Here is a 144,179-nt window from a genome sequence, read left to right on the forward strand (position 1 = left end):
TCCCTCCATACAGCACTCCTGTTAGGATGGGAGGCACCGGATGCTGGAGTGAGCTCAAGCCCTTGGCATTATTGGTTGAAACAAGAAAGATTCTGAGGATGGCCTGGGCCTACTGCTAGTGTTCATTTCCTTCCAATCCCGTTGGTTGGGTGACTTGTGGTCCAAAGATTGTTGTGTAAAAGTAGTAATTGCTTTTTCTCTCCTAGGAAATTGGTTCACTATATAAGAAAAAATAGGTTGGATCCTGGCTGTGTTAGACACTGTTAGTTTCTTAGCCAATATCCGTCTACTTCTTCTTCTTTGCAGATTGAACTTTGATTTTATTCCGAGTGTCACTCTGTCAGGTTAAATGCTGGCTTCTGTATCCTCCCTGAAAGCGCACAGTGTCCTGTGACAGGGATGATCACAGCTAATGACAGAGAATATGAGATGCTCCCACAAAACATTGTTTTCTAGGGGGAAAAGAGTGGCTGTAGTTGCTGAGGTCTTTCCCCCTTTCTTCTACCTTCTGCTGAAGGTAGATGTGATGGGTCTCAGCAGCCCTCTGCTAACCAGGAAACAGCAAACAGGAAGCTGGATCAAGAGAGTCACAGAGGGGCTTGCCTGACACCAGCTAGCCACTCATCCCACTACTCAAACAGCAACTCACTTCTATAGGACATGTCCCTCCCCCATATACTAGGAGGCAACCAAAGTCAAGGTAATTACTGTGTTTTTGTGTTTAGAAACTTCAATGCCAGGATTCAAACTTGGGTCCCCAAGCATATAAGGCATGTGCCTCTGACCACTGAGATATCTCCTAGGTGCTTATCTACTGCTATGTGGGCTATCATCTCACACCAGTGAGACTGGCACATGTCCAAAAAATGTGGGCACAATCGCTGCTGGTGGGGATGTGGTGAAAGGGATCTCTCATCCACTACTTGTGGGAATGTAGTCCAGTTCAACTCCTCTGGAAAATAGCACAGAGTGAATTTAGAATGAGCCAGCAATCCACTGTTAGGCATCTTCTCCCGAGGCAGAAAAACATTCATTCAAAAGGACATATGTACACCATTATTCATTGCAGCTCCTAGTATAATAGATAAGATATGGACTCAACCTAGGTGTCCAATGACAGGTGAATGGATTATGAAGATGTTGTATGTAGGTATGATGGAATACTATGCAGCTGAAAGGAAAGGTGAAATCATGCAATTTGCTGCAACCTAGTTGGAACTGAAAGGTATTTTGTTGTGTGAAATAAGCCAGAAGAAGAAAGACAAACACAAGATGACGATAAGTGGTATATAAAATAACTGGACGAGGAAATACAGGTAAATGAGTGATGATGTTCCTATCAGTCTTGACCCCGGAGCATAGCAAGAAGGTCATAGAAGGAAAGAAATCAAGACTAGGAAAGGAAGAAGGAGAAAAAGGGAAGTGATGGGGGAATGGGTCATGGGTCTCAGCTCTCCTGGTGGTGTGGGAGAGTGGCATAGCCATACATCCAAAGCACACACTCAACACCACCGAAATCTAAACTACAAGCACAGAACTTTGAAATGTGCCTTTCAAGGTGGTAGAGAAGGGGGCCATTGGGGAGAGAGCACGGGAGCACTTGGTGGAGGGGAGTTAACACTGATGGAGGGATCGGTATGAAAATATCGTATGTCTAAAACTCAATAGTTTTTAACAGCCGAGAATGGCCGAGATTAGTACCAGGAATTTTACTCCATGACTTAGAGGCCAACCACACATACTAGGGGGAAAGGGAGCTCAGATAAAGAGGGGAACACCAAATAAAGGTGTTGGGAGGATCCTCCCAGGATGGGAGAAGCATGCTGAAAGTAGACTATAGACCAAACATGATTGCCACTCAATGTTTCTTTTGCAAACCACAACACCCAAAAGGAGAGAGAGAACAGAGGGGAATGCCCTGCCACAGAGACAGGGAGGGATGGGGGGATGGGGGGTAGGAGGGATACTGCGATCCGTGGTGGTGGGAAATGGGCACTGGTGGAGGGATGGGTATTTGATCATTGTATAATTAAAACACAAGCACAAAAATGTGTAAGTCTGCAACTGTACCTCATGATGTCTCACTATTAAAAAAATTTTTTGATAAAAAAAATTCAATAGTTTTGTAAATCACAGTGCTTTTCTGGAGCAGGCAATGGGCACAGGAGCAGGAAAAAAAATCTAACCTTGCAAAGCAGCCCTGAAGTGAAACCTCACAAGAGAGAGTAGCTGGGCAAAGTTGGCAAAACAGTGTGCCTATATCATGTGTCCAGCCTTGAGCCTCACTCGACCCCCTAGTCATGTACGCCTAAAATGCAGAAACCATCACGTATGCCTTTAGCAAGTCATCCTAACCACAACATATAGCTATGAAAGGGATTGGACTGGGGACAAAGCAGAAAAGAAAAGTGATAGACAACGGTGTTAAGCTCGATGTGATTGGTCCTCTTATAAGACAAGACCCACTATAAAAATGTGTATTTGGCAATAAGGCAAGCTATGATCAACTTCTTCCAGAGGGTTTCTCCAAGTGTTTGTCCTCCTTCACCCCATAACCAGGCTCCTGTCCGGACCTCGTGTGCAACATGTTTCAGGCATGTTGGGAGTAACTGTACCCCAACGCTATAATCAAATATTTTTTTCCACTGTGAGTCACCTAGGCATGGTTACTCACCAGGTACGATTGCTGCAGGCTGAGATATAGACCATTGTCACCACTGCAGTCACAAAGAAAGTTCTCCTGAGTAAGTTTGCTGTAGACAGTGAGACACAGCTGCCTGGCTTCTGCACTTGGGATGGAGCACAAAGACGAGGCTAGATTGCTTCTAGAAAAAAGATCCATGAGAGAAGAGACCTTTCCCCAAATTACACACTGCTCTCTCTCTCTTTCTCTCTTTCTAATGCCTGGTCCATGGTGTATCTATACCAGGTAGTTAATAAATAATTGCCTGGTGAATTCCAAGTTCTCAGTTACTAAGAAGATGAAATGGTTTTGCTCACAAAATTGCTTGTACTTTTCTTGGCCTTGACAATTTGCCGAGAGCCCATCTTTCCTCCATTCTATTCCAATTTCAATTTGAGTCCAGTCTAATGGTTTCTTACAATCTCAGGCACTTATTAAAACCTCGAGCACATTCCCGGAAAATATTCTGTCCAACTTAACACTCCATTCCACAGTCCTCAGGCATTGTGGCGAACATGCCTGAAGGTAGGACATGGGGGCCCCTGCTCACTCGTTTTCCTTCCTCCACTCTCACATGGGTTCTCTGTTCTTCCCCTCCCAGCAGACTGCAAACCTCAGGCAGTCTTGTTCTCCCCTGTTTTGTGCAGGAGGGGAGGTGGTAGCAGGAGAAAAACAGGTCTGATTGCATAGCTGTTGTTCACTCAAAGTAGGCAGGCTTTTCTGCTGTGTTGGTCTGATTCTGACCCTCCGTGGCCTTTCTTGCCATCTGGTCTTACTTCGCACACTGATGTTGACCTCCTGGGTCCTTACCTAGATGCCTCCGTCTTGGGGGAGATTTTTCTGCCTTCTCCTCAGCTGTACCAGAGAGACAATCATCGATGTCACCCCCCGTCCCCAGCTTCTCACAACAGCTGTTTATTTCTGGATCATCTTTCCAATATCTTCTTTCCTTCAGAAATATACTTATTTGAAGTTCTTGTTTGCATGACTCTATTAATTATTCTTCTAGAATGAGTCATGTACCATTCAGCTGTCTGTTTAATCCTGGGTAAGTCAGACATCAGCTTATTTTTTGAGCTCATATTCCTTTGATAGTGTCAGAGTCCTTGGGTGCTCAGAGCAAGAGCGCAGACTTGGTTGTATAATTTGACATCCTTGAAATAGATGTGATGTTTAAAACCAGAGACATGGAGAGAGGAGTTAGAGTGAGACAAGAAGATGATTATGAGAGAGCTTAAAGGAATTCTAACATTTCAAGGGCAGGAAAAAGCAGAGGAATCAGCCAGGAATAGTGACAGCCTCAGGCTGCCGCATTAGAGCAGTTGGGGACATCCCAGTAAGAAAGGCATGGCCATTTGTGTCCAATTTTTGCCAGATCAGACTCAAGTCACATACGTGGAAAACCTGACTTTGCATACGGAAAGCAACCATTTTATTCTATCCTGGGAATCTCCTGAAGCCTGTGGCTATATTCATGTTACTGTTTCCTGCAGAGCAAGTACCTAGTTGGGCGTGAACCAGAAATGCTTGGCAATGCTTTCCAATTTCTACCACAACTAAAATCAATTTTTCCCCGAACGTCTCTATCAGCACTCTCCTCAGGAGGGACCACAAGGTAGTTTCCAAAAAAAGCAAACATCTGTCCTGGCCTTCTACCCATGAGAGCTAACAGAAAATTTTGCTCAGAGGCTGCAAAAGATTGGCTTGCCTTCATCCCAGGTTGTCCCCGCCCAAAACAGAGAGAGAGAGAGAGAGAGAGAGAGAGAGAGAGAGATTGCCTGATTTCAGGGGACAAATGGCAAGCCCAGGCAGATAGTGAGAACTTAAAGCAACAAATGAACTAGAGGGTTTCAAACTAGAGTATAACCCTCCAAGTTTGGGAGGTAGGGTACATATTTGGTTCAAATTATGTATGCTATATATAATGCATTTATGTAGAAAATAGCTAATAAAATAAAAATAATAACATGGATATGTGAATTTATTTGATATATGTTTCTAATACAGAGGAACCAAGCAAAAGCATTAATCTGTGGACTGGTGCTAGCTAGATTTTGTGCAGCTCTCAGTTGAAACCACTGCCATTGTCTCGATGCTGCAGAGTAAACTGTTTAAAATATACATATAGGGGCTAGGGAAATAGTGGATGGACCAGGGTAGGTGCCTTGCATGCACTTGACCTGGACTGATTTCCCAATTCCACATGGCCTCCCAAGCATCACTGGGGTAGCTCTAGTGGTCCCCAGCACTGAAGGATCCAAAAAGCACTGCATCTTCTATCTTGAGCCCTGAACTGCTGGTCCAATTGGCTGAACATCACTTGAGAAGCACCCCATATATAAATGGTTCTATATACATATAATATACACACATATACATGTCATTTTAAATACTTTATAATTCAGAGATTTATTAACAGAGAAGCAAATAAGTCATGGGGGCCACAAGTGGAAACGCCCTGTGTAGATTTGGGGTAATAAAAAGAGTCTTATTGTCCTCACTAAAGTCATGTATCTTGCTATATTTTAACATAGAAAATTATTTCCGACACGTTTGCTTTTCTTTTAAATCCCATTGGTATCTTCTCCATTGAGAAGATAGTATTTATAATTTGTTTTGTTATATTGTTCATATTTTTATTTATATGGAACCAACACAGAACATTCTGAAAATCTTAAGCTGAATGATGAAATGTCATAATGAAGATAGTCAGGTAAGTCTCCCAAGATCATTAGCAGCACCCCAGAAAGCACATCCTGTCCATCCCTAATCACTACCCCTTCTAACTTGCCAAAGATAAATAGTGATTCAGTCACTCACTGTTCTGACACCATAAATTTATATCACCTAGTTTTTATTTCTATAAATGCAATAATATAAAATGGATTCTTTGGGACTGAATTCTTTTGGTCAACATTTACAAGATTCATATACTTTATTATATAGAATAGTAGCACATTTATTTTCATAGCAATATAGAATTTTATCATATGAATGCACCATAATTTACTCTCAATGAACAGATTGGTTGTTCTGCTTTTTCAATAACGCAAGGACAATGACTATATATAATATGCATATGACACAGAACTTAGTGGTTTGTATACATAAATTTTACTTGAGGAGATAGCAACAAACACTTTTTAAATGTGGGTCAGTGATCATTGCACGTTGAATGCAATGACTATCAAAATCCCAGCATCTTGCTGCACAGAAATAGAAAAATCAATAGTAAATTCAGAAGGCCCTGAATAGACAGAGTAATCCTGAACATGAAGAACAAAGAAAGTGTCACCCTTCCTGATTTCAAACTTTATTACAAAGCTGTAATAAAATGCATGGTATAAAAACAGAGACATGGTACAGGGCTGGAGCGATAGCACAGCGGGTAGGGCGTTTGCCTTGCACGCGGCCGACCTGGGTTCGACTCCCAGCATCCCATATGGTCTCCTGAGCACCGCCAGGAGTAATTTCTGAGTTCAGAGCCAGGAGTAACCCCTGTGCATTGCTGGGTGTGACCCAAAGAGAAAAAAAACATAGACATGGTATAAAACACACAGAGAGATAGCACAGTGCGTAAGGCGATTGTGTTGGACACAGTCAATCCCAGATTGATTCTTAGAACTGCACATAGTTCCGGAGCCTCATCAGGAGTGATCCCTGAGCACAGAGCCAGGAATAAGTTCTGAGCACTGCCAGGTGTGGCCTCAAAACTAAAACCCAAACCACAGAGACCAATGGAACAAAATCAAGTTTATTTCCAGGTTTCAAGAACTTGAAAACAAACCCATAGATACGCAGGTGTTTACTTTGATTGTGATAATCATTTCACAATATATATGTGACAAAATCATTATGTGGTACACCTTAACATTACACAATGTTTCATGAGAATGATATCTCAATAACGTGAAAAATAAAAAATAAAATAAAATGGTTTCCAGGGGAAATTACAAAGTGGTTGTACAAATTAATTTGCATACCTTTCAGCTGTGTCTAAGCATTCCCATTGGCCCAACTACAACCCATATTATCAGTCTTTTTAATTTTAGCAAATCTGGTAGTTATATACCGGTATTTCATTATGATTTTAATTTGCATTTCTCTGATGACTGATGAGGTGGAAGCTTTCTTTCCTGTGTTTATCGGTCCTTAAAAATACCATCTTTCTTTAAGCTTCTAATTTTTGTTTTGTTTTTAGTTTTTGAGCCCCGTCCATTGGTGCTCAGGCTCAGGGTCTACTCCTCGCTCTAAACTCAGGTTTAACTCCTGGCAGGCTCAGGGGACCATCTGGGGTGCTAGGATCAAACCCAGGTCAGCTGCATGCAAGGCAAAGACCTCCCTGCTGTACTAACATCACTCTGGCCCGTTTTCTTTAAACTTCTAGCCTGGACGATTACCCATGTGTCTGTTAATCATCTCACTCTAATAAATTTGTAAGTATACATTCAGATTCCAGATTCTAGTTGTTTTCATCTATTTTGTGTATCTTCTACTCTGCAACTTTTGTTTTCACTCTTTCCATAGTGTTTCTCGGTGTCCAGAAGTTCTTTCTTTACTATAGTCCAAGTTACCAAAAAAAAAAAAAAACCTTTTATTTTTTAAAATTTTATTTTGGGCCACACCAGGTGGTGCTCAGGGCTTTCTCTCTGGACTCAGGTATCACTCCTGGCAGGCTTAGGTGGCCATAGGATGCTGGGTTGGCTGAACTCTGGCAAGTACCCTACGTGCTAAGCTATCTTTTCATCACCAAATTTTTTTTAAAATTAAATAAAATTTTAAAAAATTAACAAAAGTTTGTTTTTGGTGCTTGAAGAGTTAAAAGTTTTCAACTGTAATGAGAGTTTGAAAACCTCATAGTTCCTCTGTGTTATCATTTATTGGGTAGAGAAATGAAATCCAAAGAGAAGTTTCCTAGAGGCAAATAGCTATGATTAGGCCCCAGCAATCATTTAGTCATCTACCCAACTTCTCCTTAATCACAACTTTCTCTCCCTCCCTCCCTCCCTCCCTCCCCTCTCACCATCCTTCCTTCCCTCCCTCTCCTCAAGTATCAGTATCTTTATGCTCTTTCTACTACTTCTCCATTAAAATTCTTTCCATGTCTTTCCACATTAATACCAGTAGGTAGTGGCCAGAACCTAGTATCCTCATGACCACGGGTGGCTCTATTTCAAACATTCATTAGGTAAAGGTAAAGGCCCTCCCGTTGATCGTCGATTTGCTCGAGCGGGCCCAGTAACGTCTCCATTGGAGACTTTGTTGTTACTGTGTTTGGCATATTGAATACTCTCGGTAGCTTGCCGGGCTCTCCGAGAGGGGCGGAGGAATCGAACTCGGGTCGGCCATGTTGGCCGCTTGTAAGGCGAACGCCCTACCCGCTGTGCTATCGCTCCAGCCAACATTCATTAAATTAAAAAAAAATGCGAAGAATTTTAAGTGCTGCCATTATATGTAGAAAAGTTAGGCAGGGAGGATAAAACACTGTAAGTTCTTTAATTTTTGTTCCACGTTCAAAGCTTAAAGGTTATGAAGACCCATCCATAGGGTGGGGGTGGGGTGCTATACACAGCAGGTAAATGGAGACAAGTGATCTGCATCACAATGCACTGAAGGAGTGGGTTCTCAGAAACACTTCATAGGAGTCAAGAAAGGCATCGCTTTACCGAGCACTCAGAACGAATTAAAAACTACGCTCAGAGTGCCCAAGAACAGATGACTGGTTAAAGAAACTTTGGTACATCTACACAATGGAGTACTATGTAGCTGTTAGAAAAGATGAAGTCATGAAATTTACATACAAGTGGTACTACATGGAAAGTATCATGCTAAGCGAAATGAGTCGGAAAAAGAGGGATAGACATAAAAAGATTGCATTCATCTGGGGGACATAAAGTAACAAAATAGGAGATTAATACCCAAGAATAGCCGAGATCAGTACCAGGAGGATTACTCCATGGCTTAGAGGCCAGCCGGGCATTCTAAGGGAAAAGGCAGATCAGACAGAGAAGGGAGCACCAAACAAAGGGTGTTTGGAGGATCCTCCCAGGATGGGAGATGCATATTGAAAGTAGACTATGGACCGAACATGACTGCCACTCAATGCCTCTTTTGCAGATCACAACACCCAAAAGGAGAGAGAGAACAAAAGGGAATGCCCTGCCACAGAGGCAGGGTGGGACGGGGCGGGGGGGGGGGGGAGGGATGGGGGTGGGAGGGATACTGGGATCCATGGTGGTGGAAAATGGGCACTGGTGGAGGGGTGGGTATTTGATCAATGTATAATCGAAACCCAAGCACAAAAATTTGTAAGTCTACAACTGTACCTCATGGTGTTTCACTAATAAAAATTAATTTAAAAATAAATAAATAAAATAAAATAACTACGCTCAGCTCAGCAGCAGATTTACTTCATTGGATTATCACAGTATTCCTAAGGAATGACTGCCTATACCTGCCGACCCACCACGTAAGTCCCCCTGTAAACCTTATGTTTACAGACCCTGATGCCTCTTCCTGCACCTTGACTAGCCTTGTTGAGTTGAATGAATACTGAAACTAAAAATACTTTCTGCTTTTCAATTCTGCATCCATTATAGGTTCCGCCAATGAGACCCACTGATAAAATAGTCGGAAGATGGAAGAGGACAAGTGTCATCTATCTGCTAGCAGGTAACGTCCCATGCGTGGCAAAGTCCAGAAGCAACAGAGGTGACCAGAGATGGCATCTCCTGTCCATTCTCCTACCTGGTGGCTGTCAAGAGGCATTTATGGCAATGATGTTGGTTCTTTTCTGATCCTGGCATTGCAACTCTATGGTTGTATCCTTGAACTCAATGACATCAATTTTTGACTCCATTCCTGCAACAACTCCAATTATTTTGAAGCACCTAAATTTTTTATATCAAATCCCAGAGACATTTAAGATCTGTGTGCATGTGTGTTTGGGGGTGGGTGGAGGTGGGTGAGGCAGTGGTTTCTGTTTGATGCACCAACTCCATCAACAACAATGGATAAAGAGTGACAGTGGTATCTGACTTTCTGATCTCCAGTAGACACATCAAACTGAGCACTTAGATCGAGTCATGCCTTCCCCACCTGGAACTCCCTTTGTCATCATGAGCCAAGAGAGCCGAGAAGTTAGGGGACAGGCAATACCCACATCCAGGTAGCAAGAGCTGGCATGGGCCTAGCTTTGAAAGTGTCCCTGGGAAAAAAGTCATCCTGGTGATCTAAATCAGATCACCTCAGAAATGAAACCACTGATCTTTCAGCTTCCTTCATGGTCATATCTCAGGCCCTTCCAGGGTCAGCTCTCAAGTGCCCATGTTGAGCACATTGTCTTGTATTTGACCCTGATTGTTCCCTGTAACTCAGCCACTTGAACATGTACATCCTTATTCACTCATTGCATCTTTTGTTTGTTTTGGGACGACACCTGGCATTGCTCAGGAGTTACTACTCCTGGGTCTGCAGCCAGGAACTACTCCTGGCACTGCTTGGGGGACCATATGGGATGCTGGGGATTGAACCTTGGTAGGCAGTGAACAAGGCAAGCACTTCATCCACAGTACTATATCTCTGGCCCCAACACTCACTGAGTCTTGATACCCAGGCTTAGACATCCAAGTCTATTCTGCCAATCTTCACATTGAGCAACTGACACTTCCTATTGTTACTCTTCATTTGGGAAGGAAAATCATCAGAAATGAGTAACAGGTAGCAAAGCAGTAATGTTTCCAGGGGGACTTTGGTGTTGTCTTGACAGGATACTTTTTTGCCTTACAAGAGTAGCTCGATCTTCATCTTAAGTAGATCTCCACCCCCACCCTCATCCCTCACCACCCCCCCCCAACCCTCAGTTTTGTGTGGTGCCGCTCTTGTTTGAAGAGCCCAGGTCAAAGAAGTCACAAGGGCTCCCCAGAGCTTCTGTATATTGGTGGTCTCAAGTTCAGGGAAACTTGATTTCCCCTGAGGTTACTGTAATTAACTTAAGAAGCCACAAAGTGGACAGTGAATGGGGGACATTAGTGAAGCCATTTGCATCTCAGTGCAAAAAAGAAAAGAACTAAACTTAGAAGTATTCGAAACAATGGTCTTGAAGATATTAGGCCTCCTTGTGCAGTGATTGCAGAGGAAAGAGAAATAAACAAATTTGGCCTTGTTATTACCCCAGTCAACTTCTTGGGGGCGTTTTAGGAAATGGAACCCTGGCAGAGTCCAGCAACTTGTAAAATAGGAGATGGAGTTAGGAGTCCAGAGAGGCCAAGGCAGTAAGAATTAAATTTATGGGAGCACCAGTGAGGAAAAAGAACTGCAGACATAAGCAAATAATTTACCTAAAGTATTCAGCTTAGTTAATATATGCTTGTGAGGGAGATGTATAAGATCAGAAAGGAAGAAACCAACGGAATAACAAAGAAAAGAACATGCTATAAATATTAGACACATGACTTTTCTCATCAGTGATAAGGGAAAGCTTCATAACTAGTGGTGCATTGGTAGAGTACCCCTAAGGGTTTTTCCTAAATGGTAGTGAATAAAAATCAACCTTATACTAATGTTTTATTGCTCCATTTAACAGGAACTAAAAGTGAGATCTGGGGAGATTACATTATTGCCTAGTAACTTAAACACATCCCAGAAGAAAACTCAAGAATAATGATGAAAGTGCAAAAATATCAAGCACCCAACAAGGTAAAATTTGCAATGTCTGGCATCTAGTGAAAAATTACTAGATATGCGAAGAAGCATAGCACATAAAGTAAAAACTCATAATAAGGATAAAACTATTTAATCAAAGTAGACCCAGAAATTTAGAAATGATTGGGTTAGTAGACATGAACAGCAAAACAGTTGATTTAACTCTGCTCTATATGATTAAGAAACTATATTTAAAAAATTTAGCATGTCAAGTAGAGATTTGGAATATATTTTTGAAGACTCAAGATGAACATCTAGAGACCAAAAATATAATATTTGAAATGAAAAGTCACAGATGGAATTGATGGCAAATTAGATACTCCATAAAATATTAGTATGCTTATATTTACTTAAATATATTGCAATAACTATCATCCAAATGAAAACTGAGATAAAAGGCAAGCCTGGAGAAAATGAACCTTAATAGGCTACAAGAAATTTTCAAGTTTCTAATATACATATTTAGAGTTATTAAGGAGAATAGAGATATGTGGGATGAAAAAAGTGTTCAAAATTTATGACTAAACATTTTCTAAATTTTATTAAAACTGTAATCCCATTGATCCGAGATTCTCATCAATTTTAAGCACAAGAAAACTGACGAAAACTATGCTATGAAAAATTACCTCGGGGGTGCAGTGCCGCCACCAGATCAACCTGTACCGGCTAGTGCATCAGCAGCCTGATGGTACCTTCAGGCTTCCTGATACCCCCAAATTGCCACTGTGCCTCTGGTCAGACCCCAACAACTCGAGATCAAGTTTCCCAGGAAATTAAACAGCCAAAATTTAAGTATGTGGGAGCCATACCCACCAACCACCTCCAGTTCAGCTATAGAAGCTCATTTATCAGCCATGTCTCATAGACCCACAAATAAATCTCAAAAGAGATCAAAAACTGCAGTTAATCTCAAACTTGTACAAGGCTGAACTGACCAGGGTAAATCAGAGGAGGCCAGGTCAGCCTGGTGCCTGTTCCAGCAGAGCCCCCAACAGCCGCTTGCTTCCACAATTCAAAAGCACTGCCATGCCGCCAGCTGAACTTCACCATCTCGGGATGAACCTCTGTAGCACTGTCCTCCTACTGTTCATCGATTTGCTCAAGCGGGCACCAGTAACGTCTCACAACAAATTGTGAGGCTTGTTGTTACTGTTTTTGGCATATCGAATACTTCACGGTTAGCTTGCCAGACTTTTCCGTGCAGGCGAGATACTCTCAGTAGCTTGCCGGGCTCTCCGAGGGGGGAGGAGGAATCGAACCTGGGTAGGCCATGTGCAAAGCAAACACCCTACCCACTGTGCTACCGCTCCAGCCCATCAAACTATAATCTGCTGAAAATTCTGGTATGCAGATTTTGTGACTGAAATCTCTAGGCTTTCTTGGGGTTGGAATGGGCCATCTCCCTCCACCTTCCTGTACTTCCGGAAACCTTGGCAGTCATATCCACACCCCAAAGCTGCCACTCAGTTAAAAAAATAGCCTTCTCCAGCCTTACCTTTCTGATGAAAATACTGAACCCCCTGAACAAACATCATGATCTCTTAGTGCCCGTATTACAAACCATAAACAAAAGGACAGAGAGAGAAAGAAGAAAAGTGCCTGCCATAGAGGCAGGCTGGGCATGGGGGCGAGGAGGTACCAGAGGGAGCGGGTGTTATGGATGGTGGGAAGGAAACAGGGGACATTGGTGGTGGGAAATGTATACTGGTGGAGGAATGGGTGTTGGATCAATGTATGACTGAAACCCAATCATGAACACTTTCGTAATGGATATTCAATAAAAAGATTTTAAAAAATGAAAAATTACCTCAAAATAAGGATATGTAGAAAATCCAGCAGTCCTAAACACACACACACACACACACACACACACACACACACACACACAGAGGTTACACCCTGAACAGCATTTGTCATAAGGATAAAAGACTATTCATTTAAAACAGAGCAACTCATCAGTACTTTGAAGTTCCAAAAGAGAAAAATTTTGATCCTACTTGTCTTCACTCAGTAAAAAATCTTTCCAAAAGTGAATGTGAAATAATAACTATTTTAAACATGAAACAGCTAAAGGAATTAATTACCAGAAGAACTGATTTATAAGAAAAGTTTTAAAAATCACTTCAATATTAAGAAAAGTAGGAGTGAATTCCAGGTGCTAATCAATTTATATAGAGAGGACTAGAAATGGAAAATTACAGAGGTAGATGTTAAGACAATTTTCCTATTATTTAAATAGCTTTAAGGAACACAAAAATAATTACAATATATTGTCAGTTTCACTAGATATATAAGTTGAAAGTTTGTCAAAATAGTATAGAGGAAATGGAGAGAAATAAAATTAAATTGTTAGGCGACTCTTAAAAATGTGCATAATCACTGTAGGCTGTGAGAAGGTAAAAGTTTGCATTATAGTGCAAATAAAATAACAACAAATCTATACAGCCAGTCAGAAACAAATAAAATGGAACTACGAAACAATAACTCCATTCAAAGGAAGCCAAAAATAAAAATAGAAAGAATTACATAAGAATACTTTAGTTCAAAGGAAGCAGGAAAAAGCATGAAAGAAGGACGTTGGAAAGATAGTTCAAGGGTTCGGTTGTTCGCCTTGCTTGCGGCTGACTGCGGTTCCATCTCTGGGATAGCGTATGATTCCCCTAGTGTTGTCATGAGTGATATCTGAGCTCAGATCCAAAGGTTGAGCACTGCTGGGTGTGGCCCCCAGCCCCCTCCTTAAAATAAAAAAAGTCATGACAGATAGTAAGATTTAAGTTTCATTGTGTTAATAATTACATTAAATACAAATGGTTCAAACACCTGAATATAGTTTTATAAATAGAAACAATATTACACATTTGTGAGAATCTCTATTAAATATGAAAACAAAAATAAATGACAATTACACAGATATAAGAATCAAAACACTTTTACAGAACATTGGAGACATGGCATTAACAGAAGGCAAAATTGATTTCTGAGGCACAAATATTACCAGATATAAAGAGTTATATCATCATAATAAAATGAACTATTTTATTGAGGACATAAAAATTCTGAATACTTATGCACCTAAAAGAGTTTCAAAAGGATAAACAGAGGGCTGGAGCGATAGTACAGCGGGTAGGGCATTTGCCTTGCATGTGGCTGACTGGGATTTGATCCCCAGCATCCCACATGGTCCTCCGAGCATCACCAGGAGTAATTCCTGCGTGAAAAGCCAGGAGTAACCCCTGTGCATCGCTGAGTGTAACCCAAAAAGCAAACAAACAAACAAACAAACAAAAACAAAGTATAAAGAGAACTAAAGGAGAAATAGATAAATCTACACTACACTTAAAATTTGAACTATCAACGCGACTTACAATAACTGATAGAACAAAACCAGGCCAAAATTGTTAAGAGAGCTGGGAAAATAGTACAGTGGGTAAGGTACTTGCCTTGCAGTAGTTGACTGGGTTTCCAACCCCAGCATCCCATGTGGTTCTCCCAGACCCACCAGGAGTGACCCCTGAGTGCAAAGCCAGGAGTAAGCACTGCTGAGTGTGGCCCCAAAACAATCAAACAAAAGTAGATAAGAAGCAAAAGACATAAGCAACACTATCAACCAGTTTGATTTATCCTGACATGTATAGGTCTCAGCACCAACAGTAGTATACACATTCTCTTCAAGTACAAGCAAAACCCATGTCAAGAATTATGATCTGGTCAGTACCAGGAGGATTACTCCATGGCTTAGAGGCCAGCCAGGCATTCTAGGAGAAAGGGCAGCTCAGATAGAGAAGGGAGCACCAAATAAAGGGTTTTGGGAGGATCCTCCCAGGATGGGAGAAGCATGCTGAAAGTAGGACCGAACATGACTGCCACTCAATGCCTCTTTTGCAGATCACAACACCCAAAAGGAGAGAGAGAACAAAAGGGAATGCCCTGCCACAGAGGCAGGGTGGAATGGGGGGTTGGGGGTGGGAGGGCTACTGGGATCCGTGGTGGTGGAAAATGGGCACTGGTGGAGGGATGGGTATCTGATCATTGTATAATCAAAACCCAAGCACAAAAATTTGTAAGTCTACAACTGTACCTCATGGTATTTCACTAATAAAAATATAATAAATAAATAAAATTAGAAAAAAGAATTATGATCTGGGCCATAATAAATTTCTGAAGTATTTAAAAGCAGTTATGACACAGGGCCAGGGCCAGAGGTCAAAGAAAAGAAGCACATGCTTTGCTTACACAGGGTCCTGCATACAATCCCTGATATTACATGGCCCCTGGAGCATCAGTGGTTGTAACCTCAATGGAGAACTATGCCCAAATTTGTAAGTTGCAGCTAAGAGAGAAGTAAGAGAGAAATCTTCTTGAGGGAAATATTAAAAGGAATAACCACTTTAGAGAACAATTGGAAAATTTCTATATTTAATAAGCATATCCCTATTGTACAACCCTGACATTTTACTCCTAGTTATAGATCTAGAAGCTATAAAAGGATGTATTCCTATAAAGACTTGTATGTGTGTACCAGCTTTGCTTGCAATAACAAAATCAACAAACAACCCATAGGTATGACAGGTAAGTGGATCAATGAACTGTGGTATATCCATAGAGTGGAAGGTTACAATAAAGAGGTTACTCTGGTTACCTACCACCATGGATGAATCTGAGAACTGTGCTGAGTGCAGACAACCAGGGAGAGAGATTACAAATATGGGTGTCATTCTATTCCTAAGAATTTCTGGGAAATAGGTGTCTACTCATCTATGATCACATGAAATATATCAGAGAAGCTGCTTAAGGATAGAGAAGTCTCTGGAAGATTCATGAAGGAACATTAAAACGGGGCCTTGGGAAACTTTTGGGGTGAGGGTTATTTTTATTATTATTATTATTATTTGCTTTTTGGGTCATACCTGGCTATGCACAGGGGTTACTCCTGGCTCTGCACTCAGGAGTTACTCCTGGCGGTGCTCAGGGGACCATATGGGATGCTGGGAATCGAACCCGGGTCGGCCGTGTGCAAGGCAAACGCCCTACCCGCTGTGCTATCTCTCCAACCCGTAAGGGTTATTTTTAGAGATATAGTCAGATTTAGTCGTAGGTAGACACACTCCCATGATATATGGTGTAGACATACATGGAATCTGCTCAAATGAAACACATAGCTTATTGCTCTTCTTTTTATCTCAATGAGACTAACACCGAAATGAATCTTGTGAAATGGACGGAGGCGGTAAGGCACAAGACCCTCGACTCTTTCTGTTCTTATTCTGCACATGCTCATTCTTTCAAACACCCAGAGAAGACAAAACAGAAAGTGTCAGGCACTCAGCCTTTCTCTCCGTCCTGACTCCAGTCCCTTTACCCAGCTCTAGCTTGGGTTGGGGGTGGGGGTGGGGGCTTCCTTTCCTGAAGGATTCCTTTGGCATTCTCCAGAGTTGTTCAACTCCGGTTATACTTGAGAGACTCTTTGTTAGTTTGCCAAAGTAGACAGACGAGTTTGTCTAACTCAGCATAAGACCTCTCTCTGCCTTCCTTAGTTAAAAGGAAAGGAAATGCAATTAAAGCAAAAAAATTTTTTTCTTAAGAAATAATTACCCACTTAATTTATCAATCATTGCTTGATCTACCCCCTCCCCCCAACTTCCCCCATGGACCAGAGCTGAATGATTTCTTCGGTTGAGCTGACGCTGTGTCCTTCAGTTAAAAGCCCCTCTGTGAGCAAATGCTCAAATCTGAATTTTCTCTATTTGCATCTCTCACTGTGGTCTTTCTTCTATGGAGCCTTTCATTCTCCCAAAGAGAGGGTGTCGTTTTATTATTTATTTTTTTAATTTCCTTGTTTTGGGGGCCACAGCTGGTGGTGCTCAGGGCTCATGGTGCCGGGGGTCAAACGGGGTCAGCCCTGTGCAAGCCAAGCACTTTAATCCCTGTACACTCTCTCTCTGGCCCTAGGTGGCAGAGAGAGTATTTCTGTGTTGGTGGTTCGGTTCATTTTCTGTTTTGTTTTGTTTTGCTTTTGCTTTTTTTGGCCACACCTGATCAGGAATTAATCCTGGCTCTACACTCAGGAATTATTCCTGATGGGCTCAAAAAAGACCACATGAATACTGGGGATTGACCCAGGTCGGTTGCATGCAAAGCAAGTGCCTTACCTGCTGTACTCTCATTCTAGACTCAAAGCATTTTTTTTTTTGCTTTTTGGGTCACACCCTGTGATGCTCAGGGGTTACTCCTGGCTCATGCACTCAGGAATTGCTCCTGGCGGTGCTTGGGGGACCATATGGGATGCTGGGAATCGAACCTGTGTTGGCCATGTTGGCTGCATGCAAGGCAAACACCCTACCCGCTGTGCTATTGCTCCAGCCCTGACTCAAAGCATTTTAAAGGCATTTATTTGTTTAGGGCCTTTCCAAATCTCTCTGAGAGTCCAGTGGAAAAGTCTGAAGAAGTCCTACACTGAGGATGACCCCAGAGTGTAAGGGGGGAGGGCCACAGAACAGGCCCCAATAAAACATCACCTTTCTTTTTCTCCTCATGCCACTCCCAGAGGAAGCCCCACCCCACCTCAAGAACTTCCAAGTGTGAGTCTTAAGTAGACTGCAGGAGTTTGTGGTACTTAGCCACTGCTAAATCTCCATTTCTTCAGCCAGGAAGGAAACAATAGACTCTTAACTCTGGGCTATAATTCTTCATTATAATTGGAAAGTCTGCTATTAGTCTATTATAAAATTATTATTCGTTTTCAGCTATTAATAGTGGCAATTACATGCTAACAAAGAACCTTCATCCTTCACAGATTTAAATATGCTATTCAAAACATTGTGGGGCCTTCTCTTAATCTTTCATTCTAGTCCATAATTTCCTTATCCAGAGAGTCCGCAGACACTAATCTCTAAATCAACCTGCTGTGCTTTAGAATGGTGTAAAGGATATACGTAGTCTCTTTTTGTTCATCCCATCTCCCACAACAACCCCGTTTCTCTGCTTTCCAAAGCTGTTTCCATCTCGACTGAACAAACCACAAAGTACAGTTCTTTTTCTTTTCTTCTTTTCTTTCCCCCTCATAACACTTCCAAATGCCAACCTACTGAAAGGGAATCATCCTTGAGTCCACCAGCTCAGTCAAACCTTTACATGGATAAAAGATAAATTATTAACACCCAACTGCAGTGATCCCTTCTGACCTATGCTCCTCTGGACAGAGAGCCTGCCAGCATCTCCTGCCCAGTAAACTAGACCCACAATTCCTGTTTCTTATGAGGAATTTCAATGTGGAGCAAGTTCTGCCTTTAAACCCTAAGATTATCACTTCCTGCCGTGATTGTGGTTTGGCTTCTTTTGAAAAGTTATGTCCCATATAATTATAAACACACGTTTATATATATGGCTTTTAAAAACAGATTTTAAACGGAACATGAATATATTATTTTTAAAAAGGATTTAAAAAGGGATGAAAAACATCAGTCTTTATTTGTGAAACTGCAAAACTAACCCACTAAAAATAGAAAGGCAAAACATAAAATTGTGAAGTCAGCTGGCCTTAGATGTCCTGGGCCAAGTAAAATCAGTAATCTACACTTGCAGGTGTTATATTCTGGCCTTTGAATCTTACCATTTGAGAAATCTTTCCCAATATATGTTTCAATAATCAAGTCAACTATTCCTGTCAGAATCTTAGAGCCACATTCAGATAATTTATCATTATCAAATATTCGGATCTCAGTGAGACCTTCTGCATCCAGACATAAAATTCATATTTAGACCCACAGGAAACATTCCCTCTTGTTGCCTTATTTGACATCTTGATTTTTAAGCAAATGAAAGAAACACACACACATTTTACTATTTTTTAAGTATGTCAAGTGAAGTACCTTCTAGGATGTTTAAAAAGCAGCTCCAGGGGGTATGGTGCCGCCAACAGGTCAATCTGTATCTGTGAGGCGAGTGCATCAGCAGCCTGATGCCACCGTCAGACTTTCAGATACCCCAAAATTGCTGCTGTGCCTTTGGCCAGACCCCAAATACTTGAGGCAAAGTTTACCAAGATAATAAACGGCCAAAAGTTAGGTATGTGGGAGACACACCCACAAACCACCTCCGGCTCAGCTATATAATTGGAGGCAAGGCCTCTCTGGTTCCTGATCAAACTGCTTAACGGCCATGATCCCAGACACTCAGAAACGAATTCGGAACCCAAAGGCTTTCGGCAGAAATGCATCCTGTTCCTGCAGTAGGTTACTGGCGCTGGGCCACTCCAGGTGGGAATAGATTTCGTGCCTTGGCCTGTTCCCCCTGGCGGCCTGGTGACCACCATCCTCCAGAGGCCACTGGACAGTCAGGTTTGGGCCTGCAGTGATGAGACACGCGGGGCCTCACCAGATGGGGGTGGAACTGGCCTTTCCTCCCCATCCCAACGAGACCCCAAGTCGCCACCTACAAACGGCCTCTCTGGCTCCTGATCAAGCAGATTAATGGCCATGATTTCAGAGACTCAGAAACAAATCTCAAAACCCAGGGGCTTTTGGCAGAAATGCATCTGGACCACATACAAGGTGGCCGCCGACTCAGAGCTTATTGGAAAGCCAGGTATGAGCTGGCAGTGATGGGGCAACTGCAGTCTCATGGGAAGGGTGGCAGTACTGGCTTGTCCTTCACGCCCCACTGAGGTCACGAGTTACTCCCCACGAGTGGCTCTCCAGCACAGCCATAACACCAGATGGACAGAAACCAATCTCGTAATTATCTGGCTCGTTGCAAAAATCCAAAATCATATGACATTATATGATTCTCATACCAGCTATAGAAAACAAAGTATTTCACAATGCCTTTTCAGCAATTCTGATTGTTGGGGAGGAAATTCTAAACAATAAGGGTGCATCTTTTGTTGAAATAATGAATGTAATTAACATAGAGAAGAGTTAAGTAGAAATCATCTGCCTCATAGGCATTGGGAGGGGTGGGAGGGGGTATATTGGGGTTCTTGGTGGTGAAAAATGAGTACTGGTGAAGGGAAAGGTGTTAGATCATTGAATTACTGAGATTTATACCTGAAAGCTTTGTAACTTTTCCCATAGTGATTCAATAAATAAATATAAGAAGGAAAATAAATAAATAAAATTATGAAAAAAAAGTAAGGTGGACTTCATGCCCAATTCAATCAGCTAATCAGTGGCTGAATAAATAGCAGTACTCCTACATAAAAAATAAAATAAAAAGCAGATCCAGAGTTGGGTGACTGCCTTTAGCTAGTTCATAGAAAGTTGAGAGCCAGTTCCACTGAAAACTGGAAACATTTTAACGGAATTTTCCAAAGACACTAACTTCAATGAGTGCCTTGGAACTTGAGAGAACACTCATGAGGGCAGTTCAACCAGCTCCTCGAGCTCTCTGAGACATGAGTCCTCATTACTCGTCACCTGATCTCAGGTGATTGTGGGGCACAAAAGAGCTCTACTCAGAAGCAGAGAGATTTCAGAAATGTGGATTGGACCATCTTAATCTGCAGTGGGTACTGGACAGATGGAGTGCTTTCATGAGTTACTATGTAAGAGCAAATGCTTTAACAAAGAGCTGATTGAGTCTTTGAGAGCAAGATGGATCCCGGAGCCAGATCCTGAACCTGCCTTCCATCCAAATGTGTCCTGGCTTTGTGTTCAGGGAGCACTCCTGGTGGGGTTTGGAGGACCATATGTAATGGCAGGAATTGGCAAGTGCCCTTAACCCTTCTTTTCTCTCTGATCCTCCAATAAATCTTCCTAATCACAGTCTAAATATAAGGCATTGGCAAAATACTGGATTATATTGTTTGAGTTTGCTCTATTTGTAATAATCAGTGACAATGTTATCCCTGAAAAAGACCTATGTTTTTGTTTTGGGGCCATACCTGACAGTGCCCAGAAATTGCTGCTAGCAGTGCTCAGGGTTCCATATGTCCCTAGGAATCTAACCAGGGTCAGCTGTGTGCAAGGCAAGCACCTTAACCCCTGTCCTCTCTCACTAGCTTTGAGACTTATTTTTAAGGTGTTATTTACAAAGTTATAAATTGAGGCACAGAGACATGGAGTATTTCCATAGTCTTAGAGCTGGGAAATAAAAGATCTTACATTAATGCCCCCCCCCACACATTACATTCTCAGATTTGACTTCTCAACTAAAAAGCATGACAATCCAATTAGAGGTATAAACAAGCATCAAAGAGATGGGAGGAAAGATAGTGGGAAGGAGACAGGATTGAAGGCTTCCCAGATTAGGTAGGTTTGTCAGATGAGGAGCAGAAATCAGAAATGAAATGCAAGGGACCATGGCGCAGCATTCAAAGACAAAAGAGTGGCCACAGTCATATTCTGGGACCCAATATAGCCTCCAGACCAGAGCGGAGCCCTCCTTCGGGGTGACCTTGCAGATCAGCAGAAGAATTCACACTTCATCTGATCTTGCTCCCCTAATCCCCCGAAATGCACATACCTCATTTTCCATGGGAGACCACCCCTCTAGGTTCATAGTTCAGTGGTAATGTGGGAAATGCAAATAACCCCTAAAGATGGTTGTGTCCATCCACGTCACCTGAGTCCAACAGAGGAGGTGCCTCCATCTGTGAACGGAAGACCTGCATTGTTCCCCCTTCTTGCAACCACACCGAGTTTTCATCTCTTTTCGTCAGGCCTCAATCTTTATTGACTTTTAGCCTAAAGATGAAGGCCAACATCTCTGATGATCACTGGGCCTAGAGGAAGCATAACTTCTCTGCAAGAGAGAGAGATGAATCTGGTCTGTTCACTGAATATATGAGGGCCCAGAAAACTCTAACCAGAGAAAGACTGGGGAAAGGGAAATAGGAAGGCACTTGGCATAATGACCAGCACCTGGACTGCACTGGTGTGGTGCGCGCGCGCGCGCACACGCACACACACACACACACACACACACACACACACACAGAGAGAGAGAGAGAGAGAGGTAATGTAACTGTTACCATTGGCAAAAAAAAAGCAAGAACACAGAAATTCAGTTCATGAACTCATCACCAAACTCTCAACTTGTTAACATCTAGACCCTAAACTGGTGAAATTCTTTAAAAAAATATCCTTCTGGCCCTTGTTCAGAAGAAACACAAATAGTTCTACCTGGACATGCACTTCCAGTTCTTCTGGATCCTTCCTGATGGACACACTTAGGAGGGAGCACCTAGGAGCAGCTTTTGCAGCCCAGAATGCTATACAGCAAATATCAAATAATGTCATTCTACTTCAAATCATTTCATTCCAACACCAACATGTAACACCAACATGAAAAAAGAAAAAAAAAAACAGCTTTCAGCCAGAATCACCACTGCCTTTGAGGTGTGTGTACTTAAGTACTTACTCCCCAGGTTGTCGTGGGTTTCTGCATCTACTGAAGTCGCATTTCACAGTCCTGAGATGAGCATTTTAGTGTCACTGGCATGTGTCAATCGTCCCAGTACATGTGAGTGTGTGCTGTGACCTTAGACAGAAGGACATCCTGAGGAAGGAAGGAAGGAAGGAAGGAAGGAAGGAAGGAAGGAAGGAAGGAAGGAAGGGGAGGGGAGGGGAGGGGAGGGGAGGGGAGGGGAGGGGAGGGGAGGGGAGATGACTGTTGAATATTGCAAGTGTTTGTGATCTATATTTAGAAACTTGGTGATATGTTTGTGCCATAAGAGCTTAGATCTTGTTTATATCAATTAGTCCAGGATAAATGGCCTTGCTATGCTCTTTTCCCTTAGAGTTTCAGTTTCCAAGGACTACACTGGACACTTACCACAATGAGATGCCTAGGACAATGTCTCAAGACCACCTAACAAAGATGAAAAGAAGCTGAACATCTCTTGGTCCCAGGCTGAGATGGTTCTGTCATTCCTATTTGTTCTTTTTTCAAACCATCAGATTCAATTCCTGATCCTCTTCTCAGAAGACATAGGGAGGGAAGAGCGGAACTTTCCAATCTGACAGACTGAGGTAAGGGAATGACACAGATGTACCAGGCTGAGTGTGGCAAGAGAGGCTCCAGAAGTTACATTTCAGAGCTCCCACTGGAAAGCAGCACTTCTACTGGGGCACTAATGCTTACTCTCTTAAGAATCAGCTTTCCTTAAACCTTCTGAGTGGACACTTGGGGGCCCTAAGTCTGCGGAAGGCTGCTCACAAGCCTAGTTGGAAGAGTGAAGAAGCCCCATGTCACATCAATGACAGCATAGATTTTGGTTCCCAGGCTATCCCCAGCACTCAGAGCTCAAATTTTTGAGTGGCCAGAGTGCCCACAGGCATCCACTACCCTTATTGACCACATTCCACCCTGGGTGTTCCTGCCAGGAGGAGAAGCAAGGATATAAGATGCTGATGAGCAATGAAGAACAACTCAGAGATTTCCACACGGACCAGGCCCTGCTTTTATCAGTTAATCATGAGTGTTGAGTCAACCAATTGTTGGGAAGGCACAGTCCAGGGTAGAATGGAGTAAGTCATAATTCATGATTACTTTTTATATCCAGCTCTGACAAGTTTGAGGAGCAGAGGTTAGTAACTGTGAGAATCAAGGAGCTGCAGACCAGAGTGGGGGTGTAAGAGGATGAACAGGGGCATCCCCTTTCCTTTGATGAAGAATTCCCAAGCCTGTAGCTCCCATAGGTCTCGCGGCACTTAGGGCTTGTGAACTGCCCCAGTTTTTGCCTCTCTTCTGCCATAGACTCCGGTGGGCAGTCAGAGCTGAGGGATTGGCAAGGAAAAAGTCATCCATTTTAAGTAAGCAGTTCCCATAGCTCTTGTGAAACTATGTCCCAGCCCCCAGGAGCAGATCTTCAGCCTCGGGTATTTTTCTCTGGAGATGTTCAGCATCCACCGGGCAAGGTCAGGTTGGTCAGGTCTCCAGCTCAGTCCATCGAGATGCAGAGTCCTCTCTTGCTGCCTCCACCACCTACTGCTCCATTTCACCAGCTCTCCAAGATCACGAGGCAATAACCAGCTGTCAGAGTGGGTTTCTGCTGGTTATAAATTAATCTATTTTAATTGGTTTTATTTCCAATCAAATGTGGAGAATGGAAGGAAGGATGGATCCCTCTAGGATTTCAGGAAAGCATTTTATTGGACTCCATCACGCATCTTCGAAGAGTTACAGTAAAATAAAATGTGGATGCCCCTTCTCCCCAGAACCTGCCTGTGTCTCTGAGTAATAAACTTTCCATTTCAGCCGGGGAATGAAGCGATTTGTCAGTTCCAATGTCAAGAATGAATGCAATTCGAATTCTCCAGCCATGTATTTCAACAATTCTCTATTCTACAGCTGAAATAACTTAACATAAGAAATAGCTGTTCACTCAATGTAAAACTTGCAAACCTGGTTCCACAAGGCATATTTCTAAAAAAAAAAATAATGAGCCTGGAAGGGCTGTTGGGAACAAGGCTCCATCCATCTTGGTACAATTGTAATGCCCAAGTCCGCCCAGGCACCGTCCTCAGTCACCCAGGCACCACAGAACCCTCCCGGCGGACCACCCTCACTTCCCTCTTCATTACCATCGTGATAATTACTGCCCGCTGCCTCATAAACACGCACAAGCCCTCATCTTTCCTCTTTCAATCTGATGCTTTGATGACACCCGAGTGGCTCTGGACGTGGAACCGTCAATGACTGAGGCCGTGAGAAAAATTAGGAGTAATGAGACAATTTGTCATTGCGCCCCTAACAAGTCCCACAGGCAGACAGCTGCAGAAGATACACCTGAGCTGCGGGTTGCAGCGTGAGATGGTTCTATGTGGATGACAGAGCAGGGAGGACACTCCCAGGAAAGCTGTGGATTGCCCTCAGTGGCCTTCTTCCTGCAGGATCTGCCTGGGTGGAGCTCTGGAGCACCTCGTCCTGCTAGAGTTTTATTTCTTGTTTGCTGAGGGTCCCTCCTGCATCTTCCCCCACTCCTTCTCCCCTTAACAAGGGAAGATATGAACAGGTAGGGTAACAAGAGCCTAAGCACTTCATTAACAAGACGAGCAGAGGTGTCTATGTTATACTGTTTATTCTGTACCAGATTCTAAAGCTTCTTACATAAATCCACTTGCATAGCCCTTGTTACACTCCTCGGAAATCAACACGATCAGGATCGCCTTAGAAGAGAGCTAGGATGGAGGGGCCATGGTTGACAAATCATGCCCCTGAATTTGGCTCTTGGGGACCTTCCCAGAGTCTGGGATTGTAACCAGAACACTAAATGACCTTTCTCCAAATGGTATGTGACGGAGAGGCCCAGAGGACGTGTTCAGAGAACCAGTCTCATCTCTGTCCCATCGGCCACTCATTGTAGTTCCTGCCAATAGCTGATGTGAGTGTGTCTGTCCTGAGGAATAAGACCAAAACTCATAATTCTACTTCTAGCTTGAGGATGTTTGAAGTGGTTTTGTGGAAAGTTCAAATAACAAACAACTGCCCTCCTCTACCTAGTCATTTCTTTTTCTTTTAGGCTATACCTGGTGATCCTCAGGAGTTACTCCTGGCTGTACACTCAGGGAACACACCTGGCAGTGTTCAGGGGACCATATGAATGCCAGGGATCAAACCCATGTCAACAGTGTGCAAGGCAAGTGTCTTACCCAAGTGTACTATCACTCAGGCCCCAAGTCTGCTTACATTCTTCCTTCCCTTTGAGTAAAGGAGAGGACGGACAGGGATCCAGTGAGGAGATGGTGAAAAGGAGAAGTAGGAGGAAGAAGCCAGTCCAAGTGGCTGCAGGGTAGAGCCCCATGGGGATATGGAAGGAGAAGTTGGGCAGAAGGTGGGCTGAAACCAGCTGCAGAGACTTCAGGAGAGTGTTAGGTAAGGTTTATTCCTGGGACCATGAGTGCAGGCTAGAGACTTGGGCAAGGGAACCATTCAGCTCCTACCAATACTCTTCCCCTCACACCCCCGCACTTGAAAACTTTCCTCCTAATACCCTCTCATGTTGGTTTTTGGGGAGGAAGATTCCTGAGATCAAACACTGGAGGTCAAACACTCTGCATGATATAAGGACCAGCCTTGGGCAGCTTACAGGTGTTTGGACATGTATACCGGGGACAATCAGGGTCACACCTGCCAGCCATGCTTGGGGGTCATGCAGTGCCAGGGAGCAAACCCAGAACTCTGTATGCCTTGCATGAGCTCTACCCCTTAGAACTACCCCCCGCCCAGCTCTAAGAGTCCCTCACCTGCCTTACAGAGACCTAGCTTTGCCTTCTGCCAACCAGAGGAACCCAGAAGGTGGGCTTAGTCTCACGGCCCTCTGACAAGTCCAGACTGCTCATGGCAGAATTTTCTAGGGCTTTTTGCATGGGTTCAGCCAGGGCACAGGCCTGCAAACAAAGCTGAGGTCTCTTTTCTGTCGTGTCTATTGTCCAAGACTTCTGTCCTTTAGCAAAAATTGACTTCTCCATAGAGAATGGGTAAAATTTTTTGTCACATTCACTATGTTCACTGTTCTCTCTCTCTTCCCCTCTCTCTCTCTCTACTTCTCTCTCTCTCTCCTACCTCTATCCTCTCCTCCAGTTAGGACACAAATATTTCTTCTTTGATTAATTCACAAGAACTGTGAAGAAAAACATAGCTAGGGCAGTCACCTCTGCTAAGTTCTCTGTTTCTATATATTTCACCCCTTTGCAGTGGGTATCTATTGCCACGAGAGTAGTGACCACCATGGGAGGGGGAAGGAAGGGTCCACAGGCCATTGACAGGTCAAGAAAGGGGGAGAGATCAGATACAGTAATGGAGTAAGTGTGAGATCTTGTACCTTACCCAAATTTAAGGGATGAAAGGATGATAGGCACCTCATTGCCCTCCACAGTCCAAGATAATAAGATCTGAGTCAACCAGGACAATTGTAAACTCAGTCCTTAATTAGCTCCTCTTTTTCCTTTTCTCTACTTTTGGCATAAAAATGTCAATGATTTCTGATTACTATCAGGTTCTTTAAATAAAATATGTCATAAGATTGAAAAGACAAATCACGGACTGTGAACAAAATACTTCAGAAGATTTATGTGATAAAAGATTGTTATTCAACCTAGGAAAAGAAACCCTTGAAACTCAACAATAAGAAAATGAACAACCCAATTGAAAAAAAATAAGCAGAAGACCTGAAGAGACCCCTTACCCAAAATGATACAAAATAAAGTACAAGCAAATGTGTCATGTTGTGTCATCACTGGGGAAATGCAAATTCAAACCACAATAGGGTAACTCTACCTGCCTATCAGGATGACTAAAGAGCTCTCAAGGCATCAAATGCTGTTGAGGAGACAGGGAAAAAGGAACTCTGGGCCATTGCTGGTGTGAGTGTAAAATGGTACCACCCCTTTGGAAGACAGGCAATTTCTTACAAAAATTAACATAACCTTACCATAAGATCCAGAAACTTCACTCCTAGGAATTTACCCAAAGAATTTGGAAATGTGTTTACAAAATAAACGCTCTCAGAAAGTTAGAGCAGATTTATTCTGAATTATCAGAATTTGGAAACAACCAGAATGTCCTTCAGTGGGTGAATAGGTCAACTGTGGTCCATCCAGACAACAGGAATACTATTCAGTATTAAAGGAAATGGACTATCAAACCATGAAAAGACATAGAAGAAATTTAATTACATATTAATAAAGAAGCCAATGTGAAAGGTCTATATTGTGTCATTACAAAGGTATTGCATTCTGGGAAAGGCAATACAGACAGTAAAAGGATCAGAGACTGCCGGGGTTGGAAAAGATAAGAGGAATGAATGGAGACAGCACAGAGAATTTTCAGGGTAATTAGACTATTCAACCTGGTTCTATTGCATCTCATCTTAAGTTTATCAAACCCCATAGACACAACACCAAGAATGAACTGTAATTAATTTCTACATAGTATTCCTTAGCTATCACTGTGGCAAGTCCTTTTGTTATTTCTATTAATTTGCCAATAAATTATATTTATTATAGTTATCTATAAATAACTGTACCTAAAAAGCAATTTTGTTTCTTTTTTAAATTGACATATATAATTATATATATATATGTTCACACAATATATAAATATATATGTGTGCTTGTGTGTGTGTGTGTGTGTGTGTGTTCACCTTTTTCTTTTTGGGAATTGCACACTGAAATTTGTCTGGGATTATTGCCATCCTGTGATTTGGTATGACCAAACAACTAAGTTCAGGGCAGTAAATTGTGAATTGAAATGATGTGGAAATGCACATTGTAACCTTTCAGACTGGGCGCAATCTAATTGGCTGAGACTGGAATGTAGTGTTCGGCTGTCTTGGAAAGGTCAACTAACTCTGCAGCCCCAGACAACTGGCAGGGAGAAATCTAGAGGCCATTCCTCTTCCATAAAGTCTTCCATAAACTGGACCATGGTAGAGAATCCATGGATAAAGATGAGATTGAATGTGGTTTCTTCCCAGTCCAAATGATCTTTGCAAGTGGTCTCAAAATCACTACCATTAAATTGACTGAGAGCGTTCATCAGCTGAACACCAAAAACTTGAGTTAAAAGCATTTTGACAGATACGAAAAGTCCAGACTGAAGAGTTCATTGTATGTGTTTGCTCAGACATGGAACCCATGAGAAACTCTTGAAGACTTAAAGATTTGGAGTCATACAAAACACAGTACACTTGCTTCTAGAAGTGTGAGTCTATTCAATACTTAAAGTTACTATTGCTCCTCAACTCTCAAGGCAAGAATTGGACTAGGGTTGGGAATGTATGGTTCCCCCACAAAAAGGCACATTCTCTGACACTCTAGGCATAACTAAAGAGGAGAGTAGGAAAGGGAAGAAAATCCAGAAGGGATGAAGGGGCAGTGGATTTACTTGCCAAGAGCAGAGTAACTGTGACTGGCTATACCAAGCAAGAACCTTGCTCCAAGTCAAGGGATGTATCTACACAGTTCATTCTTGGTCAGATTTGGCAACGTTGTTGTTTTTCATCCTTAGTTTTCTAAATGGAAATTTTTACTTTCATTCTCTCATTTGAATTAGCAAATCTGTAGGATAAGCTGATGTGGGAAAAACAAGTTAATTTGGTTCTCAGCTGATTTTCTGAATAGATTCTAAGAGGCAGTTTTATCTGCTGGTTTTAATATACGACTGTGAACTCTTCATCTGGTGTGAATTGTTACCAATATCTTGCTTGTTTGTCCATAGTGAATGCAGGACTTTTAAGGTATTAATTTGGAAAGCACCTATTTTCTATATGCATTCCTTTGCCATGTGTCCAAACCCAGCTGCAAGGGAATTTCAAAAATAGCCTCTAGATTTCTCCCAGCTGTCATCAAATTGTGGATGCCAAGACAGGTTCATTCAAGAATCAGTTCAACCCATAAATCACCTCCAGGGTCAGGAAGGCATTACTGCTGGAGGTGTAATGAACAAACACTAATACTGCTTTACAAGAAGTGCTGAAGACAGCTCTCATTCACCATGCATGGCCTTGCACATTGGATTCTTGAAGCTGTCGACCGTTTAGATGGGCACCAAGCCTATCTTCAATAGCTTACATCCAACAGTGAGGAGCCTATGGATGTTAAGTTGGTGGGGACCCTCTGTGAAGAGCACCAACTCAATCAAATTAAAGGTTAATGGCCAAAACAAACAAACAAACAAACAAACAAAAAACCCAAAACCACAGAGAAATATGCTGTCCTCTGTAAAGCCAATACAAGAGCAGCCTTGTAAAAGTAGTCGGGCTGCAGTTGTGTGGTGCTTGAGGACTAAGGCAAAGAATTTCAGGACAAGAACGAATGTCATTGCACAATATTTCAAATACAAGATAAGAGCAAATAAAATTTTTGTCCTTGGTTCTTAAAATGAAAGTGTGTCCCAAGGGTGTGTGTTCAGTGCTAGAGAATGCGCCTTCCATGTGTAAGACCCTGGTTCCATCTCAGGAGCCACCCAGATCCTCTGCACAACAGCGCGTGGCCCCAGCAACAAAAATAACAGCAGAAAACAAGTGAGCTCTGTAGCTTACCCACAAAATACTCTTCTAAAGCTCCACGACTAGAAATGGCAATGAATTTCTGGAGACACATCAGTGTCTTTTAAGCCACGATTCTATACGGAACATGAGGTATTGAGATGAAGGTACTTTGCCTTTCATGTTTTCATCAGTAAGCTTCGAGAAGCTACAACGAAGATCAAGAAGCATCACCCAAATGACCTGGATTTTGATGCGTGTGTTGAAAGGGTGATCAGCAAAGAATTTTTCTCTGTGTGGGAAGATATCACAACACAGATACCTACATGCCATAAAGGGGGAGCTAGCGCAGCTTTTATTTTGGTCTGTAAGGGGAAGTGTACCAGGAGATTCATCACAGCATTATTTGGTGCTGAAAGGTTCAAAGAAATCTAAGTGTTTCTCTCTGGGAGAATAAGTGTATAAACGGGTAAATGCAGTGACGGTTACTATATAGCAGAGAGCAGTGGAAGATAAGCTTGATATGGTGGATATGGTTAGTTCTTAAACACTGTACTAATGAAAAACAAGTCACTTACGCCACTTATATAAAGGTCAAATATGTTTTAAAAAGAGCGATACATATTTCAAAAATGATACAGTCTAAATCATTAGAACTATTACCAATGGCAGGGCAAAGAAAGGAGAGCAGAAGGTCAAAAGGATGAAAAAGTGGAAATTAAACTCAGAGAAGATCTGTAATACACACCCATACTACCTTCCACAAATAGGAAATGATAAACTCAACCTGTGCAGTAGAGATGTGAAAAGAAAAGAAGGAATTTGCAGAGAAAAAAGGAAGCAAACAGGACCTCCACTGTGGAAATGATGGAATAAGAGGCATAATACCCTCTTGAAACAATAAAAAGTAGAAAAGACATGAAACAAGCACAAACAAGGTAAATGCTACAGTAGGTCTTTCTTTCTTTTCTTTATTTTTTCTTTTGAGAGTGAGGGGTTGAAACCATGCCCACCTAAGCTCAGGCCTTATTCCTGGATCTGTGCTCAGGGATCACTATTGGGGTGCTCAAGATATCATATGCAATGCCAGGGATTGAACTGAGATCGACTGGATGCAAGGCAAGCATCATAATCCCTGTACTATTTCTCTGTCCCAAACGTCAACTTTTTCCCCCTATTTTGGGGACTCACCCAGCTGTAGTCAGGGCTTACTCCTGACTCTACACTCAGGAATGACTCCTGGTGGGGCTAGGGGGACCAAATGAAATGCCAAAAGTGGAACCTTGGTCACTCATGCGTAAGGTGGTTGCCCTACTTGCTGTACTAACACCCAAGTCTCTAAGACAGCATTTAATGGCCTCTTTCAGAGTCTCCAGACCAAACTGTAAGCAAAGACAGGTGGGCTCCCTGAGCTGAGAAGATGGCAGATGTCAGGAGGTAGCTAGAGCTCACAGCACAGACTGCTATGCCAGAAAGGTGAAAATCTGAGCATACTGAGAAGTAGCCAAAGAAAGGGCGATGTGAATGTGTTAGTAGATTTGTTCAGAAATTTGCTCTATCCTTGAGAGATGCAAATGACATGCCTTTCAAGAACAGCTTTGGGAAATGAAACATGAGGGGAGCCCTACCCTACTTGTCTGTGTCACAATTAACAGTGGGTGAGAAATGACAGTGGGGCCCCCTGGCTAGGATCTAGGACATAAAAGGCAGAGGAGAGAATTGAATCCGGAAGTCTCTAGAGCTCAGAGGTGGCATTTTATTATCAAAGACAAGCTGGGTGTGGTAACTCAGAGGGTAACAGAGTCGAGGCAGTCATCAGCCTGGTCTGACTCACAGAGACCTATGGAACTGATGGGTTGATCATCAGCCCTGGAATATAAATAGATGGGCAATTACTGAGCTAAATGGAGGAGTCCTCGACCAAACAGACAGGAAATCACCAAAACAAATTCAGATTTGAGCAAGTTTTACCAGGGTGACTATATAATTGACTTTGAGTGTGGGGTGTAATTGATTAGTGAACACTGACTTAAAGCTCTCACTAGGGTTCCTAATGTGAACCTGTAGCCCACCGGTCATAGTAGGAACTCATGGGGGTAGGCGGCTGATTGGGTTTTAGCTCTCAGTATGCACAATGGAATACCAAACCACAGTGCTTTGGTGGAATAGATATACTTCACAATTGGCAGGACCTGGCATAAAAATGGGCTGGCATTTATACCTCCAAGTTTCCTGGTTCTCAGTCCTTCAGACTCCAAGTGAATTATACCCCTGGCTTTCCTGGGTACCCAGCTTGGTAAATGCAGATTCTGACTTCTCAGTTTCAGAATCATGAGCCTGATTCCTCAGACCAAATCTCGAAGGACGTAAGTATATGTGTGGTTGTGTATATACGTATATACATTCTACTAGTTCTGTTCTGCAGAATTCAGCTTGATAAGGGCCTTCAAATAGGTGACTGAATGTAAGTGAGATTCTCTGGGAGGCCCGATTTTCGTATAACTATGACTTACAGGAAGAGCAAGAGACCCCAGTGAAGTGTCCCCTAAAGGCCAGTTGAAGACACTGCAAGAAGGTTCCATCTTTGCAGAAACTCTGCAAGACATGAGACTTGCTGAGTACCCTAATAACAGACTTCTAGCCCAGAACTGAGAAATTAAGTTTTGTTGTTTAAGCCCACCCAGTCGGTGGCATTTTGTTTTAACAGTCCTGGTGAATTCATGCAGGTGTTTACTTGTATTTACTTGGAATGAACCGTTCCTCTTATTTTCATGGGAGATTTAATCCATCCCTCAAGGCCAACTCAAATGTCACCTTTTCTGTAAAATGTTTCCCGATTCTGTGCGTGCCCACGTTTTGACATGCTTCTTTTTGAGGACTTTCACTTCCTGTCAGAGCCCATCTTCTAAAATCTCTGAGTACAGCCATATGAAATCCATCTTCGAGCTCCCAATGCCAAGTTTAGTGCCTGAGGTTTAGTAGATGGATGAATTATAAATGGAAGACAGAATGAATAAATTAAATGTGATTTCTCCCTGCTTCCCTCTGGTGGATATATATTCCCCAACACTGCATCTAAGACCAGATGTAGCAGTGTCCCGACTTCCTCCCTCCTCAGGCATTCTTTTCAGATGGTTCGTTTTCCAATTAATGCAAAAATTTCCTCCCCCTGTTTTGGTATTACTATCATTTATTTTGCCCTCTACATCACATATCAACATCTTGCTCATCCTTCTTACTCACTGAGAACTTTTATGCTAAGACCGGGGTCCTCTCTACTCCTATATGTGGCTATCCACCCCAACCTTTTCAAAAATAGATTTGAAAGTTTTCCCTTACCCCCAACATAGTATCTGTATTCTACTTCCATAACTCACTACTGAGCCTCACCTAGGCTTTAGCAGAAGCATCACAATGACACGATTTTATCTCTACATACTTAGGCTCATAGCAAGTCAAATGATGGTACCCCAAAGTTGGCCACATCCAATTCCACAAACACTGTGATATGTTAGCAATAATGCTACCTCACATGCAAAAGAGATGGTGCAGAGAGAAAGAAGTAGAAAACCCAGAGGAATATTCTCCCAGATCATCCTCTGAGATGGCCTGATATAAGTACAAGGAAGCAGCAGGGTCAGAGTGGGGAAGATTAGAGGAGCAGAGGTCCTTGGAATATGGGGTCAGGTGCCAGGGCAGGTAGACACCATCCAGCTGCTGAAGACAGGAAGAAGCAGCATTCTCCTGGACAGCCTGCAGAAGAAAACAACTCTGGCAACCCACTTCATCTCCTATTTCGGGAACAAATGGAAAGTGAGTAAGTTCATGAGTAAGCTATATAGACCACCAAGTTCACAGTGATTTGATATAAGTGTGAGGAAACAGGCCCTATCTGATTCATTTGTAGCCACAAGCATAGGTCTTGGTCCCTCACTCTCTCCAAGAATACCTGATCTGCTTTCACCACCTTACCATGTTCATATCTCCACCTCTCCTCTCCTCTCCTCTCCTCTCCTCTCCTCTCCTCTCCTCTCCTCTCCTCTCTCTCTCTCTCTCTCTCTCTCTCTCTCTCTCTCTCTCTCTCTCTCTCTCTCTCTCTCTCCTAGACATGCTGTTTAAATGTTTAACGCCTCTCTTCTCCAGATGCGAACCTCCTGTTGACCTCCTACTCCATCTACTGTGCCACCTGCTATGCTGAGCAGACCAGTTGCCTACTGTGTTCACTCATACAGAGTGCACTGAACACCCCAGAGAAAATGACCCAAAGACGTGTCTTGGTGCCACTCGAACTCATGCTCTTTAACCTCACTGGGTCCCACTTCTTGACTCTGTCATGTCATCTTTATCCTCAGCTTCTTCGACTTCTCCTGACAATGATGTCAAAGAACCCACTCTTCGGGGCTGGAGAGATAGCACAACGGGTAGGGCGTTTGCCTTGCATGTGGCTGACCCGGGTTCGATTCCAGCATCCCATATGGTCCCCTGAGCATCACCAGGAGTAACTCCTGAGTGCAGAGTCAGGAGTAGCCCCTGTGCATCGCCAGGTGTGACCCAAAAAGAAAAAAAAAAGAACCCACTCTTCTCAAATCACCTTCCCCCTCACTTCAGTGAGTTCCCAGACTTGTGGTTTTTAGTCTGTATGTTTGTTCACTGGGGATTCCATACCCAGCAGTTCTCAGAGTTTACTCCTGGTCTTGTGCTCAGGGATGGCTCATGGGACTATATAAAATGCCAGGGATGAAATTTGGGTCTGGTGAATGCAAGGCAAGCACCCTACCTGCTGTGCTATTTCTGTCTGCCTGGACTTCTGTTTTTGAGAAAAATCATGGTGTGGCACCGGTGCCCCCAGCATGTGTCACACACACACACACACACACACACACACACACCTGCAACTGTTCCTACCTTTTTTTTTTCATGGCAAAACCTCCTATTCCCCTCTTTGTTTTGGTTCTTCCCAGCATACACCTGTTAGTTTCTTTTTCTCTTCTGACTTCACATCATACTTGCATTGATGGTTTTAATGTCACTCCCAGGCCCCCAGTTGACCAAGTCTCTTTTGTTTCCCAACTTATTATCATTTGTTCTTGCTTTCATTGCAACTAGCACAGCACTGGTGATGTTTGATGACATTTGTAATTGAGTGGTGCTCTTCTGTAAGGAAACAGCGGGGGTGAGGGAGGGAAGCCAACCACGGTGCCTTTGTCTCTTCACCCCACACTCCACCCTTTCTTGTCTTCCGTGTTTCGAGAACCAGCAGGAAGGGAAGGAGGAGCTGTCGCATGGCACAGACACACAGTTGTCCCCCAGACCCCAGTCCAGACACTCACTATCACCAGCAGCTACAGCTCTGGCCCCACCTCCTTCGGGTGATTAATCTGCTCGGAGACCAAGGCGGCCCCAAACCCCCGCTCACACCAGTCAAAATGACAAGTGTGCTGGCATGTGGGTCTGAGAGTCCTGCTTCATCAAACCCACTGCAGAATCAGGAAGACAGTCCCGGCTACCGTGGGGCTCCGGACCATCTGGGCGGGTGGCAGCGTGCCCGCCAACAAGGTCAGGTTCTTACTGCCCCAGTCTTCATGGGCCACAGGAAACTAACTTTCCGCAGGGTCCTGGGATGTCTTTCTATCAGGCTGTTTCCGGCCACCTTCTCATTTTTATTGGTGGGGGGTGCTCAGAGCTTGCTCCTGTATCTGTGCTCAGGAATCACTCTTGGCTTTGTGCTCAGGGGTCACTCCTGGCAGTGCTCAGGGACCACCCCTGGCTCTGAACTCAGGGGTCACTCCTGGCAGTGCTCAGGGATCACTCCTGGCTCTGAACTCAGGGGTCACTCCTGGCAGTGCTCAGGGATCACTCCTGGCTCTGAACTCAGGGGTCACTCCTGGCAGTGCTCAGGGATCACTCCTGGCTCTGAACTCAGGGGTCACTCCTGGCAGTGCTCAGGAATCACTCCTGGCTTTGTGCTCAGGGCTCACTACTGTCTGTGTTCACGAGACTACATGCGGTGGTGCCATCAAACCAAGGTGCCATCGGGGGGGGGGGGGTATCAAAGGCAAGATCCCCTACACCCTGGGCTCATGTTCTGCAGAAAGGCGCATCCCGACTAGAGCACAAAGGGAGCCGAGTCTGGTTTCTGCATGAACACGTGTATCCAAACCCAAACTTTGACTTGAATGTTGACACTGGTTTTTACAGTCTCTGGAGAGACTATAAAACCCAGATCCTGGAAGAGAACAGTGCAGAGTCTCCTGCCCCTGCACCTGACTGTCCTCGCCAGGGCCCCTTGCACGGGGGGTGGGTTGAGTTTCCCTCCCCGCCCCGAACTGAGCTCCGGCAGCCGAAGACCTCTAGAACCAGCCACCACCATGCTGAGACCACTCTCCACACGCTTGAAGGTACCAGCAGAGGAACAAAGGCATGCAGGTCCCAGGGCTGAGATCTCCAAGCCTGCTTGGATCGGGGCTGAGCATCCTCCACCCAGATCCTCCACCTTCCAGTAGGCAAGGGTCACACCCACCAACTGGCCCCCTGGCGCCCTGTAATTCCATCAACGGCCAAGAACCAGAGACTATAAAAATCCAGCTCCCGGAAGCGCATGGCTGTATTCACAGTCGCGTGACATCTTATCATCTCATTCTTACTTTGGACAACCTGGCAGGCTACCGAATGTAACCTGCCCACACGGCAGAGTCTGGCAAACTCCCCGTGGTGTACCCAATATGCCAAATACCAATAACAATGGTGGGTCTCATTCTCCTAACCCTGAAAGAGCCTTGAATGTGGCACTTTTTAAAATCTCAGGGCTAGGACGATGGAGACGTTACTGGGGCCTGCTCAAGGTAATCGACAAACAACAGGATGATCGTGATCGTGATTGTGATTGATCATTGACATTGGAGCTGCACCCCAGGGCCTTGTCTTCACCCCAGGATAAATGGGCAAGGCACAGGGCCTTATGCACACCAGAAGGGAAAAACTGCTGAGACTGATGGAAGACTCGCTGCTGAGAGGAGGCGTGGGCTGCCCAGAATGTGGCATCAGGACCGAGATTCAAGATGGTGCCTGATTTTTTTTCAGAGCCTTGCACACGCGCAGGGCAGTCATCCTGGTTTAATTCCCACAATGCAACACAAGAGCTCACAAGGGGTGTGGTCAAAACGGCAATGCAAATAAATGCACAATGGGGATGGTCTGCAGATGCAGATGTGCTCCAAGTGCTCACATCCTCTGTCTGGGCGTTCTGCAAGGACTTGAACCCACCTTTCCTTTGGAACCATCTTTTCTGGCCCTTAGCCTGCTCCTCTTCTCCTTCAGTCTGACTTTCCTACTTAAGGAAACTTTAAAGGCAACCGGAGAGTGGGTAATACTTAAAATGTGGAGGCCCTTAGCTCAATGCCTGTGCTGCATGCCCCCCCCCCCCGCCTCTTTCCTCCAGCTCAGCCAGTCCTCAAGCACTGCTGGGGCCCAGCTCTGAGCAGGCAGGCCCGCAGAGCATCCCCAGTGACCCTCGGAGCACCCCACAAAAAAGGTGGTCAGCATGAACTAGGCACAACTGTGGTCCACATTTAAGTGATACTCCCTTTGTATTCCAAAATACAGTAGAAATAGAGATGAGAGAGAGTCACAGCATTATAATTCTTTCTGGCATAGTGAGGTTAGAAATTGCCTGAAAATTCCTCTAAACCTCTGGAGACTCATGCAAGGATAATGGAAGGTGAATGGCAGAGAGAGCACCAGATAAGGAGGACCACAAGTCATGTGTTTCATGTGCCCAAAGGCAGAAGACAGCGTGTGGGGGGGAGGGGAGAGGGACGGGAGGGGGTTGCAGACAAGGACCAAGAAGCATGATGGAGAAGGAGCTGTCTTCACAAAAGAACGGAAGTCTGCACAACCTGCCCATATTTATCTTCTGATTCTGAAGGCAAATTTACTAAAACTGAAACAACAAAACGCAAAGTGAAATATCCCAGAGAATTGCTTAAAAATACCTCTCTGCCTCTGCCTCCTTTATCATTGTTTTGGAGGAAGAATAGCTTAAAGACTAAAAACTCTGTCTTGAAGATTCACTATGCAGTCCGCCTTTTCTGAGACCTGCCCCACCCCACAACCTTTGTGACTCACAGTAATCTTTCGTTCTCCTGAATGCCCTGAAGACTTTGCATTTTACTGTTTACCCTGCTGACTTCTGATATTCAGTACCCATTCACGATTCAAGCAGTGGCTTTCCCAATTATTCTTGAGAACCCCCATCATTCTTCTCTGTGATTGATTAGCATATGTGCCAATCTATTTGATTGCCTTTGTAATTCCACCAACAAAAGGTCCCTAAATCACAAAACGAATTTTAGCATACAGAATATGAAATATAAGGAAGGAATCTAACTCCATCTCTCTGTAATGAATCTATTCCTGCCTTGTAATTCCCGAGAACAAGCAGGGTAAACTGTGTGATAGGGACAAGAGGTGGAGAGAGGCTCATTTCAAAGATATCAGGCCCTTGAAAGAAATGCCCCCAAGAGATTACTTTATTAATAACATTATGAATCAAATATCGAATACCCCACAGGTAGCTTGCCAGGCTCTGCCGTGCGGGTGAGATACTCTCGGTAGCTTGCCAGGCTCTCTGAGTGGGGCAGAGGAATCCAACCTGGGTCGGCCAGGTTGGCCGCATACAAGACAAATGCTCTACCTGCTGCCAAACACAGTAACAATTATCACAATGGTGATGTTACTGGGCCCCGGTTGAGCAAATCGATGAACAACGGGAGGACAGTGACAGACAGTGATATGAATTCACAATCAATCACAATCACAAATCATCCTGTCAATCATCGATGGCCTCGAGCAGGCCCCAGTAAGGTCTCCTTCATCCTAGCCCTGAGATCATATTCAAGGCTCTTTATGAATGAATTGAATAAACATATTATTTCGAGCTTGCCCAAACTGTGAAAGAAGTTTGTGTAATACTAGGACTTGGCCGTCTAAGTCTGGGTGATCATCTGGGAGAAACCACTTTAGGACCTGGGACATGGTGGGGGGGGGGGGGGGAATGAGGGGGGGGGTAGGGCTTTACTGAGCATGCGCAGTGCAGGCGCTCAGCCACGGAGCCCCGCTGGGCGGGCACCAGCCGCTAATCACCACTTCCGGGGCGCGGCCGTCCTCCCAGCATGCCTCGCTCCGCGACCGCGACCCGGAAGCAGTCGCCGGCGGCCGGCGGGCCGGCAGCCCCGACTCCAGCCGGGCTGAGCGAGGAGCGCAGCCGCCGGCGCCGCCGCCGCCGAGCCGAGAGCGGCTGGGAAACCCGCGGAACGGACGCGCGGGAGGCCGGGGGCCCCCGCGGAGGCGGCGGCGGCGGCGGCCAAGTGGCGACTTGGCCACTTGATGCGGGACCCGAGGGCCGCAGCCGGGGGCCGCCGTGAGGCGCCGCGCCGCGCGGCCCGGGGTGCTTTGCAGCGGCCGTAGCACGTCGGCGCCGGGGGGCGGGCGGGCGCGGGGGTGGGCGTGCGCCTGCTTTTCCCCGTCGCGGCGCGGGCGCCCCGCCGCCGCCCACCCCGGCCAGCAGGCATGCAGCCCGAGCCCGGCCCGCCGCGGAGCCGCGGGAGCGGGCCCTGCTGGAGCCCGAAGCTGGCGGGCCTGGCGGTCGCGCTGGGCGGGCTGCTGCTCCTGCACCGCCTGGTCAGCCTCTGGCTGCTCGGCCTGCTGTGCACGGCCACGGCCGCGCTGGGCGCCTGGCTCTTCGGCGGGCCCCTGGCCGCCGCGTCGGGCCGCCTGCACCTGGAGCGCCTGGGCGCCCCGGCCGCCTGCGCCCGCGACCCCGAGGCCGAGCGGCAGCTGGAGGCGGAGGTCGAGCGCACCATCCGGCTGGTCCTGCGCGACTTCGTGTCCTCGTGGTACGGCGCCATCAGCCGGGAGCGCGTCTTCGAGGCGGAGCTGGGGGCGGCCTTGCGCGGCCTGGCCCGGGAGCTGCGGCGCCGCATGGCCCGGGCCGACCGGCGCGGGCTGGCCCAGAGGCTGCTGACGCTCTCCGGCTGCCACCTGCAGGCCTACATCCGCGCCAGGGCCTCGCTGGGCGCCCCCGGCCCCGCGGCCGACCCCGCGCGGCTCTGGGAGGCCTACTGCCGGGGGTCGGCCCCGCACCCCGCCGTCCGGGAGCCCCGGGCCGAGGTGGCCTACGCCCGCGGCATCGTCAGCCGCTTGCTGGGCCTCGCGCCCGGGCCCTTCCTGGCCGGCGCCGCGGGGCACCACGTGGTGGTGGAGCTGGTCGCCTGCAACGTCGTCTTGCCCCTGGTCGGCAAGCTGGCCGACCCGGACTGGATCCACCTGGCCCTGGCGGGCGTCTTCTCCAAGGCCGGGACCCCGCCCCTGCCCGGGGAAGGCGGCAGCAAGCCCCAGGCCGAGCCGCCCCCGGCCGCCCCGTCTCTGCCGCCGGAGACCGAGCTGCAGGGCCCGCCGGGGGGCAGCGGCCCCGCCCCGGCCGCGGCCCCCACGCCCCCGAGCTGCAGCGAGGGCCAGGCCCCGGCCGAGGCCTGTCCGGTGGTGGACGAAGCGGACGAGCTGGAGGGAGACGCTGGGCCGCTGCTGGAGGAGAGGCGGGCGGGCGTTGGCACGTGCCACTTCCTGGATCGGGGCATCCAAGGCCCCCTGTTCTTGTGCGAGGACTTGGAGCTGGAGTCGTCCTTGTCTGACATCAGGAAAGAGACGCTCATGCTCATGGCCCCTGGCAGCTTCCTGTCCGACAGAATCCAGGATGCCCTGTGCGGCCTGGAGGGCCCCCGGACTATGGAGGCCCCGGGCGGGGAGGACTCCAAAGGAGCGGACGGAGGCGAGGCTGAGGAGGGCCCGGGGGCAGACGTGGAAGCAGACCCCGGCCTCATGTCCACGCTGAATTTCTGCCCTGAGATCCAGGTGGATTCAGCTGACAAGGAGGAGGAGCAGGACGAAGGGCCCGCGCCTTCCGCAGTGCTGATGAGCCCAGAAACGCCCTGCCCCACCCAGCCCCCGTCCTTAGAGAGGGCTCCCCCCAATGATCTGGGCGCCCTGGACCCTAGTCTGCCTCCGGTTCTGCTTCCCGCCTCGCCCGTGGGGCCTCTGAGCACAGCCGCCTTCAGCTTTGAGACCCTGAGCAGCCCCGATGGCCCTGTTGTCATCCAGAACCTTCGGATCACAGGCACCATCACGGCCCGGGAGCACAGCGGCACCGGCTCCCACCCCTACACCCTCTACACAGTGAAGGTAACCGGACTGGATCATCTAAGGTCATCCTTTGGGATGGGTGGGGGGGTGACAGGTAAGATTGGAGGGCAGACTCGGGAAAGCAGCTCTGAGGGAGAGAGGGGACTCTCCCTTGTGCTTCTTCATTCAGATAGGCGGCTGGATGCAAATGAATTGAAGCTCCTGCAGAGAGCAGGATGAAGTGAAGCAGAAACCCAAGATCCATAAACTTCTGCAGTGTCAGGGCAGTTAGGGAGCTGCGGGTCATGTTTTTCAGTGGTTCTCCGACCTGACTGACTCAGAATCTCTTCACTCCTTTCAAATATCCAGACTTGGAGAGATTCTGATCAAGAATTTCCAGGAGCAGATTCTGGGGCAGTGTTATTTTAAAAAGCAACCCGCCAGGGGGCTTGGGGGCAACCTGTCCTGAACTGAGCTTGAGGAAACTGGTACTCTCAGGAACCAGCCATCTGCTAGCCGACCTCCTTTGTGGCGTCTCTCTGCCAAGTCATGCTCATGTCTGTGCTTGGAATGCCTCCATCTCTCACGGGGTGGCTCTTGATGCCTACTGAGATATTTGAAAGTTTGTAACTTGCCCTCCCAAAACAAAACATAGAAGAAAATAGTGTGAAGGAGGAGAAGGATGAAGAGATGTGGAAGGGGAATTTCCCTACTGACTCTACTTTGGCTTTGACTTGCTGCTTCCTTGAGCTGTTCCCACCTTGAGCACCTACCACGGAGCATGTGGGTGCTGCCTCCAGGCCCACCCCACCTTAATAGGTGGGAGTAAGCCTTCCCTGACCTGCTCTGGACAGCTGCCTCATGGGGCTAGGATTCTGGACAGTCAGACTGGGAATAGCCAGAAACACACTCACACAAGTATTGTGATAGAAATGTTTCAAGTCTCCATGTCTGGTTGTTTGAACTCAGTCTTAGTTTTGAAGGTCGAGTATAACTTTAGTACCACTTTGCCTGATTTTTCTAGGCATATATATCTTCCTTGTGATATATAATGAGTGCTTCTCTCTTGTGAAAGAGGACCTTAAAATTCTGGAAAACGAGGGGCTGGAGCAATAGCACAGAGGGAAGGGCGTTTGCCTTGCACGCAGCTGACCTAGGTTCAATTCCCAGCATCCCATATGGTCCCCCGAGCACTGCCAGGAATAATTCCTGAGTGCATGAACCAGGAGTAACTCCTGTGCATCACCGGGTGTGACCCAAAAAGAAAAAAAAAATTCTGGAAAATGAGGAGAAAAGATGCCCCTCTGGGAAAGGAAAGAAAGTTCCTTCCTTTCTCTTCATTTACAACTGTCCTGAGATTGAAATGAGTTTTTCCTACTTGGGAGCTGGGTAACCATACCTAGTGGTGCTCAGGGCCTTCCACTCCTAGCTCAGAGGACCATCATAAAACGGGAGGGATGCAAGGCCCGTGCTTTAACCCCTCTACTATCTCCCTTGCCCTAGGTTTTGTTTCTGAGCCAAAATAAGTGAGCGGGACAAAACATGCAGTTTCATCGTCTTACTCCCATTATTCTTTTTTTAATTTCCTCCTGCTACTTGTTGCAAGTGAGCATAAGAAAAGGATGAAGTGAAAAATGAGCAACAAAAGGTTATAGCCACTTGGGTGTCGTTTGAAAAAAACGGGCTTAAAATTTTTGTATGGAGATCATGATCATCCTGTTGTTCGTCGATTGCCTCGAGCAGGCCCCAGTAAAGTCTCCTTCGCCCTAGCCCTGAGATATTTTAAAAAGTGCCACATTCAAGGCTCTTTCAGGGTAAGGAGAACGAGACCATCATTGTTACTGGTATTTGGCATATTGGGTACGCCATGGGGAGTTTGCCAGACTCTGCCGTGTGGGCAGGTTACATTCAGTAGCCTGCCAGGTTGTCCAAAGTAGGAATGAGATAATAAGATGTCGTGCGGCCGCAAATGCGGCCGGGCGCTTCCAGGAGCTGGGTTTTATTGTCTCTGGGTCTTGGCCGTTGATGGGATTACATGGCGCCAGGGGGCCAGTTGGTGGGTGTGACCCCTGCCTACGGGAAGATGGAGATATAACAAGGACCTTAATTGTATCTCAGTATGCTTTCTGATAGTCAAACAATTCTAAGTTTCTGCAATGTAGGTGAACACATCTAGGGTGAAATAATGCCCCTAACGAAACAGAATAAGTGCTCTAAGTTTGAGGGCCCTACCCTGAGCTCCATCTCTGTCTCTTCCTGTTGATCCCAGAGACTATTTTCCCCATGTCATATGTAATGAGTACTTCTCTCTTAAAATACCAACTTTGAGCCAGAGGGATAGCCCAGTGGAATAAGCACATACTTTGTATGCAGGACCCTGAGTTTGACCCCTGAGCACTGATCCCCTGAGCATTTCTGGGAGTGACTTCACGTACAAATCCAGAAGTAGCCTCTAAATTCTGCCATCTAACTATGTTGATAACACTAGTAATGATTAAAATACCAGCCTCAGTCACACGAATGAGATTGTTCCTTTGATCACTTACATACACTGAGACCTCAGCCAACTGTACCTGTTCCCAGGTAAAGCACGTAATGGTGCTTACACCAAGTCCCAGTATCAGAGACTGTCTGTGCTTTGTTGTAGCTTCTGTACTGTTCAGGGCGTTTGCTTTGGGTGAAGGTATAGGGCAGTTATCTTGGTCCACAGACTGGCCCTCCACACTGGGAGCACAACCCTAATTCCTTAGAATAGTGGTTCCCAAAGTGGACAGTACTGCCCCCTACGGGACACTGGAATGAGGGGGGGGTGTTGTCACTTCTCTTGTGTTCTCTTAAAGGAGGTAGGTTTCCTGGAGTAGGGGCACTGACTGATGATGATGATGATGAAGATGATTTTTGAGTAGGTTAATAAGTTTGGGAACCTCTGCCTTATGGGTAGCAGGGAGTGGCACCACACACAGCGATACTCGGGGGTTAGTCCTGGCTTCGCACTAAGAAATGACTCCTGTTGGTGCTCCGGGGACTTTATGGGCTGCTGGGGATCAAACTTGGGTTGACCGTGTGCAAGGCAAACACCCTACCCTCTGTACTGTGGCTCCGGCCCCCAAACAGGATTTTATTGTTGTTCTTTGGCTGATACTGTCACTTGTGGACTAAAACTCCAACATGATGACCCCCTTAACACATCCATCTCCATGAACGCAGGGACCAGAGCGTCTTGTTAAGTGTCGTGCTTTGTTTTACATACTCTGCGATTTGGAAAACAGCGATGTGGCTCTTTCCAGAAGTCTGGATGTGCCCGTGAACTTTGAGGTGGAAGCAGTGCAGAGCAGAAAAGCTCATTTCTCGCTTCCCCCGCCACTGAGTTGAGGAATGCATCTCCTTCCGATCGCCAGTCTCTCTTGGAGTTGGCATTTATTGGTGGTCACTGGGACCAGCTGTCAGCCTTGCCAGGTTCAGGGCCTTGCAGCCTTGGCCCTGTGCTTCTGAGACACGTGTGTTCTCTCCCCAGTATGAGACGGCCCTGGAGGGAGAGAGCAGCAGTGGCCTGCAGCAGCTGGCCTACCACACGGTGAATCGCCGCTACCGTGAGTTCCTGAACCTGCAGACCCGCCTGGAGGAGAGATCGGAGCTCCGCAAGTTCCTCAAAAGTCAGCTTTTACCCTGCACACTCCCTTGGCCCTTCAGGCCACTCTGCTCTGTCTTGGGAGGCTGGGTGGCGGCCAGCTGCTGTGAAGACAGGCTCCTGTGCCCCCACTGGGGTGCTTCCCTGTGGGGGGATCATCGAGCCAGGCAGCAGTGCCCATAGTTCCCTGACCCTCCCCCCCAAAAGTCTGGTGGCCCTAAATGCTTTGTTCCAAACCTTCATCTAACTTCAACTTCAGAAGAAGCTTCTTCCTATGCAGTGGGAGGAGCTAAATGAATCATACCAGACTTATCAGCAAGGGCTTTTAAGTATTAAAATATGATATGAAATCCCCGCTGCCTGCCCTTTAGCTGCTGGGCTTGATACCCTTAAGGTACAGGAACAGTAAAAAAAAAGTAACAAAATTGAACTCTGAAAGGAAGCTACTTGCAGAGGCTTTGCTGTGTAGAATGCTGATTTTCCCAGTCAACGTTTTTGATAAGTTTGGAAGAAACTGTGGATCTTAATTACACATTTTCTTTTTCTTTCCTTTCTTTTTTTTTTTTTTTTGATCATGGTGATACTCAGGGGTTACTACTGGCTCTGTACTCAGGAATTACTCCTGGTGGTGCTTAGGGGACCATGTGAATGCCGGGGATTGAACCCAGGTTGGCCATGGGGAAGGCAAACACCCTCCCCACTGTACTATCGCTCTGGCCCCGTCTACACATTTTGTTAATAACAAGAATGAATTCTGAGCCAAGCATGAAAATGCATGCCACTTCCTCTTCTAAGTACTTCCTACATAGTGGTCATTTGATTCCCTACAGAGCTTTTGGGATGGGTACCTGTCATTGTCCCCATTACAAAGAAACAAAGTCAGGGAAAGGTTAAGCAGCCTTTCAAAGGTCATTGTTTGGTCAGTGAAGCTAGGATTTCAGAGCCTGCATCCATCATTACTGTGTAGTATACGGCCTCTGAGGCCTTGATATTATTATTAAGGTGAACAGCTTGTGTAAAATGAAAAAGTCCAGGGAAATATAAGCAGCAGTACTCTTTTCTGTATATATTACGGTTTTTAAATGAGATTCTTGGCTAGTATTAAATGAATGAGCTGGGTTTGTTTGTTTGTTTGCTTGTTTAAGATGTAAAGGGCCCCAAAAAGCTCTTCCCAGATCTGCCGTTTGGGAACATGGATAGTGACAAAGTTGAAGCCCGGAAGAGCCTCCTGGAATCATTTCTAAAGGTCAGCATCCTTTTGCATGGGCTCATCTCTCTCCTATCCGCCTCCACCCACACCAAGGAGGAGCACGCTGAACCCGGGCGTTTCTCTTAGGAGTTTCCTTCGGGTCTTTTGCAGCAACTCTGTGCCATCCCTGAGCTCGCTAATAGTGAGGAGGTGCAAGAGTTCCTGGCGCTGAACACTGATGCCCGCATCGCCTTCGTCAAGAAGCCCAGAATAGACAAGGTATGGAGGGCCACGTGCTCGGCTTCCTTCTTCCCATGATTGGTTGGGGAGAGGCTGCACAGGAGTCGGGAACATGGACCGGATGTTCCCAGCATATTGTTCAGTTGGGTCACCAACTTGTCCAATCCCTTGAGTAGCTCGTAGACTGGAAATCATCGGCTGACACTGGGCATCCTTACATGGCTCCTGGTGATTTCAGGCCATTGTTTCTCTAATGGTGAGATCTAAGGCTTATCTGTACCTGCAGAGATAGGTGGAGGCAGGAAGGTCCCCTGGAGGTGATGGTCGTTCCCAGGGGGAGCAGCTCAGAAGACTCAAGTGGATTTACACTGCTGTGCTTCTTGACTAGAGAATGGTGTTGGAGAGAACGTTTCCTTCTTCCGAGGGTGCCTCAGGACCTTTGAAAAGAGTAGGGGAAAGAAATCTCTGTAGTACACCAGAGCTTCTAGACAGTGACTACCAACTAATTTGAGCATCTCTAGGGCAGGAGTCAGGTTTACATGTGTCCCACAATGCCATGTGTCTGCTAGGACTGGAAAATACTGCCTTGTTGGCTGGGGAGGAGCCAGATCTCAGGAGAGTTCCTGAATCCTGCCAAAGGGTTCCACAGCTCCTGTCAGCTGGTGAGGGAGATACAGACAGACATAAGTGCGCGCGCACACACATACACACACACACACACACACACACAGTCCTAGCTTCAGGGCTTCCTGGCAACTATCAGATATTGTTGGATTCAACTGGAAATCACTGAGCACATTTCTGTCATATGCTTGCACTATCTGGGACCATATCTCTGTTACTGAGAACCATCCCATCCTCGTGCTTCTTTTTCTCCATATATTTCTGCCCCTATCTCTTCTTAACCCTTGCTGAAAGTATCATCAGTTTGTATAGTCAAACGCTTCTTTCCTATAAAAAGAGAATGTGGCAGTGAAGAAGTATTCCACAGCCAGGCTCTTTTGTACATAGCTGTTTGTTGGGGCTCTTTTCCCTTGGCATCGTTTGATGAGACTCTGAGAAAGGAAATTTCCTGGCCACCCAAAAACAAAAGTGCCACCAAGACCCTAGTTGCTGTCTGACACCCATGAGGGATGAGGCCCACGTGGGATCAAGTGACTGAGGAGGTTGCAGACGTGTTGTTTTCAAATAAATTTGACTGATTATCAGTAAATATTCAGATTGTATACCTATTTTATATACCTAGGATCATGTATAAATTTACTGGGCAAAAAGGGGTCATGGGTGGAAAACGGTTGAGACAGCCCTGGTCTCATTTTGTTGGCTGTGCATTTCTCAGGACCCTGAGACATCTGTTCATTGCTGGTGTGTGACCTTACACCCCTAACCTTTGCAGATGGTGGTGAGTGCTATCGTGGACACCTTGAAGACAGCGTTCCCTCGCTCTGAGCCCCAGAGCCCCACTGAAGAACTGAGTGAGGCCGAGACAGACGGCAAGCCCCAGACTGAAGGCAAGAAGGCTGGCAAGTGAGCAGCCCGCAGTGGCCTGGGGCCCTCCTGCCTCTCAGGCCGATCTCAGGCCTCAACCCAAGGCCACTGCACTTGCAGGCACACCCCAGGCCCAACATCATCCTAGGGGCCTGCGCTTCCAGGCAGCCCTGCGGGGTGTTTGCTTTTGCCAAGGGCACCCGGGAATTTGACTCAAAGGGGAACTATGGAATACGGACATTCTTGTTTTCTGTTTTCCTGGAAAAATGATAGCTGTTTTTTTCCCGTAAGCCTTAAAAGCTAAGCCTTTTGATCGATTGTCTTTGCCATCCTCGCTGTTAATTGTGACTCAGAGATTGCGAATACCGTCAGGAACTAGGAAGTGGCTAGAAAGGACACTGAGGCCAGTCCAAGTGTCCCCTTTCTCCTTTACTGGGGTCCTGGGTATCCCCTGGCAGCACTGAGAGCCAGCTGTGTAGGTGGAGGGCGCCCCACAGGCCTCTCAAAACTTCATCTCTATCTGGCTATTGTGAAGAGAGAATGTGTTGAGGAGAGAGGCGGAGTTGATTGCGTGAGGCCTGTCTGATCGTTTCTTCTGTTTATGTCTGCCGGACCAGCATTAACAAACTCACGAGTCTTAGCCTGTTTTTCACCCTGGCCCGTGTGCTGAAGGAGGTCCCTGAGCCCTAACACTTGAATCAATGGGGTTGCCACTTGCAGTCCCTTTCTTGATTTATTTGTAACAGGAGTGTGAGAAATGGGCAGGCATTAGGTGCCCAGCCGTAGCAGCAGGAAATCCCAGACTGTGCCCCTGGGCCTTTTGTTCTTCAGATGTGCGCGAGCGCCTGGTTTGTGCCCAGCTGTCCTCTTGCCCATGGAGGCGCCAGTGACAGAATGGTTGTGATGCCCATGAGAGAAAGCCCCATCGCAGCATCAGGAATTGCGCCGATTATTAAGAGTCGCCAGAGCCTAGGTTGCTGGGGGAGTCAGAGCAAATCTCCTGGACAGTTCCCCTGGCTCCTGCAGACGAGGACGGCTCTTCTGGTTTGCGGGGATAGAGACTCGCCGGCCCTTTCTCTGAAGACCGGGATGCCGAATTACCTTCTATCTCCACCCTTTGTTTCTGCTCCAGGTCCAAACTGAGGTTCACTTCCATGAAAGTGTCCCCAGCACTGAACCTCTCAGAAGCACATGAGAGGATTTTCTATGGTCTCCCGGAAGACGGCATGGTAAGACGGCCCTGAGAGTCTTGGAGCTGAGGGCTGGGATGTGGATCCTGAAGCGGGTCGGCTATAGAGACCTTCTCCAGAGTCCCGAAGGACTTACGGGCCCAGTTAGAGGGCGGAACTAACAGTTCAAATTCAATTCTGCAAAGCTTTTCTCTGAGCAGTTTCCTATTTCTCCCAGTTTGGTGTAGCCCCACGACCTCTGATGTTAGTTCCTGGATGGCAAACAGGTGACCTGCCTGTGTGTGTGGCAGATGAGAATCCAAAGGCATTGTTTGCATCACCGTCACTTAGTTACATGTGTACCGTTCCGCCAGGAGCTGTCCGGCCTCTCTGCTTCTCACTGTCGCCCTATTGGCCCTTTCTGCAGGAGTCCGAGGTCCTGCCCATGGCCGGGGTGCAGTCCTTCATCGAGAAGCAAATGAAGCTGCTGAAAGTACAGCCTGCAGATACCTGTGGCCAAGACCCTGAGCAGCGCCTCAGAGACTGTGTGGACAGCTCCCTCCCCGATGCGGACCTCAGCCCCAGCACACCAGGTAAGGTACAAGCTCTCTGCTCCCCGAGAGAAGGGGACCAGGACACGCCAGGGACTTGGGACTGCTGAGACTTGTCCCTTTATTTTCCCTTCTGTTAGTGAAGCGCTCACTGCCAGTGCCTGTGGGACTGTGTGGGCCTGGGATGCAGAGATAACCCCCAAGGCGCAGGGCTGCAGCCCGCTGCCAGGGAGAACCAGAGGAGGGCAGGGGAGGCCTTGCTTCCTCTCTACACACCCATCCAGGTGTGTGTTCTCTCCGGAGGGAGGAATCCACCAGGTTGCTGCTGAGTTTGGACCTTACAGGGAGAATGGTTATGAGAACAACCCCTTTGGTTCTACCACAAAGGGAAGAGGCCCTCATGACAGATTTTGCACATCTTGGTTTTGGAAAGAAAGGCGACAAGGCCAGTTTCCCTGTGGTTTCTCACTTGCCCGGAGTCGACCACTTGACCTTTGCCTAATGGCTTTGAGTGTAAACTGGGGCATGTGGCCAGCCCCAACTCTTCACACCACAGTATCTTACTGGTTACAGAGATGAAAGCATAAGACAGTGGAGGAGTCAGAGGACTGGATGCAGTTACACATCCCACACCTAGCTGTGGCCAGATCAAGCCTGGACATTTTGAATAACATGACTCAGAAGGACAGCTTGTGCCTGAGCCCTTCTGGCCTGGTCACAGGAGAGTCGGCTCTCCCCAGAGGACTCTCTTGTCCCTGTGCTGTCTCATTGCTGCCACAGGGGGGCAGCACAAGTGAAGGCCAGACTGAGGCTGTCCACCCAGATCCCCTCTCCCTGTTCCAAGAACCCTGGTGCGGCTGTAGAACTGAATGGCGCTGAGTCTCGATGGTGCTTTTCCTCTCCATGCAGAGCTGTGATGGAGGTAATTCATAGAGTAGAGACAGGGAGACATTAGCAACTACCATGAGTAATCAAATAGAATAACTGTAACAACCTACAGGAATAAAAGCCATGTGACTATCACCTCTCTCTTCCAAAATCCCTTATTGTGTGTCATATTCCCGTAAACAATTGATGACATGGGCGACCATGGTGAGGTGACTAGAAAGCAAACATCCCACCACTGCCAGGAGGCCTTGACATACAATATGAGGAAAAGGAAATACATGTTGGATGGGACTGAGAGGAAAGGAAGGGTCCGTTCCCTCAGATGTGTCAGGTTGTAAGGGTCCCTGAGGGAGAGGAGCCTGCAGGGTGGGCCCTGGGATCTGCACTGACTCTGGACTCACACTTAAGTGTGAGAATTGACCATGATCTCAGTCACAAGCATAGGGCCAGCAGGGGTCGGTGACGAGACCACTCCATCCATACAGCACTCTGTGTCAAAACCTCTGCCTGGGTGGTGTTGCCCACCCCCTTCTCCCCCCTTCCCCCTCCCCCCTTCCCCTCTCTTCCTTCCTCTCTTCCTCCCCTCCCTTCCAGAATTCCCACTAGGAAGAGCTGGGGCCCAGCACACCTTTGACCAGAAGGTGGCGCTCTTCTTAGAACCCCATAGCCCCCGAATTGAGCTGAAGCCTCAAGGGTCCCAGCCCAAAAACTCTGGGGACCAAAGGTGCTTTCAAAGTCACCTTTTCATGTTACAATAGAACCCAAGCTGCTGCCCAGGATCCACAAGACACACAGACATTTCCAGGGACCCATGGAGGCTGTGGAGTGGGACAGGGCCACTGGTTCAGCTTTCTCTGGGAACAGTGTTGTCAGCTCCCTGCAGGAACAGGAAAAAGAAAAAGGAAACTAGGTGTGCAGATCATTTCCCAAAGAGAAACATTTACTAAGTCAGGCACAGACACCAAAAGACTCGCAAAGGAACCAAGCGGCTGTCAGGACCCTTTGAGCCGTGATTTCGCTCGCTTGATCTGCGGGTGGAAGGTGGCGAGGACCCGCCTGCCTTGCTCACGGTGCTTCTCTGTCCCAGGGTCGGACACGGCCTTGGCAGACACAGCGCTGGACCTGCTGCTCCTGCTGCTGATGGAGCAGTGGCAGTGGCTTTGCACGGAGAACATGCACAAGTCTCTTCACTTCCTCTTCGGGTCGCTCCTCCAGAGGTAAGGCCGCGGGCTCTCAGCGTGAGCTGGGCGGTGTGGTGCTGAGTCCTCCACCGCAGAGGGAAAGTGGAGCCTCCCCGGGACTGTCACCGGGAGGGGGATGACCCTCTTAGAGGGATCCAGGAGGGAGGGTGCCTGGGGCATATCCGGGCATGCACTTCCGCCATCACCTGCCGTCTGGTGTTGGAACAGGTCTGCTTCCTTGAGACTCCTGGCACATTCCAAGTCACCCCAACTTGAGTGACAGAGGCTGAAGCCCTGACCCCACAGTAGCCCCGTTCTTCTGCCCTGGCATCAGTCCTCCCCGTGCTGCTCCCCGGCCCGCTCTCGGCCTTTCACTTCTCTGACAGCGGCAGGTCCCGTGAGGGGAAACTGTGAGGGGGGAAGAGAAAGCGCAGCCATCTGCGTCCTCAGATTGTTTTCTCCGAAGGGGGTGTCGAGGAGTATCAGAACTGAATTGCACCATAACTGGATTTAGAACTTAGATATCACAGTTCAAGCTTATGGAGGTCTTGAAAGATTTGTGCGCGATGCTTTCAGCTGCTGATTTTGTAATCATGAAGAGGATGCGGATTCATCTTTCCTGCAGGTCGGACTGTCATTGAACCATAGATACGCCGGTGCCTGAGCTTAGTTCTCTTTTTCGTTTCTCTCTTATGGGATAGCTTGGCAAACTTCAGAGTAAGAAGTAATTAGATTCTTGCTTCTTTCAGTAACTTGTGAATCTGGCTTCTAGGTAACTCCCAAAATATTTTTTTTCTTAGTATCGTGTTTTGTTTATTTTATTTATCTATTTATTGCTGAGAGCCAGTAATCAGGAAGCAGAAGAGCAACACTCTTTGGTCAGATGCTGCATTGTCGTAATCTAACCGAGCTCGACTCTTACATTTCCAAGGACCTCAGTGGACCTGGACAAACATCTCTGTGACAGGTCTTTCTCTAGGACAGATGCTTCCAGGAGATGGAGCAGAGCTAGAGTAGGACAGGACCCCCGCCGGGGTAGCAAGCCGTGTCGAGTGCCCACATTCTGGGTTGAAAAATCCCATCAGCTACTCATCCTGGGGCTGGAACAATAGCACAGTGGGTAGGGCATTTGCCTTGCACACAGCTGACCCGGGTTCAATTCCCAGGATCCCATATGGTCCCCTGAGCACCGCTAGGCGTAATTCCTGAGTGCAGAGCCAGGAGTAACCCCTGAGCATCACTGGGTGTGACCCAGAAAGCCAAAACAAACAAACAAAAACCAAAACTACTCATCCTTTGGGCTGGAGCAATAGCACAGCGGTAGAGCATTTGCCTTACACTCAGCTAGCCCGGCCAAGCCGGGTTTGATTCCTCCGCCCCTCCTGGAGAACCCGACAATCTACCGGAGTATCTTGCCCGCATGGCAAAGCCTGGCAAGCTACCCATGATGTATTCAATATGCCAAACACAGTAACAAGAAGTCTCAAAATGGAGATGTTACTGGGCCCGCTCGAGCAAATCGATGAACAACAGGAGAACACTGCTACAATGCTATCGTGTTTTATTCTGTAGGAAGTAAATCCATTAAGAATAGGCAATTAAATTGTACACACACACACACACACACACACTCACACTCATGGATATGAGGGTGATCTGACTGCAACATCTGTCACCCCATTGATCGCCAGGGATGATTCAGCTGATCTGATTGGCTAGGTGAGTGTTCCGTTCGTCCTTCACCACTCCATGTACATCCTTCCCAAAGCTGCTTGCCAGTCAAAGAGGATGGTCTTCCGTGAATAGAGACGGACCATTCTTCAGTCAAGGGTATACGAGTAGCTACGCTCCCGCTCCCCTGCTCCCCTGTTAGAACCTCCAAACACACTCTCAAGATCCATTTGTGGGAGAACATAGGATAGTCAGGCTTCCAAGACTCTAGACACATCCAAATGAGGTGCTTCACTTGTCAGTCTGCCCCCCTCTCTCTTTCTCTCCCACACACAAACGCACGCGCGCATGTGCGCGCGTACGCATGCACTCACACTCCAAAGCTCCATAGAGTCCGGAGACATTGAAAACTTTCATGCTGAGAGACCAAGTCAAGGTCGAGAGTGCATGCTGGTCCCTGCTGAATGTTCGTCACGTATCTGTGGGCTCACCTCTGTCCGCTCGCAGTTTCTTCCCACCAAATGGGGCAGGTAGCCCCGGAATGCAGAATAAGAAAATGGAGCGTGGCAAACTCAGCTCGTAGGCTAGGTGGTCATGACCCAGCCGGGCCTGAGGCCGGCCATGAGCAGCTTCCGCTTGCTCCCTGATGTATGTATCTGCGCAAACCCCACGTCTGAAATGCTGAGTCTGGGCCTTTTCCTCTCCTCACATGCAGCTCCTCTCTTGGGGGCTTGTTCTGAGCACCCCGAGTCTCGGACCAGGCCCGATTCTCTCACCTCTGCCCGGTGGTCCTCCTGCTCATTCTCCTGCCCTCTCTTCCCCCCTCCCTCTTCTTCTGTCTGGCCGACTGCTGGATACATTGCAGAAGTTGCACCTCGAATGTCCTGTTTCCCAAACTGGTATCGGCTGGGGCAGGGTGAAGGGGGCCACTTCCTTCCCGGAGATTTTGGCGTTACCTGGAGACATTTTTGGTGCCACAGCTGGGAAGGAGGCTCAGGCGCTCCCAGATGCCGCCCACCCACATCGAGCCCTCTTGCAGAGGACACACAGTCCGTCGGGGACAAGAGGGAGTCTCCCCACTCCAGGCTTTTCTTGGCTTTCTCTGAGCCCCATTGCCACTTTCCCCAGAGATGAGAGGCCCGCTCAGTTCTCAGTGCTCCTCGACACGGGAGTCGAGCAGTCGTGGTATCTAGAGAAAGGGGCTCGGCCCCCCTCCACGTTCGGGGCACACAGAAGAGGGAGCACTGGGTCCAGGAGTCAAGTGTGGACCTGGGTCCCCTCGTCAGCTTCAGCTCTTTTTGAGATCTTGGGGCAGAGCCTTAGAAGCACGTTTGGTAACAGAATCCCCTTGAAAGCCCCGTGAGGGGGCCCGTGGCCCTGTTTCACGGAGGAGCAAACTGGGACTGAGAAACAGTGGCGGTGATCTCGTTGAGGACACGGAGCTGGACCCCAGGCCCGTGCTGGGTTCAGGGCTGATGGCGCACTGACCTGCAAGACTGTTCCCTGGGGTCTGGAGGGGTTCAAACCCAGCCCAGCTACCTCTGGCTCAGAGCGGTCCATGTTCCCAGGGGTGCCTGTCGGGCTCTGGACCCCATGCTCCACGTCCGGCCTGGAGAACCTCCACACATCCAGCCCAAGAACCTCCGTGGGTTTGGAAAGAGGCTCCCGCAGGGTTGCTGCCCACTTCATGGGCTTTGGGAAACCCCTGTGCTGGAGTGGGCATCTTCCAGAACCTTCCTCCCACCCTGCTTCTTGTCCCTTGCCAGCAGATAGGCTCTTGCCCTCGCTCTGATGCCCAGTCCCTGAGCTGAGCTGCCTGCGGAGCATAGGCTCCTTCCCTCAGTTCTGCCCTGCACCTGCAAGGGCCCTGGGGCCCACAGCTCCCACCGCTTCTCTCCTAGCCCCTGTCCATGGCACGAGGAACGGACCTTCAGCTATTAGGGTCAGCTGTGGCTCTCCCCTCTGTGTCCCCACCAGCCCCCAACAGGGTCATCTGGGAGATAAGCTCCTGCCCTCGCCAGCTCTCTTTACTCCCTGATCCCTTCAAAGACCCTGCAGATGCTTCCGACGCCAGCCAGGCCCTTCAGCCGATGAGAAAGCCTTCGCACCCGCATGTTCCCTTGTCCCCTGCCCTCACTCTCCCCTGCCCCCTGCCCTCACTCCCCCCATGTCTTTGTGTCCTCACTCTCCAGCCTGGATGCCCAGAGTTTGCCATGATCTAAATACGAGCCAGGGCACATGTAGTCCATGTCTGTAGCTCTGGCCTCTCTGTGGCCTCAAGAGACGACCTCACTCTCGGTGTCAGAAGGGTAGACACAGTCCTTCCGTGTGTGTGTGTGTATGTACGTGTGTGTGTATGTGTTTGTGTGTGTGCATGCGCGCGTGTGTGCTAGTGTTTGTGTGCATGTATGCGTGTGTGTGCGTGTGTGTCTGGTGTATAGAGAGAGCGTACTAGAATAGGTAAATAAAACCAGGTTCTGTGCTCAGCGGACACCTAGGCAGGTGAAGTCAGGGAAGGTATCGAGGGAAAGAAGGTCGGTGTCCAGCACGCGGTGGCCCCAGGTGAAAATGTGCTACAACTTGGGGCCTTAAGCTCGGTTATGGCAGCAGCAACTTCAAGTTGAGGGTCCTGACCACCTTTGGGAAAGAACAGCCAGGAGGTTTGTTACAGGCTCTGTGGTTGGTGGACACCATCACCTTCCTTGCAGACAGCTAGCTGTGATGTGGACTGTGACCCCCTTTGTTTCTCCCCGACCTGAGCAGCACTCACAGTGGGTGCTGGTGACGGATGTCTAAAGGGTGCCTGTGGCGGGAAGAAGTGTGGGGGGAGGGTGGCGGGGGGAGGGTGGTGCTTGAGGGACATTCCAGGCCTGCTGCCAGGGCATGGCCAGTCTCAGCCAGAAAGGAGCTGACGCTTGGTCGACGCTAACCACGCCAGGCGAGCAAGGACAGGCTCTTTGGCCGAAAGGGCCCTGCACTTCTCTGAGAAAAAGCATCCTTTTCCACAGTTTACAAGCCAGGACAGTGACTGGCAGAGTGAGCGATCTTCCCACCGCAATAGGGCTTGTCAGCAAGTCTGCACTGACGTCAGCCCAGCTGTGAGGCTCCAGCAGAGGTGATAGGGCTTGTCAGCGAGTCCACAGTGACGTCAGCCCGGCCGTGGGGCCCCCGCTGTCCTGCCTCTGACACGGCATCTTTGAGAATGTCCAGACCCAAATATATCCCTGAGCCCGGGCAGCAGGGACATGCAAGATGGATAGGAACGTGGCTCAGGGACGGCACGTGCTCGGGAGAGCTGACCGGGCTGCAAGGCCCCTGTCACGTTGATCTCACTGATGTCCCAGCTGTCCAGCCTCAAGCCGCTCCCGGGTCCAGAGATACGCTGGTCTCTGTGTGTCTCCTCCAGGACACCCGGGTCGGGGCCCGGCTCCCTTCTCTGCACGCCCTCTCCAGTCGAAAAGGAGCTTCACGGGCTCAGGAAGCAAAACACACTTTCCCCCTTGCTTCTCCCGAAACCCAACTCGCTTCTAGGATCTTCCTCCCTGGCCCTTTCTGTTCCACAGCCTGTGTGAGAAGAAAATGCAAACTTGAGAGAGCCGCAGATACAAAGTTCTCTTGGACTAAGTCTCCACTCTCTTCTGCAACTCTGTGTCCTCCCTCTGTTCAAATATTAGTGTCTCTCGCCCCAGTGTCCCCGTGGACAGAAGCTCCAGTGCTTCCATTCTCAGGTTGGGCTCGTGCTCTGCTTTCGGACGCCAGAGAATATATGGTGCTCTGCGTGGACGCATAGTGTGTATCCGTGTGTATGTGCGCGGGTGTGCATGTGCCTGCCTGTTTGTGCCTGTGTGTGTATGTGCATGTGCATGCTTGTGTGTGTGTGTGTGTGCCTGTGTGTGCTTGTGCGCATGTGCACGTGTGAGTGTACACGTGCCTCTCTGTGTGTGTGTGCACCTTTGTGTACCTGTGCATGTGTGTGCGTGAGCATGCTTGTGCTTGTGTGTGTGCCTGTTTGTGCCTGTGCACATGTGTTTGCGTCAAGCGTGCGTGCGCTTGTATGTGTGTGTGTGTGTCTTTGCCTCTGCACATGCGCATATGTGTGTGTGTGTGTGTGTGTGTGTGTGTGTGAGATGGAGGAGGGAGCATTCCTCTGTCCCAGTGAGAGTCTTAGGGCTCCCTGGCAAGTCTGGAGCCAGCAGCTCTCCCCCATGCCCTTTCCCACAGCTCTCTGATGCAAGGCAACCCCCCTTTCGAGAGCCACAAGACACCACAGCAGGGGCTTTGGGCATCTCCCACGCAGCAGGACTCTCGGTCGTCCCCAGGACTCTGTGTGGCTGGTCCTCTCTGAGAGCTCCTGCTGTGCTGGGCCTTCCTCACAGGGGAAGGAAGGAGCTGGGCTCCGTGTCCCCCGAGTTCAGATCCTGCTTTGAGCCCAACCATGTGGTGTGCCCCTCGCCCCTTCCCCTCCCTCAGCTCCTCTCCAGTGAGTGCTGGTTGGCAGTCCAGAGAGAGTCAGTGAATGCCTGTGACCCATCATGCCCAGTGCTCGCGAGAAGTGTTCCAAGCTCCCTGATGCAAGTCCTTGCAGACCCTGTTAGCCAGGAAAGTCGCACCTATTTCGTGGTCACAGAGGATCTCCTTACCTTTACTGTGCTTTGGAAGAGGCCTTTAGAATGTTTGCTTTGTGATCTAATGCGTCCCTCTAGAGGTCTTTTCTGCACCCTTCAGATCAGGGTCCCAGCCTTGACCATTTTCTCTCTTTACACTCCCTCCTGACTGACACATTCCACCATCACTTAATGATGGGGCCTGACTCCTGGCTCTGTGCTCAGGGATCACTCCTGGCAGGCTTGGGAGACTGTATGGGGTGCCAGGATTAGACCTGGGTTGGCTGCATGCAAGGCAGGTGCCCTCCCTGCTCTCCTATCCCTCAAGTCCCTTTACACATGATGTTTCAAAGTGGTGTCTGTGGGGTCTGCTCCCCGGGGGTGAGTGTGGGGTCTGCTCTCCAGGGCTGTGAGGGATTTGCTTCCCAAGTCCAAGGGCCTTGCTGCCTTGGGTGCTGGCTCTTTAGATGGAGTGTGGCAGGTTTTCTGCTTGGGGGTTCCTTGGGTCCAGGTGTGCCCCTTATAAACTGCACAGGGGGAGGTCAGGGATCATGGTGTGGACAGACCACGAATGCAGGGAAAACAAGAAAGAATTCTGGGGGGATGGTAAGCTAGCTTCCTGGAGAGATTGTTGAAAGCTCGGCTTGGTCCGAAGGGAACCGTTTCCACTAGCTCAGGCTAAGTGATATTGTAAGCTCTGAGAACCTTTTAAAGGAGGTGAGGACCTGCATAGAAAGGAATCCTTAGACATATTCTGATCAGTTTTCAGCAGCCACTATTTGAGTGTGTGTGCACACACAAGACCGTTTGGGTTTCAAACTCTTTTTGCAAAGCCCACCAGCCTGTTGCCCTTCGGGGGATGCCGGGCAGGAATTCTCCCTCTGGCCACCAGGTGGCGCAGCAGCTGAGCGGGAGCCCTTGCCAAAGGATGCTGCTGGTCCGGCTATGGGTGAGCCCAGAGTCCTCAGAACTCCCCACTGCCTTGCTCACGATTTCAGAGGCTACGGGGATCTGCCTCCCTTAGTGCCACCTGGTGGGAAGCGCCCACTTTATGGCCATCCACAGTGAAGTAGGTCAATCTTACCTGAGCTGGTGTGCTGGTGCACCATTTTCTTTCTTTCTTTTTTTTTTTTTTTTGGCTTTTTGGGTCATACCTGGCTATGCACAGGGATTACTCCTGGCTTTGTACTCAGGAATTATTCCTGGCAGTGGTCAGGGGACCATATGGGATACTGGGAATCGAATTCGGGTCAGCCGCGTGCAAGGCAAATGCCCTACCCACTGTGCTATTGCTCCAGCCCCTCTTTTTCTTTTTTTTTAAATTGCATTCACACCCCATGGTTCACAAGGTTGTTCATAATTCAGTTTTTACGGGCTTTTGCTGTTCCAACTCCAGTCCCTCCACCTGAATGACCTTCCCTCCACATTGTCCCCATTTTCCCAGCCACTCCCTAAGCCTGCCTAACAGATACACACTTTGTTTTGTATTGCTTGCCACAACCAAATGACAAAAGCAATGATGGAAAAGACTTCAGTAGAAGAAAATTTGTGAAAATCGTATCTCACCACGGAGTGTGTGGTGGTTGCTAGTCTAGCCTTCTGCGTGACCTTCTTTGCTGTTACTCTGTTACTCCTCTGTTACTGTTTCCCCTCCTGGAATTTTAGTACTGTGGCATCTAGAGTGTTGCTTGGCCCAGAATCTTCATGATCTTGCAGAACTGGAGGGGGGCGGGGTGAGTCTGCAGAGATTCTTAGTGAAGCCTTTGGCGTACTGGCTGCAGCGGGGTGAGGGTGCAACTGCTGGGGCTTCAGCAGGGCAGGGACTCAATCCCCCCGACCCCCCAGGATATCCCAGCGTTTTCAGTCAGGGGGACCAGTGTGCCCAGGAATCCCAGCTGCTTGGCTTGAATCTCTTTGAAGATCATGAATCTAAGGACTGGCCCGTGGGTGACGCATCATCACGGCGGCTGTGGGGTTGGGGTGGGGGGGAGCCCAGTGACTATTTTTTATTGTTGTGTTTTTGTTTGTTTGCTTTTGGGGCCATACCCGTTGATGTTTACTCCTGCACTCAGGGATCACTCCTGTTGGGTTCAGGAATTTAACCCCGGTCGGCTGCTTGAAAGGCAAATGTTCCACCCCCTGTACTATTGCTCTGGCCCCAGTCTATGTTTACTTTGAACCTATACAAAAGATTATTAGGACAAGCAAATCTGACAAAAGTTTTTGTAGATAATGCGTAAAGTTCCCAATACTTGTATGTGTGGTTCGTCCACCACTTTTTTAGCCTGTTTGTGTTCTTGGTAGGCACTAGGCTTTAGTAGCTCACTATTCTTTTGCTGTTTTACACATTGGCATATTGGCCTTCCATAGAATTTAGAGCTGTGCACCATGCTTCCAGTCAGTGTTTTGTCTCAGCATTAAATCATGTAGCAACCCAGCATTCTGGAAGAGAATTGAATGAAACCGGATTAGCTGAAATTGTATTTTAGATCTATCTATCAAAGATGGGCTGGAGCGATAGCACAGCGGTAGGGCGTTTGCCTTGCACGCAGCCAACATGGCCGACCCGAGTTCGATTCCTCCGCCCCTCTCGGAGAGCCTGGCAAGCTACCGAGAGTATCTCGCCCGCACGGCAGAGCCTGGCAAGCTCCCCGTGACGTATTTGATATGCCAGACACAGTAACAACAAAGTCTCCAATGGAGACGTTGCTGGGCCCACTCGAGCAAATCGATGATCAATGGGAGGGCCTTTACTTTTTACTATCAAAGATACTGAGGGAACGTGCTGAGTCATACAAATGCATGCTGAGTAATGCCGACTCAAATGGCGTCTACAAGCTTTAAGACAGGAGCGGAAGCTGTGGATGCACCCGGGAAACATCACATACCTGGTGATTGAAGGCCCCCGGGTTCAATCCCCAGCACTCCCGGGTTACCCAGGCACTCTGTTGTGGCCCCAGCACGTCCAGCACCTCTGGGCTGGTCAGCAGCATGTGGCCAAGCACTGAGCCTTGAGTCTCACACTGCCAGACTTGATATTTCTGGGAATTTCCCGGTGCTCCAGAAGACAGTTAGTTCCACACCGTCCTCAAAGGAACAAAATATAAGTGAATTGTTTGGGACAGATGTTCTTGTATCAACTGAGAAAACATTTAGTTGTAGATTGAACAGTGAATTTGCCCACTGCTGCTTGCTCAGCTCTTTAACCTCTTTTTCCATCAAAGAAAGTATCTAAGGAGAAGAACTGAATGGATGGGATTGGGATCAGTCAACCGGAGTTGACTAGAACAACTTCTCAGTGGATTGTGACCATGGAACAGAGTCTGCTCTCACCGCTGAAGACCTGAGTTGCCTAGGGGAGTTGGAGATGGGCGGGTTTTCTTGCCATTCGTAAACTGTATCAGTCCTGTTGACCCTGCCATATGTCTGGAAAATTCTGAGATGATGCGGTGATGTTTGGTGAGCGCCAGCTATTGCAGCAGTGAGCACTGGAAGAGGACCTGTGTTCAGTGGACTGTCCTGTGTGAGAGCCGGGTTCCTCCTTTCTTCCCAGCCTGTGAGGCCGGTTGGTGACAGGAGTGCAGTAGGGCTGCAGTGTCCTGTGGATTTCGACAAGCTCTTGTCGTATTTCTTTAATACCCATGTAGACAAAGTAGATGCAAGAATTATGTCCATTTATTTTTTTTTATGGTTTTGGGCCACTCCCAACTGTGCTCAGGGCTTACTCCTATCTGCACTCAGGAATTACATCTGGTGGGCTTGGGGGGAGTGAAGGGAGCATATGTGGGGCCAGGGTTCTAATCCAGGTCAGCCACATGCAAGGCAAATGCCCTACCCACTGTACTATTGCTCTGGCCCCAAACTCAGCATTTTCAACTGAAACTCGGACCTAGTTTGAGAGACTTTTTGCCTGAGTATTTAAAAACTGTTGTCAACTTTGAGGAAATTGCTGATAACATCGCTCTTATCCAACTCTTTATTTTTTCTTTCTTTTTTGGGGGGTGAGGGTGGCAGCACTTGGGGGACCCAATGTAGTGCCAGGGACTGAACCCAGGTCAGCCACAAGGAAAGCAAATGCACTGCCTGTTGTACTCTCTGGCCCTCTTCAGTTCTTCATCTGTAAAATGGTACATAAAAACTCTGACTCTTAGAGGTGTAAGAAATGCAGTGGATTAAGAGAGAAGAATCAAGGCCCGAAAAGTTAGACTGGCTAACTTTGGAACTAATAGAGATAACTTTGGGAATCGTAGAAACAAATGTCATAAATCAGATTTTTAAAAAGTATTGTACAAGTACCTAAGGGCAAGACCAAGCTTAATGAAGGGACATGTGATGGTTTGTAAATGGACATATGTGGACTCGGGGTTCTAGTGGACCGCACCTTCGGTACGATTCAGTGCTTTGATGTATGTGCCCTCCAAAACCAAATGTCTTCAGCTGTGTTAGAAGGAAGAGTGTGTGGGTGAAGGAGGCACCATGTCTGCGTCGTGGCCGGCTCAGCTCCTTCGCAAGAGAGATTGACCCAGAAGGCCACACGTAGAGGAGAGGAAGGAGCAGGGCCGGGCACAGTTCTCCCTCCATCACTCCCTGTGTCCGCTGACTGCATTTTGTGTACCGTCCTCTGCGGTTGGCTGAATCGAGTATGTTCAGCGCTGCCGGGCTCTGCTTTGGGAGAGAGAGAGAGAGATCTGCATTCTAACTTCACTGCCTCCCGCCAGCTCCAGAGGGTTGAGGTGAGCCGGTGACTGAACTTCACAAGCTGCAGCCTTGGGATTTGGCATTTGAGAAGCCTTCCTAGATGAAAGTGCCCTCTTCAGGAAGCAAGCTGCCACCTCACGCTCACGTCCCTAATTGATGGCAAAGTTAGGCTAAAAATCCCACTTTGTGGATTCATGGGCCAGAATCCATAGTGATTCCAGGAATAGCAGCACCCAGGGGATTGTGGCTTTGGGGGTGGTTGGGGACCAGCTGTGAAGTGTCCCTTCAGCTCTGCAAAGCCCCAGGTTCTTGTCTGCCTTTTGCTGCTGGGTACAGAAGGAGGAACCTTGTTCTTGGGGCTGGTTTGTAACTTGGTGATAGTAAAGAAAACGTCCAAGGTTCAGCAGAGACTTTAATTCCTTCCTTGATTAAGAAGTGGTTCTGATCTTGGGAGTTGGGTTGGAGAGATACTGTGACGGATAGGCCAGAACAGAAACAAAAAGGAATGGTTTCTTTCTCCATGCATATTATGTTATTGTTTCATGTTTTGGGCCACAGCCAGCTGTGCTCAGGTCTTATTCCTGACTGGCTCCATGCCAGGGTTGCACCAGGGATGGCTTCGTGCCATGCAAGTGCCTTTACTGCCGTGCTCTCTCTTCGCAGACAACGTAAGATAGAATTAACATCTTATTTTGCATCTAACTTCTATGTTAGTGATTAAAACCCAAAACTGGGACATACGTAAAAGTATGGGCCTTGGGGCTTGGCGTTTGGGGTATATCAGGCAATGCTCAGGCTATTCCCAAGCTTTGTGCTCTGAAATTGCTCCAGGAAGTGCTCGGGGGACTATGTGGATTGTACTGGGGTTTGGCATGCAAAGCATGTGCTTAGCCCGTTGGGCTGTCTCTCCAGCGGTGTTTAGTTTTCTCTTGCACGAAGCACGTTTTAGAGAGGAGTATCACGGTGAAAAATGTGAATGCAGACATCCTAGATGAGATGGGGGGAGCATCTGTGAGCCACTTGAGGCTTCCGGATAGTCACTGGGAGAGAGAAGCAAGAGTCTCTTGCCCTGGAAGTGCATTTCCGAGGCCCAAGGCTGAGGCTGCTGCACTCTCTCTGCCCGGCTGATGACCCTGCACCGATCCACCCAGACTTGCTACAGACGGAGAAGCTGAGAGCCAAGAGGGGCCCTGAGGGAGGAAGGGGGCCAGGAAGGGAACTGGGACTCAGTCACCTGTGAGCCTGTCCAGCGGGAAGTGCCCAGGTTCCCGTCACCACACCTGAGGTCTCCTTGCTCTACACACTGTGGGCCCAGCTACTCACTCGGCTCAGGTATTGGGCAGCAGAGTGCAGAGTGTGAGGTTTAGGCCATTGTTGACACTTTCCAGGTTTGTGGAGGGCAGGCGGAAGTGGGGAGTGATGCCAGCAGGTCCAACAGGCTGTACCCCTATGCTTAGAAGTTCTGATTCCTCCCATGCTACGTCAGGATTTTTCCAGCTTCACAGAACTTCAGCTCATTGTTAGAAATACATTTCACATCATGACCAATAGAGAGCACATGTGCACACACACACACACACACTCCTATGCAAACAAATGCACACACACACACACATACACCCACCCCTGCTAGATCCACAGAAACAACCCTCTAGGAACCAAGTGCCCCAAAACACATTTGCATCTTCTGTCTAACCTGTTTTAATGATTTGAAATGTCACAAACCACAAAGCTGCCGCCTTGGCCCACAGCTGGGGGGTACTGTGCTGAGCCCTGGCTCACAGAGACCCCGACAGTGGCTGAGGCGACAGGGTGTCTCAGCCCCTCCCCCCCACCTCCTCTTCCCGTCCCTTCTCTGCCTCTTCACTCCTCACATCGCTTGCGGCCCCGCTCTTGTGCTGCGGTCCCGTTGGTGACATTCCACCTCGTGGCTCCCGGCTGCTCACATGGTACACGCGGTGTCTGGAGATACCTGGTGGTCACAGCTGTTGTGTGTGGGTGTCGGGGGGCTCATGGACTCTGTGCTCGTGAGTTAGCCCTGGGGGGTCTCCACCGTGGGGAGGACTTAAGGGTTTGGCTTTCCGAGTCCTTGACCCCTCCCACTCTCTCACTTAGCCAACAGCCAAAAGGGAGGGGGACTAGGCTGGGCCAACGGGGTCACTTGATTCCCTGCGGGCTGGGCTGCCACCTCCTCTAATGGTGACCACTGGATTCTGCTCCCAGGACTTTCCCGCCAGTGTCTGGGGCTCCATAAAAGAAGAGACCTATAAAAGGGGGCGCAGACCTACCTGAACTATGGGGGCAGCACTGCGGGGGCCACTCATACCCCACCTGCATCTGCCAGGCCTGTCCTGGCATTGCCTCTCCTGTGTCCTATTCCGAGCGTCCCCTGTGAGCCCTGGACCCGCGGGATTGCCACCCCTGAGGCGGGGAGCCCAGCGAGAGTGGAATGCAGACTGTCTGGGCAGAGCCGAGGTTAAATAAACTTTGTCTTGGCCACCCCTTCCCCCAGCATCCCTCCACTGGGCAGCAGGGAGCTGAGGGAGCTGAGGTGGCGAGGGACTGTGGGAGGGACAGTCATCAGCGGCCAGTGGCCTACCCTCGGCCATCAGGGCTGCTCGTCCCGTACTTAGCTGAGAATACGGTGAGCCCCCCCACACTGGCTGCCACTCTGCCCGGCTCCCCCAGCTCCTGCCGACACTGTTCCTTCCCTGTGTTTGCTGCCGAGAGGCCCAGGGCGGCATATGCAGGGGACAGTGCACCCAGATTCTTGTGGCAGTGCTCGGGGCTCACGCATGCGTGGCTGCCACAGCCAGAGGTCACACACATGGTCACCACAGCTGGGATGCCCGACGGCAGAGCAGGGGGCAGCACACTGGGCAGCCGTATCCCAGGACCCAACTGACTGCCGGAAACTTGTATTTAAAAGTCAAAGGACACCAAACTGGTATTTCTGTGATTTCCTTGGGAAAGGAACGATGTGAACTTAAAACAATTCCAATTCCGAAGTAGGAGCCTGTCCCAAGCCTGTGCTGTGAAGCCAGGTGGCAGAGGAGGAGCGGGGGGCCACTTGGGGTGCTGCCAGACTGACCAGCTCGGTGGATGGACTGGGGTGCGCAGGGCCCCGTGCTGGGACAGGATGACCCAGGAGGGGGGCGCGTGCTGGGCCATCGAACCCTTGTTGGAGAGACGGCGTCCACGTGCGACGCTGACAGATGCCCCTTTCCTGCTCTGCGTGTGGCCCCCAGGCGCTGGGGGAGCCACAGCCTTTTGCGTGCATGTGTGTGGTTGTGTGGTCACCTTCGACCTCCAGCCGGACGGGCTGCCGTGTGTCCAAGGGGCAGCCGATGGCTCCGGGGCTCACACCACCTCCTGCCCCGCAGGTGGCTCGAGGTGCAGGTCGCCAACCTCACGTGTCCCCAGCACTGGCTGCAGTACCTCCGGCTCATCCGCGAGTCCATCTGGCCTGGCGGGGCTTTACCCAAGAGCCCGCGCCCTGCGAGGACCCCGGCGCAGAAGCAGGCCACAGAGAAGCAGGTGCTGCAGGACTTCATGGGGCTCGTGCCAGGTACGTGCCGTGCCCAGCCCCTGAGGGCCCGGCTAGTCTGGAGGTCACGACGGGTGGGGGGTTTGCCCAGCGAGTGGTGCCGGGGAGAGGCCCACACAGCTATACCGAGGGCCGCCGTGCCAGCCCAGAGCAGGCCCAGGAAGCTTAGTGGCACTGGGCTGGCCTTCGCCACCCCAGCTTCAGCCTTGTCCTGGGTCGGACCCACATCCCTCCTGCAGATGCTCGGCCGCCAGCCGTGGTCCCACGCGGGCAGGAACAGACTCTGCCTTCCCTCAGTGTGTGAGAGGCTGGAGGCCGCCTGCTAGGCCCTGGGGGAGGACAGGACAGCAGTGACCTCGCGTGGGCTAGAGGCTCCCGGGCTCTGTTTAGTCCGGCCTGCCCGGCAAGAGTGTCCACCCCAGTGGCTGGCTGTACTTTTCTTCGTGCGACTCTGGACTCACGCGTGGCCGGGCAGTGCCAGAAAGCCCAGGCTGGTCCCAGCGTCCACGGCGCCTGTTTCTCCTCAGACCTCGTGGTCCGGCTCCTCGGGAGAGAAAAGTGGGAGCTGAGCTGGAGCCTCGTGCTGAACTCGCTGCAGCAGCCCCTGATCAACAGGTAGGCGAGGGCGCCCCGGGGAGCCCCCGCTCTCCCCTCCAAATCGGACAGGCTCCACCCAGGGTGGGCCTCCTGGGGACCAGGGCCGTGTCAAGAGGTGCTGGCTTGGCTCTGGGGTACACAGACGCTGAGGCGGACGTGGGCTGGCTGGACCCTGCTGCCCTCGTGCTGAGGAGGAGGAAGAAGGGGTTTCCCTGTCCCCAGTGGCCCCTCAGAGAGCCTGTCCCGGGGAGCAGCTCCTGGCTCCCATCCTAGGGCTGCCCGTCTTGTACCCCCCCACAGCAGATCCCCTACTGCCCCCAGGCTGCCTCTTGGAACCTTCAAGACACACACAGGGACGGAGGGTCTGCCCATCCACACGGCCCCCAGTAGTTCTGGGGCGGTGCCGCTGCTCTCAGCGCTCGGGCTCACTCTCTTGCCTCTGGGGCCAGCATCCTTGTGACCCCCAGACCCTTGTATCACAGGGCAGCAGCCCCATCAAGCCGCTGGGGTTTGGGGCCAGTGATGGGGGGGGGGGAAGGGCATGACGGTCACAGGCAGGCCCAGACCTCCGCGCCCCTCACTGGCCATGTGTTGCAGGCATTTGGTCTTCTGCCTCTGGGACATCATCCTGGAGATTCTGGGTCTCCCGGCTGCTGAGGACTCTGCTGCCACCCACTCCTCAGGCAACCCCAAGAAGACGGGCGTCGCCCTGTAGCCCCCGCCTGGTCTCAGCGCCGAGCCGAAGCCTGAGAGCCCCGGGGTCTCGGGGCACAACTCCTCCTGTGCGTCCACCTGGAGCCACCTGCCGTCCTCGTGTGCACCTCGGTTTCCAGAACATTCTTAGGTTGGGACTGCCATAGGTGGGGAGAGGAGGAAGCTGCGGGGTGGAGGAATGAGCCCCTCCAGCCTCGCCCTGCCCCCAGTCCTGAGCTGGTTTTGGGGAGCAGGAGACAATTTGTGGGCGCCCCTCCCACCCCAAGGGGGACACCTCTCAGTCCCTCTGACCACCCCACACCCGTGGCGAAGGCCCCGCACACGGAGGTGCTCTGCCAGCTTCTCCCCATCCTCTGTGCCCCCCAGACTTCACTGACACTCCTCCTGCCCCTGAGACTTTCTCTCCATGGAGCTGCAGGCAGGCAGGGGTCGGAGCACTGCTCCCCACTCAGAGGACAGGGGGAGCAGAGGGGCTCCCCAGGCACCCGCAGACTCAGAACCCAGCAGACCTGCCTGTCGCTGGAGGGCCGATGGGGCGGCGCTGCGGGCTCATGGACCCGGAGGAGAGGCGGGGCCCCTGTCGTGACAGGGACACGGCCCGGGACAGGGTGGACACAGACATCAGGGCTCACCCTGGAGTGCCTGGGCACACATTAAAGTGGTTGGCAAGATGCAGAACTTGGGGGTATCTGACTTCTGTCCCCTCCTGCTCCCTCACCCTAAGCCCTGTCTCTCCCCGACTCCTGTCTTGGCCATCCCACCGCAGTGAAGTCTCAAGCTTTCTAGAACCCTCTCTGGGAAGGTACAGGCTGACCAGGACCACAAGTGACGAAACCTTGGTGGAAATCCTGCTGCTTCCTCATCACGTGGGGGGCCTGGACCCTGGCGCACTGACCCCCAAGTACCCTAAAATGTGGTGTGCACCCTGCCCTCCTCCCCCTCCACTTCAGAGGCGGTAGGTGGGAGGGTCCCCGTCCGGCTGCACTGGGCCTGCCTGAAACCTGTTTAATGAGCAGTTGTGTTGGAGCACTTAGGAGGTACAAACATGGATCGAATGCAAGGGAAGTGTGCTAGACTCAGGGACAAGAGGAAACCCAAAGCCGGCCCCTGGCAGAAAGTTTTATATCTCCGAGTCCAACCCAACCCCCGTGTCAGAGCAGAGCCGGCTTTAGTGCGTGTGGGCTGTAGGAATGCGAACAGTGAGTGTCTTTGTGCAGGTGTGGTGGGGGTAGGGAAGGCCCCAAGCAGTGCCCAGGGAGCCTAGGGCCACTCCCAGGAGTACCCCCAGGTGGGTGGAAGGTTCTGGGTTCCCTGGCAGTGTGGTCCAGTGTGCCTGTGTGGGGTGCTGCTCAGATCTCCCTGGACAGAGGCTCCTGGTTGTGGGTTTGGGGGTGTCGGGACGTGGTGCCCAGGCTCAAACGTGGCCTCGTGTGTGAGGCAGCAACCCCCCCTCTGAGCTAGCTCCCAGCCCTGATCTGGAGACGGTTCTCAGAATCTCCCGCTACTCCTCACCGGCCCCCCATCACTCTTCCAGGCGCTCTAAGACGAGGAAAGGAAATGGCTGTGGGAAGGCGCCTGGCGCTGTCACTTGCCCGGTTCAGAAAGCCTTGGGGGCCCATAAAGATGCCGCCTCCCGGGGCTGGCCCTGTCCCTGACACTGGCCAGGGCAGTCTTCAAAGACAAGTCGTAAACTTGAAGGCCGGGCAGCCGACCCTTGCCGCTCCCTAAGAATTGCCGCAGAGACTCGCCAAAGACGGGACCCGCCGAGCAGACCCTGAGAAGCAAATCCCGCGCTGGACGGGGGAGGGAGGGACACGGGCCCCGGGGGAGGAAGAGCAGGGTCCACGGAGGGACAGGTGGTGGGAAGGCCAGGCTGATTCCCGCGAGAGCCCTGGGTGATGAGCACCAGCTCCCGAGGCGCGTCCCTGGCAGGGGAAGATGGGGTGTGAGTGGCACGTGGCCCCCATCAGTGCCTTGCACCATGTTTGCAGAGCGGGTGCAGCCTGCCGCAGGGAATGCAGACAGATCCGGGGCAGGGCCACCGGCAGGTGCAGAGGGATCAGACAGTCCACCCCTCTGTGGCCTGTCCATGGGGCTGACTGACCACTGTCCCTACCTCTTTACTGTGAGCCCACGGTTCTAGAGAATATGAGGCTTCAGCGCTCGTCACCAGGGAGAGGACAGGGCCGCTCTCGGCCGGCCATGTATGTCCCTTGGGTACCCACCCACCACCACCACCACCACACACACACACCAGAAAGCCGCCTGCAAGAGGCTCCTGGCAGCTCATATCCGGCCTTACAGTGACCTGCAGGAATGCCCTGATGGCATTTCCGGCCCTGTGCGCTCGCCAGCTCCCCTGGGGTTGGTGATTTTGGGTCGAGAATGTCCCTGGGCTCAGATTGCGCAGACCAGGCGCGGCTCTCCGGGGCCTGGAATGCGAGTGCCGGCTGTGGGGTCTGATGTCACCTGCCCCAGCCCGAGACATGATCTCACGGAGGTGGCAGCGGGTGGGAGCTCGGCCCGGCGCAGGTCCCCACAGCACTGGACAGGAGGACGGACAGATGGCCTGGCCCTGACTCCCGCCCGTGGGGCCTCCGAGACGGGAATCTGGGAACCCGGGGCACCCCCGGACAGGCGCAGGCTATGGGCCAAGTCACCCTGGGGAGGGCTAAGAACGATCCTGGGCAGAGGCCTGACTGCTGGGCGCGTGGTCAGTGGAGGTCTGCCCACGTGACTGGGCATGTGCTCGAGGCTCCTCCCACTACTGGACCACGGGGACATGTTCCTCTAGGGCCCCCCCAGGAGTGTGGGGATCCCCTCGTAGACCCATGGCAGGGGGGGTCGGCTGCCCTGTGTCCTCAGTGCCCTGTGTCCCCTGAATCCTTAGTGCTGGGGGACCAGAAGGATCTGGGACGCAGCTGAGCCTCGGTGGACCGTACAGTGGCCGCACGCTGGGTTTGGCTCGGACCGAGTCCACCCCCTGCCCATGTCCCGAGGGGCGTCCCCTGCTGCCGGCCGCCTTCCTCCGTGTCGACTCCGCTGGTCTGGTTTCGGGGTTCAGTGCCTGCGTGGGTGGCATCTGGGCGCCCTGGGGACCCAGGCTGCCCCCCACCCCCGCTCGCGGCCTCCGGGCCCTCCCAGTGCCCCCCGGCCGGACGCGTCCTACCTGCAAGGGCCACCCCTTGGCTCGCAGGCTCCGGGGCGCCCAGCACCCAAACTTCAGCCCACACCTCCTGGGCCTGCTCGGGCCCCGCCCGTCCTGTCCCCCCTCGCTACCAGGCCGCCCCCCGTTGTGACGCACAAGGCTTTCGGCCCTGGTCCCCTGCGCCCGAGGTTCTTGCAAACCTTGGTCTAGACTCGGTCGAAAGTGCTCGGAGGAGGAAAAGCTCCCCAGGTGCATCCACGTCGGCTGTCACTTTCGTGCTGCGTCTCCAAAAGGCCACAGCAGGGCGCCCGAGGCCTTTCGGTCCAGGCCCCCGTTCGCGGCACGAAGGCCAGCAGGTGGCGCGATGACCTTAACCATCACCGGGCCTCGGCGTCCCGCGTGCCCCTGGCTCTGACCGCCCGGCTGGGGCACAGGTGAAACCTGCAGGGCACCGGAGGGTGATCCCGGACGAGCAGCTGCACGGTCGCGACCACTCGGGATGCCCCGCCCGAGACGCCAAACCGCGCCCCAGCCAGCGCATGGGAAAGCCCGAGGCGAGGACACGGTGCTCCTGGTTTCTAGCTGCAGCCCCAGCCCTGGCTGGGGTACCTGGGAGGGGGCCCTGACTTCCTCCGCCCCCCGCGGCCTTCCGCCGTGCGGCCGATATTGATCCAGATCAGACCCTGAAGTTCCCCGCGGGTTCAGGATTCAGGGATGGGCAAAGGCAGAAAGCCTTGGCCTGACCCCAAACACGTGGACCCCCAAATACACTGACCCCAAACACGCGGACCCCAATTCTGGGGGTCACCCAGAATCAGACGGGCACAGTGTGAGAAGGGGCTGCCGATGTCACCTTGCCTGGCAGGCATTTTGAGGCTGCCCAGTGATTCCAGACTGCCAGGTGGATGTGGGCAGATTGGCGGCGAAGGGGCTCCCCAGGGTGGACCTGAACACCTGGGCCTGGGCAGTGAGGAGACCAGTGGAGACCAGACCCAGGAAGGCGCTGCAGATCATGTTCACATGCCTCTCTTCACGCTTTGGGGCCAAAGAGCCCAACACAGAGGGCATTGCTACAGGCCCTGGCATTACTCACGGAGCATTTTAGGGGCCCCCCATGGCTTTAGACTGGAAGATAAAGATAAAGGCCCTCCCGTTGTTCGTCGATTTGCTCGAGCGGGCCCAGTAACGTCTCCATTGGAGACTTTGTTGTTACTGTGTCTGGCATATCGAATACTCTCGGTAGCTTGCCGGGCTCTCCAAGAGGGGCGGAGGAATCGAACTCGTGTCGGCCATGTTGGCCGCTTGTAAGGCGAACGCCCTACCGCTGTGCTATCACTCCAGCCAAGAGGGGCTCTACAGGGAGCGCCAAACAGTGGTCACCTACTCCCTGGGCTGGATTCAGCCTTGACCCAGAGGACATCACTCTGCCGGGTTCTGTCTTCCCTGACCTAGAAACCCAAAGGATTCCTTTAGGACGCAGCATGTCGAATGGAAAGGGGAAGGAGCAACCCTTATTTCACGAGCTCCAATGTGCTAGACAAGGGTCATTGCCAGCCAAGCGTCGCTTGGTCCACACAGAGGTGCAAGCCCACAATGGATGAGATTGAGGCTCAGCTTTCTCACCCCACCGCTGCTCTGCCACCTGCAGGGCACGGGGGGGGGGGGGAGCATGAGGTTGACCAGCAGGGACAGTCTAGCCTGGCAGCCAGGAGAGCCGACACATGGGGAGTCTGTGGAGGGCGTCACACACCTTCACAGAGGGAGATTGTTTGCTGGTTTTAATTTTCTCTTTTTTTCGGTGGGGGAAAGGCCATAGCCAGGGGTGGCAGGGATGGGGCCTGGGGCTTCTGCATCAAAGCACAGGCTCTTGGACCCCAATTCCCCGCTCTGATGTTCTCCCTGTCCACTGTTAGCGCCCCTGCCTCTGGCATTGTACCCTCCCAGGAAGTACCCACTGCTCATCGTGCACAGGGAGTCTGCAGGGACCCCATGCTCTTGGGAGGTGCTATGGAGGGGCACTGGGAAAAGGGCAGAGGATGCTACCCTGCAGGACAGGGGACAGAAGGTGGTAGGAGGGCCAATGTACAGGCCTGTGACTGATGTCCAAGTTAAACTGGCCCGTGCCCCCAGATGCTGGCCTCCAAACAGAAAACAGCCTCAAGGATGGACCCCTCTCTCTCTCTCTCTCTCTCTCCCCTCTCCCTCTCTTTCTTGCTCTTTCTCTCTCTCCTGTCTTTCCCCTCTTCCTTCCATCCTTCCTTCCTTCCTTCCTCCCTCCCTCCCTCCCTCCCTCCCTCCCTCCCTTCCTTCCTTTTCTTTCTTTCTCTTTCAAGTGGCTGCAACAGAGACACTTCTGCAGAGAATGAATGTTTTTAATCAACTCCTGTAGTGCACAAGAATATTTCCAGGAGTCAGGCACCCCTGGGGGATGGGAGACCAGCAAAGACCCAACGGGGCATCTGGCCCTGCAACCTGACTGTGAAGAAGCCACATCCAGGGCCGGAGAGATCAGACAGGCAGGGAGCTTGCCTTGACATGGCTAACCCCAGTTTAATCCCTGGCACCCCATATAGTCCCTTGAGCCCTGATAAGAGTAATCCCTAATCACAGAGCCAGGAGTGAGCCCTGAGCACAGTTGCGTGTGACCCAAAAGCAAGCAAAAAAAAAATTGGCATATTATGAACATTTAAATTCTATATGGATAATAGTCTTTTTTACCATTTATTACCCAATAATAGACAAATCTATCATAAAAATTTAACATTCATCACATGCTGGACACACAGTTCGTTTGTGGCAGTGATTCTAGCCAACCAGATGTAAGCAGCTCCTTGAACTGCAAACGAAGACTTGCTTTTGGCTCAGTCAACTTGTCAGCTTCGAGAGTGACCACTAGGCCAGCCTGAGTCCTGAGCAACAGGGCCACAGGCTACTGTGCGATCTCCTGCATGATCACTGTGTTATAAGGGACAGGCTCGGAGTTACTAAGCTGTCCACGACGACAAGGCTCCTGTGTGAGGCCAAGAGTCGGCCGGGCCTCGAGCTCGAACCAGTCACCTAGGCCACCTTTCCCCTCCAACGTTTACGGAACAAATCATGATGAAGAAAATCAGATTCACAGCAGTTTCCTGGAAGAGCAGCTCTGGAAAGGCACCATAGCGGGGGTCCCGGGGGTCATGAGGGCACCGGGGTCATGGGGAAATAGTAATACAGTCTGCCAGCGGGAATCTCTCTTGACAGTGCTCTTCCTGTGCATGTTGAGTTAGCATCCTTGGGCTGGTGGAAATTCCTGCTCGTGTTCATCCGTGAGGACAGCAGACACAGCAGCACGGAGCACTGCTTTCAGAGTTCCACCCGTGGCCCAGAGCATTCCCGCACCTCTGCTATCGCAGTTGCCACAGTGGCCGCTCATGCCGAGGATGACAACCCAGCGTTTGCCCCATAGTCGCTGAGTCAGCCCTCGCTCCATTCCCTGACCACTCTTTTGGGGACGAGGGCGGGGAGGCTCTTTACTGCCCAGCAGTGCTGGGAATCAAACTTGGTCCTTGAGCATGAGCTGCTCTGAAGCGGCCCCGCACTCTGCACGGTTCCCCTGGCCCCTCGCAAAGCGCGCACAAGACTGCCCGACTGTCCTGTCCGTGAGATCCCCGAGATGATGCGCGGGAAAGAGGCTCTCCGGGCCAGCCTGTGCGGCTGGGCGGGGACGGGGTCACCTGGAGGGGCTGTGTCCACTCTCCTGTTGGGTTCATATGGGAGCGGGAGGGAGGGGCCGCGTGCGTTTCTGACAACAGCGGGAGTGGGGCCGGAGCCAGTACTGAGGCCCCGCAGGATCCTCGCGGCCTGACGGCTCCAGAAAACGAACCGCCCCACGAAAGTGTCCCGCGTGACACTCAGGATGAGCTAATGCAGCCGGGGCCGCGGGGGTGCTCCTGAGAAAGCTAAATATTGACATTCCTGGGATGCGTGTGCTGTCCTGCATCTTCCTCTGGAGAGCCCCAAGGAGCGGCTTCCGTGCCTGCCCGGGACCAGCAGCCAAGCGCCTCGGTCCCGTGGGCCCTGCTAGTGCTCCGGGAACAGTGTCTCAGGCCCTTGGTGCCAGAGGAGGAGGGTGCGAGATAGCAAGGAATGTCAGGGGGGAAAGAGGAGAGAGAGAAAGAAAGAGAGAGAGAGAAGAGTGGAAAGAGAGGGAGGGAAAGGGGGAGGGGGAAGAAGAGAGGGAGAGGCAGAAGAGAGAGGGAGAGAGAGAGGGAGGGAAGGGAAGGCAGAGAGGGAGAGGGAGAGGGAGATAGAGAGGAGAAAGGAAGAGGGAGGGAGAAGGAGAAGACACAAAGGCGAAGTAGGGTTCCACCCTCCATCTCCCCTTCCCTGAACACGCATGTGCTGACAAGCGCCCACATGGGTACCTTGTGATGGCCAGTGGACCTTGAAGCTCTCGGAATAAGTCATCAAAAATAAGCAGTGTTTTTTTTGCCTCTGGTGGAGGAAAGAAGGTTCCTGAAAAGAGAAACGTTGGCTTCTTAGAATGTGGTTAGCATTGGGTAAGGACTTGGTCATTCTTGGCGGTTCCTAGGCGGCGTCATCGGAGCTGCCCTGGGTTTGGGGTCACTTCCATCGGTGCCCCTTAGAGAAGAACATGCCACGGTGGCTGACGATCCCGGTTGGCCTGAAACACACCCCAACCCCACCTCACCTCTTGGGCCAGGGCAATACGCTGGGGAGGGCTAAGGGTGGGATCCAGTGACGCAGTGGCAAACCCGCTGACCTGGCCAGCACAAGGCTCTGAGTCTGAGTGCTGGTGCAGCCCACATGTGCAAAGTGGCGTCCTGACAGCCCCCGGCAGGCACCACACGGAAGGTGTGCAAACTCCGTGGCCAGAGGGGCAGCTCTGGGAAGTGTCTCAGAGACTCTGCAGGGAGACCCAAGAGGCTAAAGGTCTGTGCACCCCCACCTGCCATGAGCACCACACCCCGTCTGGGACCCTCAGCCATCCCAACAGCACCAGCAGGAGGAGGAATGGGGGGCTTGGGGGCGCCACCTAGCTCCTTCAGGCAGGACAGGCTCAGCTCTGCAAGGCCCTGGCACCCTTCACTGACTCGCGGTAGCAGCTAATGGCATAAGCTGTAATGATTGTTTCACCTATAAAATGTGTTTCTCTTGGATGCTGTCGAAACTACTTAAGACGGGATTCCTTTTATTTAACGTTTTAAAGCAACAACTTTCCAGCTCCTTTTTATAAAAGGAGGAGACAGGACCGCACCTTTTCGAATGTACCTCACACACCATGTCCACCAGCTAAGCACCACTGTCCCTCCCGCCCAGTCCACTGAACGCCCACCCTGTCTTCCACTGCGAGTGAGCACGGTTCTGTGGGCAGAACTCAAGGGTTTATACTCCACGCCTGGGGGAGATCACCTGGGATTTGTCTTTCTCCTGGCTTACCTCACTTGACATGGCCCCGTCCAGTTCCATCATGCTTTGCAGAAGGCCAATCTCACCTCCTCAGCACTGAGCAGCATCTCATGGTGTATGGAGGATGTATCTTCCTTATCACTCCAGCTGTTGCTGGACCCTTGGTGTGTTTCCAGATCTTGGCTGTTGTAAATAGAGCCTCAGTGAAAGCAGGCACGCACGCATCTTATTGGTTCGGTGGTTGGTTTGATTTTGTGGTCTTTTTGCACTACACCTGCTTCTCCTCAGGTCTTACTCCTGACTCTGTGCTCAGGGGTCAGTCGTGGAGATGCTCTGGGCACCCAGTGCAGTGCTAGCGATTCAAACCCGAGTCAGCTACATGTAAGGCTAATAACTGTCTTGGCTTCTGAACAATCTCTCCAATCCGTTGGGTTAGTGTTGTGTTGTGGTTTGGCTTGGCAGGGGTCATACCTGACAGTGCTCGTGGTCTTCTCCTGGCTTAGTGCTTAGGACAGCATGGGGGCTAGCCCTTGACTTGTCTCCCTTGTCCTAAGATCAGCATGTGTATATTTGTTGGGTGATGTCTCAGAGTGGAATTGCTGCGTCCTATGACAGAGCTGTCAGTGGTAGTTTGAGAGACCACTGGACTGCTTCTGTAGTGGCTGGGCTCCTGCGCAGTCCAGTCAACCGGACACCCTGCTTCTTTTTCTCCACACCCCCAGCAACACTGGCCCTCTGGGTTCTTTGAGATTAAGTCAACCTCACAACTGTGAGAAAGACTGGTGATGCAGGCCAGCCTTAGCGTGCACGTGTGTGAGGTCCTGGAAACACACACACACACACACACACACACACACACACACACACACACACCCTTTAATTTATTTTGAGTTCACTGCCATACCTGATGTGAGAGAAATAGTCTCTCTTTTTTTTTTTTTTGATGTATCTTGTCCTGTTTTCTCAACACCATTTGTTGAAAAGACTTTCCTTTCTCCATTGTATCCTCTTGACCCGTTTGTTATAAACTAACTGTCCATCTATTTGGGCAGTTGATATCTGGGATCTGAATTTTATGTCTCTGGTTTAAAATACCACATTTTTTTGATCGTTATAGCTTTCCAGTCTAGTTTAAAGTCAGGGAACCAGATACTCTCAATCTTGTCCCTTTCAAGGATTTCTTTGATTAATCAGGGTCTTTTGTGGTCTTATGCAAATTTTAGTAATTTTTGTTCTAATCACTTAATCACTTAACTTCCCGTTAGTTGTTGATTTACTTGAGCGGGTGCCAGTAACGTCTCCATTTGTCCCTGTCGCGTGCTAGTGTAGCCCAATGGCATCTGTTCGCTCCGGGAACATGAAGGGCCTCAAACCGATCGTTCATGATCTTGATGAAGAAGTCTGATTCTAGTTCCCTGAATAATGCTATTAGAATTTTGATAGGATTTGCATCAAATCTGTATATTGCTCTAGTAGGGAAGATAATTTTTAACAACATTAATTTTTCAAATCCATGGAAGAATGCCAATTCTTATCAACTTTATGTCTTCTCTTTTTTGGGTTGTTTTTGGGCCATACCCATCAATGTTCAGGGGTCATTCCTGGGTATACATCCAGGAATTTCTCCTCAGTTTCTTGAGGGATGATATGAAATGCCAGGGATCAAACCCAGGTGGGCCAAGAGCAAGGCAAGTCTTTCCCACTGTCCTATTGCTCACCCCCCACTGTCTTCTTTCTTTGTTAAGTTTATTTCTGGATACTTATTCTTTTTGATGTAGCTGTAAATGGGATTGTTTCACTGATCTTTTTCTTTTCCAGTTCCTTATTTACATATGGAAATGCAGACTTTTTTTGATACATGGATTTTGTGGCCTTTGGTACTGTTTTGATGTGTTATTTCTAGTAGTTTTATTGAGTGGAATCCTTAGGAGTTTTGATCTTGTTGCCATATTAAGTCTGAGTGGTTGGTACCTAAGTAGACAAATGTTTTCTGATTCTATAAATGTAGAAACAAAATAGCAAAGGAGGGGCTAGAGCACAGCGGGTGAGGCGTTTGCCTTGCACACGGCCAACCCGGATTTGATTCCCAGCATCCCATATGGTCCCCTGAATACCGCCAGGGGTAACTCCTCAGTGTAGAGCCAGGAGTAACCCCTGTGCATTTTCAGGTGTGACAAAAAAAAAAAGGAATTTGGGAAAAAAGACTAGCTATTCACTGCTAACCATAAAAAAGTTCCCGACATAGCATCCTCCACCCCAAACTACCTAGTGGGAAGAGATGGACCTTCCTGTGGGTTTGTAACATGGGGACAGAGCAGGAAGGTTTGGTGGGGAGGCCCCTGGTGCAAATGTTTCACCCGCTGCCAACATGGCTCCAGATATTTCCACTATTAGAAGCTTAACCCTGTGGGCCAAACCATGTTTCTACTCTTGCCTGTGACCTCCCCAGACTGTTGTATAGAGTCGTACTCCCTCATGCAGAGAACGCATAACTATCACCCAGCTCTGGGGTCTTGTTTACCAACTGCCATGGAAGAACCATAGTGCTTCTACTTAAGACATTACCTCCGTGGACCGGAAGTTCCTGAGGGCCTGGTCTTCGGCAGAGACGTGGTCTCCAAAGGACTCCCGTAAAGGGTTTGTTGTTTGTGATGGTGGATGCTGTGGAGGCCAGGTCCTCTTCTCTTGAAGGGGCGGCGGAGGGGGATTTCTCTGTGCCCATGATTCTATCCATCATGGGCTTTGGGGTGGGTATGAGTCCCTGGCAGCACTGTTCTGTCAGAGAAACTGTCAGGGGGAGGGGACCATGGTGAGCACCAGTATGGTGAGAGACAGCTCTGACCAGTGAGGACTCGGTGATGGCCCCATCTGAGAGGCAGCTGGAGAAATAGTGGAGGGATTAACGCTCTTACTTTGCATGTGGCCGAAGGGTGATGTGGCCCTCAGAATTGCTGAAGTGGCCCAGGGAACCACCAGCACCCTAGGACCTGAGAAGCGTCTCTTCCTGCGTCTTCCTATTGAACCATCAGCCAGCTGGTTGAGAACTGCCAACTTCCCGAAGAAAGATCTGGTAAAGGCAGCACTGTGGGTTCAGTGCTCCAGGGAGAAAGACAGCTGTGCAGGGTGGGCAGAGGTGACCTCAGGACTCACAGAGGGAGGTCCTGAGAAAAAATACCCACAACCTCACTTAAAACCCTAGGAAACGGTACCCCGACCCCACGCAGAGAGGAGAGGCAAGGCAAGAATGTATTTGTGGACGTAACCATAACAAGAAATTGTATCCTTTGAGGCCTCATTTGTTTTGAATGCTTCTGCCTTTTTTCGGTCTCTTTAGTTAATTATCCGAGACCAGCCTGGGAATTGCCTGGAACCTGCATTCAAGTTGAACACAAGACACAAGGCACAGCTGGGTCGGGAGAAAGAGCAACCGGGGGGCTGATGCTTCTTCACCTTCGGGCTGTGGTTTGGGCAAAGGATGATGGGGGGTGCTCGGTCTTTCTCAAAGCCTACAAAGGGGCTGCTGATATGTGCAGTGAAGGGGAGGGGCACTGTCTGCCTTTCCCGCAGAATCCCTCTGTCCTTCCTTGGGAGCGAAAAGGCACCGTGCCTGGGATGGACGGTCAGACCAATGCAGTTTTGAATCGATTGTGGAACCAAGGGTTGGCTCTGACAGTTCAGAGAGTCGTAAACGTACCTTCTGCAATAGCAGTTTTTTTTAAATGCATCATTGAGATAAAACCAGGGGAAAGAGAGAAAGGGGGAAACATCATGGGGAGTGGGGAAGAAGCTACATGGCCGAGTCAGCAGGACAGATGGGTGCTACAAGAGTCAGGAACTTCAGGGCTGGAGCAATAGCACAGCGGGTAGGGCGGTTGCCTTGCATGGCAGCCGACCGGAGTTCAAGTCCCAGCATCCCATATGGTCCCCTGAGCACCGCCAGGAGTAATTCCTGAGCGCAGAGCCAGGAGTAGCCCCTGTGCATCGCTGGGTGTCACCCAAAAGAAAAAAAAAGAGGAACTTTGGGGAAACTGTGACACCCCGAGTCCAGGACTGAGAAACAAGTCTACCGTGAGTTCAGCCAATGACCTGCTCCACACCTCAACACCTGGGCCCCGCCCCTCAAGCAGGACGCTCCCTCTGGTATCAGGGGCCAGATCTGCCCACACAGAGCAACCAAGGGAAACTCGGTCAGCCCAGGCCTCCTCTCCTTCTCTCGCCTTCGACTTATCTCACGTATTTAGATTTGATGGCACGAGGAGAGGTTTTCAAGGGAGAGGTGATGTCATTTCTCCCCGAGGGTGGTGTGACTGCACCATGTAAATAAAGTCGAGCCATTCAGAGAAGTGAGCAAACAAAGTCCCGGCCTGCTGGCAGTGGTCAAAGCGGTGGACGGTGCCCAGCTGGAAAGAGCAGACGCGCGAGTGTGCGGAGCGGCTGGTGGGTTCGCCCTGGCTGCCCTGGCACGGGGTGCTGAGGCCACAGTCGTTTGCTCATAATTCTGGGGTGGCAACTCCCAGATCAAAGCTGCCATGGCCCCAGTGAGGGATGCCCTCCTGGCTTGCCGAAACCTGTCGTCTTGCTGGCACAGAGCAGCCACCAGCAGCTGGACGCTAGCTCTTGAGATCAGGGCTCCGTCCTTACGCCCTCATTTGGTCTTTACGGCATCTAAGGGGCCCCGTCTCCAAACACAGGCACAGTGGGGATGGTGGCATCAGCATCACGTGTGAACGGGCGGGGCCTAAATCCTCAGTCCCGGTGAAGCCCCAAATGCTTCACAGTCCCTGCTTTAGGTCTGTGTCTCCCAATCTTTCCAGCCACCATCCCCTTCCAAATTGCTGAGTGATCCTACACACACACACACACACACACACACACACACACACACACACACACACACACCCCTTGTCCTCTAGTCTCGGCTGTGGTTCCTCATGAACATGGATGTTGGGGTATCCTGGGTACCCACAGTGACCATTTGGCTCTGGTTAATTTTGGTCTGTTAATTTCAGTTCACGTGGGAAGCCCTGCTTCCTTCTTTCCTTCCTTCTTTCCTTCCTTCCTTCCTTCCTTCCTTCCTTCTTTTCTTTCTTCTTTCCTTTCTGCCCTCCTTCCTCCCTCTTCCTTTCTCCCTTCCTCATCCTGTCTTTCCTTCTTTTTCAGCTTTGGGTCAAATAAGCATTGCTTGGGGGTTATTATTGGATCTGTGTTCAGAGATGAGCCTTGGTGGATCTCGGAAGATCTTGCAAAGTGCTGGTTATTCAAACTAAGTCAGCCACATGCAAGGCAAGAACTCGTGCTGTCTCTGACCCAAAGTTTTACTTTTGCTTTTTCCAGCCTCCCTCAGATTTTTGGTCACAACCAGCAGTGCTCTGGCAGTGCTCAGGGGACTGAGTATGTGGTGTCAGGGGGGAGTATGTGGTGCTGGGGATTGAACCAAAGTTGACCACATGCAAGACAAGTGCCCTAATTCCTGTACTATCTCTCTGGCCCTTCATCTCAGATTCAGCTGAAACCCTATCATCACTCCACATTAAAGGAATGCCTTTTTCTCCTGTATCACCCAGCTCCAGATGATGGAAAAGATTAAGAATCCTCTGAGGAGCAACAAATGGTACTAGAAAATGAATTGCACTAGTTCTAATTCTGCTCAAGCCGACAGTAAATGAACTACGAGCTTCCAAGGACCCCAGTGTATTTGGCATTTGGTTCTTGGAATTGAGACCTATGGGACTAGGTTTGATTCACATGCAGCAGAGGGTCTGAATGACACTTTGGAGGTGTGGGGGGGGTTGTGTTGGCAAATAGAGAAAAGGAAGGAGGAGGGAGGGAGAGAGGAATGAAGAGAGGAAGGGAGAGGGATAAGAGGAAAGGAAAGGAAAAAGGAAGGAAAGGAGAGAGGGAGAGAAAGGAGTGAAGGAAGGAATGGAAGGAGGAGGGAGGAAGAAAAGTGTAAAGGAAAGAAAGGAAGGAAGGAAGGGAGGGAGGGAAGAAGGAAGGAAGGAAGGAAGGAAGGAAGGAAGGAAGGAAGGAAGAGAAGAGGAAAGGAGGAAAGGAGGGAAGGAAAGAAGGAGGGACGGAAAGAGGAAGAAGCCGCGTTCAGCTCAATGTTCAGGAGAGCCGTGCGCCATGTGAACTTGCTCCCAGCACTGCGATAGACCCAGTGCAGGCAGAGTTCTGAATTCCGGGGGACCCAGGAGGACTCCCCACATGCCGAGTGTGATCCCAAAGGCACGGTGAGGTCTGGGGCCAAAACAGGATCAACATGTGTTCTTTCCCATCCCCCCCACCCCCACCCTATCCCCTGCTCATCACAGCAGCTGTAGTCAGAGAAGGAGAAGGCACGTTCCTGGGGTCCCTGGCACAGTGGAAGGGCAGCAACATGGCAGAAATATTAGAAACCCAGTTGCAGCATTAGACGCTCTGGTCTCCGGCGTCCCTTCAAGCCCAGGATTATCTAATCCTTTGATTAATGAATCTCCTTCCCGCTGTCTGCGTTTACCAGCCTCCCCAGGAAATGAGCTCAGGGCTGAGACCAGGTAGTCCTGAGGCCAGCTCCAGCCCTCCTCCGTGGACGCGGCTTGCACGGGCTGCCCGTGTGTCTGTCCAAATGGTGAGCCGTTGTTTTCTTTCCTGAGAACATTATTGCCATGACTCACGGTCGTTTTGATCGTGGTGAGTTGGATCCTATTACGGCTGGCACCCTGCGTCTTCTTGCTTCGAAGGGAAAAAAGGGCAAAAACTGAGACTTGGAAACCACCTGAAGGGGCCTTAAGCCACCCTCGTTGATCATCCTCTTGACCTTGAAGCCAAAACAGAGCAGACAGATATGGATGGAGTTGAACAGTGAGAATCGATGTGAGTGTTTGGGCCTGTGGTTATTCCCCTCATCATAATTACTGTTCTGGGAGGGGCTGGTTCTAGAAGAAATGGCTATTGATTGCTGACATTTCCCACCAAGAATGTGAGAATGTGTCCAATGGAAAATTTCAGCTTCTTTACTTACCTCTGTATGTGTCTGGGCCTCCCAGGTGGTTCCCAGGAGCCCCCTGGGGTCTCAGTGAACCGGATCAGTGGTTCCATGGGGTCTCAGTGACCCCGATCAGTGGTTCCATGCAAGATCCTAAGGACGTGCTGTTTGGGGGTTATCTAGTCCATTTCAGGGGTGCTGGGAGCCTCCAGGGCTGTATCTGGGGGTGCTTAGGGGACCATGTGGTGCCAGGTGCCAGGATAGCTGGACCATCTCTCTTCCTGGTCCCTCTCCTTATCTTGCCGTGAATCTCTGGAACTAGAAGCCTCCAGGCTCCACCCCACTCCCCGACCCATCCTTTGCTCCCCACTGCATTAAAGACTGGGGATCTTGGGCTCCTGTCTCAGTCCTGGGGAACCAATAAGAACTGAGTCCTTGGCCACATCCCTGCAGATAACCCCCTCCGCCTTGGTGGAATGTTCTGAGCTGCTTTCCTTCCAGTCTAGCTCTGACCAGCATTGGACTCCTGACAATAAGGTCTGTGTCCCACACCCATGGCTCCCTAAGTAGCACCACCCGTTAAGTTGTTGGGAAGAATCACCCTGGGCCAATCATGCCTTTATCAGTCTCCTGATGCCAGGGGCTCAGGGGACAGCCCTCATCCTGTCCTGGCCGCAGCCTCCCTGTAGGCTTCACAGCTACCTGGTTGACCCCAGGCCCATCCATCTTCCCTACATGGCCCAGACAAAGGGACAATGGGCTCTGTGGCCTTTCTTGGACTTTAAATCAGGAGACACGGGGCTTTCCTGGCTTAGAAATGGGGAGTCAAGGAGCAGGAAGGGCGCTGGTGTCAGCTGTGAGTGAGAAGGAGCTCCGTCTCCATTGACGTAGCAGAGCTTCTCCATCAGTCGGTGGGCCGTGTCTGCTTCCCCACACTAAGGCGTGTTTTCATACACTGTCACTGTCACTGTCCTCCCGTTGTTCATCGATTTGCTCGAGCGGGCCCGGTAACGTCTCCATTGGAGACTTTGTTGTTACTGTGTGTGGCATATCGAATACATCACGGGGAGCTTGCCAGGCTCTGCCGCCCGTTTTCATACAATGTGTGTTTAATGTCAAACCAGTGTAGACGGCTAGAGAGAACATCCCCGGGGTTCTCAGGAGAGAGAGTACTGAGGGCCGCTGCACAGGCCATGGGGGCTGAGGGGTTGTCCCAAGACTGTCACCAAAAGCAGAGCCCCCGGCACCAGCCCTGGCACCTACCACACAGTGCAGGACTGGACCCACCTCACTCCCAGCTGTCCACGGCTCTCTTCCCCAACACAAACCTCAGCCCCAGGCTGAGAGCAGGACTATTTGGGGATGGGGGAGGGGGGCAGTAAGTCTGCTGTCTTACCAGGTTGTTGGCACCTGAATAAACCTGTTTTTCTTGTCTCTCAGTACTGACTTTTCAGCACTGAGCAACTAGACGTTGGATTCAGTGACAAGGGGGCCTCAGGGTGGGGTCGTGGTCGGGTCACTCCACTTTGGGTCCTGCCTTTTGAGGGGGTAGACTCTGAGCACATCGTCGCTCCCAGGAACAGCCAGACCCTCTGTCTAACGCTGGATTTGACAGGCCGGTTCAAAAGGGCCAAGAGCCTTGGGTTTCACTTCTATTGCTGAGTCTGCTTTTCTTGAATTTCAGGCACAGCCTGTCTTGAGGTGAACGCTAGAACAATGAGTGCAGCTCAGGGTGGTTCACGGGCAGAGCCTGAGCTCACTCACCCGCTGTCTCAGGCAAATACGGCTTATCTCTCCGATTCCTAACAGTTCCCAAGGACAGAATTATTGCTCCTTTATTCCCTATAGAAAAGTAAGCACTTGAAAGTATTTGCTGAGAGTTAGTCCATGTTCTTTCCTCATTTAAAAACAATGTTTTGCGCGTTGCTTCTGTGCCTCTGCCTCCCTGGAGAGATTACAAAGAGTCTGCAAGTTAAAGGAGAATCAGCAGGTTTGATTGCTGGTCCCGCTGCCCCTTTCAGAGACAGACACACAGAAATCCAGAGAAGCAGAGCGACTTTCCGTCCCTCCTTTGGACTGTGATTTCAATGCAGATCCCCGCACTGTCCACTCCGCCCACCTACAACTCCAAGTGGCCCGTGATATTCGGGGCTGAGCATTGAAGAACCAAAAGGATAGAATGCCAGTTACAATGGTGTCATTATTCTCATCTCCATGTAGGATTAAATAAATTTCCAGGGTCCACAGAAAACAAAAGCCAGAGGCAACCCGTGTCTTCTATATTTTTCCACCAGAGGGCTTGGCCATGCCCACTGCCTGCATCTCACTCTACCACTCAATGACTTGGACTGTGGGGTCTTTCTTTGGGGTCTTTTCACCACATGCAGATCTCATCCTTGCTTTTTAAAATGGGACATGGCATTGGCTGGATTAGACCTCAACCCATCTCCTGCTGATGAAGTTTCCAGATTTTTGCTAAGAAATGCCTTCCTTTTGCAATCTTCCCTGGAGATTTCTCAGAAATTGGTCAAATATCAGGTGGAAGTATGGAATTAACCAATGAGCTTATGTCCTCATTTCTGCCCTTGATTATACACTTATACTAAGGCTCTAGAGCCAAGCTAGTGTACTGGGCACACATGTCTGGGCAATTTGTTTGGCAATATTGGCTGGAAATCAACAGCCCTTCCAACTTCATCTTTAGAAACCTTCAGTACCTGGCAGCCCTCAAGACCCAATAGTCTTTGTTCAAATAACTGGTTCATCAAGAGCCCCTCACCGTGTTTTCTATTTTACTAGCCCCCAAGTTAGCCATTGAAACTTCCCCTTTCAGGCGATGAACCAAAGTGCCTTGAATAAAGACGTAATTCAATAAAAACTTGATACTCTCATAAAATTGAATATTCTCCGGTTCCCTGATGAACTCCAAAACATATTAGATTTCTCCTGCAGATGATGGGAGAGTTGTTGTTTCACCTAAACCAACCCCATTATGCCTTTTAAAATGCATTATTATTTAAATGTTTCATTTCTTTCATCCTGCAAATATACACCAGCACAAGTCTTGATGTCTCTGGGAAAGAAAGAGCGAGTTGAGAGTGTTGTCTCCTGGGGGGAATTTAGGTGATTCAATGTCCAGAAACACTGGCACCAGGTGGGCTCCCAGCACTTAGGATATGATCCAGTTGACCCTCCTCCCCCACCCCTACCCTAGGCATTGTGACCTCATGCCCAAACATTGAACAGTCCAGCCAGGCTGGCAGAGAATCACTGGCAGTGACCCCTTGGGACCTTCGGAGCACTTCTAGGGAGCTCATCCCTCAAAGTCCAGAATCTAAAGAATTAAAATGGGTTCAGGCTTAGTTCACAAATAGTCCTGAGCAGTGGCTCCTGCAAATAGCCACACAAGCTCATTGAAAAAAGGGGGTTGTAAGGAAAAGGATGTTAGAGAGTTATCAGATTTTTCAGGGGAATTCTCGGTTGTAAAGAAGCAAAGAGAATTTTTCTTCTTGGACAGCACAACCCAATAATTTCATTTTGGTTTCAACGATGAAAGCATTAACATGTGCGCAGCCCTCTTCTCCCAGAGAAGAGGAAGAGTTGCCTGACTCCTCGTTGACCAGTGGGAGAGACAGAGAGAAGGACTTTGGAGACTGCTCAGCGCTCAGGGATGACTCCGGGCAGTGCTCTGGAGAACCCAGAGCAGAACTGGGGTTTGAACCAGGGTTGGCTGCATGCAAGGCGAGTGTTATTACCCCTGTCTATACTTCCAGCCCTCAAGAACTTTTTAACTGTTACCCTTGTCATTGGGTGTGTCCCACACCCTCAAAGTTTGGAGGATCCCTGGAACTGAGGTCCACTGCACACCGCCTCTTGGCCCCCACCTCAAACTGAGAGCGTGCCACATTCTCTCACTTCCTAGCCTGCCAGGCCCCTCATGCTGTTGGCTCATGATTTAGTGCTTAAAAGTGGGGTGATGAGCTTTGGATGAGATGAGAACATTTCGGGCATATATTGTCGGCTTTTTGTTTGTACATGCATGGGAAAGGACATCCAGTCCAGCGAGGAGGGGGTGCTCTCAAAGGCAGGCTCAGGACCTGGCGAGGAGCTTGAGTGGCTGCCATCCACAGCCAAAGTAACAGTGGGGGCTGTAGCATCCGTTTCTTGGCGTTCACCCCAACTCTGTCCTGAGCATTCCTGATGGGTCTTTCATTCTCTGTCATACCAAACCCTCTCTGGGGGTTCGTGCTCTGATTCTCTCCCCCTTTCCCAGCTGATCTTCCTTTTGTCTCATCTTTCAGGTGCTTTAAATTTCCCTTCCTATCGGTTGCTCACTTTCGGTTATTCCCTTCTTCAAGGTGAATTCTAAGATTCATTTTCTCAGCTGTGAGTCTAAAAAGACGTCAGGAGTGATCCCTGAACATAAAGCCAGGAGTAAGCTCTGAAGAAAAAAAAATACTGTTTTAGAAAACCAGGAATTCCTTCGTTCTCCACACTGACAGTATAAATGCTCAGATTTAATAAAAAAAATAAATAAATAAGTGATTGCTGGGACCAGATACCATATTTGGTTGTTATGCGCAAATCCTTCCACATTCTCTGGACTCTGTGACCTTTTCCATATTCTATCTCTGGACTCAGAATTATTGATTTCCATTTTAACAAAATAAGACTTTCACACACTCATGAAATCGGTTATCCCCTAAATCACTGGATTTCTCTAGTGGCTACTGAATCTCTTTGAAGCTGAAAGATTTTTCTTCTGTTCCCTTGCTCAGTAACATCTTCAGATAAAGGCTTTATCTGAAAGAGATTTCCATTCTTCTCACTCAGCATTTGTTCATCCCTGTCCCCTGATGTATTTTGAAAATCTCAGAGGAAAATATATATCCTTTTGCTTCAAAGCTTCTTTCATCTAGTTTCCATCAAATGTATGCCTTCCTTGTTATTAAAATTACAGCGGTAGGGCATTTGCCTTGCACATGGCTGTGCCGGCCAATCCGGGTTCGATTCCTCGGCCCCTCTCGGAGAGCCCGGCAGGCTATCTAAAGTATCTCACCTGCACGGCAAAGCCTGGCAAGATACCCATGACATATACCATTTGCCAAACAGTAACAAGAAGTCTCACAGTGGAGATGTTACTGGGCCCACTCGAGCAAATCGATGAACAACGGGAGGACAGTGATACAGTGCAGTACATAGAAGTCCCCAGATTTTCTTACTTCTAGGGCAGAAAAAGGAAACTTTTTCTCGAAACAGATACTTTAGGCTTCGCCAACCATAGAATTTTAGTGTCAATTACTCAACTCTCCCAAGAGCATGAGAACTGCTATAGAAAATAGACACATGGCAAAATATTGAATGTGATCAAAGTAGAGCGAGAGTAATGTGGAAATTATCTGCCCCACGGGTAGGGGGAAGGTGGGGGATGGGGGTATACTGGGGGTTTTGGTGGTGGAAAATGTGCACTGGTGAGGGGACGGGTATTTCGTTGTATGACCAGGACTTAGACCCGAAAGCTTTGTAACTGCTCTCATGGTGATTCAATAAATAAAATTATAAAAAATGAAAAAAAAAGTAAGGTGGAGTTCATGCACAATTCAATCAGCTAATCAGTGGCTGAATAAATAGCAGTACTCCTACATTTAAAAAAAAGAAAAAATAATAAAAACAATAGCTTTTCTCTTCAAAAAAAAAAGAAAAGAGACACATGGACATGACTATGTTTCAATAAAACTTTATTTATAAAAAACTATAGTTTCCACAGCTCTATTCAAGATTAGGAGGAGGTGAAGAAAGAAGAGGATATCAATGAATAACTAGACTAACTTTTTTTTTGGCACATAATACTATCTGAGTATTCTATATGACCTCAGCAACATCAATAATTATATAGGTTAGACACACTTCTTACTTTGTGACTTAAAAACACTGGGGGCTGGAGTGATAGCACAGCGGGTAGGGTGTTTGCCTTGCATGCGGCCGACCCGGATTCGATTCCCAGCATCCCATATGGTCCCCTGAGCACCACCAGGAGTAATTCCTGAGTGCAGAGCCAGGAGTAACCCCTGTGCATTGCTGGGTGTGACCCCTCCAAAAACAAACAAACAAACAAACAAAAAAGCTTAACTGTCTGGGGCAAGAGAAATAGTAGAGTGAATTAAGGCACTTGCCTCGCATACAGACTGGTGGGAACTGGAAAGACAGACAGGAAGGGCAGTTTATGGGACCTTTCAATCCAGAATGCTGGAGTCCGATATGGATTGCTTCCCTGGAATGCTCCCCACTCTGCCCTCTCCCCCAAGCTGGGGTCCTGTGTCGATTCTCTGCCTTCTTCCTTGTAGAACTTCCTGTTGTAAAAGCCCTTTCACAAAGATGACAATTGTCATGACTTGAGGCCCTCTAAAAGTCTAAGATAGGCATTTGACCAAAGAATGTTGTTATTCTCCTTTTTGTGGTTACTGGTTCCAAGCAATAAACATTGTGCACGGAGAGCAGTCAGGGCTCTCAGACCTCAAGTCTATCAGCCCCCTGCCCATGCCTTTTGTCTCTAATTTCTGTCTCTTTTCTTAATCCTCCTGGTGACTCTGCCTCACGCTTGTTCACCCAGGACCGTTCCTGGCAGCAGACAACCTGGGTTCAATTCCTAGTCCACATGCGGCTCTCCAGCACTGCCCGAAGTGATCCCTCAGTGAAGAGTCAAGAGTGAGTCCTGAGTAATGCTGGTGTGTGGCTCCAAAGCAACCTCCCCCTCAAAACAAACCAACTTCCCCCCAAAAGCCTCAACTTTAAAGAGACTATCCTTTTATTCTCATAAACAACTGATAAACAATGGAAGCAGAAACTCAGATCTGACCAAAGACCATGACAAAAGTTCACGGTATGAACCATTAAGCCAATCCACAAAGCGTTGCACAAACTGTTTAAAGCTTTTGGTTAACTTCTCTTAGAAGACAATTTCTAAACGCCATTGGGAAAGCTCAGTAAAGTCACAGAATTGAACTTCAATAGAGTTGAACTCGCTGAACTCATTTCAATTTGCTGAATCCAAGTTGACCTCGGGACGTTGAGCGATTTCATCAAACAACAACTTACTATAATTCCCCATTTTACAATTGTGATTTGAGGAGGTGAATTATGGAACATCCATCTTTCCCCAGAGACCCTTAGCATCATCCTAGTTTCCTTCTCATGGAGTCCATCTTGGCCTGAGGAAGCCAATGTACAGCATTGCTTCAGGAAGACAAACCATCCAGATTCCCAATGCTCTGTGACCTCAACTGCGTTGGCTGTTCCACCCTCCATGATGGATGCCCCCACTTGGCTTCCGATTGGCCCCTGCTTTCGTGAGAGTGATACAAGCAGTTCCTAGGAAATTTCAAAAGATCTACCACTGGCAAAAAAACTTCTCCTGAGATTTAAAGCCCCCAGTCCTGAAATATTTTCCCAGAACATTTTAGCTTAGATGTTGACCCCTAAATACACAATGCAAGTCAGTGGTCCACACTTTCCGTGTGTCTCCAGCTGCCTGAGACCAAGCCTCTCCTCTTTATCCCGCTCCTTTCTCCAACCCTGGCACAGTGAGGGAGTTTCTGTGTGTTCTAGCAGAAAGGGTTCCTCACAGTGGACACAGCCACCAAAAAGGCCAAGTCAGAGCCTGCATGAGTGCACACATCGCCCTTCTGGTGCTAGGAATGATGCTCTCGGCTGTCATCCGAAACGTTTCTTTCACCCTCGCTCCTCACTCAGCTGAGATGTCTTTTTAATTCCCTTCCCCCCCTGCTCCCAGATACATCTGTTTAACTGTGATTATGCCTCGCTGGCCCTCAATCCAAATGGAAACCGCCTATAGTGGGGGGCGGGGCGTGGTGGTGTTGCTTTTCCCCAAAGGTCAAACCTCGCGCAGCTGTTGGGCCTGTGCACGCTCCAACTCCCACAGCTGCCCGGCATTTATGGGATGTTAGCGATGTGCTCTCACTCACAGCCCAGAGAGCTTGCTGTTCCGCCAAGAGCAATCCTGAGGGAAAAGAGGCCAGAGGAGTGGCTGCACCACATGTGCAGGCTGACTGGACACCCCCTTTTTCCTTGGGTCCCCCCATCCAGAACTCAGGCACACCAGGGCAGAGTCCTGGAGCGCAGCCGGAGCTGTGGGGGAACTCTACCTGTCTGCTTTCTAAACACACAGCAAGCCCGAGGATATGCTACAGATAGAGATCCCAGTCTCGGAGGGGCCGCAGCCTGTGGGAAATGGGGAAGCAAGGGGACCTCGTGCAGGCAGTGGGGCTTGGAGAGCCCTTGATTGGGTGCTCTGGTCCTGAGACTGGTTTTCAGTGTGTGGAATGTGACTAGGACAGAGGAGAAAAGGAAGAGAAGACAAGAGGCTGCCCACGGACGCCATCTGCTTCTCCTTGGTAGCCTGCGGGCCTGCATCCTTGGGAAGCCATAACAGGACTCGTGTGTGGAGAACATCAGGACTCGTGTGTGAGAACATCTTGGACCTTCCCCGCCCAGCTTCAAGTTCCCTGGGTTGTAGACTCTCCTCGGAGCCACCATACCCACCCTTGACCCTCAGAGTGCCCCAAGGCCCCAGCAGCGTGCCATACCTCAGAGACTCACAGGAGCACCAAGACTCTGAGGTACCTTCAGAGAGGGAGCAGGGAGATGAATAAGTATCACAAATGAACTCTGGTCCACAGCCTTCCTGTGGGCATTTCCTGGGGACGAATAGTTCTGGTTGCTCCTCAGGAAGCCCCTGCAGAACTGAACTCCCAACACTGATGATCACAGTGGCGAGGCCACCATCTCTGATTGGTTTTTCTTCAGTGTCTTCCTCCCAGTCCTCACTTCCTGGGTAAACTGCCTGCCTCAGTGATCTTATCTTGGGTTTGGCTTTCAGGAGAACTAAGTTTTGGGATTTAAAACAATTTATTTTGGATTTTTGGTCATCCCCCAAATGCTCAGGGATTACTCTTGGCTCTGCACTCAGGAATTACTCCTGACCCTGCTCAAGGGACCATATGGGATGCTGGGAATTGAACCCAGGTCGGCTGCATGTAAGGCAAATGCCCTACCTGCTGCACTATTGCTCTGGCCCCAGTATTGGTTTTTTTTCCCCTCCAACTGTCTGTCCAGAACAAGATGCACTTCAGATCAACAAGGCAAAATAGTTTGTCTGGCTGAGTTCCAGGGGGAGAGGGTGGCTGGGGCTTGGGAATGCCAGTCAGGATTGGGGGAGCAGGTTTCGCAAGGCCTCTGTGGACTTGAACTTCTTCTTCATTGCTTATTGCTCTCACAGCAGACACTGCTTGGGGAAGGGATATCCATTCTTAGATCCTTTTAGCCTGTCAAGGATACCCACAGTCAGAGAAATAAATGGCCCCCTTTGATGTGCTAGCCCCTACCTCCTCATAAGAGGGTAACATGAGCTCCAGCAAAACCAAGGGCTATAGGACTCAAGAACACTCCCAGTGAAAAAACAACACATTCGAAGCCAGTGGGAAGCTTTAGGGTGCTTTTCCTATCCTTTGCCCAGGGGTCTATGACAGTGGTCAGAGGAGGCAACTGTCCTGGTTCCCTCCCTGCAACTGGAGGGAGCAGAGAAAACCTGATAGGCAATGTCCTCCCTCTGCAGGGGTTGTCTGAGGCTCTGGTCTGTGCCTGGCTTGAGGCTGAGGGAGAGAGGCAGCGGGGGCTGCTTGGGACCCCTGCCAGGAGAACAGATGTCTGAGACAAGGGATAATGGGGGAGACCAACAAACCAACCTGTCCCCAAGGGGAAGTGAAGGTGGAACTCCAAGGAACCGGAACATTGACATGAGGATATGTGTGCCGGGGTGGGGATAGGAAAGCTAGACCTGGTCTGAAAGAAAGACTGGAAAGACCCAATTGGTTTTGGGATGATCCAAAGGTACAGAACATGAGCATGAAGGCCAATACAGAGCCAGAATGCAAAGACTGGGAGAACCTCTCCCCTCCCCACTCCACCCCTCCCCTCCCCTTCCCTCCCTCTCCTTCTCTCCCCTCCTTTCCCCTCCTCTCCCTTCCCATCCACTCCCCACCCCACCCCTCCCCTCCCTTCCCTCCCTTTCCTTTTCTTCCCCTCCCCTCTCCTCCCCTTCCCTTCCCCTCACTCCCCCTTCCCTTCCCTTCCTTTCCCTTCCCTTCCCTTCCCTTCCCTTCCCTTCCCTTCCCTTCCCTTCCCTTCCCTTCCCTTCCCTTCCCTTCCCTTCCCTTCCCTTCTCCTCCTCCTTCTCCTTCTCCTCCTTCTCCTACCCTCCTTCTCCTACCCCTCCCCTCCCCTCCCCTCCCCTTCCCTTCCCTCCCCTCCCCTCCCCTCCCCTCCCTCCCTCCCTCCCTCCCTCCCCTCCCCTCCCTTCCCCTCCCCTCCCCTCCCCTTCTCCCATCCCCTCCCCTCCCCTTCCCTTCCCTTCTCTTCCCTTCCCTTCCCTTCCTTTCTCTTTTATTGCCTCTTCTCCCCTCCCATTCCCCTCTGCTTTCCTTCCCTTTTTCCTTCTGTTCCCTCCCTCCCTCCCTCCCTCCCTTCCTTCCTTCCTTCCTTCCTTCCTTCCTTCCTTCCTTCCTTCCTTCCTATCTTTTTTCAACCAAAGTCATCATAAGGCATCTAAGGAAACCAGAAAATATGACCCATACAAAGACAAAAAGTTAAATGGGAGAAACCACTGTGATCAAACAAAGGCATTAAATGAAGACTTTGAAGCGGTTGATTCGAGGGGAAAGAAGAGGCTAGGTCAACCACTGAGAAAATGACTCATTATTGGGCCCCAAGACATAGCACAGGAGTGCTTGCCTTTCATTCAGTTAATACCAGTTTGAAACCCTGGCAAGGCATATGGTTCTCTGAGCACCACTAGGACTAGAGACTCCTGCGTGTAGAGCCAGGAGTAAGCCCTGAGCACCACTGGGTGTGGCCCCCAAACCAAAAAGACAAAGACCAAAATAAAGAAAGAAGAAATCACACACTGTCACACACTGTCCTCCCATTGTTTATCGATTTGCTTGAGCGGGTTCAGTAACGTCTCCATTGGAGAATTTGTTGTTACTGTGTTTGGCATATCGAATACGTCACGGGTAGCTTGCCAGGCTCTCCCATGTGGGCGAGATACAGAAAATATCTAGTTCTAGAATTTACTGATGAGCACCTAAAGAGACATATAAGCCAGGCAGATGTGTATATGAAATATTTCTTTAACCCTTGAAGCACTGGAGACCAAATTGTTTTTAGACAATGCTCTATAAAGGACACTAGTTATTAGTTCATTCATTTATTTTTGACCTCCGTCGACGGTCAAAAATCAGGAACGCTGTCTCGTTTGCCAAGACATCGAAAATCAGATGGGCTGGTCACGTAATGAGATTTAGAGACAACTGCTGGACTAGAGCCATTACCAACTGGATTCCACAGGACGTCAAAAGACCGCGTGGCCGCCCACCTACAAAATGGTCAGACTTCTTCGTCAAGACCCTGAACGATCGGTTTGAGGCTCTTCGTGTTGCTAGAACGAGCAGATGCCGTTGGGCTACACTAGCACGCAACAGGGAGGAATGGAGACGTTACTGGCGCCCGCTCGAGCAAATCGATGAGTAATTAGATGTCAAGTGATCAAGTGATTTATTTTTTTACCCATTTACATATTCCTGCCAGTCCTAGAGTGTGTGCGCCAATTATCAGGGAGACCAAGCAGACATTGTCACCCAATCCATGAATTATTTCTAAAACATGCTGCCTTCTAATCATTCTGTACAGGAAATGAATTGCTTTTGGAGACAAATTTAAATTCAGTTCCCATTCTGATTTTAAGTAATTAAAATAAAGTTCCTATTGGTGAAAATCCTGATTTATAGAATAATGTTTAAAAAAATATATTTTATTTCTTTCAAATGTTTGCAAGGATTAATCATTAAAATATGAGTCAATGTCCTAAGAGTAGGTCTTTTATTAAGATATTTCTAAAAATAATAATCATGCTACATAGAAAGTATTAAAAGTACAGAGAAGCATGAAAAAACAAAGTATGTAATTCTAGTACTGAGAGACAACTGTTTTTAATATATATCCACATTCTTTATCTGATTCTTGGGACCAATTGAGTTTTGGAATTCAGATTTCTCAAATATCAGTGGCAATTTGATATGTACCAAAGATCCTGTTATTTTTTTTTAAATTTTAAACAGCCAGAAATGTTTTATTTCTACTGTGGAAGAATTGCACAAATAATTGCAGATTTAATTGTCCTAGCTTTTATTGTTATATAATTGGCATTGCATTACACTTGTTTCGGGGATTAAACATAATGTTTTGAAACATGTATATTTTGTGAAATGATCATCACAGTAACATCTATCACCAAACCATTTTTTTTAAGTGTGTGTGTGTGTGTGTGTGTGTGTGTGTGTGTGTGTGTATGTGTATGTGTGTGTGTTTGTGAGATGAGAATTTTAAAATTATAGTTTGGGACTTGAGTGATGGTAGAATGGTGAGGTGCTTGCCTTGCAAGCAGTTGACCTGGGTTTGACTCCAAGCTCTACATATGGTCTCCTTAGCCCAAACAGGAGTGATCCCTGAACATAGAGCCAAGAGTAAGCCCTGAGCACCACTGAGTATGGCCCAAAATACAAAACAAAAATTAGTCTCTTAGCAACTTTCAAAAATACAACATGATGTTAGTAGCTATGCAGTACCCAGGATTTTGCCCTTTTTCGGTTTGTTTGTTTTTGTTTGAGGACTACACCTGGTGGCCCTCAGGGCTTAACTGTTGGCTCCGCATTCAGGGATCACTCTTGGCAGACCAGGGGTCCAAGCGGAGTGCCAGGCATTGAACGCGAGTCTGCCACATGCAGGACAAGCACCTTACCTGCTGTGCTATCTCCCTGGCCCCTGGATTTGCTTAGTTTTTAACTAGAAGCTTGTGCTTTTGACCCACTTCATCCACTTGGCACCCATCTCTTGCTTCAACAATCACCAATATGTTCTTTGCTGCTACGAGAAAAACCTTGTCATAAATATTAGAAAAATCTAAATAAAACCCTAGATAAAAAACTAAGAAAAAATTAGGCAAGAAACATAAAAAAAATGAAAAAAGAAAGGATACCCATCCTAAAAGAACATGCTGAGGGTTCATAGGTGTATGAAAATATACCTATCACCACTGGTGATCTGGACAAACAGTACCACCAGGCTCAGATCCCACTTCACATCCATGGGGATAGATTCCACTAAAAGAAGTGACCACAGCAGGTATTGGAGAGGGTGTGGGCAGAAATTTACATTTCTTGGCAGGAATGTAAATTTGTGCACGTGTTTTTGGTAAAAATACGGAATGTCTGGTTATTTATGAAGACATGAATATAAGAAGATATATATATATATATATATATCAACGCTTATTGCAGCACTCTCTTCAATAGCTAATATATGGAAGCAACTGAAATGTTTACTGACAAGAGTGGAATGGATAAGAAGTGGCACATTTATACAATGGGTTACTATTAAACTGGAGGCTGGAGCGATAGCACAGCAGTAGGGCGTTCACCTTACAAGTGGCCAACATGGCCGACCCAAGTTCGATTCCTCCGCCCCTCTCGGAGAGCCCGGCAAGCTGCCGAGAGTATTCGATATGCCAGACACAGTAACAACAAAGTCTCCAATGGAGACGTTACTGGGCCCGCTCGAGCAAATCGACGATCAACGGGAGGGCCTTTACCTTTACTATTAAACTATTAAAAGAGGGAGAAAAATTTGACGTTTTTTTGAAAATTAAAGGGTGTTCAAGGAGATAATGCAATACGAAGTAAGTCAAAAGTAAAAGGACAATGGGGTCCAGAGAGATGATTCAGTGGGTAAGGTGCTTGCAGACCCAGGTTTGATCCTGGGCACCATATATGTCCCCAAAGCTCTCCTAAGAGAGTGATCCCTGAGCACAGAGCCAGGAGTGAGCTCTGAGCACCGGTAGGTGTAACTCCCCCCAGGAAAAAAAAAAACAGAAAAGAAAAAGGAAGTATTGAATATTTTGCCCAGAAAAGAAAAAGGAAGTATTGAATATTTTGCCCATGTGTTTATATAAGGTTATAAAAGACAGAAAAATAAAATAAACCACATTGACAATAAAACCAAGGTTTCCTGAGGGGAACAGGATAGAGGTAGAGACAGGGAAAGTGGTGTAAGAAAGGGTGGTAGTTTTTAAATCACAATCATCATGACCATCCTGTTGTTCGTTGATTGCCTCAAGTAGGCCCCAGAAACGTCTCCTTCATCCTAGCCCTGAGATTTTTTTAAAAGTGCCATATTAAAGGCCCTTTCAGGGTTAGGAGAATGAGACCCATCATTGTTACTGGTATTTGGCATATTGGGTACGCCACGGGGAGTTTGCCAGACTCTGCCATGTGGGCAGGTTATATTTGGTATCCTGCCATTTTGTCCAAAGTAAGAATGAGATAATAAGATGTCGCACGGCCATGAATGCGGCCGTGCGCTGCCGGGAGCTAGCTGGGTTTTATGCTCTCTGGGTCTTGGCCATTGATGATATTACACGGTGTCAGGGGGCCAGTTGGTGGGTGTGACCCCTGCCTACTGGAATATGAAAGATCTGGGTGGAGGATGCTCAGCCCCGATCCGAGCAGGCTTGGAGATCTCAGCCCCAGGACCCACATGCCTTTGTTCCTCTGCCGGTACCTTCATGCATGTGGAGAGTGGTCTCAGCATGGTGGTGGCTGGTTCTGGAGGTCTTTGGCTGCTGGAACCCTGATCGGGGTGGGGAGGGAAACTCAACCCACTCCCCTCCAGGGGACCCCGGCGAGGACAGCCAGGCGCGGGGGCAGGAGACTCTGCGCTATTCTCTTCCGGGAGCTGGTTTTTATAGTCTCTGGGTCTTGGCCGTTGATGGGATTACACAGCGCCAGGGGGCCAGTTGGTGGGTGTGACCCCTGCCCTGGAACCATATTCCAGTTTTTAAATACATTCTAAAAAATGTTATTTTAAGAAAATATTGAAGCCTACAAGTTCAAGAATCTCAGATAAGTAGAATAATATCTAAAAATCTACACCAAGCCACAGTACAACCAAACTGTTAAAAGACAGAGACAAGATTTAGCATATACAGGCAATCTTTAGTTAAATTAGCCAATTTCCCATCAGAAGTCTCAAAGACCAGAGGCAGTAATAAATCTCTACTGCTGAAAGGGGGGGGGGGGGGGAGTCAAATAAGAATTTAGCAAAATAGTTCTTAAAAAATGAGGAATAAATTAAAACGTTACCAGATAAGTAAATACTTAGTGAGTTTATTAACATTGGTTTGTTTTACAAGAACTTCTTCAAGTGAGTTCTTTATGTTGAAATTAACAACATTATAAAGCTACATAAAACCCTAGGAAGATATAGAGACTTTTGGTACTGTTAATACATAGAGAAACTTAAAATTCAGTATTATTATGATCTTATTTTATAAATTTGCTTTTGACAGGACTTCAAAGAAAAATGCAGAACAATAATTATACATCATTTTAACGGATACACAATATATAAACATGTAATTTCTGACATCAACAGCATCAATGGGGTTATAACCATAGAAAAACAAAAGTTTTTATATGTAATTGAAGTTCTAATTAGTTGAGGATAGATTGTTAAAAACTTTACAGTGCATGCACTCCTCATTGTAACCAAAAATATATCATATATGTGAAAACTTGAATGAGAAAGGACTCAAAACATGCCACCACATAAAAGTCAATAAACACAAAAGAAGACGGCAATAGGAGAAATGAAAGACACAAAGGCATCAGGCATGCCAACAACAACAAAACGGTGTGGGTCCTTTCCTGTTACCAATTACTTCACATGTAAATGTTTAAATCCCCTAATCAAAGGGCAGAGTGAAAAGGTTTCTTAAAAGAGCATGATCCAACACTGTTCTAGCAACAGAAACTCACTTTGTTTTTTCCTTTATTTCAGTTCCGGGCCACACCTGGCAGTGCTCAGGGCTCACTCCTGGCTCTGTGCTTAGGGCTCACTCCTGGTGGAACTGGAGGACAGTACATGGTGCAGGGGATCGAACCCTCATCGACCACAGGCAAGGCCTTAGCCACTGTACTATTGTGCTGCTCAGAGACTCGCTTTAGATGTAAGGATTCACATAGAATCATAGGGAAAGGATTAAAAAAAAAAAGGACGTTCCATGCAAATGGCATTGGGCAGAGCTGAGTGGCAAAGCTAACGAGAGACAAGTTGGATTTTATGTCGAAAACTGTTAACAAGAGACAAAGAAGGACGTTGTATATTGACAAAAAGTCAACTTGAGAAGAAAAGTCAACAAATATAGACATATATCTATGTAAACACAAAAAGACAGCAGCGGTCTATCTCTCCCGCTGCCTGCATTCGGTAGTCTCACCCTGCTTCCCCCACCCCGAGGAGGCCGATGGTGATGGGCAGGTGAAGGAAGGAAACGAGGGCCAGGCTGGTTGGTCTTAGTTGCAGTTTATTCCAATCCTCTCTCCATTCACTCCTGTCTCTCCTCTGCCGCTCCCAGCCCACTCTTACAGTCTCATTATATCTCATAAAAGAAATTTATGTCATGGAGGGCCCAGGTTCTCTCTGACCTATCACCCCCATAGAGAGCCCAGAAATCCCCTTATATTGATCATGGTACCTCTAGAGGGCAGGCTGGAGCGATAGCACAGGGGTAGGGCATTTGCCTTGCACACAGCCAACATGGCCAACCTGAGTTCAATTCCTCCACCCCTCTCGCAAGCTACCGAGAGGATCTCGCCCGCACGGCAGAGCCTGGCAAGCTACCCATGATGTATTCAATATGCCAAACACAGTAACAACAAAGTCTTCAATGGAGACGTTACAACGGGAGGACAGTGACAGTGACAGTGACCTCTAAAGGGCGCAATGCAGTGACATCATCAGAAGGAGATACAGAAAGAACATTGAGGCAGCAAAATGTACATTGTTTCTTTGCATCTGCAGGCCAGTAATCTTGGCCTCGGAAAGAAGATACAAAACCAAGACTGAAACCTTCCTTGGGCTACAAGCACTTGGATTTGCATCCCAAAGACTAGTCTGGCTAGAGCCCGGAATCTAAACAAAGGGATGGGAGTTGACTCGGGAGCACTGTGATGGGTGTAACCTGATAAACCTAAGCTCCTTGTGGCAAGGGAGAAAGGACGAATCAATTGTCATCCTACATATATCTATTATGTGTGTTTTCTAGATATTGAAATTCCCAAAACATTGGCAAAAGTTAAAGGGAAATAACTCTTTTAATATATATATATTATTTATTTAATCACCGTGAGATACAGTTACAAAGCTTTCGTGATCAGGTTTCAGTCATACAATGCTCCAACACCCACCCTTCCACCAGTGTTCATTTCCCACCACCAATATCCCCCATATCTCTCCTGCAACCCTACCCCAGCCTGCTTCAATGGCAGGCACTCAAAGTCCCTGATCTGTAGGGACCTGGGCCAAGATGGGGACAGCCTGTGTGTGTACTCTGGAAACCTCTGGAGTCCTGAGTCATAGCAATGAAGAGCTGGTCACTCCAGCTGGGTGCTGCCTGCCAGGGGTTCAAATTCCACTCTCTCTCTCTCTCTCTCTCTCTCTCTCTCTCTCTCTCTCTCTCTCCCCCCCCCCAACTTTTGGGCATTATGGTTTGCAATACAGATACCAAAAGGCCATCATGTTTGGTCCTTTCCCTGCTTTCAGCACACATCTCCCATCCAACCATCATTGATCATTGTTATCATGGACCCTTCTCTATCTCAACTGCTCTCTCCCCTATTCCTTGAGGCAGGCTTCCAACTGTGGACCAATCCGCCTGGCTCTTGTTTCTACTGTTCTTGGGTATTAGTCTCATACTATGGCTTTTTTAAATATCCCACAGTGAGTGCAGTTATTCTATGTCTGTCCTCTCCTTCTGACTAATTTCATGAACTCTTCATGTCCATCCATTTATAAGCGAATTTCATGACTTCATATTTTCTCCTAACAGTTGTATAGTATTACATTGTGTAAATGTACCATAGTTTCTTTAACCAGTTATCTGACCGGGCACTTGGGTCATTTCCACATTCTGGCTATTGTGAACAGTGCTGCAATGAACATACAAGTGCAGATGTCATTTCTGCTGTGTGATTTTGCACCCCGGGGGGCGTATTCCTAGAAGTGGTATTGCTGGTTCATATGGAAGCTCAATTTCTAGTTTTTTAGTAATGCCCATATTGTTTTCCAAAGGTTGGACCAGTTGGCATTCCAACTCACAAGTAAGAGTCCCTTTCACACTGCATCAACAGCAGAACTGCTTCTCCTCCATCTCCTCCATCTCCTCCTTCTCCTCCTTCTCCTCCTCCTCCTTCTCCTTCTCCTCCTCCTCTTTCTCCTCCTTTTCCTCCTCCTCCTCCTCCTCCTCCTCCTCCTCCTCCTCCTTCTTCTTCTTCTTCTTCTTCTTCTTCTTCTTCTTCTTCTTCTTCTTCTTCTTCTTCTTCTTCTTCTTCTTCCTCTTCTTCTTCTTCCTCTTCTTCTTCTTCTTCTTCTTCTTCTTCTTCTTCTTCTTCTTCTTCTTCTTCTTCTTCCTCTTCTTCTTCTTCTTCCTCTTCTTCTTCTTCTTCTTCTTCTTCCTCTTCCTCTTCCTCTTCCTCTTCCTCTTCCTCTTCTTCTTCTTCTTCTTCTTCTTCTTCTTCTTCTTCTTCTTCTTCTTCTTCTTCTTCTTCTTCTTCTTCTTCTTCTTCTTCTTCTTCTCACCTGGTGATGCACAGGGGTTACTCCTGGCTCTGCACTCAAGAATTACTCCTGCTGGGAATCGAACACAGGTCAACTGCATGAAAGGCAAACGCCCTATTGGCTGCTCTATCACTCCAGCCCCGTTCTTATTCTTTTGATGTGTGTCAGTCTCTGTGGTATAAGGTGATATCTCATTGTTGTTTTGATTTTCATCTCCCTAATGATTAGTGAAAATAAATGAACAGAAACTTCCTCAAAAAAGAAATACAAATGGCCAAAAGGCACATGAAAATATGCTCTACATCACTAATTATCAGGGAAATGACTTACATAAAATGTCAGTATCTTGCTTTTAAAAATTGATGACCACCAGAGAGATCAATAAGGATGGAGTTTGTGAACATATATCAAACCACAACTTATAATACATCCATTTTTCTTTTTTGTTTAAATTTTGTTTAATATCCCATAAATATTCAGCTCACATTGGACTTAATCTATCATAGTACTTAGCTTAGTTCTGTGCAACTTAAAAAAACTTTTTTTAATTATAGCACTATGATTTACAAAGTTGTTCATACAGTTTTTTCAGGCATTAAAAGTTCCAACACCAATCCCACCACCAGTGGTTTTTCCCTCCACCACTGTCCTTAGTTTCCCACCCACCAGCCCAGTCTGCGTCCTTAGTGGAAACAGACAAATTTCTTTATATTGTTTGTTACAATACAAAGGCAAATGAAATTATCGAGACTTAGATCAAAAAGATGCAATCTGTGATAATTACATTTCACAGTGATGTTACCAAAGTCTGAGGATCTATGGTGCTGGTTAGTGCTAGTTGGGCGTTCTGTGTTATTGTTTGGGCTCACTGAACTTGGTGGGCTTCTGTGAAACTTTCTCATCTTATTTGCTATGATCCTACTGGGCTGACGTTACCATAAAATTTAGAGGCGTCTCATGGCTGAACACTCAGTGAAAATCATCTTTGGAACAATGCGTTGGAACAATCTGGTGCCTTGGAAGTTTGATGAGATTTAGTTGTGGAGCTGGGTCATTTCTACGTAGGAGGGTGTTGGGTTTTGGCTGTGGGCTGCTGGGCCTTCAGGCCAAAAGGGCAACTTGTTTCGCCATTCTGAGAAGGTCCCCAGAGTTCTCAGCACAGACCTCTCTACCTGAGAAGAGTCAGCATCATTTTTTTTCAACTGCGCATGGAAAGTTCTCCAGGATTCACATATGTTATCACAAACAAATCTCACATTTTTAAAAAAAGCCTGAAATCATACGGTGTCTTTTCCAACCACATGGAATGAAAAATAAATCAATAGCAGAAGTTAAACTGGAATTGACACACATGTAACAATTAATAACGAACAACCAATGGTTCCAAAAATAAATCACAAGGGAAACTTGGAAAGTTCCTTGAGAGAAATTAAATGAAAACACAGCATACCAAAACTTATGGGATGCAGTGAAAGCAGTGTTAAAAGGAAAATTTATAGTTGTAAGTCCTAACATTTATAAGAAGATCTTGTGCCAGAGAGATAATGGAGGGGTTAAGGCACTTGCCCTGCTTGCAACCGACAGAAATTAGATTCCCAATACCATTAGGCGAGGCCCAACATTTCCCCCCCCTCAAAACAAAGGAAACAAACGCTTCAAACCATCAACCTAAGGAGGTACCACTTTGCTTTGATGAAAGGCCTATTTGGCACCAGTTTTTTTTATAAACTGCAAGATACCAGAAGATGATTTTCACTGCAGGAAAAATGATGAAAAGTGAAAACAAGGATCCGCATTGATTCTGAAAGCCGCATGAGCCCTGAGTAGCCAGTGAAGTGCCACCAGCCTCCTTCTTGAGAAGCTACTTAATTCAGACTGCATGTTGTCATTTCATATATCATATCCTTGGAGTATCATATTATATCTGCTTCTACTATGGGTTGGTGTTACTTTAGTGTTTGTGTTATTTGGTATCAGTTGGTAGATTTTTTTTTCAGTTGTGGGACTCTTTAAAATTTTTCCCAGATAGAGCACCAAATAAAGGGTGTTTGGAGGATCCTCCCAGGAGGGGAGATGCATGTCGAAAGTAGACTATGGACTGAACATGTTTGCCACTCAATGCCTCTTTTGCAGACCACAACACCCAAAAGGAGAGAGAGAACACAGGGGATTGCCCTGCCACAGAGGCAGGGGGGTATGGGGGGATGGGGGTGGGGGGGATATTATCCATGGTGGTGGAAAATGGGCACTGGTGGAGGGATGGGTATCTGATCATTGTATAATCGAAACCCAAGCACAAAAAATTGTAAATCTACAACTGTACCTCATGGTGTTTCACTAATAAAAAAAAAATAAATTAAAAAAAAATAAAAAGACATAGCCATAACAAATAATACAAGGGCTTATATCTTTAAGTAATAAATAACAATAACATAAACATTATTGAAAAATATAAATATGAATAAAGTTGAACACGATATTTAAATATTACTATTGGTATTACTATTACTATTGCCGTTATTCTAATTCTTCATATAGATGTTAGTCAAATATGTATTTTCATGTCTAAAATTTGAATTGTTCAATATGGATTTCTATATTTTTTCAAACTATATTTTCAATATAAATTTAATCTTAATTTTTATGTCAGAAATTTTATTTCTCTTAACTATGCATGTCAATTCTTCTAGGATTTCTATAACCTAAAGTCATGAAGCATTCTAAATTATTTATAAATTATTCAATTGGAAAAAAAATTTTTTTTCCCAGATAAATTAAGAGGTGAAACTGCTTCTTTGCTTTAGGCTACTTCAGCTTGAAAGCTGTTTCACAGCAACACTCTGCTTCTAAAGGAAGCTTGTATTTAGGGAAGGGCAATTGTGGCCGACGGTTTATGTTCCAAGGCTTCCAAGAGACCAGGTTTCTTTCTACCGCACAGCCCACCCTGACTTCCACCCTCCTTAGTGTTTTAGTGCCTGTAGCTCCAACTTCTATCTCTCTACTCCACACTTGCAGCATCTTGCAAAATATTTCTCACATGAATGGCACGGTCCAAAACTGAACTTAACATGGTTGGAGAGATAGTACAGGGGTTAGACATTTGTCTTCATGTGGTCAACTCCAGCTCCATCCATCGCATGGCACAAGGTCCCAAGCACTGCCAGGATCATGCTTGATCAAAGAGTCTGAAATAACACCTGAGTAGTTCTAAATGTACCCTAAACCACCCTCATATCCCCCCCCCCCCCGCAAATATATCACAACGAAACTCTTCCCCTTCTCCATGAAACTTGTTTATTTAGCCTCTTTATGGTTCAGTGCCACAGTCTCATCTGTTTCCTCGCTCTCCTTTGCCACGCCCTTCGCTCCCTGACACACACTTCATATCAAATGGGGGGGAATCGCCCCCTTGGTCTAATTCCCATCTGCCTCCTTGTCACTCCAAAACCACTGCTTGCCGTCTGATGCACCAACCATTTCACATGGAGACTGTGATCGATCCTGAAACGTCTGCTTCCTGTGTCTTTCCTGTGAGAGTATCAAGCACATTGTGTTAGGAGCTAGAGTTCTGAGGCCCCAGATCAGGGTTTGAATCCTGGTCCTAATGCCTGCTGGACAGTTGAGTTTGAGCAGGTCACCTCACTTTTCTGTGCCACATTGTGCTCCTTTGTAAAAATGGTCCTTTATGGATCGAAATTTGGATGGAGCAAACTCAGAGAAAGCGGAATTGCTATAGGAGTATGGCAGACTGTTTATTAGTATATTTCGTGGCCTGATTTCTTTCATACTTTGGTTTCAATAGACTCGTTTCATGAGCAAACCTGTAGTTCCCCGTTGCTTTGTGGAATGAATCTTGGCTCCTACACACCAAGCTCATGCTTATCTTTCCGGCCTTATTTCTCACTGGGTTCCTCTCAGCCTCCGTCTGAGCCAGCTACGCTGTTTGATGTCCATAAAATATGTTCCACACATGTCCACCTCATGAGCGATGCTCAGGTTGGTTTTGTGTCCTGGAATCGTGCCTCTTTCCCATCTGTCAAACCTTAGCTGCATTTCACAGTTCAGGTCAAATGTCCTCCCCTCTGCCCTCTCCAATATCGTGCTGGTCATAGTTCGATTTTATCTGCTTTGTAACCATCCTTTGTTCCTTTTTTTAAAAAAAAAAACAGCAATGTGCACGGTCTTCTTGGTCACGCACTTTGTCCTGTGTCCTAATGCGGAATCTGCAGCTGATCCATTTAGCAACAGCCTTTTCCAGCTCCTCCTTGCATGCCCCCCACTCTCAGTGTGGAGCAATAGTTACACTTGACTTTACACAGAGCACTTGTCACTGGCTCTGCAGCTGAGTCTATAAGCACTTACTGTTAACTTCCTCAAGTGTAACACAGGCTATGGGTCAAAAGTGAGGAAAGAAGGTCAACGCTGACAATAAAGCCTTCATCAAGTGAGAGTGGACGTCCCTCTGTCCAGCCATAGCCGATAAACCTTAAAGAGAGGGGAGGCCCAGGGTATCTGCACTCAGACATTGGTCTTTATTCTGTGCATCAGGAAATGCGTAGTTTTCTCCCCGAAAGATTTAGAATGACCAAAGGAGCTAGTCCAATTAGTGGGAAAACTGATCATTACCCGGTTTGGGGGATTTGAGCACTAATTTGCAATAACTTCTGAGCTCCAAGAAAAAAGAACTTTTGCGAGTCCCTTGCAGCTGGACTTCACTTATTGCAAAGTCAGGTAGAGTGAAAGGATTCATCCTGAACCTAGAAAGAATGAACAGGACTGTGTCCCCTTCCTCTGTCTCTAGCTCCTTAGTTTCATACTAACATGGAGCAAGTACTACTAGGTCAGACTGCCCTGAGTTTGGGATAGAGAGGATGAAATCAGTTTCATGAAGGGGAAGTTGGGTGACATCAACCAACAGTCCCCAAGGGCTGATTCTGATGGTGAAAAGGCCAATAAGATCTTGGAAAGATGCCAAGATGTGGGAGAGGTGGACGGAAAGTTTGTGGAGGTCAAGAACGAAAGGCCGTGGTCTGGGTGACAGAGAAAAGTCACTCTAAAGGCTTCCTTAATGTTAAGTGGACTGTCAGGATGGGGTGGATAGAGGAACGGTTTGTTTCTGCATCAAGAAACTGAAGCTAATTCTGCAAGACTCTGCAAGACTCTGCTTTGCAAAAAGCCCCTGTGTGGGAGGGGGTGCTCAGGGCCCCCTTTCACAGACAGGACTGGAGGAGCCCAGAGTTGAAGGAGTTTGCCTGAGGACCCAACTCAGAGACACCCCTAATCCTGCACCCAGAGGGAAAGGAGAGAAATCGCTTGACATTTCAACACAATAGCTCCACTGAAACTGCACTTTCTTCTGCAAACCAAAAGCAGAACTAAGTGCAGTTCTTCCCACTGCCGCCCACTAACCTCCCCTTGTCCCCCCAGTCCCAACAAGACCTGGTGTCTTGTTTCTAAGGGGGAAAGAAACACCTATAAACAAGGCTGCAAAGGCATCATAAGACAACAAATCACTCATATTAAAAAAAAAAGGGGGGGGGGAACATTGTGGTGAGTTCAGTATAAATGAATCAGAAACATATGGATTAAATCTACTTGAAAAGGCCCAGCAGAGTTCCTGGGGCTGGGCAAACCCTCGGAGGAGATTTGATTGAGGGATAGGCCTCAACCCCGGGGGCCTTTATAACGGCCAGCCTCGAGCTGGGCTGGTGGAGGGGTCTCCAAGGAAACCTGCAAGAGACTGAGAGCTGGGAAGGGCCTAGTACTCCCCAAGTCTCCAGTCTGGACTAGGAACATTTCAAAACCATGTGCATTCTAGAAGCACCTCTCCTGAACCTATCCATTAGTCCAAGGGCAGAACTGCAAGCCCAGCCAATAATTCTTCCTTTCCACACTCCACAGGGCTGTACCCATGGAACTGGGACCCTCCATCTTTCCCCCCTAAATATCCCCACCCTTGGGACTGAATGTTGGGGTTATGAGCAACGTTCAGGCCATGAAATCATGAGCACAGTACTGATTCTTGAGCAGCATCTGATGGGAAGTGAATGAATCTGTGAAGAAATATTGAAGAGGTTCCATTAAACAGGAAGTGAGAAGGGGCCAGATGTAGTCCAGTAGGTAGGGTGCGTGCTTGCCTTGGATGCAGCTGACCCAGCTTCAATCCTGGCATTACAGATGATCTCCTGAGCCCAGAAGAAAGCCCTGAGCACTGCTGGGGGTGGCCCAAGCCCCCAAACCAACCAATCAGACCAAGCCAAACCGAGCGTGGGTGGATCACATCAACCATGAAAATAAACACAGGCCGGGAGCAGGGAGCCCAGGGAGGCTGATTGGAGGAAGCAGCCAGGAGCAGGTGTGTCTGATCATCCTCACTGCTCCCCCAGGCTCTGGGCGGTCCAGGGCCCACATATGGGTCAAATGCCCACATGAGAAGTTGGAGTGGGGGACCCTGTGTGCACTAGGCCTGCGTTTTTCTGCCCAGCCAGCATCTCATCCAGCTGAGCCCAGTCCATGTTGTGCTGCTTTTGGTCAGAGATGTTGCTCTGAAAATGGGCCTTTGCTCCTCCACCGCCAGCTGATTGGATGGAACTTGGGGTATGGGGAGTGGGGAGGACTGAGGAAAAGGAGCACGTGGAGGACCAGAGATGTCCCCAGAGTGGCCTGAGAGAGAAGCTATCAGTTCAGGCCGGGCAGCAGTGGGTGTGCAGGGCTGCCCTTCACACAAGGACCCTGAGGGGTGAGGTGAGGTGATACGTGAGAAAGAAGCCCCTTCTGGGGGTCCTGTCTCTCCTCCCCTTGGGTCAGCTTTCACACTCAGCCTGGGCCTGGCTAGCCCCTGTGTCACAGCTGCTGGGTCACTTCCTCCCGGGTTCCCTGGAGGACTGCTGGGATGACTGGAGGGCAGTTTCTGCACTACCACAAGTTCTCTTAGCTTGGTCTGTTCCTCCCTCAGACTAAACTGCTCCTCCCTCAGACTGGCCCGCTTCTCCCTGGGTGGGGCCTGGGACCAGTCCACCGTGAATTCTAATTTAGCAGGAGCCTTTGATAAGTTCAAGGGAACGGAGGGGAGAGCTGAACACCTGGGCATGAGGAAAGGCTAGAGCATAGAGGAGAGCCAGCAGAAGATGGGGTGCAGGGTGGGGGGCACTTGGAGTCCTGACAGGCAGGGGTGGCTGGAGCAGGGACTTCTGGGACACTCCCCCAGTGCAGTGCTCTCAGCTGTTCTGTGACCCAGCGTCCCCACATGCCAGGGTGTCTGCAGCAACAGGATGTGTGGTGGTACACGGATCAGAGCTGGTGGTCAGAGCAGGAAAAATGAGGGGCTATGGAGGACAGATACGGTTCAGAGGAGTTTGGGAACAGGGGAATAAGGACATCCCTGCAGCCGGGCTGGGGAGGCAGCCCTTGACTGAAAGTTTCTTCCACCTCAAGAGTTTCTTGGCTGAAGAATTTCTTCCACCTCAGGGCCCCGCTCCCTGACCTGCAGGCTGGGGGATGCTGGGGATGTGACCCGGCTGTCACACGTGTCCATGTCTCGGTTTCCACATGTGGTTTTGTGGAGCCACGACTCGGCTGTGCAGTAGCAGGGAGGCTTGGGGACGTGGGTCTCTCAAAGTTTCACTTGTCACTTGGGGAGGGCCAGGACTTTGACTATTCCCAACTCCCTTGAGATGGACGCTTCTAGAATTCAGGCACCTATCCTCTGACCCCTCCCCTCTCCCCCCTCCTCCTCCTGCACACCGGCACCTCCCATTCTGCAGGTTGGAGCTGGGGCTTAGTTTGCTTGAGAGGCTGGAAGGTGAGATGGAGAGAGACAAAGGAGGAAGAAGGACCGGATGGGATCCGCAGATGGGCCGCCTGCCCAGTTTAATTGTTCGCATCCTCAGGATGGTCTCTACCCACTGGCCAGATATCCTGCTCATGTCCCCGGGGTGGACAGTGCGGGAGAAGCCAGGGGAACTGTCAGAACAAGGAGACCAGTGCCTGAGGCACAGGCAGGGGCAAGAGAGGCCAGGCAAACACTTGGCAGGGACCATTCTGATGGGCACCAGGAAGAAGGAGGTTTCCCCGCCCACACTGGTCCTGGACTCCTCTGCAGGAGCCTGGGATGATCATGGCCGGCCCGGGGTCCCCTGCGACATGTCCTGTGACTTCTCAGCTGGCCAGAGTAGAGGGCCAGCTAGGTCCAGAAGTCAGCCGTCCCCAAGAGACCTCAGACCCTGCAGTTCTGCCATGTCATCTGCTCCCAGCCTGCCAGCCTCTGGACCCAAGACCTGAGTGGGGGAGGTTGGTGGAAGGATGCAGCTGAACCCCTGGGAGAGTTTCCTCAGACTGTGCGTTTTTCTACTCGGCTCTCAGTTATAAGATTTCATTTATTTTTATTATTTTGCTTTTGATCTTATTTCAGGGGAGCAGAATGTCAAGCAGCACTCAGGGACCACCCTCTCTCCTTGGCCTGTCTCCTCTCAGCCAATGCTGGTGCGGGTCAGGAGCTAAGCAGACTTTCGGGTCCACAGAGTGGGTCCCGCCATAAGGCTCTCAGCTGTGTTAGGGCTGATGGCACAGTAGCTTTTCCAAATCTCATCTTGGTTTTATTCCCAAAAAATCAGTCCTGCCCCCCATCTACCTGCTTCTTCACCTTTGAAGGACAGCGGGAAGCCAGGGCCAGGACATGCTCAGCTTCCGGCAGTAAGGAGTGCTCCTGAGCACTCCTGGGCTGCTGGGCTCTTGCAACGGCTCTGCAGAGACAGGTCGGGAGGCAGGGACCTGGAAAGAACCCCACCCCGTGCTCCTCAGGAAATTCTGTGGTAAAGGGAGCACCAGGGGCAGAGTGAGGGGGCTTGTCCCAGGTTCTGCTTAATGACACACAGACGCCAGAGCATGGCCCGGAGAGTGGGGCCTGCGGTGGGTGGGACACGGGACAGGTACCGCTTCTCCGCCCCCACCCCCCAGGCTGTGCAGCCCCTCAGAGGCAGAGCCGCTGATTCTGGATCACTCCGGGTTTTAGATCTTTCTTTCTCCTGGGGAGGCCATTCCTGGCAGTGCTGGGATGACTCCTGACTCTACTCTTTTTTTTCTTTGTTTGTTTTTTGTGTCACACCAGGCTTTGAACAGGGGTTACTCCTGGCTTTGCACTCAGAAATTACTCCTGGCGGTGCTTGGGTGACCATATGGGATGCTGGGACTTGAACCCTAGTTGACCGCATGCAAGGCAAATGCCCTACCAACTGTGCTATCATTCTAGCCCTCTGACTTTACTCTTGGGGGTCAGTCCCGATAGCACTCAGGGAAGCCCAGGCCGCAGAGCCATTTTCCTAACCCTAGGTTGTAGATGGTTTTCCTTACATGAAACCAAATCGAACAAACCAGTGGGACAAACCCTGTTCTCTGTGACCACTATTCATCCCTGTCCCCTCTGTGCCCTCTGACATGGACACCGTAAAGCCTGGTTCAGGTTTGCCCCATGACCTGACTTTATAAGCCCTCAGCTGCCCAGTCTTTCTAATTTTATCCTCTTGCTGACCTCAGGGGCTGGGTAATCCCTGTCATGTCCCTCAGAGCTGGCCCTGGTGGACACACCTACCTCCTGATGCAAAAAGGAATGAGGGAAATCAAGTGAGCAGGAGGTGGGAATAGACCAGCACTTCTGTGGACTGAAAGTCCCTATGGCTTGGCCCTGAGCCCCCAAGAGCTTCATGGTGGGACTGGGATTCAAGGTTTTGCCTGTGGCTATGTACCACTCCGCTTCCTCCATCCTTTCTCACCCACACACTACCTTCCCACCACCTCCTCCTGGCACCCACATCAAGCCCTTTGTCCTCTCCCCAGACCACAAGCCTCATCTATAAAGTCTCAGAAGTTTCCCCTCCACTGTAAACTTTGCTGAGAGCCAAGCAAAACCAAGCAGGTCGGGATTAGTAGAAGATTCCGGATTTCTGGGGAGTATCAGCTGATAGCCTTGGGGTGCCAGCCTCAAGCCTTAGACTGCTGTGAGAGGGGGAAGACCCTCCCCTCCACGAAGTACTCTTGCCGGTCCAGGATGCTCAGACAGGCACCCCTGCAGGGTGGAGGTGGGGCGCCCTGAGCAAGGATTAGTGGGAATGGGGCCTAGCTGGGGGTCACAGGATGTCTGTAATCTATAAATGGGCAGTTGGGGGTTTTATTTTTCCTCTCTGGAAGAAGACAGGAATCTGGCCACCGGGGAGGAATCAAGTCTGCAGGGCTCAGGATGGAGCTCACCTGCACGGCTGGCGGAAAGCAGCCCTGCAAGGCATCTCAGCAGCTGCCAGGCCAATAGACGAATAAACTATTCATGACCTGGACAGAGCCAGGATTTTCCTTTCTAAGGCCTTTGTGTCCCGGGCCATTTAAACCACAATTGTTAGTCTCTGACTGAAGCCACTGGGCTTCCCTAGTGCAGACTGTCCCATAGGTTGGGGAGTGGTAGTCTGACGCTGGGGTGCAGGATGGGGGTGTGGCTGCTTCCCCCACGCAGTCCCAGATAGATGGTGTTTCTGCCTCTAACAAAAACATAATGGTACTTTCACACGTTGTTGCAGAGACAGGGAGCAGAGGCCAGAAGCCCTGGGGGACTGAGGCTGGAAAGGAGGAAATGTTTGATGACTGAGTTTGCCTCTGCTCCTAGGCAAGTCTTTCCAATTGCCCAAAGCACTTGGGATGGTTCCTGGTGTGGCAGGAAGTTGGTCGAGGCTGTTCTGGGTGGAGAGGAGGATGGAGAGCAGACTACAGGCAGGAAAGCCACTGGAGGAGGAGGAGGAGGAGAACAGAGTGAGGAAAAAGGGGAGGGCTGGGTCAGGAGGGAGAGAAAGAGCACGAAGGCAGGAGGGAATAAAGGTGTTGGGAGGATCCTCCCAGGATGGGAGAAACATGCTGAAAGTAGACTATAGACCAAACATGATTGTCACCCATTGCCTCTTTTGCAAACCACAACACCCAATAAGAGAGAGAACAAAAGGGAATGCCCTGCCACAGAGGCAGGGTGGGACGGGGTGGGGGGGGAGAGGATGGGGGGGAGGGATACTGGGATCAGTGGTAGTGGGAAATGGTCACCGGTGGAGAATTGGGTATTTGATCATTGTATAATTGAAACCCAGCACAAAAAATGTGTAAGTCTGCAAATGTACCTCATGATGTCTCACTATTAAAAATGAAAAAAAAAAAGGGTCTAGTTCACCTCCTGCTGGTGCCAGATAATCTCATCAATGGCCACATCCTGATCACATGACTTTTTCACCCGGAAGGGAGCAACATGGCGCCCACCATAGCCATGCCACCAGAGCCCGTGTCAGGCTGTTTCGCTCGGGGAGCCCCAGAGGGGGGTGGGTGAGAGCCCTCCCCACCCCAAGGGACCCAGCCCTGGCAGCCGAAAACCTCCAGAACTCAACCACCGCCACGCTCAAGGCTGCTCCACACATGCTTGAGCAGAGCCTTATGCGCGAGTGAACATGTTCCTGGACCATCGGCCGCAAATGCAGTGATATCCTAAAGAATGTCTAATGGCCCCTGCCAAAATAGAACAGTCTTCACACTGTTTCCTCTATGGATACTTTTTTGTAGCATTTTTAGCAGTTTTTCATAACAGAAAATACGAAATATATTATTTCGGTTGTGCTTTGGGACAGGGCTTGGGGCTTGGGATGGAAACATTCCAGATATGGTGGTGGGAAGGTATAATGGTGGTGGGATTGGTGTTTGAATATTAAATGTAATCAAATATTGTGAGCTACCTTATTAAATAAATAAATAAACAACCAAAAAAAAAATGGGCCTAGGGCCTGGAGAGATAGTCCAGTGGGTAAGGATCTTGCCTTGCAAGCAGCCAATTGGGTTTCATCCCTGGTACTACATAGAACCCTGCCAGGAGTGAACCCTGAGCACAGAACCAGGAGTAAGCCCTGAGTACCACCAAGTGTGGCCCCCAAACAAAGATATAATGGGCCTGGGAGATGGCTCAAGTGACGGAGTAGAAGCACATGCTTAGCTCATGTGATGCTCTGAGTTTGATCCCCAATATACATGGCTCTAGGAGTCCCAGAATCCTGCCAGCTCCAGACCCTAGACTATCAGGCCTGTACTATGCGGTTGAGTGTCACCAGACTGGTTCTGGATCCTCTGAGCCCCACTAGGGGTGGTCACTATCATGATTTTTTAATATCATAATTAATGGGTCTAGAGACACAGTACAGGAGGTAGGTGGAACACTTGCCTTGCATTTAGCTGACCCTGGTTTGAATGTCTCTCACACCGTATTTGGACCCTTCAGCGACCACTGGGGATCACTGCTGAGCCAAAAGCCAGGAATAGTCCCTGAGCACTGAAGACTGAGCAAATGGTGGCATGGGGTGGAACAGGAAGGTCCTTCTGAACTCCAACTCTGAACTCTGGAAAACAAAAAGACACAGTGGTGAGCAGAAACAATGCACAGACAGGCTGGGAGAGGGCAAGTGCCTTGCAAGGGTGAGCTCGGCCCCCTGCGCCTCCCCCTCCTGGCAACCAGGTTTGGGTAAGCCCCGAAATACAAGGGTGAAACCCTCTGGAAGACCCACAACTGCAAAAGGCAGCAGTCTCTCTCTCTCTCTCTCTCTCTCTCTCTCTCTCTCTCTCTCTCTCTCTCTCTCACACACACACACACACACACACACATACACGGTAAACTCCACAACCAAGTGTGAGCCACACAACCAAGCTGGTACTTAAGCCCACGCAGACCCTCTGGGACCTTCGGAAACAAATACCATGTTGGTCTTCACTTGTCAGCAAACTGTCTGGCTGCTGTCTGTCTAGAGGACATCTCTGGGGATAGTCCTGCCTTTCCAGATCCTTCCCCGGCTCCTGGTCCTAATCCTGCAGGGATGTGGGGTGGCAGGAGGGCCTCGTGACGAGGTTGTGTCTGGTGATGACTCAGCACTGCAGGGTGGTGGAAGGTGGTCTCGCTCACTGGACTGAGCTGGGTGGACCTCTTTACAGTGACTCATCCTCCAGATGGGTGGTCTAGCTCTTAAGAGGAAAGACGGGCCCTCCTAATAAGAAAGAGAATGAGGCGGAGCTAATGGGGAGGGGCAGACAGAGACAGCAATTCTGTTACACGCCTTTTCCCCATGTCACATTTGCAAGTGTTCAAATTTGCCTCCAAACCCCAACTCCCACCCCCCAGCCCAGCTCCAGGATCAAGCGAAGGAGAAATCACCCACACCTATTGCTGGGTGGGGAGACCTGAGCTTTGCCGTGCAATGTTCTTGCTCAGAGGGAGCGGGGATCAGCTGCTGTTAGATTGTTAGTGGTGCATTTGCGTTGTTACTCGTTGTGTTTTGAAATCCCTTGGTGCCAAAAGCAGTTTGGCAAACAGGGCAGGTCTTGATCGATGACAAGAGCTGGGGCGTGTGGCGCATTTCCTGTAAGAGCCGAGAAAACCACAGGGGAGGGAGGGCCGAGGGGACCCCATGGATGGACGCCCTCTTCGAGTAGGTCAGAAGGAAGGTCAGAGGGTCTAGGATGTGGCTTACGGGGAAAGGTGACAGGCTTTGCATATGCCAGGTTTTGGTTCCCACACCCAGCACTGCCGACACCAGCAGGTGTGGTTCGGAGCAGTTCTGGGTGCCAGGTCAAGCAGCCTCACCCCCGGTGATCTGGTTCCTCCTTATCAAGGCACTTGGTCACCGGTACCACAGTAAGAAGATTATGACTGAGTCATGGAGGAAGTCTGGACTGGCCTTATGGTCTCCCTGGACAGAACGTGGTAAATCCCTACTTACGAGGCACACTCACCCCAGGAGAGCCTGCTCCACCCACAGTTCCACCCCTCTGGGGTGTTCCTGCACTGTCCTGGCTGGGGAGGGCAGCAGATGAAGGAGCTGGCAGCTGGCTGCAGTGGCCAGTCCTGGGCCAGAAGTGAACCAGATGCAGAACTTGGAGGGCTAAGCCTGGCTGGAATTGAAGGGTGCGTGGGGATCAAGTCAAAGTTGGAGCATCCAAGCCCCTCCACAGTTTGGCTCATTGGAAGGAGAGAAGGAGAATACGAAAGAGACACAGAGCCCAGGAAGAAAGGCATGTCCCTAGAGCAGTCTCAGACCCCTGGAACTTGCCCTGCTCTTGGGGCTTTATAATTTATTCCTTCTCTTCTGACAATGGTGCTCTCCCTCGTCAGGAGTTAGCCACGCTGACGTGCACTGATTCTCTCCCTCACATCCCTGGCTGGTGCACAGGGTGAAATAAAATGCTGGGAACAAGGCAGGCTGACCCAGGGAGGAGGATGATTCAAGCAGCTCACAAAGTGGGCTTGGCCCCCAGATCAGGAGGCTGGTCAGCACTGGAGTTTTCCCACTTGATTGTCCTTAGCCATGAGACCATCAAAGAAACCCCAATGCCAGACCAGTCCTGCAGGACAGGCAAAGTCTTGAGAGTTCAAAGAATGCTCATTTGGGGGCTGGAGAGATAGTACAGTGGTTAATGTCCTTACCTCGCATGTGGCTGACCCAGGTTCGATCTCTGGCATCCCATAGGGTCCCCTGAGCACTGCTAGGTGTAATTCCTAGACATCACCAAGTGAGGCGCCGAAACTAAAACAACAACAACAACACAACACAGAAATGCTCATTTAAAGTCTACTTCTATTATTTATTTTGATTATTTTGCCTATTCTCTAGTTGTTAAGCAGCCAGAAACCATTTGGCTCTGCATGACGCCTTTCAGGCACGTTTCCCAAGGATCTCTGAGCAGTGGCTCAGGAGAATCTATTTCCCAGGAAACCAATAGTCATAGATATCCCAGCCCTCCAGAGCCCTGGGGTGGTAGGTGGGGGGCAGTAAACTCCCACTCAGATAAGAATCTGCTGTTCCACATGTTTATCACCTGGAGGAGGATGACAGAGACAAGTGCCGTATCAACCAGCCATACTTCCCTCTTATGGGATTGACGTTTTTGGCGTTGCAACCAGTCCAGTGATAGACAGTAAACTTTGGCTGGTTGGAATCAGATCCTTTGTCCATGAGCCATCATTGGAAGGATGCAGCCTCTTCCAGGCCAAGGTCCACACTGAGGGAGCAGGTCAGGAGGAATGGGGAGCCTGGCTTCCATCCCTGTAGCGTAGGGAAGCGAGTCAGTATCTGTCCTGATCACAACTGGAAAAATACCTTCAAGCTAAGTCTTATCACCCAGACATGCTATGGATACTGCATCCTGATCTGACAGCTGATAAATCTCACGTCAGTGGGATTCAGTGCCCACCAGTGCCCCCACACAATACTCTCTCTCTCTCTCTCTCTCTCTCTCTCTCTCTCTCTCTCTCTCTCTCTTTTGCTTTTCAGGTGACACCCAGTGATACTCAGGGGTTATTCCTGGCTCTTCACTCAGGAATTACTCCTGGCAGTGCTTGGGGGACCATATGGGATGTCGGGGATTGAACTCAGGTCAGCCGTGTGCATGGCAAATGTCTTACCTGCTGTACTATTACTCTGGCCCCCACAATACTCTTTAAAATTTTTTTAATTGAACCACAATGAGATACACAGCTACAAAGTTGTTCACGGTTGGGTTTCAGTCATATGATGTTCCAACACCTGTCCCTTCACCTATGTACATTTCCCATCACCAACGTCCCCAGTTCCCTTCCTACCCCCCTACACCCTGCCACCTGATATAAATATATGTATAGATATTTATATATATAGACATATATCAGGTATATACCTTTTACCTACTTTCAACATTCAATTCCTGTCCAAAACCACATTACTCTCAAGGACATTTCCTAGCCCCACTTCAGAGGAAGTGTTCCAAGCAGATGCCTTTAGGGACCTGATTGGGAGGAGAAGGTCCCTTATTTGCTTACTGAGTTTACACCAGCATTCTTCAACCTATTTACACTATTACACTATGCTTAAAAATGTCGTTCTATACTGTTTGCTTCCAGATTCCCTTCACTGTGTGCCCAGAACGACTTCCCTCTTAAATGGTTCTCCTGGAATGCTCAAGGGACTTTGGGTGGAAAGAGACTGGTGGGGAATAACTCCACTGCTCCAACTTTGTTCTTTTGGTGGGGAAGATTCCTGGTCTCACTCTCAGCCCCCGTTCTCTCGGGTGTAGAACTGCAGATGAGAATTTTCACCAGATCAATCTCCATGGCAACCCAGGGTGTACTCCATCAAAGCCTTCATCTGTCCCTGACCACAGAAGCCTGTTCTCAGCCCGAGCGCTGTGTCGGCTTGTTCTTGGTTGCCAGCCAAGAGGCCTTTTGATTTGCTCTTTATGTTAGAGACCTCTGTTCAGAGTTCTTGGGGGTCATTTCATATGTCTGGGGTCACCCCATATGCAGACAGTGTTCCCCCTTCACCATCCCTGCCCCAGCTTCTGAAGTTTCTTTGCTACGAAAATAAGCGGGTAGAGAGTCTTTGGGGAGACTCATTCATGTCTGCTTCATGCTCTGTCCAATAGACATTGTCTGAATGTTTTGACCCTGGAATTCAGTGTTCTTGCAGCCTGAGCAGAATCTGTCCTGCCAGCACCTGATCACGACTGTTCAGGGGAAACCCAGATACTGGGGGATAGGTTGCTGCCAGAATGACCCTGTCCCCCTCCAGACTGGAGGTCACTCGGGGAACATGGCCTTAGCATGTCTCCACCACCAGCCTCTGGCTGGTGATAGCACATTAGCAATGAGGAATGGCGGGTCCCGCTGTGTAAGACTCAGAGCCCACCCCACAGTGGGAGAGCAGAGATGCTGCTCCCTACTGTGTGTGACAGATCTGGTCCTCCCAAGACATGGGACAGAGCCTGGAAATCCTCTGAGTTCCCATGAGCTGGAGAGGGTTGTAGTAGAACTGGGAGAGCACCAGCCAGGATTCTGCAGAACCTCCTGCAATGCACAGGACACCCTGTGCATCCCCAAACAAGAGGGGATGCCACCCGCAATGTCTCCTGTGCTGAGACCGAGACACCTGCCCTGCTGATTGCGATGTGCCCAGAATCCCACAAAGGGTGCAGTAAGAGATCTCCTGCCAAGGACCTCAAGCTGGGCCTTAACACAGTACACAGACATTTGCTTGTGCACCAGCATGTTGCTCGGGATCAGATGCAGGACCAAGTGTATCTGTGAAGTCCACTCACCCTTTCTGGGAAGCTGTCCCCTCTTTATTGTGTGGGGTTACAGGCTGTGCTGTCTCACGCTGCACTCTGCATGATACACACAAACTGATTCATCCGATTAGACCTAAAGAAAGGTGGATTCTTCATTTAAAAGCAATAACTCTCAATCTCCCAGGCTGAAAACTCTGGGGTGCCCTAGGGAGCGGCACCCCAGAGTCCCTGCCCTACCAAAGCCCTGGCAGCCATTCCCACACCCCAACACTGTAGCCACGCCAATGGCTCACTTCACTAATGTTCCCTACAGAGACAATGAACTGTGAAAAATCTCAGATACTCCAGTGTCCAGGCTGAGAATTGATCATAGATCCTGAAGTCTCTGGATCATGTGACACCTCCAATTTCCTCAATGCTGAAACTGACTAGAAGCACATCAAATTGGATGGGAAAACTACATGGAAGTCAACTAAACACAACAAACCAAACAGTAACACAGAAGACTCAATTAGCAACAAACTGTTTGGTAACTTTTTATTTATTTATTTATTTATTTATTTATTTGCTTTTTGGGTCACACCTGGCATTCACAAGGGTTACTCCTGGCTCTGCACTCAGAAATTACTCCTGGGGGTGCTCAGGGGACCATATGGGATGCTGGGAATTGAACCCGGGTTGGCCGCGTGCAAGGCAAATGCCTTACCCGCTGTACTATCACTCCAGCCCCTGGTGAATTTTCAGACAAGGACTTAACCCCATGGTGAGATATAATATTTTTCACATAAAAAGTAAAATTGATTTTTAAACTTATTGATTTTAGTATTGAAGCTTTGTTATCTAATCAATTTCAACTCTAGCATTGTAAAAGTGAACAGAATCAATCATAAGTTAAAGGATATTAATTCTGAATTCTGTAATCAAACTCATGTACATAAGGCCTTATATATTTTATATGTTGCATAATGGAAATAAAGGGGTAACTGGCATTATTCTAGATCAAGATAGTCATCTAACATGGTATAACTAGAGTACTTTTTCCAAAGTGGACAGTATTCATAAAACATTGTTTTGTTCTTTCTCTCTCATGCACAAACACCCTTTTTTAAAAAAAAATGTTTTTATTGAATCACCGTGAGATAGTTACAAGCTTTCATGTTTGGGTTACAATCACACAATGATCCAACACCCACCCCTCCACCAGGGCACATTCCCCACCATCAATATCCCCAGTATATCCCCTTTCCAACTCTCCCCCTGCCTCCATGGCAGACAATATTCCCCATACTCTCTCTCTACTTTTGGCATTATGGTTTGCAATACAGATCCTGAGAGGTTATCACGTTTGGTCCTTTATCTACTTTCTGCACACATCTCCCATCCCGATCGGTTCCTCAAGCCATCGTTTTCTTAGTGATCCCTTCTCTATTCCAGCTGCCTTCTCCCTTTGCTCGTGAGGCAGGCTTCCAGCTTCCAGCTATGGAGCAACCTTCCTGTCCCGTGTATCTACTAACCTTATGTGTCAGACTTATGTTAGCACTCACACCCTTTCACATACACACTTGCACACTTTCTCTTTCACATGCAGAGACTCTCAGACCCACTTATACCCACAGTCTCTCAAACACACAAGCCAACAAACTTATACACATGCCCTCACATGTACACACTAACTCTCAGACACACAAACCTATGCCCACACACACACACATGAATTCTTAAGCACACATATACACACAGTCTAACACACTGACTCTCAATGCAGACACATTTTCACACATAATTCCAAATACACACATATCTACTCTTGTTCTTTCACACACTCACACAAAGACTCTCTTACACTCTTGCATGCACACACCAAATATGCTGTCTGGAAATCTTAAGACAGGCAAGAATGGAAATGGATGGGGTGATCTGGGAGTCTGTCTCATGGACACATCTATAATTTGTGCTTCTCCGGTATCTCTGGGCTACCTCTGGTGTGCTTGTCATAGACCCTGGAATTATTACTTAAAACGTGACTTATTTGCTGTTTAAATGCAGCAGTGTCACTATTTTCCTCACTGTTGTGAACAGGAGGAAGCAGCTGGGGGAAATTTAACTCCACGGCTGCACCCCACCTCTATGGCAGCCACAGAGACCATACCAGATGCGTTCTCAGAGTAAATCATCCTTGTGTCCTTCCCTGATGTTCTCATCACAATCACTTTTCTTCCAGAACATGAGTGGCCAACTTATTTCAAGGCAAACTTAGGTCAAGATTACAAGTATCCAGGTCCTCTGAATGTCACACCCCTGGCTCATTGTCACAGGGACAGAGGATGTAAGGCCAAGGGAAGATGCTCACTTAATAGGTCTCACTCAAGATACTCAGGATTGGCCCAAGCACACCCCAGCTTAAGGTTCCATGGGCACGAGATGGCAATTCACAGCAAAGAACCACTGACTGGAGAGATGGTCTAGAACATTCCAGAGTTTCTACTCTTTTTCCTCATAGTAATCATATTCGACAAGATTTAAGCTGCTAAAGCAAAGAAGACATGTTTGACACTGAAATGGATATACACGAACACATTAGACATGTGTGAATACATCAGGCACTGTGGAAAGTGATCTCATGAAGGCACAGCTGTTCAATGTTCACTCACAAAGGAAACACAGAAGGGAGAGAGGTCTTATAAGTCACAACTTCAAATTGCAAAGATACTGCATGCTCAGGAGATGAGGGTTTGGGTGTTGATCTGGCACACGGCAGCCTCTGAGCATCTGTACGACTCATTAGGCTTCCACCCTTCTATGCCTGGAATGAACGACAGCTTCATGGGGAGCAGGAAGATCAGCCCACTAGAGCTTAGGGTAGAATCTGTGGGACAGACCCGCCCTCTCGGGGTGCAGTCCCTTGCCAAGAGAGAACTGGATTGGCTTACTTCATCACTGCACCAGAATTTGTTTCTTGATCCAACTATGACCAGGAGCGAGGCTGGCCTTACTTCTCTCCCTCCCTTTTCCCACCATCATTCTTTAGCCACTTCCTGAAAACACACACACACACACACACACACACACACACACACACACCTTCAGGGCTACTTTCTTTGGGGAGGTCAAGGGAGAGGGTGGGGCTAAAGTTTTGGTGCTTTATGGACTATTTCTCCAGGGCAGAGTTCAGCTCAGGGTCTTTACCACTCGATCCACTCACTGCTGTTACCCCAGAAGAGTTCTGGAAGAACAGAGTCTCCCCCCACCCTTACTTTTTTAAAGAGGGAGAATCTTGAGTTCCTTGCAGAGTCTGTCAGCAGCTTCGTTACATGAAGTACAGGAGGAGTTGAACTGGCCTCCTGTTAAGACACGGCCACAAATCTATACAGATGTTTTTCTGAGCCTTGTGCTGAGGATTTAACCTCGTCTGGTATCACATAGCATGGAGGAGGCAAGTTCTCCTTGTGGAGTGGGGAGTCGATTACCCAAACTCAGAATGTGAACGTGTTCCTTGTGGATTAGGCAATGCTTCTCCCTTCTGTTTTCCTTTATAGAGCTATATCACTTCGATTCTTTCCCTTCCACCTTCCTTGGCTCACAGCCTGCTTGGGTTCTCGGGGAGAGTTCAGTGGGCTGGCATGCACACCACTGGCTTCTAGCCATACTCCACTCCCATCTCATCAACATTTCCCTCATGTTACTGACCTCATTTTCTTCATTTCTGCAGAAATCCCACTACACCTATGTTTCAGGTCTCAGGGGACTCTGACTGACAACCCGAGAGGTCAGAGAGAACAGGACAAGCTCAGGAGGTCGCAAGGTTCTTCCCGGGGTCCCTCTGTCCTCCCTTCCCTGCTGATGCCTGTGTGCAGGCATCTGGTGTGTCTGGCGGCAGAAAACCAATACCGACTCCCCTACACCTAGACATTGTACTTCCTAGTTTGAGATGGCCCACAGAATTCAGAATCAAGATGCAGTGCCCACAGCCTCACCCCAAAGCAGGAACTGTATGGGTACTGGTCTATTGCATAGTTGGGCTTTGTTTTGGATTTCAGATGGGAGCAGGGAGAAGAGAGAGGAGTGGGGAGAGATGAGCTGGAGTTCTGGGAACCTACCCTCCCTGGGAACCCACCCTCCTTTCCCAGTTGCTGTGTGATGTGATTTCCTGCATTATCAAGGGCTTCTCTGGCATGTTGTAAGGACAGATATTGCAGGTGGATTCTAAGCCACTGCCTCTGCTTCCTAAAATTAAACATTTCATTCTTTGTTTTTTTCTGCAATGCCATGAAGACTTGTGTATGTCTTCCTTCTGACTTTATATAGTCTTTAATATTTTAATTAAAAACAGTTTTTTTTTATTTGCTTTGGGTGCTGGGGACCAAACCTGGGGTCTCATGGATGCAACAGCTGGACTTTGAAAAATATGAGACACATTGTTCTGCTTTTACGATTCTGTTAGCTAGTTTAGATTTATTGGGGCACTCAGAACAAAGGGTTATTTTATTACTCCATAAAGAAAAAGTCATAATTTCCAAATTTGCTGTGTTGTTACACACACTTTAGCAATGAAACCACAGTGACTCTTGATTATGGTTGGCTCTCAGGGGAGCGGACTCCAGATCGGATGTCGTAAGAAGTGTGGTGTATGGAATTTGGGATCTGAATCTCAACTCCTGACTCCCACACCCAAAACTTGGAACCCCACATTTTATTATTTCGTTTTATACTCAATTTAGTTTTATTTTGTTTATAGACCTGGAAGTCATTTTGTCCTTGAAACATCGGACCTACTGAATGTTTTGCTGAAGATAACATTTTGGAGCAGAGATTCTCAGAGAGTAGAAGGGGGGTGGCCTGTGAGAACCTAGATGTCACCCCACCAACCCCTCCATCTTCTAGTATTTCAGGTTCCCTCTTGACTGGGGACTGCCCAAGGGTCACAACATAACCTGGGAAGTCAGATTTTAGAAACTTCACTCCGTCACTGCAACGTCATGGATTAGTCAAAAAGAAAATCAGCGGAGTCGGCTGGCTCCCATGTCAAGTGAGAAGGTTTTTCCAGAAGGAGTGCCCTTCCCTAGAATAGTAAAATTGTTTCAAAATCAGCTTTTCCCTCCTTGACAGTTTTCCCCCTTCCTGTTTCTGCCATTGGGACAGAGTAGCCAGCCTGCCTACCTCACAACATCCCCACATTCTTCCAACCCCCTACACTCTGATGCCTCTCCTCAAATTGTAGCCTGACTCACATTTAGGAAACATCTTGGTTGTTACCTTCCAGAGACAAACACAGGATTTGATGGTCTTGTCACGTTCCTCCATTTTCTCAGTGTGGCCCAATCGGGGACCTGGCAGAGGCTTTGGCAAACATCTTTCCTTTCCTTCGGCCTGTGGGAGAGCCTGGGCTGGAGGCAGCAGTGAAGGTGCTGGGAGTGTGGCAAGCCAGAGAAGGGATGAAGAGCCTCACCCCAGTTCCTCACCCCTATCACCTACTAATCCGGCTCTTCACCCGTGATGTTTAGCACATGTGAAATGCCAGTGCTCCCGAGTTCTGTGAGCTCTTGTAGACAATTATTGAGGCGGGTGTGAAATCCTTTGACGTGTGGCCCAGTCAGACAGAAGTAGGGTGACCTCGAGTCCTGCTGCTTGGGATTGGTGTCTGAAGTGGAGGCAGTCTTGTGAGAGGCAAAGGTCTTCACCTGTGGGTCTGCACTCACTCCAGAGTCAAGTGAGTTGAACTGAAAAAGAGCCAGCTGGTATGTGGAGAGTTGGAGAATTGGCGTAAGTGATCCCTTCTACTGCACAGCTGCACCTCTGCTGTCAGAAGTGTGAGAAGAGTGGAAAAGTGAAAATGTCATTATAAATGAAGCTACATCACTTGAGGATTGAAATCTGACCATTGACCCCAAAGGCCCACATAGTTAGGCCCCAATTCATACTCAGCCCTATCTTGGGCGTCTCTTCTTTAATGCTTGGTCAGGCCGTCCTTTCTATGTCTCTTAAGTATCCTGTGCTTCTTCCTGGCAGGACCTTTGTACTAGCTGCTTCTTCCTCTCCTCTGCCTCTCTCCTCTCCGCTCTAATTTTGTTAAAGAAGTCTTCCTGGGTTCTCCAAATTGATCACTCCAACACAAGTGAATCATCTTGTGGTTGTCATGTAGAATAAATGACACTCGTGCTACTAATTACTTGTGAGCAAGAACTGTCTCTTGTTCTCTACTATGTCATCACATAGCAGACATTTGATGATTTATGCATCAAGTGCATACACCATGGTTTCTATCTAGATACATAATTGCTTGTGTATGTGATGTCAGACTCTTTCTACATTGCTAGTTCATACAATCAGGACAACGAGTCTTTGATTCACCATGACATATCCTAACTATCATCTCTAAAGCTGAAACCTCACTAAGTCTCCAAATTTGCTAAATGAATAAGAAGATCTGTATCCGTAATGACAAAGGAAATTTTACAAGCACATTTGCAAAGAAAAGAAAAGCTAATAGAAGTATCAATTGAGTATATGAGCAAAGCAACTCATATGGGGAAAGTCCAACAGGATCTTCCACGAGTGGAAAGATATAACGTTTTCATAACAATAAAATAAACAGAATTTTTGAAGTTCTTCTTTTGCATGTTATCTTGGCAAAGAATCAAAACATCGAATAGTAGGTCCTGTTGGGAAAAATTGAGGATGTTCAGTAGGAATGGAAACTGGTGCATTTTCATAAGGTATTTTTCAGGAGACACTAACATTTTAAAGATACATACTTGGTCACCTAGAAATTCTACTTTCTCCATGTAAATACTTTATTGGTGCACATATTAGGTACATGATTGACACTATTTCCACTACCCAGCCATCGCCACACTCCAGGATGCTTCCGCGAAACGGCCGCGAGACACATCATAAGACACTAAATACCCATCTTCCGGAATTGTCATACCGTATTTGATAGGGTTCAAATATGGTAACACCTACAAGGGTGATTAGAGGTCGCCCCAAAAGCCTCTATCCCTCTCGGAAAGACTGGCAAGCTACCGAGAGTATTCCGCCCGCACGGAAGAGCCTGGCAAGCTATCCGTTGTGTATTCGATATGCCAAAACCAGTAACTACAACTGGTCTCATTCACCTGACCCTGAAGGCTTCAGGTACATGAAATGTATTAAAATTCGTTAAGTGAAAGATTGTGTATCTATAAGTATCCATCAAGAATGAATTGGTTATGAATAATGATACTGACATAGTAGACTATTGTGCAGCTGTTTTAACAGAACGAGGTGGATGAATCCATATGACAGGCAGATGTGAAGATCTCTAAGTTGCTTCCTTTAGTTTGAAAATTTCATGCTGCAAAGCAGATGGAAATACATGTAAATGCTAAAATATGAAAATCCATCACTCTAAAGTGATTCCTGGGTTCAGATTGTAGAAGAATTTCAATCTTTAAGTAATCTTTTTTTTAGTCTTGTATGTATATGAGCATTTATCATCTGTATATTCAAAAAATATAATTTTAAAGGTGATGTAAGGACTCCTTAACTAGAACATAAGATCTTTAATGCCTTCCTTGGTATAAGGATACAATAGAAGCAAATTAAAAGACTTCCATTGTTTACAGATTTTGTCATAGTGGTCAATCTTATTTAATAAGACACTCTCATTGGTATAAAATTACCTTTAAAGTTAACCTACAAGTCATAGTTATTATCATGGAATACAAAATATAATTTTGGGGCTGGAGCATTATTAGTACAGTGGGTAGAGTGTTTGCCTTGCATGCAAAATACCAGGGTTTGATCCCTGGCATCCCACGTGGTCTCCTGAGCACTGCCAGGAGTAATTCCTGTGTGCAGAGACAGGAGTAACCCCTGAGCATAGCCGGGTGTGACCCCCCCAAATATATATATATATATATTTATTATTATTAAATACATATAATTCTTGTTCCCCAGGAAAATCCCCGGGGAGGATGAAAATACTTAAAATTATCTGTGTCCCCCAATTTCCCCAGGAGTAATCACTGAGTGCAGAACCAGAAGTTAATCCTGAGCACTGCCCAAAATACAAAAATAAAAAATTTTTAAAACCCTGCCTACTATGGATAATAATCACTAAGGTGTGACTTGCTGAGACAGTAACAGAAGGTCAGTGAGTCCTGATCATCAGTTACAGAGAAGTGGCATTTTTGTGAGGACAAAGGGTGCCTAAGACTATCTGCATGTACCTTCGCAGGTGGACAAAGCAAAGCTTTGCTTGCCTGTAATTTTTTGTTCATTCTGTTACGTTTGTTTGGGGGGTCATATCCAGCAGCCCTGTGCTTGATATCTGGGTGTTGTTCCTGGGGGTGCAGAGGAGTCATCTGGTGCCAGGGATGGAGACTAGACCTCCTGCATGCAACGTACACATTCTAGCTCTTTGAACCAGGTTGTCTCTGGCAGAAAAGCATTTCCGAAGGCGGAGCACAAAGAATCATTTTATTCAAAAAAGAAAAATGAATTGCAGTTCAGAAAAAACATGAACTTCACTGAAGATGAGTGTCATAAAGTAAAAGGACAGAAAACTCAAACACCCATTATTGGGGGTGGGGGCAACTCCACAGAGGGTCTGTTGGTTACTTTGAGTTGATTATTACATTGGGGTGTTTTCCAAGCGTTGGCCTGGGGCTCTCAGTGAAAAGGAAGAGTCCTGTTAGGGTGTGGTCAAGAAAAAGAAACTTGTCCTCCGGTGGATTCTTCATTTTTCTGAGTCGCATTAGGGCCTTTGTTCCTGCTGAATTGTCTCTTGAAGGGCCTTGCCTCAAGCACCTTATGTCTGATTGCAGTAGAGCTCTTTTTCAGATATTTTTATCTCCCAAACAAAGAGTTAAAAGTCTTGGTTTTATGGTTTCCGGAAGTTCATTACCAAAATTCCCCCAATCTACCTGCCTACCTAGTTCTTCACCAGGGACCTATTTGAAGGTCTCCAGTTAATGGACAGCTTTCTGGTTGTAGACAAGTCTGTCCCTTGAGACCTTGGCATACAACAGTTCTTTGTCTCTAAAATGATGGAACTGAATTCAGTGAGGCAATCACAGCCAAGCCACAGCTTTTGCTAAGTGTCCCTATTAATTATAACATTTCATCTCCACCAAATCTTGTGTGGTATGTATATAATTTCTACTTCACAGATGATTTCTAAAATCCCTATTCCTGCTTATATTTTAGGCTCCAGATAATTCTTTCACACCCATATGGATTTTTATTTTTACTGAAGTTACTTGATTTTTTTAAAAGGATTTATTATGGGCATTTCTAAAATAAAGAAAATTACCCAGTGGCTTCAGGAAATGAGATTGCTAATTTGGATGCCCAAATGTTTTCTGATTACACGAATAAAATCCCTCTTCTTCCCAAATTAACTAGCTATTCATTTCTCTGATTTTCTCTAACTCTGTAAAATTAATCATGACCATGATCCAGAGAGACAAAAGTTTCAGATGGATGCTTGTGCTGACTTCTGCAGAGATATCTCATGATCCTCTCAGAGGAGATGGTGGGGATGATATCCAAGCAAGTGGTTATAGGACTGGGCTTTTCCAGGCCTAAAGAGTTCACTCAGGACAGGTATTTTTGTTGGCCTCTACCAGAATCCCACATGACTGGTTCACATCCGGGCCAATCTTAGCTGAGTGGAATCTTTCACTGAAACTTGATCATGCCTGGCTTGCTTTGATTTTCTGAAGTCCAACCAGGTGCAAAGCAGAGAATAAGTCATCAAATCTAAATTAAATGATAAAAGTCCAAACAAAGATACAGACTTTGCTTAGGAATCAAAAAAAAAGATTTGAGAGCCTCTATGATATGAAATAACTAGGATCACCTTAACTGGAAACCCCTTTGTAGTCAAGTGGAGACTGAGGCCCATAGACAGGTGATAAAGATTCTGAAACAAAAATATTCCTGGGAGTGAAATAAAGACCCACTTACCTACAGGTAGGGTCTAAATAAACTTCTAATTTCTACACTAAAAAAATTGCAGCTATACGTGGCCTCGACGGGGTCTATGGCCAATCAGCCAAGTTATTTTCCCCACTCCGGGCAATCTGGAATCACTTCTCAATCTTCATCACCTAAAACTGTAAGTAACCTCCTAGCTATCACAAACACAATAGGCCACTAGTCTATTCCAGTTGCATCAAAATACTAGTGAACATAAGAAGCTGTACAAAGCCCAATATAAAAGATCACATCCTCCAAAAACATCACTAAAGTCTCCACATAAGGCACAGAGGAACACAGATGGAAAAAAAAAGGCGACCACCATGATCGAGTTCATCCAGATTCCTTTCTTGCCATAAGAAGGAACAGTGACAGTGAACTGGAAGGTCACACCTCCATACAACCACAATAAAATGAAGTAATAGTGCAAATCCCCACCACAAGAAGAGGATGATGAAAAGAGTCCAGAAGCCTCAATAGGTGCCACCCACAAATATGGCAAAGAATTCAGAGATGAAATGTTGAAGATGTTCAATGAACTCAAAGAAATGGTGGAACAGACATTCGGTAAATTAAAGGAAGACATGAAAGAAATAATGGAACAGGCAGCCAAGAACAGGAAGAAATGAGAGCAGAAATTGGACAACTTGGCACGGAAGTGTCACAATTAAAGGAATTGGTAGATGGAATAAAAAACTCAGTGGGTGCCCTCAACAGCAGAATGGCTACAGCCCAAGACAGAATCAGCGAGCTTGAAGATGAGCTTCAGGAAGCTAACAGGCAACAACATACAATGGGAAAAGACCTCAAAATTGCTCTAGAGTGAATCGGAGACCTAGGGAGTGATTTCAAGAGGAACATTAGAATCATGGGAGTACCAGAAGGACAGGGAGGAAACCCCAATAAAAAAAGCCACAGTTAAAGAAATCATTGCTGAAAGTTCCCAGAGCTGGAGAATGCAGGCATTCAGATTCAAGGAGCCGGAAGGGTGCCAACTAAAAGAGACCCTAATAAGAAGACTCTAAGACATATCATAGTCAGAATGATGGATGTCGCGGATAGAGACACAACACTGCAAGCAACAAGGTCAAAGAAGGAAATCATATACAAAGGAGCACCCCTTAGATTTACAGCAGAAACCCTCCAAGCCCGAAGACAACAAGTGGGATATAGTAAAAAAAACTCAATGAAATGAATGCTTCACCAAGAATACTTTATCCGGCTAAACTCTCACTCAAACTTGAAGGAACAATACACACTTTGATGGATAAACAACAGCTCAGAAACTTCATAGACTCAAAACCAAACCTAAAAGAAGGACTAAGGGGCTACTGTAAGACAAGAAAAGCCCTACAAGCACAACAACCCCCTACAGAAAGATGGCACAAAACCCCATAATGATAATCTCTCTCTATGTCAATGGTCTAAATGCACCAATTAAGGGACACAGAAATGCAAAATGGATTCAGAAACCAACATTCTGCTGCCTATCAAGAAACATATCTGAACAGTCAAGGCAAACACAGACTCAAAGTCAAAGTATGGAAAACAATCCTGCAAGCAAACAACTCCCTCAAAAAAGCTGAGGTGGCCCTACTAGTGTCTGACAACGTAGATTTCAGGTTGAAAAAGATCAGAAGGGTCAGCAAAGGATATTGAGCTCCCATGTGACCCAGAAATACCACTTCTGGGAATAGTAGAGATAAGGACTAGGAGATTTACTCCAAGACTTGGGAGCCGGCCTCAAATGCTGGGGGAAAAGGCAGCTCAGACAGAGCAGGGAACACTAAGTAAAGGGTTTTTGGAGGACCCACTTGGGTTGGGAGATGCATGACAAATATAGACTATAGATCAAACACAATGGCCACTCAGTGGCTCTATTGCAAACTACAACACCCAAAAGGAAAGAGAGCAAAAGGGAATGTCCTGCCACAGAGGCGGGGTGGGGTGGGGGGATGGGTTGGGGGTGGTGGGAGTGTTACTGGGATCATTGGTGGTGGAAAATGGGCACTGGTGGAGGGATGGGTACCCAATCACTGTGTGACTGAAAAGTAAAGACGAAAGTTTATGTCTGTAACTGAACCTCATGGTGATTCACTAATTTAAAAAAAGAAAAGGAAAAAAAAGAAATTGCAGCCATGTTGGACATAAGGGCAGCTAGACAAAAAGTGAACAGCAGAGCCCCTTACCCCATGTTCTTTCTCTGGGTGATGCGAACCAAAACTTCATTCATCTAGGACCCATCCTGGTGTGAGGCATCTAGTACCAGATCTGCCATTTACTTGGAAATGGGGGTTCCATCTACCACCCACGGCTCTGGCTTTGCTTCCTAAGCATATGAAATAATGATTGGACAGGCTGAACATTTTTTCAGCGGTAGCAGAACCAAATTTTTAAAACTACACCATTTGTTTGGTTGCCATAGAGACAGCCTGATGCTCAATGAACTGTCCCAGCCCCCTCAAAGGACTTCCCTAAGGCCAGGTTCCGACCTGAGAAGCCCAGTGGGGGAATTCTGTGCAGAGAAGGTGAAGGCAGTCTGGACTCTCTTTCTGAAGAATTAAAACCTGCTCTTCTGAGAAGTGATTTCATGGAGCCCCTGGGAGCTCAACTGCCACATTCTCCGTGTGAACAAATTGGGTGCTCAGAGGCTAAGTTTTCAAGCAAGAGTTGTTTTTACATCAGTGGTCATTACACAGGGGCACAAGGAGACATTTTCAGGGGCTAGTCAAGCATCAACAGCTAATTCGTTTTCAGATTCTCAACTTCAACATGTTTTCTTTCTGCCCCCGATTTTACTTGCCTTCTGTACTTCACATTTTCAATTCTCAGTGCGTTTTCCCCAGTCACCCTCCTCTTCATTAAAAATCTGTATTTCTCTCTCCTCCTGAGCCTCACTTCCTAGGAACAAAAATGCCCCGGCCATCAAATTCTAGTGCACTCACCTCAACGTGCGATCCCTGATACAGGGAAATATCCTTGGAAAATACTGGAAGCAGAGGGGCCAGACTGCACCCAGGTGACAAGGTCAGAAGACAGTTTTTGTGCCCCTGAAAGAATCAGGTTTCAGAAGGTAGTCGGCTGTTGCAAGAATATAGGAACTTACCCACCTTCAAAAATCAAGTCAGACCTTTGCTGACAGCAAAAGTAATAATGCGGTTAATTAGGCTGAAAAGGCTTAGGGACCATAACACCAGAGCTGGGTGCTGCGCTCAATAGACTTGTCCACAGAGCCAAAGTTTTGACAAATTCTAAGCACCTAACCAAAAAAATCCCAGCCAGAGGCAGGCAGGAGTGATGGGGTGGGGGTAGGGCGTGGTGGGAGATAAACTGGGGACATTGGTGCTGGGAAATGTACACTGGTGGGTGGATGGGTGTGGGACTGTTGGACTGAAACCCAATCATGAACAGCTTTGTAATGGTGAGCTATCACGGTTCTTCATGGCTCAGAGGTGTTGGAAAGCTTTTTCCAGCTCTGTAGTCTTCATTCTCAGAAGCCCTGGGGAACAATGTGATGCTGGGGCTCGAATCCAGGTCTCCCACTGCCTCAACTCAACCCATGAGCTACTCTCCAACCCTAGTGTCCATTTGAAAACGCTGCACTTGAGAAGGTGTGTTGAAATAAATAGCAATTCCTCATTCCCAAGCCTTTCCAGGACACATCCACCCGGGCAAACGTTGAGATGTGAAAGAAACCTGAGTAGCTGTCATCTTAATTTGCCTTGGTAACCTTTACCTTCCTGGCAGAGCTTCCCCAGACAGGGAGACTTGGTGAATAGAAAACAAATCTTTTGGCAAAGTCAGCTGACTTCCAACGTGGCCATGCTTTCATCAAAATAGCAGCGAGACCTTTGACTAGGGATCACTGGGTTTTTTGCCAAGCCGCTCAGATGGTGTTCAAAGAGTTGAGAAATACTGATGTCCAAAACTCTTTCCATCCGCCTCTATTTGTTCATAGGAACAAAATTTCTCAAAACTAACATCTGAAAAATGTAAGCTAACAATAGAATTGACGCCAAGCTCTGTCTCATTCTATGAAAATCTATATAGAGTTTAAATATCTTTTAAAATCCACGAACATCTATCATGTGAAACGATCATAAACACTTTACTTAAACATATAGTCTATTAACTGAACTATAGTATCACTACTGTGTGGCAGAACAGAAGATAGCTATCTTTTCTTTTAAAATTTTTTTTAAACTTTGGACTTGAGATGAGTCAAAAGACCAGAGCACATGTCTTACACGAATGAGTTCCTGAGTTTGATCCTAGGCTTCGTGGGGTCCCCCAGCACTGCTAGATGTGGTGGTCCTGGGCTTGAGCAACATCTCATCGTTGGGGCAAGCATTGGCCCATCCAGTCCTATGGGTTCAGTATGTGGTGATGTGTGTGTTGGGGGAGTTGAGTGATCCAGAGGGCAACACAGAGTGTTGTAAAACATACTCAACATTAGAAAAGAGCTTGGACCCTCATGAGCATTGTTAAAGTATTCCTGGAATATTTAAAAAGTAACAAGGACTTAAGAATTATCTTAGGAAGGATATGAGCAAAACCACAGAAGACCCTTTTCCTTGTTACTCAACTATTGCTCAATGTCTGGGAAGTCTGTGATGTCTTTGACCTGCTCTTGAAAACAGGCCAGATGAGGGCGCTGAAGCTGAGAGAAGCTAAAGGACTTGGATCAAGAGCTAGAGCACTGTAGGCAGAACAAGCCCAGCTGCAGGTGGTCCTGGCTAACTCGGCCCTGCTGGCTGAGCTCGACTCTTACCTCCCCAGTCCCGCCCACCCCACGGCCTGTGCTGTTTTCAAGGGGTCTCACTATCTGTGCTTCTCTTTAGCAAATTCCAGACTTCAGACTGCAATAAGGAGGAACCCCTGACGCCTTGTTCACCTCATATTTCTAGGCCTATTGCAGAGCTGGCCACTTGGGGTGCTCAAAGAGTAAGTCCATCAATCCATGGTTTTTTTTCTTTTTTTCAAAAGAGCTGGAGGTAAGACGTTGACTGTGAAGTGTAGCTGTGTTGAGTCTATAGTATTCATTCTATTTTTTTGGTAATTTTTGAAAAACTTATTTATTTTCTAATTGAATCACAGTGAGATACAGTTACAAAGCTGGTCAAATTGGGTTTCAGTCATTTAATGTTCTAACATCCTTCCCTTCACAGTGTACGTTTCCTACTACCAATGTCCTTAGTTTCCCCTCTACTCCCGCCTCTATAGCAGATACTTTTCTTCTTTGTCTCTGTTTCTCTGTCACTGTCTCTCTCTCTGTCTCTCTCTGTCTGTCTCTTTCTATCTCTGTCTCTGTCTCTCTCTCTCTCTTTCTCTCTCTCTCTCCCTCTCTTTCTCTCTTTCCTTTGGGTATTATAAGGACTCATTCCTTTAATCTGGCAAGAGAAAGCACCTAGTTTCTGGGTGAATTAGGACCCCCAGTGAATGCTGAGCACAGGACAGGAAGCAGCAGAAAAGGATCCAACGAAACTGCACAGAGGATGTTCAAGTAGCAACAACACCCCAGTCTCTCCACCCCATCACCTGTGAAGGCAGTTCAGGCCTATCTCAGCTTTCTCTCCAGTATGTCAGAGGTCCCTCCTCCAGGTGGAGACCCTTAAAAAAAAAGTGCCATAGGGCTCAGAATTCTATAAGCAATTCCCACATATCAAGAGGAAGTCAGGGACAGCCATAATCTATGTGCTTTACACCCCCACACCCCCGCTAAAATCAGGGAAGGCAACTCAGATACACTTAAAGGGAAAAATTCTTGACAAATTAGAAAAGGGCTGCTTTTTCTAAGGCCTTCTGTTCTCAAGGCTTAAGGACGATCAGCAAGACACGAAAATTCTGAACAATTTTTAAAAATTCAACACACTGATTGGTTTTTCTTTCACTTGCATTCACCTTTATTTAAACTTGTTTTCACACCAAGGCTCGTAATTTCGGTATCTTCACCCAAGTCACATGGTTGGTAATTTGGTTAAATGTCAGAAGCCACCAACCCAGGTTCAATTTCTCCGCCCCTCTCAGAGAGCCCGGCAAGCTACTGAGAGTATCTTACCCGCACAGCAAAGCCTGGCAAGCTTCGTGACGTATTCAATATGCCAAAAACAGTAACAGCAAATCTCACAATTTGTTGTGAGATGTTATTGGTGCCCACTCGAACAAATTGATGAACAACGGGAGGACAGTGACAGTGACAGTCAGAAGCCAGATCTCCCTATGCTCATCAACTCTGGCAATGCAGTCACATCAGGGAAAGGGACTAAAAACCATTTCAACCCAAGGGAGGCCAGTGCAACCCCTGCATTTGCACTGCTAATTCCTCCTACTCTTAACTGCTTTTTATGACCTGCATTTTCTTTCTTTTTTTTTCTTTTTGGGTCACACTCAGTGATGCTCAGGGGTTACTCCTGGCTCTGCACTCAGAAATTAGTCCTGGCGGTGCTTGGGGGACCATGTGGGATGCCGGGGATCAAACCCAGGTTGGCTGCATGCCAGCTTTACTTCTTTCTAGCACCTTTAAGAATTGGTACTAGATAATTAATGGGATTTTTATTTTTTTATATTTTAGCTTTTTTCCCTTTTAGGGTCATACCTGGCAATACTCAGGAGGCTTACTCCTGATTCTGCACTTAGGAATTACTCCTGGCAGAACTCAGGAGACCATATGGGATGCCAGGGATCCAACCAGGTTGGCTGAGTACAAGGCAAATGCCCTACCTGAGGTACTATGACTCTAGCCCCAAATTAATGGGATTTTAAAATTGAGGATCTGCCCCTCACTATTGGAATATCAACTTTAAGAAGACAGAGACTGAACCTTGGATCTCAAGCATCTCACAGAACCCTTCACAGAGTGATCGCTCCTTCAACATTTATGACATAAATGCAATTTACTTCTTCACCTCATATTCCAAAATAGCTTCAAAAGCTCATTCTCCCTATTAGACCAAAGTTAAATGTCATCTCTGCAGTAAAGCCTTTTGACAGCAATCTCGTGTTTTAACTTAATCACTGGTTCCCCTGTGTTCCTGTGGCATGTTGTACACAAGACTTAATAGCATCTGGTTGAATCACATGAAATTGGTGTTTTTTAATAGGCCAAAGTGGTTAAATAGCCACAGCTTCCTGTGAATAAATCTAATCATTTATGCTGTCAACTCTCTTATTAGTATGTGAATTCCTTGAAAACAAGAACCATAGTTGTTCGTCTCCAATATTGGAAACATCTAGCGTGGGGTTTCATAGACAACAGATGCTTAATAAATGCTAATAAAGAATGTCTGGGTGACTGACTGCTCATTCCCCTGGCTCCATGCTGGTTTCCAAAGTGATCTTTATCCAATCTTTATCCATGCAAGCAACCTTCAAATTTGGGGTATTCCCTGATGACAGAATGTTTTCATGAACTACATTCTTTGTTTCTCTCTCTCTCTCTCTCTCTCTCTCTCTCTCTCTCTCTTTCTCTCTCTCTCTCTTCAGCTGTACACCTTCACTCAGAGCCCAGGAATCCGTTCCCAGCTAACAGAAACCACAAACCATGGAAAGCTGAGGTTATTGCTTGTTGAGAGAAATAACATCAAGATGAATGACATCAGTCGAATGGCTCAGGTTATGCCTGCCAAGGGGACTGTGAAATTCCATGAAACACCCCACCTTCCTCCACCCACCCAGACAGCCCGACCCTGCCTGTGTCCATCTGTCCCTTCTGTGGAGAGATTTTCAAAGGGAGGTGGGGGACCGCACACACTCATGAGTTTGTGCTGCCTCATTGGTCTTGCCCACTTCATGGTGATGACAGTTGAGATCTCCACACCTGTTTCAGGCCCAAGCTCTAAATCACAAGAGAGAAGACAGGTGAACTGGCCCCAGTGTTTCAGTTTGCCAAGGACTGGACACTAGTTATTTGGCATGTAAACTTCCCAAGGGCATCTACTACATGAAACCCTTGGTAATAGTCGACAGCTCTGAGACCCCATTCCAGCCAGTCCCCAACTTGTGGAAAACATGTTCTTAAAGTTAATAAGTGGCAAAGAATGGAATCTGCAAATGAATGGGAACCACACAGGAGGAGAGAAGAAGTGAAATGGTCCCATAATCCATATTTGAGACAGAGTCAATCAACAATAATCACAAGTTACCACTGTCAATCAATAATAAAATGAAATCTAATTCATTTCCAAGGGACCTGCTGGGAACCCCAGCATGCACATTTGATCTCTCATTTTACAGCAGAGAGCACTAAAAGTCACAGAAGTGAAGCCTCAACTAAAGTCACTCATTGTGCAAATCAGAGGCCCCAAAGTTAGAAACGGTATTTTTAAGGATCACTGTGTTATTCTGCTGCATGACTGAGCTGGTATGTTTGAAGATGATTTCATTCAGCTTCTACCAATGGTATCAGCCCCATGTCTTAACCTTCTCGGACCACCAATCACCATAGACAAGATGACTTAAAAGAAATGCATGTGCTCATAGCTCTGGAGATTGGCAGTCCTCAGGCCAGGGACCTGGCTCATCTGGTCTAAGTGATGGTTCTCTTCTGGCCTACAGATGGCTGCATTCTCTTTGTGTCCTTAAAGGTGAAGACAGAAGAGGGATACTCTGTGAATCTCTGCTTAGTGACCCATTATGAGAGACTCCAGCTTCATGACCAATTACTTCCCAAAGACTGCACCCAAATGCCATCTCATTAAGAGTTAGGGCTTCAACCTATGACTTGTGGGGGACATAAATATTTAGTTTACAGGTCAGTCCTATTGATGGTTCCAATTACACACATTGGCTTCTTCAGAGAAAAATCACACTTGTGGGATTAAGAGTAAAAATTTATGCTTGGAGAGTCATTTTATTACATTTCCAGTAATCCATTTACAGTTGGTAGTAGTTACAAATAGCTGTAATGGAGATAGTCTCTTTGTGCGGTCCCAATGTGAGTAATTTCACCCAAGGTCTTTGGAATTACCCAACTGTGGGTAAGCCTGGGTAGACTGAGGGGGTAGTTCTGTTATAAACTTGGTGTCCACTGTTTTCTTCCCAAGGATTCAGTATTTCCAGGGAAATTCCGAGGAACCCAAGCTATTCCCATTGTATCCTCCTACTCTATCGTCTCAGTTTTAGAGACCATTCCTGATTCAATATATAATTAGAGTGAATTTCCCCACTGTCCTCTGCATGGAGATTGAAGATGATGAGTCACTAAGGGGAGTATGAGGATGAGACTCCCAAGAACTTAACCTCATAGCTTTGTTCATCAGGGTCTTAGTTCCCAGTCAGTGTTCTCACTGAGAGACTGGCTGTTTGGCATGTATCGTAATTCACCACCAGCAGGATGAGAGTTGGTATTTGATGTTCAGCTCTATAACTCCATGTGTAAAGAAGGAGGTTCTCCGGTGGTTTGCAGTGCGAGAGCTGGGAATTCGAATCCCTGAGCTCATTTTCTTTCACTTCTTTGTTCCCTTGCCTTAGAAGCAACCAATAAAAATCCGGATATTCCTCAGTTTTCTGAAAATGTCTGAAAGCATACACAGATTCACTAGCTCTTTACTTCTTCCAAGTACTTGGTTGAGAGTATCTTGTGTAGCTGTTTTGCACATCTCTACAAGGAGTTCACGCAATTCTTTTTATTACTGAAAATAAGAGTATTAGCATTTTGGGGGGTTGCTGCAGATTGGACACAGGACCTCATATATGTGAAACATGCATACACTGAACTACATCCTCAGGATATTTAAAAACCTAATCTTATTAGAAAGCCAATTCCACCCTGCTGAAGCCGTGGGAGCTGCACCCATACCACACTGTTGCAGCCACGCCCAAAGGTCAACTTCACAACTTCACAAATATTCTCTAAAGAGACACCAGACTGCCTGAGGAATCTGATGTCTTCTTGGGGTCAGGGTGGGCAGCCTCCTTGCACCTCCCATACTTCACACCCACCTTCCATATGTCAACTTATTGGTCCAGACCATAGATCCTAAAGTCTCTAGATTGACACCACCTAATTCCTCAATACTGAAATTCCAGTCAGGACACACCAAACTAGATGGGAAAATAACATAGAAGCAAACTAAAACTCAAGAAATAAAAACAATATGACAGAAGAATCACCTCGCAAAAATAGCTTTAGAAATTCTTAGCCAAGGACTTAACAATTCTGTATTCAGATATAGCAATTTTCACATTAGAAGTGATTTTTATACTTATTGTTTCTAATATTGGAGCTTTGTTATCTAATCAGTTTCAACTATAGAATTGTATAAGCAGGCATGGTTTGGGATACATTAAAATAAATAAATAATATTTTTTTTAAAAAAAGAAGGAAAGTAAATTTCAGAAACTCCAAAATCAAACAGAAAATTCTTTAACATTCTAGAATTACCCTGGTACCAAAACCAAAATATGTACTAGTCAGGGTTCTTTTTTTTTTTAATTAAATTCGTGAAATACAATTACAAAGATTTTGTGTTTGAGTTTCAGTCATACAATGATCGAATCCCCATCCTTCCACCAGTGCACATTTTCCACCACCAACGTCTCCAGTATTCACACCCCCCCTTCCCAACCATACCCCTGCCTCTATGGCAGACAATTTCCCCTCTACTCTCTCTCTAATTTTGTGCATTATGGTTTGCAATAACTGAGGGGCTATCACGTTTGGTCCTTTATCTACTTTCAGCACACATCTCCCATCTCGAATGATTCTTCCATCATTGACTTGGTTTTCCCTTCTCTATCCCAGTTGCCTTCTCCCCCAGTTTATGAGACAGGCTTCCAACTATGGGGCCTTGTGTCTACTGTCCTTGGGTATCAGTCTCATATTATGTTATTTTATATTCCACAAATGAGTGTAGTCATTCTATGTCTGTCCCTCTCTTTCTGACTCATTTCACTTAGCATGATGCTCTCCATGACCATCCACTTATAAGCAAATTTCATGACTTCATCTTTCCTAATAGTCTCAGAGTATTCCATTGTGTAGATGTACCAAAGTTTCTTTAACCAGCTGTCTGTTCTTGGGCACTCGGCTTTTCTTCCAGATTCTGGCTATTGTGATCAGTGATGCAATGAACATATAGGTGCAGATGTCATTTCTACTGTGCTTTTTTGCACCCTTGGGATATATTCCCAGAAGTGCTATTTCAGGGTCATATGGAAGCTCAATTTCTAGTTTTTGAAGGAATGCCAATATTTTTTTCCAAAAAGGCTGGACCAGTCGGCATTCCCAGCAACAGTGAAGGAGTGTCCCTTTCTCCCCAGGATTTCTTCTCTCTCTCTCTCTCTCTCTCTCTCTCTCTCTCTCTCTCTCCTTTCTTCTCCTCTCTCCCTTTCTCTTCTTTCTCTCCCTCTCTCTCTCCTCTCTCTTCCTCTCTGTCTCCTCTCTCTCTCTGTTCCTCTTGTTCTATTTAGGCCTTCAGTATGTAAGGATTAGAAAAAGCAAATTGCTTTACTCAATCTACTGATTTAAATGTTAATCTCGCCCATAAACATCCATACAGACACATCCAGAATAATGTTCAAACAAGTATCTGAACATTAAAACAAATCAACACATAAAATCAACAATCACCCCAGGAAAAGTTCTATGTTATAGTAAAAGCTGAGAAACCAGGATGATGTAAAACTGTACTTCTAATAACAAAGACTTCAATCTAGAAACTCTTTCTTATTGCTGTTGTTAGGGGGAAATTATACCCTTTCACAACAATAAGAACTAAGTTAGTTAGGGGTTTTTAGTAGATATCCCTTTTCAGAGGAAGTTCTCTTCTATTTTTAATTAATAGTTTTTGTCCCTTACTTGGAATTTTAAAAAAATTAAGACTGGATTTTGAATTTTTCATATTCTTTCCCATATGTAGTTTAGAGTCAATGATATGGATCATATGGTGTTTTTTTCCCTCAAGTGAATCTCAGTGACATTATGATGAATGAAAGAAGCCAATCGCTAAATGTTATGTCTGTATGGTTTTTTTTATGTGACATTTTAGATTCTTTTAATAACTTCTTCTAGGACATTCCTTTCTGACATCACCAATAGCACAAAATCTGATGAAGGGATTTGTTCCTGACTCTGGGATAAAGGAGTAGGATCTTTCATGTGCATTTTTCTTTCTTTTGTTGGTTTTATTTATTTATTTATTTATTGTGGTGTATTTTTCCTATCTCTGAATATATTAGGGGTGGTTTTGTAACATTTTCAAAATAATTCTATTTCGGGAGTAAGTGAACATACGTATCTCTCTCTGATGCTCTGTGTGCCTGGTGCCTCTTGGATAAGTTACCTCTGTATATGTTCTTGGGAGTTATGAAGGGACCATAACTGTAGACAAGTTGGCATCAGGACATACATGGAAGGCAGGGCACTACCTCTGAGTGCCACCTACAAGGCTTTGCTCATAAGTAAGGAATGTGGCAGCTTGCCCTTGAGGAAGCATACAGCCCAAACATTTTCATGCAGATCATTTAATATATTGCATGGGATTTGCTGCAGATGTCTAAGAAAAACATCTGCATTTTCCTGGAAGGCATTAAAATTCTCGCATTTGAAATGTAATCATTTGAGAATCTTGAGGGACCCTGATGATGTGTTATAAGACAGGTTACAGCATCCAGGGAACAAATAGTAGTGAAAATGTAACCTGGTCTCTGGAAAAGGTTTTAGGCAAGGACTTTGGTCCTGCTGAAACATCACGGAGAGAGCTGCCTTGAATTTGAAACAGATTTGGATGGGGATGTCCAAGACAGCAATCTTGTTCCTTCAGTGACAGACTTCAGGAAGTGTCATTGGGGTCTGCCAATAAATATTACTGAGCTTTTTTTATTTTTAAATAAAATCTTTGTTTAATTCTTATAACTAAAAGAAATAATTTGCACTGAAGGTTTGCTTTGTTTTGTGGGGAACACTCCCAAGCAGTGCTCAGATGTTCAATGAGTTAATGCAAAGGCCAGAAGAAATGATGCTACTTGGGTACTGCGGTGTTGGGGATACTTAAGCCACCCCTGGTGGTGCTCTAGAAGACTGTGCAGAGCCAGAGATTGAACTGGTTGGCTTTAAGCAAGGCAGTGCCTTAACCACTGAACTATTTCTCTGGCCCTTGTGCAGTTTTACCAGCAACCTCCTTGCTAAGACTCACATTCTCCTCTTGATCCTGACACATGAATGAGACTGGCCTCTCCTCCATGGGGGACCGTGGGAATGGGACACACACAGCTGCTGTACTTCTTTATAGTGAAGCAGAGTCTAGACTGATTTGTTTTCTATTTTGGATCCAAAGACAGGTCTTCCTTTGCACCTGGAAAGCAGAGTGCTGAGAGGTGGGGGTTGTCTCCTGATGAATAAGTGAAAGAATGGGATTATTGAGGGAGCCTGCTGCTTTCCCACCAATGATGAGGCAACGTGGTAGAGCTTGCCCTTTGTCTAAGGGGTAAATGAATTAAAGGAGACTGCCTGCCAGGTGAGGTCAGCCCAGCACCAAGAATGCAGAGTGTGGTTCTGTCCCTGCAATGCAGAAGTCCCACCCTCAGCATCAGCTGCACCAGCCAAGTGCATTTCAATTCTTCTCATCTGTCCCCTTCACCCAAACTCAGGAGGCACCACCAGCCCTGGAAGGTGGGAAGGAGACAACCAGAACAAGAAAGCTTGTCTCTGGAGACACTGAGTTTGGAACCAAGGTCAGGACCGAATGATGAGTTATGGATGCTACTGTGAGAAGGGTGAGATATAGCATTTTGATTTAAATTGAATAGAAAATGAAGATTTACCTGAAAGTCCTGAGGGGAAAAAAGGATTTTCCAAGACTTGTTCTACTCTGGCAGAAGGGAGCCTGGGTGGTGTTTTTGAAGGGCAGTCGAGGGCAAGCTCTAGCAACGAATATTGGTGATTTTATCTAAAAAATTTGAACTACTTTAGCTCCATGACAATTTGACTCACTGGATGCCTCTGTTCACCCCAGTCTGAGTAGGATGGGTTAAGGATGCGAGGGCAGTTGAGCGTAGCCTGTCTGTGGCAGAGCCCTGGCCACTAGCCTATCTGAACCTCCTTGATCATCAGACAATGGTCTCTTTCAGTAGACACCAGGACCTGGTGGATTGTGGGAATCTAGTCTCTTCCCTCTGAACACACTGGCTCCAAGTAGACGCTGGTAATGGATTAGGACCCCCCCAACGCAGTAACATTTCTTCTCCATCAGCTCTGGCGTAAATAATCCCTCTCTTATTTCACTGTTTATTTACGCAATTTATCTCTGATTTAACCTTGTTTGACCAGACGACAGAGAACAAACCTCGTATTCTTTAGACAAGAGCCTTTCTCCATCTTCTCTATGTGGGAAGTGCAGTATGTGCTTAATATGTTTGAATTTGTAAACTGATGTCAGGATACCGGAAGATTCTGAGAACCTCCCGAGGAATGAGTCAATAAAGGGAGTTTGAGCAAGGGGGTAGTGCTTCAGTTGCCTCGGAAAAGAGTTGATCAATCACTGGGCGAAGAAGCTGTCAGCCATTGGCTTTTAGCAAATTGGATATCAGCTTCCAAGTTTACAGCAAATCGGAGCTCAGAAAAGGAAACCCAATGGGTGGGCCTAAGGAGGGCTCTGGTTTGAAAGGTGATGTAAGGTCTGTGGCTGTTGTAGTGGCTGGACCCAACTGCCATGTTAGGAAGATGGATGAAGACAGGAGTTTTAGAGAAGCTTAGAACCGCGTTCATTGCTGGCTGGTGTATGCGGCCCAGCCAAAGGAAACCCGCATCATAATAGAACAGAGAGGGAAGTCTAAAGCGAAGGCATAATCTGGGATCAGGAGGAAGGGAAAGGGCAAGGCTGCCCCAAAGCTCAGACGGAGACTAAAGGTGACATGGTGGCGGGACAGACCAGAACAGGATGAGACTGAGCAGGGATGACCTGAGGAGATGGACCAGACCTCAGCTGGAGAAAATGCTTCAGGGAAGTTTGGGTCCTACCGTCTTGGCAGGACATGCTTCCTCAAGCTGCCTTTGGTTAGAAGTTGTTGAAGTTTATTTATCCAGGTCAGAGCAAGGATGCAAGGTAAGGACTTTTTAAAGCTCTGGCAACAAATATTGATGATTTTAATATAAAAAATTGAACTACTTTTGCTCAATAGTTTCTCAATGTGTGTGGTTGTTTTTCTGTATTTTCCCTCAGAGACATTCATGGAGGTCTTGACTAACCTTATATTTGGGAAGG

General features: G+C 48.0%; 1 protein-coding gene and 1 pseudogene across 1 annotated transcript; both read left to right on the forward strand.

Annotated features, from left to right (window-relative positions):
- The first annotated feature begins 3,198 nt into the window (after positions 1 to 3,198).
- On the forward strand, positions 3,199 to 30,206 carry LOC130039595 (40S ribosomal protein S12-like; annotated as a pseudogene).
- Positions 30,207 to 39,881: 9,675 nt separating this feature from the next.
- Positions 39,882 to 68,320, forward strand: SNX19 (sorting nexin 19). Its single transcript, XM_056131471.1, has 11 exons — positions 39,882 to 41,549; positions 45,004 to 45,142; positions 46,263 to 46,363; positions 46,478 to 46,585; positions 47,943 to 48,073; positions 49,167 to 49,263; positions 49,631 to 49,796; positions 51,730 to 51,859; positions 66,180 to 66,364; positions 66,871 to 66,958; positions 67,538 to 68,320. Exons 1-11 carry the CDS (start codon positions 39,882 to 39,884, stop codon positions 67,653 to 67,655), a joined length of 2,931 nt encoding a protein of 976 aa, XP_055987446.1. The 3' UTR covers positions 67,656 to 68,320.
- Positions 68,321 to 144,179: the final 75,859 nt, after the last annotated feature.

The sequence above is a fragment of the Sorex fumeus genome, unplaced genomic scaffold (genome assembly GCF_029834395.1).
Source record: "Sorex fumeus unplaced genomic scaffold, SorFum_2.1 ptg000091l, whole genome shotgun sequence".
NCBI lineage: Eukaryota > Metazoa > Chordata > Mammalia > Eulipotyphla > Soricidae > Sorex > Sorex fumeus.

Excerpts from the sequence above, each read along its gene's own strand:
- SNX19 (XM_056131471.1), top strand. The coding sequence starts at position 39,882 with ATGCAGCCCGAGCCCGGCCCGCCGCGGAGCCGCGGGAGCGGGCCCTGC. Across the intron at positions 48,074-49,166 it reads GAAGGCAAGAAGGCTGGCAA|GTCCAAACTGAGGTTCACTT; the intron begins GTGAGCAGCCCG and ends TTTCTGCTCCAG. Across the intron at positions 49,264-49,630 it reads GTCTCCCGGAAGACGGCATG|GAGTCCGAGGTCCTGCCCAT; the intron begins GTAAGACGGCCC and ends CCCTTTCTGCAG.